A 140203-nucleotide genomic window follows, 5' to 3' on the forward strand; every position below is an offset into this window, starting at 1 on the left:
GGGAAGCATAATGGGCCTCCCATGCTGAAATGTGGACTTGTAATGTGGCTGGAAGCAGAGGGAGGCACTCCTCCACTGAGAGAGGGAGCAGGGTCAATATATCCCAGTTTAAAGCACACTCCTCCAGCCAACATCATGCCGTGCTACTCACACTTTCATAAGGAGCCAGAGCCAGAGGTGGACATGACAGACAATATCATATGTTAAAAAGAAGAAGAGGAAGAAGAAGAAGAAGAAGAAGAAGAAGAAGAAAACAAATACAGAAGCGCCTTAAATATGTGCTCCTCTCTAGCTCAGCCTTCCTAAAGATCTACTCACCAGCAGTTTATCTCTGCTCTGGCTCCAGCTTTCTGCAAACTTTTTCTCTAATGTCTACACCACTTTGGACTGTTTTAAGTCTGCTCTACCCCTACTAGGGTTAGAGTGGTACAGTCCAATTGCAACTTCAGACAGTTTCTGGACATGTGGGTTATTAGGGCGAGATATTTAACGTTTGATTGGCTCTGGACAAGCCAGAGGTTGTGTGGTCACTAAAGTATTACCAGGAGACTCAGTGGGCTTAGGACCTCAGTGTTTCATCTGGTCTTCCTGTGTCTTTTTTCTTCCTGAAGGGCGCGTTATTCTGGGTCATTCCATCACCCCACTCAGGTCATGATTTGCATGACTTGTGTCAGCTCTATAACATACCCAACTACAAACAAGTGCTCTCCTTCAGCATCTGGTTCTCATGAAAAACAGAAAACCAGGGGATATGAAGTGAGGAGTATGTAAAGACACCAACCACAGGAATTGTTGTTAATGTTGTTATTTTTATTTTGTATGTTTTTTGGTTTGGTTTTTCGTAAAAATTTGTAACTTACTGTACTAGACATTTTTGCTATTTAACGTGCATGTGCTGTAGAAGTCTTCCAGTCCTAACGTGATACGGGGAATTATTGTATCGTTTAAATAGAATTAGTCAGTATGACGACTGTCAAGTCTAGCGTTCATTCAAGTTTAATGGATATGAAGTCGTACCTTACCAATGGGCAAAACAAAAGATGTGAGAAATTATTCCTCCAGTTTCAATTAGGAGTTAATCTTGAGTTGCCGCCCAGTAGAGGCCTCATGGTCCTCTTGTCCTGAAGCGTTTTCTTGAAGAAACTGTGTAGTTTTGGTAGAACTTGTATTACCTCTGTAGAGCTTAGTATAACCTTATAGAAACAAATATGTCTCTATATGAATGATCTATGAAGGAATGTACGTTTAGGAGGGGTTTTTTTTATTTCTTCCAAGTGACGTTAAACTGCAGATTTCAGGGATTTCTTTGAGTGTTGACTAGGCAGTGGTAGTTCTCTTGGTGATGGAAACGCTGTGTTTTTTTGGCCATAAGGAGATGTCCGGTCTTAATCCAGGTCACGGTGCATTTGTTATTTGCATTTATGCACATTTATCTGGAAACATTTACCTTTCATAAATTCTGTGAGTTTCGTAATACTAAAGAATGAGTTTTGGTTTTTGCAAAGCAAACAAACTTATTAAAATTAGATTTTTATTTTTCAGGTGACAGTGTTCCTTTTTGGAGTAATAGAGTTTCGGAAACTTTCCACGACAAAAGGAATGAGATTCAGTGGCAAATTTTGATGCTTTTTCTGTCTTTTTGGACAATTGTTGTCAAATGTTTACTTTTACTAATGAAGAGACACAGTTTTATTGTTACACATGTATACCGTAGTATTTGATATTTTCCAATGGTGCTTGAGCAAGGTATCATAACATAATTAAACATTAAACACACCAGTCTCATTAGAGGACAAGTTAACATAAAGTGCTGTCTCTATCAGTAGCAATGAATTCAGACACAATAGGGGTTTTTGTTTGTTTGTTTGTTTGTTTTGATCAAATTATTGTCTTGATGTATTGTGGGAGTGCTTTTAATTTTTTTTTTTTTTATAAATCTGTGTTAATCGCTGTGTAATTTATTAATTTAATGTTATTTTTTCTTTCTTGTTAAATTGTCTTTATCACTCGTTTGGCTTTTAAAGTAGCTTGATGTCAAGGGTCCATTTGTACTGATTGGTCACTGTGATCAAGGGAGTTTATTTGTTGCTCACAGTCCTCCTGTGATATCAGATTGGGTGTGGCATCTTCTCCTGTTACCTGTTCTCTCTCCTGCTACCCAGTGTTAACCACAGAGTTCACACCTTTGTTACCAGAGTCATTACAGTGAATATCAATTACCTGAAGTCTCTTTGAACAGCAACAACTTTGGGTTTTTTTTTTAAAGAAATAATTTACTTAAACAAGCAAAACTGTGTACTCAGATATATCCATTCCCAGAGTATCAGAATGTAAATAGAAATGCACCATGTTAATCAGTAAGCATTTTGCTTTGGTGACCTAAATGACCTTAAACATAAAACAATGTAATTTAACACAAAATAGCCAATTTTAATATAAAAATGTGCCTTTATCTCATTGCAGGAGTCAAAAATGGAGGAGGTAGCAATAAAGATCCCACACCAAAACTGGTTCCACGTATGACACTAAGCAGCGAATACAGCTCCACTGTGCTCAGAACAAGAATGGCCATACACTCTGCTATGAACTTATAAAGTCTGAGTGTTCTAGCTTAGTCTTTCTGTTAAGGTCATTAATTCTGTTATTTATTTATTTATTATTCATGTTAATTAAATGTGGGTTGCAGCAATCTTACCGTTTCCTTTAATAACAAATAGTATAATGGTTTTACTTCCTCTGAACCAAAATAACCTCAAATTTTAGAGTTCTCAGAAGAAAAAAAAAAACACAGCACACTAGTAGCTTCATAAAGCATACTGACTTTTTAAAAGAGGAGATTATTTAATAAAAACAGATCAACATAACAGTAATAAAATGTACTTTGTCTTGTTCAGCACTCCATTATCGTTAATAAATATCGATTCTGAGTTGCCATGGCAACAGCCTGGAGAAATATAGTTAGGGGTAATAATTTGAAATTTTTGATAAATAACAGAACCAGGTACTGGTACTGCACTGACTCTTCTTTGTCCTTTGGACGTCTCTACAAACTACTGAATGTCAGCTTTTCTTGTAGAACAGGCTACGTCAATGTTGAGACACTTAATGACATAACGTTTTAACATGGACTTGTATGTCTTTACCTTTTTTTGCTTTTTAAAAAAAGTTTGTGACTGAATGTTCAGTCAAGCTTGTAAATAGTATTTATTACAAATTGTGTTGTAGCACACATGAATCAGCAAGTGCATGTTTTTTTTTGTTTGTTTTTTTTTAACTCTGCTCTGTGTATTTTTTCATCTCTGCTTTGTGACACAGTTCATTGTAGCATAGAGAGTAAAAACAATGCTGAGGTATGGAAACTATTTATATCATAACACGTTTGTATGCACTTTTTTTGGGGGGAGGGTGCGAGTGAATATTAAAACTTTTAAAGAGAAACCAGTTCTGTCTCTGGGCGTCTCATTTCTTCTTCATTTACCATTCACGCTCATGTCATAAAGCATGTGTGAGTGGTTGTGTGTGTGAGTGCTTGTGTGTGTGTTGGGGTGGGGGGGGGGGGGGGGATTGTGTTCCTCTCTTCCTCACTGTCCCTCCCCTGTGGGCGGGGGGGGGGGGATCACATGTTGTCCTCTTTAGAGTATATACTCTGGAGATTAAAAGTCTTCACAAACAAAGCGTCACCGAAAGGAGGAGGCTGTTGTGGATGATCACAATGTTTCAGGTGTTTTCTTTCAGAGCCTCCTCTGTGCAACTGGGGAACAGACCCATGTATTCCCACATCCTGGGATATGGTCTGAATTGCCTTTAAATGTACGTGTATTTTGCTATATAAATGCACACGGCGAGGTAGAGATATAATGAAGACATTTGGGAGGTAACCTATGACACAACCTCAAGGTGAGCATAGCATCTGTTTGAACCAGGTAAGACACATTTGAATTGTGTCGTTTTATGAATATGACTTTCTCATTACTCTTATTAAATCATAATTGCCATTCACATGGTAAACACTACAACAAAAAGAGGTCCTAGGATATATGATGGTCAAATATTTGGGGTCTGCGTACAGTAGCCCAATGAATGTGCAATGTATTTCCATAGGGAAACGTTCATTTAACATGAGGAATGAAGTAGACACAGCTATTTGCAGAGACATCTGAATAATCTTCTCTTAATCTTTCATATCCCATATTTCTGTTTGGTTGATGCTCCACTGTACTGCTGTAGGGTTGAAATGTTCCTTGTCCTTTTCCAATGTTTGAGCAGTATCTGTGTACAAGGAAACTGCTCCATTGACACTAAGCAAATAGTTTGCAGACCCCTCCTGATAAAAAACAGTTAACCTGATCCATCAACCTGACCAATTTCAACGATTCAACGCTCAAAACAACTGTAATCTGTATTTCTCTTTCTAATCTAAAGTAAGGAAATGTGTTTGCTCATTCTGAGAAAAGCAGATGTGTCTTAAACTCAAAAATGATATCAGAATGAACCTTCTTGATAAAGGAAGGAGGATTATAAATGAATTGTGGAAAAAAATTGGTGTTCTTTTCTTTTTGCCTCATTGCAAACACACCTGACTGTCTCACACACATTCTCACAGACTCCGTCCTCAAACTTTCTCTCTCCTCAGATAAACAAGAGATATGAAGCGGGTGTACCTGATCGAACCCGTGGTCGCCCTCTATGCCTTCGCCATGTTTATGACTTATCCGCTGCTGCAGCAGTTTGTCTACAGGCGTCTCTGGCAAGACCTGACTGGTTCACCTTTCCCCAGCAGCCCCAATGTCTCACACTGCTCAAACAACTACAGTAACCAAAGCATTCACAAGGTGAGACGAGACAAACCAGCACAACCGACTGAGAGTCGTTTCAACCTGCAAATTTACATGCCCGCCATACGCCACACATAGTTTATCAGGAAAAAAATATTCCTTATTTGCCTAGTTCTTCATTTTGCAATTTGGATTTGTTTATCAAGAGATGTATATCAAAGAAAAGAGAATTCTCCTCCTCCACGGTCCAATACAATGATATTTGTTTTAATGTGGAATGATCATTTGTGAAACAGTTACCCTTAATTTCAATTAAACATTTCCACATGAAGGACATACTATACAGTTGTTGTGGAAGACTTAAATTTGGTCTGTGGACAGTGAACACTGTGGGCACTGTGAACTTTATCCTCGCTTATTCTATTTGTTCGGAATGAATGAATCAATGAATTTTTTTGGGGGGGGGGGGTTGTACATACCGCTACTAACACTACAACTGGTTCTCCAAGTGCTTTTGCCTACAATTAAGTACTTACATGGCTCCTATTTCACAGCTTACAAAGCTGCGTTGGCTGTTGGCTCATGTGATCTTTGCATGTGATCTTTGAGCTAATTGTCAGTATCCTCACACTATTACCACCTGTTGAATGACCATTTCTCTCTCTTTCTTTTTTCCCTGTGTCCATTTCTCAGAGGGTACAGATGGAGGCATCTCTTTTCTTTCTGCAGAGTGAACTCTGCTTCCTTTTCCCCAGCCTGATCATATCTCTGCTCCTGGTGTCCTACAGCGACCACAGCGGCCGAAAGGCAGCCATCGTACCCCCGCTGGTGGGCGACTTGCTCTTCGGACTCAGTTATTTCATCGTCAGTTATCTCTCCCTCAACCTCAGATACCTCCTGCTGGCAGCTTTCCTCACAGGTTTCCTGGGAGGTCCAGCCTCTTTGCTGGGGGGCTGTTTTGCCTACGTGGCTGACTGCTGTTCTGGGAAGGAGAAAGCTGGAGAGAAGATGGTGCGTATGGCGGGGTTGGACATGCTGTTGGGCGTTCTGTCTGGACTAGCCTCTCTCTGCACGGGGTTCTTCATCAGCGCCACCGGCTTCAGCTGGCCCTTCCTCACCGCCGCCCTGCTGCACCTGCTGAATCTGTTCTATGTGTTCGGGGCTCTACAGGAATCCATGGTGCTTCCAGACCCCCAACCCGTTTTGTCACCTCCCTCTCCTTCCTCCTCCTCTTCCCTAAGCACTGACACTGAACCTCCTCGCCTGAGTCAGAAACAAGCTGTAATGAGTCAGCTCCAGGGCGTGTATCTGCTTTTTGCCACCTCCACAAGGAGGCGCAAATTAGCTCTGGGCCTAAATCTCGCAGCGTTCACTTTTTACAAGGTGGCAAACGTTGGAGGCTTCTCCATCTTCATCCTGTATGAGCTGAACACGCCGCTGTGTTGGGACGAGGTGTTTGTAGGTTACGGCTCAGCCTTCTCCACCGCTATCTTCCTCGGGAGCTTTGCCGGGGTGTGGCTGCTGTCCCGTTGTCTGCGTGACCCACACATTGTTCTGATAGGCCTGATTTCTGTTGCTGCCGGATTCATCATGACAGCCTTTGCCAAGACGACGCTGCTCATGTTTCTCGGTAAGACCAGTGTGGACGGAGGTGTCAGAGAATGAAACAGAGCTGTGCATCCAGACTGTGTTCACACATAATCGGTAATGTGTTCTGTGTGGCTTTGTATTTGACAGTGAGGCTACCTCTGCTCCTCTCAATCATGCCCACCCCTGTGTTTCGTTCCATGATGTCCAAACTGGTTACGAGCTCCGAACAGGGTGAGGGAAATCACAAACAGTTTTATGAGATCAGTCTTATAAAGCTGAACATACAGCCATACATCTCAGTTTGATTCAATGCAGTTCAGTTCAGTGCAGTTCAGTCAAGTTCAGTGCTGTTTTGCCCAATTTAGCTCAGTTTATCTTCAATTCATTTTATGTTCAGTTCAGTTCGTCTTCTGTTCTGTACTGTTCAGTTTGTCTTCAGTTCATTCAGTTCATCTTCTGTTCAGTTTGTCTTCAGTTCAATTCAGTTCGTCTTCAGTTTGTCTCCTGTTCTGTTCTCTTTTCTCTTCCCTTCTCTTCTCTTCTCTTTTGCATAGAGGCTCATTGGTCTAGGGGTATGAGTCTCGCTTAGGGTGCGAGAGGTCCCGGGTTCAAATCCCGGACGAGCCTATTTAATCACCATTGAGATTATTTTGGATAGTAGAGTGGTGCAGCAGAAGCTTGATGGGCCCATAATCCATAGGTAGATGAAGCAGAACCATCTTCTGCCAACCCAGGTGAAGGGGACTTCAATCAATTCTGCCTGACTTCATCTTCAAGGACTTCATGGTGGCTCAGTGGTTAGCACTGCTGCCTCCCAACAAGCAGGTCCTGGGTTCAAGTCCCATTTCACTGCTCAATGTGTGTGTGACAAATAAAGTTCATCTTCAAATTTACTGTGTTCTGTCAAGTTTAGGTTGGCTCTGTTCAGTTCATTTCAATTCAGCTCAGCTCTTTTCAGAGCGGTTCTGTTCTGTTCTCTTCTCCTTCTCCTGGCGGTTCGTTGGTCCAGGGGTATGATTCTCGCTTTGGGTGGGAGAAATCCTGGGTTCAAATCCCGGACAAGCCCATTTAGTCACCACTGAGGTTATTTTGGATAGTAGAGTGGTGCAACAGAACCTTGATGGGCCCATAATCCATAGGTAGATGAAGCAAAACCATCTTCTGCCAACCCAGGTGAAGGGGACTTCAATCAATTCTGCCTGACTTCACCTTCAAGGACTTCATGGTGGCTCAGTGGTTAGCAGCGCTGCCTTCCAATAAGCTGGTCCTGGGTTCAAGACCCATCTCACTGCTCTGTGTGTGTACAAAAAAATAAAGTTCATCCTCAATTTTACTGTGTTCTGTCAAGTTTAGGTCAGTTCAGTTCGGCTCTGTTCTGTTTTGTTCGTCTTCAGTTCAGTTCATCTTCAGTTCAGTTCTGTTCTGTTCAGTTCAGTTCATCTTCAGTTCAGTTCATTTTCTCTTCTGTTCAGTTCAGTCCAGTTCTGATCAATTCAGCTCCTCGTTCAAACTCATAATACGTGTTTCTGTTCAGCTCTTTCCACTTTAGTTCAGTTCAGTTCATCCTCAGTTCTGTTCTGTTCAGTTCGTCCTCAGTTCACTTCAGTTCAGTTCAGTTTGTCTTCTGTTCAGTTTGTCCTCAGTTCAGTTCAGTTCATCTTCAGTTCAGTTCAGTTCAGTTCGTCTTCAGTTCAGTTCTGTTCTGTTCAGTTCGTCTTCAGTTCAGTTCGTCCTCTGCTCAGTTCGTCCTCAGTTCAGTTCAGTTCATCTTCAGTTCAGTTCTGTTCAGTTCATCTTCTGATCAGTTCAGTTCAGTTCTGTTCAGTTCATCTTCAGTTCAGTTCATTTTCTCTTCTGTTCAGTTCAGTTCAGTTCGTCTTCTGTTCAGTTCGTCTTCAGTTCAGTTCGTCTTCTGTTCAGTTCATCTTCAGTTCAGTTCAGTTCGTCTTCTGCTCAGTTCGTCCTCAGTTCAGTTCAGTTCATCTTCAGTTCAGTTCTGTTCTGTTCTGTTCAGTTCGTCCTCAGTTCAGTTCAGTTCATCTTCAGTTCTGTTCTGTTCTGTTTTGTTCGTCTTCAGTTCAGTTCAGTTCGTCTTCTGCTCAGTTCGTCCTCAGTTCAGTTCAGTTCATCTTCAGTTCTGTTCTGTTCTGTTCTGTTCTGTTCAGTTCGTCCTCAGTTCAGTTCAGTTCGTCTTCTGCTCAGTTCGTCCTCAGTTCAGTTCAGTTCATCTTCAGTTCAGTTCTGTTCTGTTCTGTTCTGTTCAGTTCATCCTCAGTTCAGTTCAGTTCATCTTCAGTTCTGTTCTGTTCTGTTTTGTTCGTCTTCAGTTCAGTTCGTCTTCTGCTCAGTTCGTCCTCAGTTCAGTTCAGTTCAGTTCATCTTCAGTTCTGTTCTGTTCTGTTCTGTTCAGTTCGTCTTCAGTTCAGATCAGTTCGTCTTCTGTTCAGTTTGTCCTCAGTTCATGTCAGCCCAGTTCAGTTCGTCCTCAGTTCACTTCAGTTCATCTTCAGTTCTGTTCCGTTCTGTTCTGTTCAGTTCACTTCAGTTCAGTTCAGTTCATCTTCAGTTCAGTTCGGTTCGTCTTCTGTTCAGTTTAGTTCAGTTCAGTCAGTTCAATTCTCCTTCTCTTTTGTTCTGCTCCGTTCATTTTCTGTTCTGTTCTGTTCAATTCCTCTTCGGTTCGGTTTAGTTCATTTTATGTTCTGTTCAATTCCTCTTCAGTTCAGTTCAGTTCTGACCAGCTCCTCATTCAAACTAATAGTAGTGCTTCTGTTCAGATTTTTCCACTTCAGTTCAGATCAGCTTTGTTCTGTTCTGCTCTGTTTAGTTAATCTTCAGTTTACTTTAGTTCAGTTCAGTTCATCTACAGTTCAGTTCAGTTCCCCTTCTGATCTGTTCTATGCATCTTCAGTTCAGTTCAGTTCTGTCCTGTTCAGTTCATCTCCAGCTCTGTGTCCAGTTTAGTTCAGTTAAGTCCAGCTCAGTTCACTTGTGTTCTATTCCGTTCTGTTCTGTTGCTCTTTAGTGTTGTGTTGTGTTGTGTTGTGTTGTGTTGTGTTGTGTTGTGTTGTGTTGTGCTGTGTTTGGTTCGGCTCAGTTCTGTTCTGTTCTGATCGTTTCAGCTCCTCAACAAAACTTATAAAAGTCCCTCTCTTCTGTTCTGTCCAACTTAGTTCACTGAAGTTCAGCTCTGTTCTGTCCAATTTAGTTCAGTTCAGTTCATTTCAGTTTAGTTCACCTCAGCTCAAATCGATTCAGCTTCTCATTAAAACTCGTAAAAGTACTTCAGGTGTTAGCTTATCAATCGCCACACCATGTGAGAATAGCTATATCTTTTTTGCTGCTTTCTTCCCTCTGGCTTGTTTGCAGGTGCCATGTTTGCATGTGTGTCTTTTGTGGAGATGCTGAGTATGGGTTTAGCTTACACCATCTTCAGCAGTATTTACGCGGCTACAGTCTACTGGTTCTCAGGTTTCAGCTTTCTCTTAGCGGCTGGGCTGTCCCTCGTTCCTGCGGCTCTCATTGGGTGAGGACAAGACAATCATGTCATCTCAGAGAAACAAACAAAACAAAAAAAAACCCCAATCAAACAAAAAAAAACTAGTTTGACCCAATTGTTGACGTCAAGAGATGTGAGTGAATTAGAGTTACACTGGTCACTCACTACTTTTATTAGCAGTATATAGGAAAGATATGGGTGGTATAACCTAATTTAAAATATCCTCAGCAATATGATCTTGTCTTGCAACAAAAGTGTTAGCCCTTCTCACTGAGGATGGTGTGCATCTTTGCAAGTGAACTATTATGAAGCTAATTTCGACCAAGTTGAGAAGAGACTAGGCAAAATTGTGAAATATGATCAATTTATTGCAGTTCCATCCCACCTCTCTTTTTCATTTTTTTTTTCTTTTTGGATTTGCTTTAGACATTATAGTTGCTGTGAAATCACATCACATTGTTAGTAAAAGTAGTCCTAAGAGTGATGAGAAACGATAAGCTAAACAACACTGGTATCATCCATAATAATGTTGCTGAGTATTACATTACCGGCGACTTATCAGATAACAGAGCTTTATACTGTGTCTGAGTTATCAGACAAATGCCCTCAGTAACATGAGGTGCACACAGACAGAGCTAAACATTCAAATATTTACATTAGAGCTAGTGGTGAGTATCTTGTCAATTTTACCACTTTTTAATGTAGTTTATGTCTCTGCAAAAATATATATATATTTACACGCTGATCTTGTATTTCACAAATTCTGAATTGACTTGATGTTCCAATTTTTCTTTCTTTTCTTTTCCTAGTTGGTCCTAGTTCTCTTACTTTTTAGTTAAAACATGAGCACTGGAACAGGAAAATATTCAGCAAAATTCTGTGTCGTTTTGGTTTAAGGCTTGTTAAGGGTTCATCTTACTTTCAGATAAAAAAGTGTCTCTTCCATATCTGAATCCTAATGCGAACTCTGACTTTTTGGTGTCTAGAGCGCTCCTGTTCTTCCATCTGGATGTGGACGACGAGACCAGTTACCTGACCAGTAATGAAGAGACTGAGAGTCAGCCAGAGTCCTTCCAGCTTCCACCATGGGACCCAAGCTGAGTGCCCTCCTGCTCCCGACCAGTCTCCCCCACACCTCAGCAGACACCGTTCCCCGTTTCCCGTTCCACTGACTGACCAGTCTCCCCCACACCTCAGCACACGCCGTTCCCTCTTTCCCATTCCACTGACTGACCAGTCTCCCCCACACCTCAGCACACGCCGTTCCCTTTTTCCCATTCCACTGACTGACCAGTCTCCCCCACACCTCAGCACACGCTGTTCCCTCTCTCCCGTTCCACTGACTACATGGATGGCTGCAGCTGGTGCGTCTCTGACGTCACTACCTCAGTTAATGTAATGTTCCCGTTATATTTATATGGCAGTGGATATTCTGTCGAGATCCAGACGACACCCATGTCCAGACACTATCACAAACAATGTCACAAGCAGAGCTCAAGTGGAAAAGGACTCAAGTCTCCATGTGCATCTGTGATGGTCGCACATATAGGTCATTACACTAGTCTAGTCTTCACCCCGTTCACATTACATATCAACATGCAGTATATAATAACACAAACCACCATTTGTCTTCCACAACCTTTTATTTACTTTCAGTTGCTAAGTTAAGTGCACAAACTTAGTTAATGATAGCTCCTGTAATTTACTTCTTCCATTGTTACCTGCCTGAGTCATCTTTCCAGATTGGTCCGCCAAGAAAAGATGTACGTGTGGAAACACAGCCTATTAATCAAGTTCCTCGGGGGAAGGCGGAGGAAACTACCATTCTTAATTGCCTGAGGGGACCAAACATCACCCTGTGTTTGCTGATTGTTCTTTAAATGTGTTTTGGTTTGTTTTGTTAGATAAAATTAATTGTTAAATGATTCTGAATAATTCTATGAAAATCTCAGTTGTTGTCTTTATTTGACTGTAGCCTTATATTTATCTATTAGTTCTATTGTTTGCCACCCTCTCTGTCTGTTGTTTGGTGCTGGCCACCAAACTACATGTACGTACATGTATGAGAGCTCTCTATTTTTTTTCCATGTTTTGGCGTGGGGTCTGTGTCCTTGTCTGATTGTGTCCCTGTGTATCAGAGCATTGGTACGTGTATTTAGCCAAGAGGGCTGAAGTTGATTCTGCTGGGTTTAGAGCTCTGTACAGACAGAGGCCAGAACAGCATTTTTTTCATAGAATTATTGTGTTTTGTTTCTTTTGTTTCACTTTTGGTTTCCCATGGTTTATTGAGTTCCCCACAGTTTATTGGAATTCTTTCTTCAATTAAGTGATACTTTCTTTAATAAACACTAAAATTCTGCACTTCTATTCCCGTCTCTGTGCCCTTCTCTTGACCTTTGCTTTAAAATATAAAACATCCCAGAGTAGGAGAGCTGATCTAGGACCAGCTCTACTTCATCAGTATTACTAAATGTATCCGGATGGCGAAAGGCATAAACCGATCCCGGGTCAGTGCTTTTCTGAGAATTTTGATAGACAAGACCTTTTAAATCTAGTTTCAGAAGTTAAATCCTCAGCATTTGGTTGGTTTGATTGAACAGAACCAGTAGACCGTGGGTGTTTTTTTTTCCCTCTGATTATAAAGAGACATTTTAGAAGAAAGTGCATAAGGTTAAAACAGTCTCCTTTATGTAATGTACATTTATATTTCAAGCTTTGAACTTTACAAGTTCATACACTTAATCTCTTTAAAATAACATTTATTTCAAAAACATTCAATACGAGTTAAACATTCAAAATTATTTCACATTTCTTCACTAATATCATAGTTCATAATGATTGTATGCATTGTTGTGCATTGTTTAGAAATCTTATCCAAATATACCATATAAAAATAAAGGAAACCAATCTTAGCAGGAAATCTGCAGCGAAACCTAAATTACTATTTAAGGTCTGTAATATTTCCTTTGTTTTCTTTTTTTTTCATTCTCACTGAATTTTTCAAGTCATGTCCATATATATTCATTTTCATTTTCTAACATTTCTATACAAAAAGTTTGTGAAGAGCTCCTATATAGACAATGCTAAGCTTTGACTGTAAACTTTAGGAGCTGGATTTCACTTTTTGTTCATGAAGTGACTCATAACGTCCATGGGCAGTGGGAAGATGATGGTGGAGTTTTTCTCTGCAGCGATGGTGTTGAGTGTCTGCAGGTATCGCAGCTGTAGGGCGGATGGAGACTCAGCAATCACAAGAGAGGCCTCCTTCAGTGCACGCGATGCATTCATTTCTCCCTCTGCAGCAATCACCTACACAACAGAGAACAGACAGAGAAAGAGGGGGAAAAAGACAAGGTTTCAAACCCTGTAAAGCAATACAACTCTTATCACTTGTAACTCTTACTTCAAAGTCCAATTTGTCTAGTGTTTTCAAACTACACCAGAAAGAGAGAGAGAGAGAGAGAGAGAGAGAGAGAGAGAGAGAGAGAGAGAGAGAGAGAGAGAGAAACACATGACACAGTAACAGTATGTGGAAAGTCTGCGACCGATAACAGTAAGATATTCTGCGATAAAAAGAGGAGATTATGTAAGCTGAATGGTTGTCTATGGTTTTAATGTTCTCTGATCCACACTCACTTTTGCCCTGGCTTCACGGGCAGCCTCTGCCTCCGCGGCCATGGCTCTCTGTAACTGCATGGGCAACTTCACATCCTTAATCTCTACACGCTCCACCTTAATGCCCCATGAATCTGTGGCCTCATCCAGAGACATCTGCAAGACAGAAAAGAGACATTACATTAAAAAAAAAAGGGTTTGGTTCTTTGACGGCTTTTATTAGCAATGTTCCATGGAAGACTCACACACTTGAGAGAGTTATTTTACATAAAGGTGTGCATACAAATTCAACTGATAATCTTTGAGCTGTTAAAACCTTTCATATGAATAACTACTTTGCTAGCAGACAAATATAAAAAGACTGAAATTGTACATGCAAATGTATTTACTAAAAAAATGTATATATATTTCCAGTTTTTCCTACGACAGCCCAACAAAACAGCAATGTATGGCAACACAGACTGCATTGCTATGCTCTAATCTAGTGCTGTCACCTTTCATAATTTAACTAAGATAACATTAAATTGAAAAGAACAAATTAAAAAATAATAATAGTTTAAATAGTCTGATCAGTTGAGCCGGCTCCTTACCTGCATGCCATGTGAGATTCCCTCACGATCAGACAGAACTTCAGACAGGTTCTTGGTTCCCAGCATGTTCCTCAAGGTTGTCTGAGCCAACAGACGAGTGGAGTAGTCTGCATTGGTCACATTAGCCACAGACAAAATGGGATCACTGACACGGAAGTACACGACACCATCCACACAGACAGTCACAGAGTCTTTGGTCAGGATCTAAAAGAAAGTCCAAAAGATTCGAGATAAGTAGATGCAAATGTCTTCATTCTTAAAGTAACATGTCTTTTTGGGAACACCTCGAGGTTAGGAAAAAAATCTGTTGTCAAAATTTGGGCAAAAAAAAAAATACTGGAACAACATGATTGCTTTTCTACCGAAGTCACTAAAATTCTCATGAAACCGAGTGTGTTGAAGCAAAGTCAAACAAAGTCTTTATCAGAACTGATGTTGATAACATTGATGTTCAAATGTGAAATATGAAATATGTAAGGGGAGTCCTACCTCCTGAGGAGGGATGTCAAAAGATACCGTCCTCAGGTCCACCTTGATGAATGTGTCGGTGCAGGGAAGAACCAGGAAAATGCCTGAAAGAGAAAGATGACATTTAGATTCCAATCGCCAATGTGTTCACACAAGGTAAAGAACCAGATTTAACGTGCTACTATCGAAAAACAATAGGATTTAGTAAGCTGAATTTGTTATAAAATGGTTAAGGATTAAGACATGTAAAACTGATCAAGAATTCATATGTATTTAACTGTTTAGCAATGCAAAACCTCAGATATACCATCCTGAAATACTGTACACTGTTTAATAGAAGTCTGTGCTTTCACCCTGACACAAATTCCTACATGAATTCAATTTGGATCGCTCATGTGTTTTTTCTGTTAAAATACAGCGCAATCCTGAACACATTTTTAGATGTACTATTTCAAACTTTGTTCTAAGGGCACATTTGTTTTGAAATGAGGAAAGGGTGCAGGAAAGAGGTAAGTGATGCTTGGGGTTATATGAATTTGGGATTAGTTTTTAGACCAGATTGAATCGATTCAGATCAGTTTTCCGGTCTAAATATGTGAATGTGAGGTCTACAGCCAAAAATGAAGACATTGGAGGAATACCAGGAAATAAAGTTTTCATCCTGAGAACAGCAGGGATCTACTCTTGGGTAATGAATGTTTGTATTTACCCGGGCCCTTGGCCTTCCTGCTTGTGATACGTCCCAGTCTGAATATAACAGCACGTTCATACTCCTTAACAATCTGAAACACAAAATTCAACAGTTAAACAAAACTCTGGGATTTTTTTATTCTTCCCACATAGATTTCAACACAAGAAATATGAGTGTAAGAAACATCTACACTAGATACCAACCTGTGAATACCAAGCTTTTATTTAACTGAGATTTCTCAGTCCCATCGTAATCTGAATTACTAGATTTAGTCCATATTTAGTCACTTAGTGACATCTCACCCATCTTGATCAATCTAAAACACTTAAATATTCCATATGGTTTTACAGAAAGTGGAATGCACTCTAGTGTTTCTCTCATACCTTCACACTGAGGAAAATGCTGATGAAAAAGGTGAGGAATGCAAACACAGCAGACAGGATGAAGATAACCCAACCACAGAAACCTAAGCCTTGGTTCCTCTCCCCTGAAATGTAAGAGCAACACACCTATTTGTGACTTGCCATTTAAAATGAGAAGAGATCTCGAACAGTGCCCCGACTCTGTAAGATTGTACTTCCCAGGAATTTCTGTCTAATGTACATAAACCCTTCAGGCTTTTTTGATACCAGGCTTACCCACACATTCTTAGGCCTCATAAATTGTCTGCGCAGTTCAGACTTCATAATAGCCTGCAGTCGGTTATTTGCAACTGCTTGAAACTACTGTAGGTTTAACCAGGAAGTGCTTACTTATATACCAATACATGCAAAATGTACCTTATGCTTTTTCAGTCTATATTAAGCAATAAATGTTAACAGTTTTGTACATAGAATAAAAATTAATTTTGCAACAGCTACTGCACTGGTCCTTGGTAATAATAATAATAATAATAATAATAATAATAATAATAATAACAATAATAACAATAACAATAACTCCCACAAAATAGCGAGTAAACGCATTTTAAGAAAGATTTTCGGAGTTCACTTGATTCCAACCATAAATCATAGTTCTAGAGTCAAAATTATTCACCAACCAAAACAGGCTACTTCACAAACCACTATGTAACAATTACACATTCTTGTCAGTTCACAGAGTTGTATGCAGTCACCCTTGCAACATAAACCTATTCTTCGCAACAACTGCACTGCTCATGAACACGACACCACGGACGCGGGAAGTGGGGGTGCTGTGGGCAGCGTTGCCAGGTGGGAAATGTTAAGTATCGAACCAGAGGCTTATAATTATCGTATTTTGCGGGAAATTATCGTATGCGAGTCATGACCGAGAGAACAAATAAGGGCAATGTGTAATTTCAGAAAACATGTAGCCTGTTTATTGAAACGAAGGACTTTTTGACACCGCCTGCAAATCTAGCCACATTGTTTAAAAACAAACCTCGTCTCTCCGCTGTTCTCACCTTCTTGCTCAGCACTCATTTTGTTTACTTTTTCTCCACATGGAAGCAGCAGTAAGCCATCTCTCGTGTAAACTCTCTTCAGGGCGACGAGCTGGGGCTGAACGCCGCACGTCGCTCATTTGACGAGCTCATTTAACTTGTAATATCATAACGACAACTGCATTGCACTGGATAAATATAGTACCGACACAAGTTACTGCATTCAATATAAAATACTTAAAATGTCTGATTTGTAAATTTGATTAATGGGTCAGTTATCGACAGCCGTGCCCCTGAGTCCCGTTCATCATCACAACAAACATGATTGGCTGGAAAGACGTCACGCGATCGTGTCGGAAAATGAATTAAAATGACTTCGCCTAGACTGATTACAACTACAAATACTAAGTGTCACAAATTGATAAAGTTATCGTAGGCTTCCTGGGACTTTTGCTATTATCGATCATACACAGGGGGGTAAAATTATTGTACGAATACGATAATTATCGTACGTTTGTGAACGCCGTATGGAAGCCCGTTTCTGCCTAATTGCAACTTTTTTTCTACGAGTTCTTTTCTAACAACAAACAAGTAGCTTGAGCCATCACTTCTGCTCCCACTTTAATGGTTCAACGCAAGGCGCGAACAGTAGCAGACAGGAGAGAAGGCTACATTGGCTGCGTCTATTCTGTCCAGGTATTTTTATATTTATCCAGATGTACAAAAGTAAAACTGACTGATTCTTTCACATCTGCTTTACAACCTGTCTGGTTTCAGATGGGATAACCCAGAAGTAGTGTATGTAAAACTACTGCTCACTTACCGCAGTCTCCATCAACAATATGCACTACATTCTAGAGTGTAACATGGAGTGTTAGTGTAGTGTTCATTTATTTTAAAAGACCATAGCACTTTGTAAAATAATGAAAAGAATTATTAAAAAATATTGTAAATGATAAAAATATAATTGGAATTTAAATCCTATACATTTATATAACTTTAGAATTGAAGAAAACACAATAACAATTATGTCAGCACTCAAATGTGCATAAGTGTGCTCTTGAGTTTGCATAGATTCTGTTCTTACCTAAGAACAAATCCCAAATCAGAAAACACTAGTGAATGTCAGAATCTTCATGAAAACTGCGTAATTGGGTTTTAAGAAGACATTTCCTCTTAAGAACCCTTGATGAATGGGGCCCAATGATTGTACAACATGGTCAACAACCAAATCACCACATAAGTCACCGGCTTACAGCACAAACACACAATTCCTGCCTTTAGATGGATTCTGAGACACCTGCGGTCTAAAATGGACTGGTAAACTTGGAAGCAAAGAGCAGGTAGTGGTATTAAAGACTCTTACACTACAGAGGTTTTCAAATTACTTACACAGTTCTGTTAGAATAGGAAAACTGTCTTGCTGCTATAGAAATATAGTAAACTGAGAGTCCAACCAAGTGTATGTTCCTTTAACAGCAAAGCACAAGTCCTCAGAGAAATAGAGAGAGAGAGAGGGAGAGAGAGCCTTCTCAACTCACCGATTAAGTCTTCTTTGCTCAGTTCCGTTCTTCTCTGGCTTTCCATTTCCATTGAGTCGTGTCTGGCCATCAAGTTGAAGCTTAGCTGTGTTTCCCTTCTTTTAAAGGCCAGGCTTTCCAGCAAAGGTGTGGCTCTAATGAATAAACTCAAAGGCCTAAGTGAATTATTGACAGAGTTGACCGTCACCCCCTTCTCTAACCTCGTGACAACTATAATCACGGAAAAAGTAACTGTGATAGAAATCGCTCCTTCAGAAATATATTGCTGTTTATTTATACATTTTATATATAACTTTGATAAGTTTAAGACAATTAATTACTATTGACATATTACTCTGTATTTCTCCTTCTTTTTATAGAATGTGTATATATAAAACGGTATTTCTTGTGTACATTATAAGTAGAAATATAATCAATTCATATATTACCCATTTCCATTATTCACACACATCGAAAAAAAATGTTTAATGAACTATGAGTTTTAAAGTAAATTGATGTCAATGTGATGGCATTCACAGAACCAGTCTCAGCTGTGGGGCCTAGCTTCTCTGTGGTATTAAGATCAGAAGAGACACACACGTAACTCACACAAATTTGCAAAACATGCCTTTTTCCTTACAAATTCTTTACTTTCACACATAGCAGAAAAAAACAGAGAAAGTACTCTTTTTCTCTCAGATATAGGTAAAAGGTATTTGTTATCTAAGACATGCCAGGCCAAAGGCCCTGTTTGGCACGGGTATGTCTTTGCCCAAGAAATTCTTTTCTGTAGTCAGTAACATCAAGACTCAGTCACAGTAACATCTTGTGCAAGGAGCAGCTCTTCTTCTCTGCTCTTCCTCTTTGTTTGTACCATCACTGAGCCTCAATAAAGAAGCCTACTTCCATAAATCCATCTCTGCACCTTTTGATCATTTTAACTGACAAATGCGAATGCCCAACCAGGCTTTTCTTTTATTCTTGACAGATATTGCCACTTTACAGATGGTCCATCTTTCTGTCGGCGTGAGATTAACAAACTACATAATTCACCATCTAAATTTATTATCAGAAATATCTGAAGTGTGATCAATAACCAAGTTTCACTTCAGATATCTTGTGATAAACCAATTGTTGAGAGACTGTTCAAGATGGTGTCTGGGGCTGAAGGAGATTCTGGATGCATGTGCACGTTCCTTAGTTAAACATACTTAACAAAAAGGACTTTTTGTAACTTACGGGTTCAAGATTTGGACGGCATGTTGACAATCCAATTGCACATCCCACAAAAGGGAAAACTGGCAGAGGTTGCAAAAGTACACACATTCTTTACTCAAGCAGAAGTTCAGATACTTGTGTAACAAGACTCTTGTGTAGAAGCACTGATTCAATTTCTTTACTCAAGTAAAAGGGAAAACGTACAGGCTCAGAAATTTATAACAATAAAAGTAGAAGTATAAAAATAAAAAGTGGCCCTTTGAGGGACATTTCTACCGGCTGTTTCTGTGCAAAGCTAACTGAACCTCTTGTCATATTAATATAATTCGAGGACTATTAAACCAATCTGTTCCATCGGCAATGTTGTCTGGTTCTCTTTCATCCATGTCGTCGCTAGTCCTCCCTGTCATGGACATCACATTTAATAGACGGCTTTTCTCCGTGGTCGAGTCTCCCTTTCTTGTCTGTTTCGTCCCGTTACGTCCTTGACGTCGTTTTCGTCCTCTTGTATCTGTTGGGCGTGATATCCACCGATGGATACATTGAGGGATCGTCTTTTCTGAGCGTTATTGTCCCGTCCATTTAGGTTGAAATTGGTCTTGATGCTGGGAAGATGCTCAGTGATGCAAAATAAAAATAATCAATAGATTCTCCTCAAATGCATTAACACTGAAGTAACGAGTAATGAGCAGAAAGTACAGATATTTGTCTTAAAATATAGGGGGTTAAAGGAAAAGGTTGTCAGAAAAATAAATAGTCAGTTAAAGTACAGATATCTGAAAACTCTACTTAAATACAGTAACGAAGAATTTGAACCCTCAGGAGGGCAGGAACAGGAGCTAAACTCCCTGAGATGGTTGGAACAGTGACCCGGAGCATTGAGGTGGCAAGCAGAAGTAGCAAGTGGCTGGATGTTGGGTGGGTAGAGGGTGCCGCCATGACTGGAATCAAACACCTCTTATCCAGATCCCATGTAACGACACCTCTGCCATGCCCTTCTGGAGTTCTCCCAGCCCACCTTGACTTCCCTACTATTGCCTCTAGCAGGCGTTAAAAGTTGGTATGGAACCTGGAGATGTTTGTTATGAGAGACCTTAGGGAGGATAAATGCTGAAGAACCAGTAGTGCCTCCCTCTCTCCCTCTGGTCAGCTGCCCATATCAGTGCTTGTCCCTCTAGACGATTAATAAACACTGCCATCTGGGCATTATTACTGTGGATCCCCTCTTATGCAAAGTACCAAGAGCACTGAGATAGAAATTCCCAGCACTTCCAAGGGGGATTCATCATACCTCTGAGGCCAACTTGCTGCATTAATGGTGCGGTGTGAAATTCTGAAGGAGATTCTGGCTGCATGTGCAGGTTCCTCAGTTTTATTAGGACACTATAGGCTTGACAAAGAACTTCTTGGAATTTCAGGTTCAAGACTCAGACTTTGAGTAAACACCTCAATTCAATTGCACACCCCAAACAACGGAAAACTAGGTGTGTTTAAACACAACAGGCCAGGACTAGATGAACCAAATACAGGTGCAAGTAATGATTCAATTACCAAGGTTAACTAAGGGATCAGGAAGTGTATTTGCAAAACAAAAATTGGTAGCAGACGGGGAAGGAGAGAACCAGGGCTCGGCAGACGGGTCGAGCCTCCTAATGGGATTTCTAAGTGGATATATCTCATTTCTAAAAAGAAAAAATATATGTATATTCAAAATATGAGGGAGTAGCAGGAAAACTCCTATTATCCCCTTCATATCTATTCCATTTCATGACACAATATCATCATGGAAAATTCCGAATCACGTGTAGAGAGTAAAAACTGAAGTGTTACACACACACACACACACAAAGTGAAGTATACCATAAAATATCATCATTAGTATGTTAGAGCAGTCTTTACTTTTATAAAGCTTCCTCTCGTTGTTCTCTATCACATGTCGAGTTGCTCCGCTATAATATTGCGTAACAGTCCACGTTGCGTCAACTTTGATGGTGGAAATACACCTCATGACTGTGGGATCAGTTACATACCTCCTCGAGTTTGCTTCTGTGTCATCAACAGTATGAAGTCCACAGATTTGGGTTTTGATAATTCTATCATATATGGAAAGAAATAATTGGAGTGCCTCCTGGAAAAAGAATTTTAAAAAATGAATACATGAGTTAGAAATTCTATGAAAAGAGTTTATTATGATATAGTCATATCACACCATAATGGATAGTCATATTTTGTCTAAAAAACAAAATTTTGGTAGTCCTATATTGTGTAAAAAACAAAAATACACACACAAACACACATACACATAAACAATAACCCCAGACTCCCTTCAATCCTACTCAGCCTAAACACACCTGTCCCATTCACTGTCCTCATTCCCAACTCCCAGCGTATGGACACTGTCTTATACAGATCAGTTCTGGAGAAAGATTCAAACAGTATAAAGAGCACACTGCATTTGATCAAAGTGTGACCAAATAATAATAAACAAAAATCAGAAACCATAATTACAATGGTCTAAAAAAATGACAAAACAAAGTATTATTTAAGAAATATAAAATCAGACAATCCTTTAAAATACTAGCATGATCTATTTCTTTAAAAATAATACTACTACTACAACAGAGTCATCCATTCAAGTAGGTCACTCTAACCACGCAATGAATGCTGGTTAATTTTTCTCAGGAAGGCAGACATGTATACAGACACGAACAGAACCACAGAGGGTTTTTTTGTTTGTTTTTTAGATTCACTTTCTCAGACCTAAAAAAAAAGAAAAAGAAAAAACAACCTCTTGTAAAAGCTGCTATGAGAAAGAGCGTTCCACCGCTCAGCACAATGCAACAGTCCTTTCCTGACTCTTTCTCTTTTCTCTTCCCGGAATATCCTGCGCATGCACACTCTTAAAGATATTTGTTAACTGCATCTGCACTGAATGAGGTACTGTGCTCTAGGTGTGTTCTAGGGGAGTGCAAAATATTGTTTTTTGGGTTTTTTTTTTCAATTAATCGTTTTTTAAAATTCGTCTGATTCGATATCGATCTTTAAAATTCATTCTTTAAGGCTAATATGCGTTCTTCCCCTGGTTTTCTAGGTTCATTTCCACAATGGTTAAATGTAGCCAGAGAATTAAATAGACAGGCTTTGACATAGACTAGCTATCGTATTAAACGCAATTACTATAAAGTAACAGGCTGGTTGGTCTGAATTCCCGAGACTGCGTTTGTCAAATTCCCGCTTAGTTGTGGCGCGACTGCATTGCACCATCAATTGGTTTCTTAAAAAAGAACTGGCCAACGGATGTCTGCTTTGACATTTCAGAGTTGAGCCAAAGCACAGGGTTGTTGCTATGGAGTGCGCGCAGCTAGCTATAGGCTTTTGAACTCACACAATGCTTAGTCACATGACCAAACACTCAGTGAATCTCTCATTGTCGCAACAGCGGAAGCAAAACCAAACTTTTGCATAGTATAAGTTTATATTTAAGTTGTTGTTTATATTTATGCTTAATTACAAACTACAATTTATGCTTGTGTTCACAGCATGATGTGACTTTTAGACTTGCCCATTTTTATTTTCAGCTAGTCTTTTCAGTTAGAAGTCTTTTTTTTCTTTTTTTGCTTTGAAAGAGACAGGTTGGTTTTGTTTTTAAGGAACAACACCCATGTGTTCCTCAAATAAAAAGATCTTGGTATACAAGCCTTTGGCCTTTTCTTTAGTGGTTTTCACAATTTGTTTCCAGTGATTCTGCATTTGTAAATTTGTGTTCCCTTCTTAAACATCTCTCCAAATATGGAACGCTGCTATATAGTATTTCATATCTCAGTCTTATTGAATCCATATCGAATCTGAATTGAGTCACATCGGATTGAACTGAATCGTTAGTTTGTGAATCAGAATTGAATTGAGTCAGGGCATCTGTGCCAATACCCAGCCTTAGTGTATTCTCCTCTGGGCTACATGCCATGGGATCCAGGTCAAGGGGTTTTGGGTCATCACTGCCAGCCCAGCTGAGGGTACAGGCTGGGCTGTAGGGGGAACAGGGGCGGTTTTAGTGATTTGGAGGTCCCAGGCAATGACCAATGTGAGGCCCTTCTCCATTTTGCTTAACGCAGTCATAACTAGTGAACATAAACTATTTAGAAGCAGCTCTTTTCAGTTAACAAAGCCACAGAACTAAAGGACAGGTCCAAATGAGAATTCTAACTGTTCTATCTGAAGAACTTCAAATGACCTTCAGTTAGAGGAAGACAATATGGCAAGAAAAAGATTCTAAGTATATAATCTTTAATTCTTTCAAGACAAGTTATAGTGCATGCTTTTTGATAAAGCATTTGAACATCCACTATTCTCTAGGGGTCAAAGGAGTGTGTGTGTGTGTGTGTGTGTGTGTGTAAAACTTCCACCCGTTGTAATGTCAGCTACTTCTTGCTCCTTCATCGTGGAGTCTCTTGCTGTTTTATTTAAGAATTTCATCAGCTTAGGTCATGTCAACTTGATTCATGCGGCCTCCATATTGGACTTTATTGAAATGTTTAAACATTTTTCACAGGCCACAAAATTTGTCCAATCTTCATCAAACTTGGCACAGGTGATGTTCAGACCAAACTGCACAAAAGTTATCCAATGAATTTTTGATTTTCAGAAGCATTTGTCCACCACTACCAGCTGAAGTCATCAGCAAAATGACCAAACAGGAAGTGAGCAGTGCACCTTTGATATATCAAAGGTGCACTGACTCAAGACTCGGCCCAAGGGAGTCCAGAAAAAATTGCCCCTTTTACCACTCGGGGGCACTATGATAGGAAAAAAACATGTTTTTGCTCATTACTCTTCACGTTTGGTCTAAAGTGATGATTGACATTTGAAGTCATGCCTTTGTGGATCCTTAGGTCCACACATGTTGCCATTTCCTGTTGTGCAATCATATTCACCAAACAGGAAATAAGGTGATTTCCTAGAACTGTATGGTAAAAAGTTATGAAATTTGACACATTGATTAGGGCTCCTACCTCGATTCTATCCAGGAAGTTTCATATCTGCCCATCAAGCACTCTAGCGCCACCAGCAGGTCAAAGTTGGAGGCACGTTCTTTTGAAGGATATGAGGAAAATTTAAAAATGAGGTGATGTTGGATTCTTTGCGTCAATACAAGGTCATCACAATCAATGACATCAATCTCTGTCACATTGGATTTTCTGCCATTTTGGATTTCATTAAAAAGTGGGTGTTTTTTTGCTACTCCTCAGACAAACTTTGTCCAGTCTTCACCAAATTTTAAAAGATGATCTTCAGACTAAGTCTCACAAAAGTCATCAGATGGATTTTTGATTTTCCAAAACAGTCAACCATAACAGCCAATCAAAATTGGCAGTGAAGCTGCCAAACAGGAAGTGAGCCCGTATCTCAGCAATGCTTTGATGTATCTACACTAAACTTTGTGGCCTGACCCAAGACCCCACCTAAAGGAAGTCCATGAAGAAACTGCCCAATTTTACCACTTGGGGGCGCTTCAATGGTTTTTCAAAACATGATTTTGCCCATTACTCTTCACATCTTTGGTCTAAAATCATGATCGTTATTTCAATTCATGCCTTTTTTGATCCTGAGGTCTGCACAACAATTCAACAATTACTTCAGCATGCTTGGCCCCCTCATTGCTGCTTGCAGCTATATTTGTATATAGTTTTATATTTATATAGTTTTAAATGTTATGATATTTATTTGTGTTGTTCCAAATGTCTGGGAAAAAGTTAGCTAGTGCAGAATGGTGCTTTCTTTGCATAGGAGGGGTGGATGGACACACAATTTTTGTTAGGGGGGTGGTGCCTGCCTAGTACAATAACACAGGTACTCTTACTGTGCGTTCACATGGGAAGCGGCGAGAGCATCAAAGCGGCCGAAAGTCATTAATTTTCTATGTGAACCAACATCTCTCAGTGGCGAGGTGCGGCGCATTTTCAAACCTGTCCCCCTAACAGTAACAGATGCACTTAAATGCTGGACAACAACTTCAGGGACTTACAAAATCAACTCATAAAGTCAAAAGAAAGGGATGTCATTCTGATGAATAATAATATACACTACAGCACCATATTTGGTGAGGCTAGTGTGTGTGAAAGGTGCGTTTCCAAGGTGGAGCAGGATAAGAGAAAGATAATAATACCTGAAGCAGAACAGATTGCACAGCTGGATTGTGGAGACCAGACAGAGCTGCAGGAGAGGGGCTTGGAGAGAAGCCAGGCATGACTGGAAATGACAGCAGCCCGGGAAACATAGCCCCGCTCGGGGCCTGAAGACCACTACTCAGCCTGCTCAAAAAACATAAGCGCTCAGTACATAAACTACAAATGATATTTTCATAAAATCATGCAGATAATTTAACAGATTTTTTTTAAAAAATCACACTAATAACAGAAAAAGGTAAATATCAGGTTGAAGCATCAATGGGCGAGAAAAATGGACTTTGTTCATGTTTAAACAACTGTAGTTATGGCTGTAGCACATGACTGCCATAAATGAAAACAGTCATGAGTTAGCTGATGACCTTGTGCGAACACTCACTTTCCATATTCTTTTTACGTGTAGTGTTGAACGACTTCAACTTTCACCCACTATGGTTTTAAAGCCCTGTGTTTATCTCTCAATGGAGTTGGCTAGTATATAGTATCATAATATCCTTTGATCTGCAGGGAGCTTCTCTATGGAAAATTAGATGGGATAAATCCAGAGGGGAGTACTCCCACTCACTGTTACTCACCCAAGCCATGCACCTACCGTGTCAGCAAGTTGAGTGTGTTATTTCCTGGTTTGTGCTGTCGCAAAATAAAAGGTGTGTTGCTGAAAGAGCAAAGGCAGTGTCATCACCCTAGAGGAACCCCAGCAACCTATTAATAAATGGTGATGTGTTTTACACTTCACAGTGAGGCCCCCTTTTTCCAATTATAAATGTTCGTAATTCATCAATACATGGTGATGTGTTTTACACTTTACAATAAGGCTCCTTTTTGGCAGTTATAAATGTTAGTAACTCACTAGTAAATGGTGATGTGTTTTTCACTTTACAAGACTCCCTTCCGGCACTTATAAATGTTTGTCTCATAAATAAATGGTCATAAGAATGAGATGAAGCTGACAGTTTAACGTACTGACTGATAAAGGGACAAGATGAAGTAAGCTAAACAACTAGCAATATCTGAGATTTAAAAGAATAGATAGACAAAATAAAGTGCAGCAGTAACTCGTTCTTGCCAAATAGTGAGTCCACATCAATGTATGAAAACTGTGTTATAGCTTATTTATAATGGTTTATTAAGGATTTATAAAGTATTTACAACCTATTTAATAACTGAATTGTAAACAACTTATAAATCCTTTATAAGGGTAGTCTTACTGAAAAGTGGTACTGCAGGGTCAGTATATTCCAGTTAAAAGCACACTCCTCCAGCCAACATCAGTGTCCCTGTAGTGCTATTCACAATTTCATAAGGAGCCAGAGCCAGAAGTGGAGATGACGGACAATATTATTCATTTAAAGAAAGAAGAAGAAAAAAAACAAATACAGAAGCGCCTTAAATATGTGCTCCTCTCTAGCTCAGCCTTCCTAAAGATCTACTCACCAGCAGTTTATCTCTGCTCTGGCTCCAGTTTTCTGTGAACTTTCTCTCCAGTGCACCACTCTGGACCGTTTTAAGTCTGCGCTTCCCCTATTAGGGTTAGAGTGGTACAGTCCAATTGCAACTTCAGACAGTTTCTGGACATGTGGTTTTTTAGGGTGAGATATTCAACGTTTGATTGGCTCTGAACAAGCCAGAGGTTGTGTGGTCACTAAAGTATTACCAGGAGACTCAGCAGGCTTAGGACCTCAGTATTGCACCTGGTCTTCCTATGTCTTTTTTCTTTCTGAAGGAGACACTATTCTGGGTCATCCCATCACCCCACTCAGGTCATGATTTGCATGACTTGTGTCAGCTCTATAACATACCCAACTACAAATAAGTGCACTCCTCCAGCATCTGGTTCTCATGGAAAACAGAAAACCAGAGGATATGAAGTGAGGAGTATGTAAAGACATCAACCACAGGAATTGTTGTTAATGTTTTTATTTTGTATGTTTTTTTGGTTTGGTTTTTCGTAAAAATTTTTAACTTACTGTACTTTTTGCTATATAATTTGCATGTGATGTCGAAGTCTTCCAGTCCTAACATGATATAGGGAATTACGCTATATTTATTTAGCTGACGCTTTTATCCAAAGCAACTTACAACTGGGGAAACAATTCAAGCTCCAGTATAGCGAGAGACCGATGAATAGGTGCTAGTATTACATTTGTTTAAAGTGCAAGTAATGAGTGCGAGATTCTTTCAAGACAGAGGCAGGAGAGTAGGTGGAGACAGTAGGTGTGGGTAAGGCGTGTTAGGGTGTTAGAGGTGTTAGTTGTTAGGAGAGGAGGTGCTCTTGGAAAAGGTGAGTCTTCAAGAGGTTATTGAAGATAGAGAGGGACGCCCCTGCTCTGACGGCATTTGGTAGCTTGTTCCACCATCAGGGAACTGTAAACAAGATCAGTCTGGACTTTGATTGCCTTGTGTGTAGGGATGGCAATGCCAGACAATGTTCCTTGGAGGGACACAGTGGGGAGGGAGGGGGGATAAGCCTGTATTAGTGAGTTCAGGTAGATGGATGTGGACCCAGAAGTCACTCTGTAAGCAGGCATTAGTCACTTGAATTTGATTTGGGTGACCATGGGTAGCCAGTGGAGGTCGATGAGTAGCGGTGTGACACATGCCCTCTTAGGTTGACTGAAAACCAGACGCGCCACCCTGTTCTGGACCATCTGTAGGCGTTGCACTGTGCATTCTGGAAGACCCTCTAAAAGGGCATTGCAATAGTCGAGCCGAGAGATAACCATGGCCTGTACCAAGAGTTGCGTGGCATACTGAGTCAGGCAACACCTAATTTTCCTTATGTTGTAAAGAACAAAGCGGCACGACTGGGAGACCGATGCAACCTGGTTGGAGAAGGATAGCTGGTCATCAATCATGACACCCAGGTTTCTCGCTACTTTGGTTGGGGTTAGGCATGAAGAGGCCATTTTTGTACTGATATTGTGGTGGACAGATTGATTGGCTGGGTTGACTGAGAGGTCGGTCTTGGAGAGGTTTAGTTGAAGGTGACGTTGTTTCTGAGAGACAAGCCGAGACCTTGGAGTCATCTGGAGGAAATGACAGGTAAAGTTGGGTATCATCTGCATAACAGTGATATGAAAAGCCATGTGAGTGGATGACCAGACTCAGGGAGGTAGTGTCTATTGCAAAGAGAAGGGGTCCCAGCACCGAGCCTTGGGGCACCCCTGTGGAGAGGCGATGGGATATGGATGTTTGTCCTTGCCATGATACATTGAAGGCACACCCAGTGAGGCAGGATACAAACCAAGAATGCGCTTTGCCCGAGATGCCCGTGTCGGAGAGAACGGATAGCAGGATTCGGTGGTTGACTATGTCAAAGGCTGCTGATAGGTCCAGCAGAATAAGCACTGACATGCAGCTCTGGCTGCCTCTAGGGCTCCTGTCACAGACAACATAGCTGTTTCAGTGGAGTGGCCACTCTTAAAGCCTGACTGGTTTGTATCAAGGAGGTCATTCTGAGTGAGGAATTCTGAGACCTGTTTGAAAGCCTCCCTTTTGATGACCTTGGATAGGAATAGAAGTAAAGAGACTGGTCAGTACTTCTCAATTATTTATCCAATCTTAATCCAGGTCACAGTGCATTTGTTATTTGGATTTATGCACATTTATCTGGAAACATTACCTTTCATAAATTCTGTGAGTTTCATAATACTAAAGAATGAGTTTTGGTTTTTGCAAAGCAAACAAACCTATTAAAATTAGATTTTTACTTTTCAGGTGACAATGTTCCTTTTTGGACTAATAGAGTATCGGAAACTTTCCACTACAAAAGGAATGTGTTTCAGTGGCAAATTTGTGATGCTTTTTCTGTCTTTTTGGACAATTGTTGTCGAATGTTTACTTTTACTAATGAAGAGACACAGTTTTATTGTTACACATGTATACCGTAGTATTTGATATTTTCCAATGGTGATTGAGCAAGGTATCATAACATAATTAAACATTAAACACACAAGTCTCATTAGAGGACAAGTTAACGTAAAGTGCTGTCTCTATCACTGACAATGAATTCAGACACAATAGGGGTTTTTGTTTGTTTGTTCTGATAAAATTATTGTCTCAATGAGTGCTTTTAAGTTTTTTTAATAAATCTGTGTTAATTGTTGTGTAATTTATTAACTTAATGTTATTTTTTCTTTCTTGTTTAATTGTCTTTATCACTCGTTTGGCTTTTAAAGTAGTTTGATGTCAAGGGTCCATTTGTACTGATTGGTCACTTCTCCTGTTACCTGTTCTCTCTCCTGCTACCCAGTGTTAACCACAGAGTTCACACCTTTGTTACCAGAGTCATCACAGTGAACATCAGTTACCTGAAGTCTCTTTGAACAGCAACAACTTTGGGTTTTTTTAAAGAAATAATTTGCTTACACAAGCAAAACTGTGTACTCAGATATATCCATTCAGAGTGTAAATAGAAATGCACCATGTTAATCAGTAAGCATTTCGCTTTGGTGACCTTAATGACCTTAAATGTAAAACAATGTAATTTAACACAAAAACAGGCAATTTTAATATAAAAATGTGCCTTTATCCCATTGCAGGAGTCAAAAATGGAGGAGGTAGCAATGAAGATATGATGTATGACACTAAACAGCGAATACAGCTTCACTGTGCTCAGAAAAAGAGTGGCCCTACACTCTGTTATGAACTTATAAAGTTGAGTGTTCTGGTTTAGTCTTTCTGTTAAGGTCATTAATTCTTTTATTTATTTATTTATTTATTTATTTATTATTCATGTTGATTAAATGTGGGTTGCAGCAATCTTGCCATTTCCTTTAATAACAAATAGTATAATGGTGTTACTTCCTCTGAACCAAAATAACCTCAAATATTAGAGTTCTCACAGCACACTAGTAGCTTCATAAAGCATACTGACTATTTAGAGGAGGAGATTAGTTAATAAAAACAGATCAACATTCCACTAATAAAGTTTACTTTGTCTTGTTCAGCACTCCGTTAACATTAATAAATATTGATTCTGATTTGCCATGGCAAAAGTCTGGAGTAATATAGCTAGGGGCAATAATTCAATACATAATTTTTGATAAATAACAGAACCAGGTACTGGTACTGCACTGAGTCTACAAACAACTGAATGTCAGCTTTTCTTGTAGAACAGGTTACGTCAATGTTGAGACACTTAATGACATAATGTTTTAATATGGACGTGTATTTCTTCACTTTGTTTTCCCTTTTTTAAAAAAAATTGTGACTGAATGTTGAATATAGTTTTTATTACAAATTGTGTTGCAGCACACATGAATCAGCAAGTGCAAGTTTTTTTTTTTTTTTAAACTCTGCTCTGTGAATTTTTTTTTCTCATCTCTGCTTCGTGACACAGTTCATTGTAGCATAGAGAGTAAAAACAATTCTGAGGAATGGAAAGTATTTATATCATACCACATTTCTACACGCTTTTTTAATTAATTAATTTTAATCACCACTGAGATTATTTTGGAGAGCAGAGTGGTGCAGCAGAAGCTTGCTGGGCCCATAATCCATAGGCAGGTGAAGCAAAACCATCTTCTGCCAACCCAGGTGAAAGGGACTTCAATGAATTCTGCCTGAGTTTAACTTCAGGGTTTCATGATGACTCTGTGGTTAGCACTGCTGCCTCCCAACAAGCTGGTCCTGGGTTCAAGTCCCATTTCACTGCTCAATGTGTGTGTGACAAATAAAATTCACCTTCAGTTTTACTGTGTTCTGTCAAGCTTAGGTCAGTTCAGTTCATCTTCTGTACTGTTCATTTCAAATCAGCTTAGCTCTTGTTGGTGCAGTTCAGTTCTCTTCTCTTCTCTCCTCCTTTATAGAGGCTCGTTGGTCTAGGGGTATGATTCTCGCTTTGGGTGCGAGAGGTCCCGGGTTCAAATCCCGGACAAGCCCATTTAATCACCACTGAGATTATTTTGGAGAGCAGAGTGGTGCAGCGGAACCTTGATGGGCCCATAATCCATAGGCAGGTGAAGCAAAACCATCTTCTGCCAACCCAGGTGAAGGGGACTTCAATGAATTCTGCCTGACTTCACCTTCAAGGGCTTCATGGTGGCTCAGTGGTTAGCAGCGCTGCCTCCCAAAAAGCAGGTCCTGGGTTCAAGACCCATCTCACCGCTCTGTGTGTGTGACAAAAAGTGAAGTTCATCCTCAATTTTACTGTGCTCTGTCAAGTTTAGGTCAGTTCAGTTCGGCTCTGTTTTGTTTTGTTCAATTCCTGTTCAGTTCAGTTCAGCTCTGTTCAATTCCTGTTCAGTTCATCTTCTGTTCTGTTCAGTTCAGTTCAGTTCATCTTCAGTTCAGTTCGTCTTCAGTTCAGTTCTGTTCAGTTCAGTTCAGTTCAGTTCGATTCTGTTCAGTTCGATTCTGTTCAATTCCTGTTCAGTTTAGTTCAGCTCAGTTCGATTCTGTTTAATTCCTGTTCAGTTCTGTTCTGTTCAGTTCATCTTCTCTTCTGTTCAGTTCGTCTTCAGTTCAGTTCAGTTCGTCTTCTGTTCAGTTCATCTTCTCTTCTGTTCAGTTCGTCTTCAGTTCAGTTCAGTTCAGTTCGTCTTCTGTTCAGTTCATCTTCTGTTCTGTTCAGTTCAGTTCGTCTTCAGTTCAGTTCATCTTCTGTTCAGTTCGTCTTCAGTTCAGTTCGTCTTCAGTTCAGTTCGTCTTCTGTTCAGTTCGTCTTCTGTTCAGTTCAGTTCGTCTTCTGTTCAGTTCATCTTCTGTTCTGTTCAGTTCAGTTCAGTTCGTCTTCAGTTCAGTTCGTCTTCTGTTCAGTTCGTCTTCAGTTCAGTTCAGTTCATCTTCTGTTCAGTTCGTGTTCTGTTCAGTCAGTTCAATTCTCCTTCTCTTTTGTTCTGTTCAGTTCATCTTCTGTTCTGTTCTGTTCAGTTCCTCTTCAGTTCAGTTCAGTTCATTTTATGTTCTGTTTGATTCCTCTTCAGTTCAGTTCAGTTCTGACCAATTCAGCTCCTCATTCAAACTAATAGTAGTGCTTCTGTTCAGCTTTTTCCACTTTAGTTCAGTTCAGTTCAGCTTTGTTCTGTTCTGCTCTGTTTAGTTAATCTTCGGTTTACTTCAGTTCAGTTCATGTACAGTTCAGTTCAGTTCAGTTCCCCTTCTGATCTGTTCTGTGCATCTTCAGTTCAGCTCAGTTCTGTTCAGTTCAGTTCAGTTCAGTTCAGTTCGTCTTCAGTTTTGTTCTGTTCAGTTCATCTCCTGTTCTGTTCTGATCTGTACTGTTCAGTTTAGTTCAGTTATGGCCGTTCAGTTCACTTGTGTTCTGTTCCGTTCTGTTCCGTTGGTCTTCAGTTGTGTTGTGTTGTGTTGTGCTTGGTTCAGTTCATTTCTGTTCTGCTCTGTTCTGATCGATTCAGCTCCTTAACAAAACTTATAAAAGTCCCTCTCTTCTGCTCTGTCCAACTTAGTTCACTGAAGTTCAGCTCTGTTCTGTCCAATTTAGTTCAGTTCAGTTCAGCTCAGGTCAGTTCAGTTCATTTCAGTTTAGTTCACCTCAGCTCAAATCGATTCAGCTTCTCATTAAAACTCATAAAAGTACTTCAGGTGTTAGCTTATCAATCACCACACCATGTGAGAATAGCTATATCTTTGTTGCTGCTTTCTTCCCTCTGGCTTGTTTGCAGGTGCCATGTTTGCATGTGTGTCTTTTGTGGAGATGCTGAGTATGGGTTTAGCTTACACCATCTTCAACAGTATTTACGCGGCTACAGTCTACTGGTTCTCAGGTTTCAACTTTCTCTTAGCGGCTGGGCTCTCCCTCGTTCCTGCGGTTCTCATTGGGTGAGGACAAGACAATCATGTCATCTCAGAGGAACAAACAAAACAAAAAAACCCTCAAACAAACAAAAAAAAATAGTTTGACCCGATGGATGACGTCAAGAGATGTGAGTGAATTAGAGTTACACTGGTCACTCACTGTTTTACTTTTATTAGCAGTATATAGGAAAGATATGGGTGGTATAACCTAATTTAAAATATCCTCAGCAATATGATCTTGTCTTGCAACAAAAGTGTTAGTCTTTCTCACTGAGGATGGTGTGCATCTTTGCAAGTGAACTATTATCAAGCTAATTTTGACCAAGTTGAGAAGAGATTAGGCAAAATTGTGAAATATGATCAATTTATTGCAGTTCCATCCCACCTCTCTTTTTCATTTTTTTTTCTTTTTGGATTTGCTTTAGACATTATAGTTGCTGTGAAATCACATCACATTGTTAGTAAAAGTAGTCATAAGAGTGGTGAGAAACGATAAGCTAAACAACACTGGTATCATCCATAATAATGTTCCTGAGTATTACATTACCGGCAACTTATCAGATAACAGAGCTTTATACTGGGTCTGAGTTATCAGACAAATGCCCTCAGTAAAATAAGGAGTGCACTTCATGTTACTGCTGCCAGCAAAGACACACCAAAACATTCAAATATTTAAAGTAGAGCTAGTGGTGAGTATCTTGTCAATTTTACCACTTTTTAATGTAGTTTATGTCTCTGCAAAAATATATATATACCTACATGCTGATCTTGTATTTCACAAATTCTGAATTGACTTGGTGTTCCAATTTTTCTTTTCTTTTCCTAGTTGGTCCTAGTTCTCTTACTTTTTAGTTAAAACATGAGCACTGGAACAGGAAAATATTCAGCAAAATTCTGTGTCGTTTTGGTTTAAGGCTTGTTAAGGGTTCATCTTTCTTTCAGATAAAAAAGTGTCTCTTCCATATCTGAATCCTAATGCGAACTCTGACTTTTCGGTGTCTAGAGCGCTCCTGTTCTTCCATCTGGATGTGGATGACGAGACCAGTTACCTGACCAGTAATGAAGAGACTGAGAGTCAGCCAGAGTCCTTCCAGCTTCCACCATGGGACCCAAGCTGAGTGCCCTCCTGCTCCCGACCAGTCTCCCCCACACCTCAGCACACGCTGTTCCCTCTTTCCCGTTCCACTGACTGACCAGTCTCCCCCACACCTCAGCACACGCTGTTCCCTCTCTCCCATTCCACTGACTACATGGATGGCTGGAGCTGGTGCGTCTCTGACGTCACTACCTCAGTTAATGTAATGTTCCCGTTATATTTATATGGCAGTGGATATTCTATCGAGATCCAGACGACACCCATGTCAAGACACTATCACAAACAGTGTCACAAGCAGAGCTCAAGTGGAAAAGGACTCAAGTCTCCATGTGCATCTGTGATGGTCACACATATAGGTCATTACACTAGTCTAGTCTTCACCCCGTTCACATTACATATCAACATGCAGTATATAATAACACAAACCACCATTTGTCTTCCACAACCTTTTATTTACTTTCAGTTGCTAAGTTAAGTGCACAAACTTAGTTAATGATAGCTCCTGTAATTTACTTCTTCCATTGTTACCTGCCTGAGTCATCTTTCCAGATTGGTCCGCCAAGAAAAGATGTACGTGTGGAAACACAGCCTATTAATCAAGTTCCTCGGGGGAAGGCGGAGGAAACTACCATTCTTAATTGCCTGAGGGGACCAAACATCACCCTGTGTTTGCTGATTGTTCTTTAAATGTGTTTTGGTTTGTTTTGTTAGATAAAATTAATTGTTAAATGATTCTGAATAATTCTATGAAAATCTCAGTTGTTGTCTTTATTTGACTGTAGCCTTATATTTATCTATTAGTTCTATTGTTTGCCACCCTCTCTGTCTGTTGTTTGGTGCTGGCCACCAAACCACATGTACATGTATGAGAGCTCCCTGTTTTTGTCCAGGTTTTGTCCCCGGGTCTATGTCCCTGTCTTATTGCGTCCCTATCTGATTGTGTCCCCATGTATCAGGGCACTGGTACGTATATTTAGCCAAGAGGGCTGAAGTTGATTCTGCTGGTTTTGGAGTTCTCTACAGACAGAGGCCAGAACAGCATTTTTTTCACAGAATTATTGTGTTTTGTTTCTTTTGTTTCACTTTTGGTTTCCCATGGTTTACTGGATTCCCTACAGTTTATTGGAATAATTTTTTCAATGAAGTGATACTTTCCTAATAAACACCAAAATTCTACACTGCCACTCCTGTCTCTGTGCCCTTCTCTTGACCTTTCTTTTTAAATATAAAACATCCCAGAGTAGGAGAGCTGATCTAGGGCCAGCTCTACTTCATCAGTATTACTAAATGTATCTGGATGGCGAAAGGCATAAACCGATCCCGGGTCAGTGCTTTTCTGAGAATTTTGATAGACAAGACCTTTTAAATCTAGTTTCAGAAGTTAAATCCTAAGCACTTGGTTGGTTTGATTGAATAGAACCAGTAGACTGTGGGTGTTTATAATGAGAAAAAAACAAACAAAGAGACATTTTAGAAGAAAGTGCAAAAGGTCAAAACAGTCAGTCTCCTTTATGTAATGTACATTTATATTTCAAGCTTTGAACTTTACAAGTTCATACACGTAATCTCTTTAAAATAACATTTATTTAAAAAATATTTAATACAAGCTTAATGAACATTCAAGATTATTTCACATTTCTTCACTAATATATAATAGTTCATAATGATTATGTGGGATATTATGTGCATCACTGTGCATTGTTTTGGAATGTTATCAAATATGCCATACAAAAATAAAGGAAACCAATCTTAGCAGAAAATCTTCAGCAAAACCTAAGTTACTATTTAAGGTCTGTAATATTTCCTTTGTTTTCTTTTTTTTCATTCTCACTGAATTTTTCAAGTCATGTCTATATATATTCATTTTAATTTTCTAACATTTCTATACAAAAAGTTTGTGAAGAGCTTCTATACAGACAATGCTAAGCTTTGACTGTAAACTTTAGGAGCTGGATTTCACTTTTTGTTCATGAAGTGACTCATAACGTCCATGGGCAGTGGGAAGATGATGGTGGAGTTTTTCTCTGCAGCGATGGTGTTGAGCGTCTGCAGGTATCGCAGCTGTAGGGCGGATGGAGACTCAGCAATCACAAGAGAGGCCTCCTTCAGTGCACGCGATGCATTCATTTCTCCCTCTGCAGCAATCACCTACACAATAGAGAACAGACAGAGAAAGAGGGGGAAAAAAGACAAGGTGTCAAACCCTGTAAAGCAATACAACTCTTATCACTTGTAAGTCTTACTTCAAAGTCCAATTTGTCTAGTGTTTTCAAACTACACCAGAAAGAGAGAGAGAGAGAGAGAGAGAGAGAGAGAGAGAGAGAAACACATGACACAGTAACAGTATGTGGAAAATCTGCGACTGATAACAGTAAGATATTCTGAGATAAAAAGAGGACATTATGTAAGCTGAATGGTTGTCTATGGTTTTAATGTTCTCTGATCCACACTCACTTTTGCCCTGGCTTCACGGGCAGCCTCTGCCTCCGCGGCCATGGCTCTCTGTAACTGCACGGGCAACTTCACATCCTTAATCTCTACACGCTCCACCTTAATGCCCCACTCATCTGTGGCCTCATCCAGAGACATCTGCAAGACAGAAAAGAGACATTACATTAAAAAAAAAACAGTTTGGTTCTTTGATGGTTTTTATTAGCCACGTTCCATGGAAGACTCACACACCTGAGAGAGCTATTTAAGGTGTGCATACAAATTGAATTGATAACAATCTTTGTGCTGTTAAAACTTCAATACCCAAGCCAATACTTTTATATTAATATTTAATTTATTAGTAAATGAATGAAAAAAGACTGAAATTGTACATCTAAATATATTTACCAAAAAATATATATATTCTCAGTTTTTTTCTATTATGACCCAACAAAACAGCCATGTATGGCAAAACAGAGTGCACTGCTATGCAATATAGGGTAATCTAGTGTTGTCACCTTTCATAATTTAACTAAGATAAAATTAAATTAAAGAGAACAAATTAAATAAAAATCTTTTAAATTGTCTGATCTAGTCTGAACTGGTTCCTCACCTGCATGCCATGTGAGATTCCCTCACGATCAGACAGAACTTCAGACAGGTTCTTGGTTCCCAGCATGTTCCTCAAGGTTGTCTGAGCCAATAGACGAGTGGAGTAGTCTGCATTGGTCACATTAGCCACAGACAAAATGGGATCACTGACACGGAAGTACACGACACCATCCACAGAGATAGTCACAGAGTCTTTGGTCAGGATCTAAAAGAAAGTCCAAAAGATTCGAGATAAGGAGATGCAAATGTCTTCATACTTAGTTAAAGTTCTTTTATGTTACTCCTTCACCTTGCGTCCTTTTCTACTGAGGTCACTAAAATTCTCATGAAACTGAACATGCTGAGGCAAAGCCACACAAACACCTCATATATGCCATACAAAGCGTTCATCAAAACTGACATTTACTGCTATACATAAGAGAGCAAAGAAAAGAGGACAGGGAGCACTGAGAATTTTGGGACAGGCCTGGATGTTCAAATGTGAAATGTAAGGGGAGTCCTACCTCCTGAGGAGGGATGTCAAAAGATACCGTCCTCAGGTCCACCTTGATGAATGTGTCGGTGCAGGGAAGAACCAGGAAAATGCCTAAAAGAGAAAGATGACATTTAGATTCCAATCGCCAATGTGTTCACACAAGGTAAAGAACCAGATTTAATGTGCTACTATCGAAAAACAATAGGATTTAGTAAACTGAATTTATCATAAAATGGTTAAGGATTAAGACATGTAAAACTGATCATGGATTCATATATATTTAACTGTTCATAGCACAACCTCAAATGTACCATCCTGAAATATTGTACAGTGTTTAATAGAAGCCTGTGCTTTCACCCTGACACAAATTCCTACATGAATTCAATTTGGATCTCTCATGGGTTTTTTCTGTTAAAATACAGCACAATCCTGAACACATTTTTAGATGTACTATTTCAAACTTTGTTCTAAGGGCACATTTGTTTTGAAATGAGGAAAGGGTGCAGGAAAGAGGTAAGTGATGCTTGGGATTATGATTTTACATTAGACAGAGTTTTCAGATCAGTTTGAATCGATTCAGATCAGTTATGCAGTCTAAATGTGTGAATGTGTGATCTATAGCTAAAAATGAAGACATTGGAGGAATACCAGGAAATAAAGTTTTCATCCTGAGAACAGCAGGGATCTACTCTTGGGTAATGAATGTTTGTATTTACCTGGGCCCTTGGCCTTCCTGCTTGTGATACGTCCCAGTCTGAATATAACAGCACGTTCATACTCCTTAACAATCTGAAACACAAAATTCAACTGTTAAACAAAATTTTGGGATTTTTTTATTCTTCCCACATAGATTTCAACATGAGAAATATGAGTGTAAGAAACATCCACACTAGATACGAACCTGTGAATACCAAGCTTTTATTTAACTGAGATTTCTCAATCCCATCGTAATCTGAATTATTACATTTAGTCCATATTTAGTCACTTAGTGACATCTCACCCATCTTGATCAATCTAAAACACTTAAATATTCCATATGGTTTTAGAGAAAGTGGAATGCACTCTAGTGTTTCTCTCATACCTTCACACTGAGGAAAATGCTGATGAAAAAGGTGAGGAATGCAAACACAGCAGACAGGATGAAGATAACCCAACCACAGAAACCTAAGCCTTGGTTCTTCTCCCCTGAAATGTGAGAGAAGTCATCAGGACGGAATACCACACCAACTCTTATTAAGGGAAGAACTTTTAATGACATGGCCAAATATAGATCGGGATAAAGTATACCCAGCAGCGTGAATCTTAAGGATTTTCTTGGCACAAATAGCTTTATGTCTGTGTTCAGATCAGAGCAGTTCAGTCAGCACAAACATTCATTCAACTTAACTGAGGAGACTTTTAATCAGATAGTGCCTTAATGAATGTGTATTGACAGTAATAGTGAAAGAGGAAACTGGATCTCATGTTTGAGGAAATCTGCATAGAAGAAGAATAAGAAGAAGATGAAGAACTAAAGTTCATATTCATTGCTTTTTTTCCTGCTCCTTAAATATCAGTTTAATTACAGTATATGATGGAAGTATGGGCAATTACCACCTGCAGAGCGCTACTTGTGCCTTTGGTCAGCGTGTTCTTTCGTGTTCCAATTACTCCTCTCATCATTCACAATTTATTTGCTCTTTTGTTCCGCGTAATGGACCAATGAATCTTGATTTGTTTGTTCTACTGTACACAAAGCGGTACACATTCGAAAACGCCAAAATGGAAAGTCAATTCTTGTCATTACCGCTTCGGTTTCTGCTTTATGCTTGTGAACCTTAGCTCAATGGACTCAAAGCGCAGTGTTTGCGCAAGGAGTGTATTATTACAGCGTTGTAAAAGTACACGGCCCAGCTGAAAGTTTTCTGTTGATCACAATTTCCATCTAAATTTCATCTTTACACGCCTCAACAAAGTGCGTCATAAAATATATTTTCCAAACAGATAGTGACAATATAGTCACCCCGGACATCTGCTTTGTTTAGAGGCAGTCACGTGGCTTACATTTTCGGTTCTCAATCTCCCCTTTGGCACGGTAAACAAAAAGGCCGTGCGATATACAGCATAGTGGAAAATTGACAAATGTAAGCGATGCACCTGTTTGTGATTTGCCGTTTAAAATGAGAAGAGATCTACACAGTGCCTGATTCTGTAAGACTGTACTTCCCAGGAATTTCTATCTGACGTACCTAAACCCTTCAGGATTTTCTGATACCGGGCTTGCTCACCCATTCTTTAGACCTCCTAAATTACTTGTCTGCGCAGTTCGGACTTCGTAATGGCCTACAATATTTGCACCTGTTTGAAACTACTGTATGGTTAACCAGGAAGTGCTTATTTACAAACCAATACAAGCAAAATGTAACACATGTTTTTTAAATCTATATTAAGTAATAAGACGTCAATAATTTTGTACATAGAATGAAAATTAATTTTGCAATAGGTACTGCACTGGTCGTTGTTAATACTACTACTACTACTACTACTAATAATAATTTCCACAAAAGATTTTCGGAATTCATTTGATTCCCACCATAAATCATAGATCTACTTACAATTTACCAACCAAAACAGACTACCTCACTAACCAGTTAAACATCTTGTCAGCCCACGAAGTTTCAAAACGCTGTGTGCAGTCGCCCTATCATTTGCTATAACTGCACTGCACATGGACAAAACACTAGATAAAGCAGCATAGTAACTAGCAACGCATGTTTCGCTCAAACTATTGCTAGGTTACCATCTTGTTGTCGGATTATTTGACATTATCCGTTTAAATTTGAAATTCGCAAACATTTCTCAGTGCGTAATGTGTACAAATGTAATAAGCGCTTTCTGACTAATCAAAGTCGATCAAACGAAGTCGTCAAGAACTGATTTTAAGAAATCGCAACATAAAAGTGCAATATTCTACTTGTCTTTTGTAAATGATATATCAATACACAGAAACTGAGGAAAATGTGTTCCAGACGGTATTAATGTTGCGGCACTAAAAAACAATGATTGTACAACATGGGCAACAACCAAATCACCTGACAAGTCACCGGTTTACAGCACAAACACGCAATTCCTGCCTTTAGATGGATTCTGAGACACCTGCGGTCTAAAATGGACTGGTAAACTTGGAGGCAAAGATCAGGTAGTGGTATTAAAGACTCTTACACTACAGACGTTTTCAAATTACTTACAAAGTTCTGACAGAATAGGAAAACCGTTTTGGTGCTATAGAGAAGGAATAAGCTGAGATGTTCAGAGTCCAACCCAATGTACGTTCCGTTAAAAGCAAAGCAGGACTCCTCAGAGAGAGCGAGCTTTCTTAACTCACCGATTAAGTCTTCTTTGCTCAGGTCTGTTCTTCTCCGACTTTCCATTTCCATAGAGTTGTGACTCGGCGTCAAGTTGAACCTTGGTTGTATTTCCCTTTTAGTCAATGTGTGTAGAGGAAGTGATGCATCTGGGATTTTAAAGCCCAGGCTTTCCAACAAGGGGTGTGGTTCTAATGAGTAAACTCAGTGAATTATTGACAGAGTCAACCCACACCCCCTTCACTAACCTCGTGACAACCATAATTACAACATAATTAATTGTGATAGAAATTGCTCCTTCAGAAATATTGCTGCTTATCAGTACATTTTATATATAACTTTCATAGGTTTAAGGAATAAAGACATATTACTATGTACCACTCCTACACTAGTATTTCTAGTGTACATTATAAGTAGAAATATAATCAGTTCATATATTGCCCATTTCCATTGTTCACATACAGTACTTACCAAAAATGTTTGGTGGACTATGAGTTTTAAAGTAATTCATAGAACCATTCTTGGCTTTTCTTTTATTCTTGACAAATAATGTCACTTAATAAATGGTCCATCTTCCTGTCAGTATGAGATTGACAAACTACCTAATTCACCATATAAATTTATTATCATAAATATGTGAAGTGTGATCAACAACCAAGTTTCACTTCAGATATCTTGTGGTAAACCAAGCGTGGAGAGACTGTGTAGGATGGTGCCACGGACTGAGGGAGATTCTGGATGCATGTGCAGGTTCCTCAGTTTAACAAGCTTAACAATAAGGACATTTTGGAACTTACAGGTTCTACATTCAGATGAGTATACACAACATGCTGACAACTCAATTGCACATCACAAACAAGGGAAAACTAGGAACATTCATATACAACAGAACTGGACTAACCAAAAACAGGTGCAATTAATGATTCAATTACCAAGGTTAACTATGGGACCTGGAAGTGCATTTGCAAACCCAACAAATTACCAGAGGGGGAAAGGGAGCCACAGCGTGACAGGACTAGAGTTCCTACTGGAGCTGGCCCGGGTGACGGGACTGGGAGGTTTGGTGGCTCCGGAGGCGAACCAGGTGACAGCGAGTCCAGCAGTCCTGGAGGCTCTGGAGAGTCAGATCCTGCTGCAGGCCTAGGAACTGGAGCCATGGCAATGACAGTGATTAGAGCTAGAGGAGGAGCCTCCACAGCAACAGGAACAGGAACTTGAACAGAACCTGGAACAGAGGAGACAGGGACAGGACCAGGAGCCTCTGAGGTGATTGGGTAAGTACCAGGAGCTGGAGGTGGGGCCTCTGAGGCAACAGTGACAAGACCAGGAATCCCAAAGGGGGCTCAGCATTTGCAGCGACAGGAGCAGGAGCAGGACCAGGACCAGGACCAGGACCAGGACCAGGAAGCCTAAAGGGGAGCACGGCCTCTGCAGCAATAGGATCAGGGACTGGAGACCAAGAGACAAGAAAATTCCCCACCAAATCTAGATCTGGAGTCCCTGCTGTAACAGAGGCCCCCACCGCAACTGGATCCAGAGCTGGAGTCCCTGCTGCAACTGGAACCAGCAGGAGGGCAGGAGCAGGAGTTAGAGCCCCTGGGATGGTGGAAACAGTGACCTGGAGAACTGAGGTGGCACGTAGCAGCAAGAAGTGGTTGGATGTCGAGTGGGCAGATGGTGCCACCACGACTGGAATGAAACCCCTCTTGTCCAAATCCCAAGTAACGACACCTCTGCCATGCCCCTCTGGTGGCAGAGTTCTCCCAGGCCACCTCGACTTCCCCACTATTGCCTCAAGCAGGAGTTCAAAGGTGGTATGGAACCTGGAGATGAGTTTGTTATGAGAGACCTTAGGGAGGATAAATGGTGAAGAACCAGTAGTGCCTCTCTCCCTCCCTCCCTCTGGTCAGCTGCCCACATCAGTGCTTGTCCCTCTAAAAGATTAATAAACACTGCCATCTGAGTATAACAGACACAGACAGAGGACAAGGGAACTACGTGAGACTGCTGTTTATTGATTATCGTTCAGCTTTCAATACCATAGTCCCACACACACTGGTCTCCTACCTCAAGGACCTTGGACTGAATGCCCCCCTCTGTGACTGGGTTCTGAACTTTCTTACAGGCAGACCTGAGGTAGTGAGAATGGGCCAGTTCACCTCTAACACCATCACCCTGAGCACAGGAGCCCCACAGGGTTGTGTCCTAAGCCCCCTACTCTACTCTCTCTACACACACGGCTGTGCGTCCTCTCACAGTGCCACTTCAGTCATCAAGTTTGCTGACAATACGGTGGTTCTGGACCTAATCTCCAACAATGATGAGACCGCCTACCTGAACGTGGTGGAGAAGCTGGTAACCTGGTGCCAGGTGAACTGTCTATCTGAACGTCAGCAAAACCAAGGAGCTGGTTGTGGACTTCAGAAGGAAGCAGCAGCAGACCTACACCTCACTCATGATAGGCGGGACCCCAGTAGAGAGAGTGAGTACCTTCAGGTATCTTGGAGTACATATCTCTGAGAACCCGACCTGGACTAATCACATTCAGGCTCAGGTATAAAAGGCCAGACAATGGTTGTACCACCTAAGACTGCTGAGGAAATTCAGGGTCCCCCCAGTGATTCTGAACACTTCCTATTACCTGGGCCATAGAAAGTATACTGACTCAGTGCATCTCAGTGTGGTATGCAAAGTGTTCAGTGCATCTCAGTATGGTATGCAAAGTGTTCTGTCCGGGACTGCAAAGCCCTGCAGAGAGTAGTGCACTTAGCTGAGCGCATTTCCAGGACAAGTCTTTCCCTCTCTGCATGACATGTACACCAGGTGATGCAGTACCATACCACTGCCTGTTCAGCTTGCTGAAATCTGGCGATTGCTCCTGCAGTCTGATGGCCAAAACTGAGAGGCTCAGGAGGAGCTTCTTCCCCTAGGCCATCAGATTCCTTAATATGGACATGCCCGCCACTCTAGCCTTAAACACTAACTCAGGACTTGAGTGATGTGGTTGTTACTGTCTTGCACATGGTACTACCTGCACATGGTGCCCTCTAGTTTTATTCTTATTGTACGTAGTTTTTTTTTTTTTCTTTCGTTATCTATTTTATTCATTTTTAGCTAATTTCACCACAAGTTGTATACTGTATATAACTGTGTATGTGACAAATAAAGTTCTTGAATCTTGAATCTAATCAATGTGGATCTCCTCTCATGCAAAGAACCAAGAGAACCGAGACAGAAAAAGAAAAAAAAAAAAGCTTAACAAAAAAATTCTTGGAACTTCAGGTTCAAGATTCAGACTTTGAGTAAACATGACAATTCAATTGCACACCCCAAACAAGGGAAAACTAGGAGTATTTATACACAACAGAACTAAGGCAAACTAGGACTATTTATACATAACAGAACAGGACTAGATGAACAGATGAAAACAGGTGAACTAATGACTCAATTACCAAGGTTAACTAAGGGATCAGGAAGTATATTTGCAAAACAAAAATTGGTAGCAGAGGTAGCAAATGAATATATCTCATTTCTAAAAAGAAAAAAAAATATGAGGGAGCAGCAAGAAGACTCGTATTATTCCCTTCATATCTATTCGATTTCATCCCACAAAATCATCATGGAAAATTCTTAATCACGTGTAGAGAGAAAAAACTGAAGTGTTAAAAAAAAAAACACAAACACACACAAAAAGGGAAGTATACCCTAAAACTTGATCACGAGCATGTTACCACAGCCTTTACTTTTAAAATACTTGCTCTAGTTGTATTTCTGTCACATGTCATATTGCTCTGTTATAATATTGTGTAACAGTCCACATTGCGTCAACTTTGACAGTGGAAATACACCTCGTGATCGTGGGATCAGTTGCATACCTACTCAAGTTCACTTCTGTGTCACCTACAGTATGAAGTCCACAGATTTGGGTTTTGATAATTCTATCATATATGGAAAGAAATCATTTGAGTGCCTCCTGGAAAAGAAATTAATTAAAAATCTAATACACGAGTTAGATATTTTATGAAAATTTTATTATATACTGTTAGGTTGTACTAACCAATACCAGCTATGTTTTCCATTATGGTGTGACAGTCTCACATTTTGTCTAAAAAACAAAAACATCAGTTCACATACAACAGAAAAATATTGGTTTAAAGGTCAATATAAGTAGATGCCCAACATACAAAAATGACAACTTTTTTTTCCAAAGACAAATTTCATTTCACAGTCTAGAGCGTGCACGCGCGCACACACACACACACACACACACACACACACACACACACACACACGCAGAGAAACAATAACCCCAGACTCCTTTCAATCCTACTCAACCCAAACACACCTGTCCCATTCGTGTTCTTATTCCCAATTCCCAGCCTATGCACACTGTCTTATAAAGATCAGTTCTGGAGAAAGATTCAAACAGCATAAAGAGCACACTGCATTTGATCAAAGTTTGACCAAATAATAATAAAAAAGACCATAAACCATAGTTAAAATGATCTAAAAAAATGAAATAAAAATTATTATTTAAGAAATGTAAATTCATCAACCTTTTAAAATACTAGCATGATCTATTTCTTTAAAAATACTACCACTACTACTACAGCAGAGTCTGTTGATCATCCATTCAAGAGTAAGGGACTCTAACCATGCAATGAATGCTGGTTAAGTTTCCTCAGGAAACCAGACAGATGTACACAGACACAAACAGAAGGGTTTTTTTTTGTTTGTTTCTTTTTTAGATTCTCTTTCTCAGATCCAAAAAAAAAAAAAAAAAAGAAAACCCCTCTTTAAAAAGCTGCTATGAGCGAGAGCGCTCTGCCACTCAGCACAACGCAACAATCCTTCTCCCTCTCCCTCTCTCTTTTCTCTTCCTGGAATACGCATGCACACTCTCAATGATAACTGTTAACTACGTCCGCACTGAATGAGGTCCTGTGTTCTGGGTGCACTCCCATCTGGGCTCCATGACGTGGGATCCAGGTCAAGGGGTTTTGGGTCATCACTGCCAGCCCAGCTGAGGGTGCAGGCCGGGCTGTAGGGGGAACGTGGATCCTGGGGCAGGTGGGTAGTTGGTGAATCCGTTAGGTTGAGGAGGGTAACTCTCCAAAGCTGAGGCTGTGTGAGCCTGCAGAATGAGAACACTGATGTCAGAGAATTGGAGACTTAAAGCCATGAAGGCTGCAGGTGGGCTGACGACATGTTGCTCTTAAACTCACGGCTTGAGGGATATGTGCAGTCTCATAACAGGATATCTCAATCAATATATTTTATTTCCAAAAAAAATGTTCTACAACAGGGAATAGCAAAAAAGACACATATTATTCTTTTCACATCTGTTTGATTTCGTTGCACAATTTCATCATGGGAAATTCTCAATCACGAGTAGAGAGGAGCTAAGAGTGTGAGTTTATTCACCCTCATGTTTTTTTTCCCAAAGATAAATTTCATTTCATAGTCTAGAGTGTGCGCATGCACACGTACGCATATGCGCACGCGCACACACACACACACACACACAGAGAAAAACAACAACCCCAGACTCACTTCAATACTACTCAGCCCAAAAACACCTGTACCATTGTTCAGAAAAACTATCATATTATTTTACTTATGAGGAAATATTCTATACAATCAAGTCTGCAAAGTTAGTGCTGTACAGACATGACAGAAGTCTGTGTTTGGGCTTCTATATGGCCACGCTGAAGATGGAAACTCCATGTTTGTGTCACGATGACTGTTAGACACCCGTCTACAAATGGCAAAACCCTCTTCCTTTGGACAATATGTACGTACATCATGACTTTCCGATAACAAGTACTCACCATCCGACCGGTCCTACCACCAGCCCAAACACTTACAGCCCAACCAACTTTATGCCCTTCATAAACCACCTATATCTTGCGCTGCCTAGCTACAGCTTGGATTTTTATCAAAAATCTTTCCTTCGATGCCTGCCTGCACAACAGCATGGGCACTCTTACGAGTCACGCGGTGTTATCGCATAAAATGCCTTGAACCCATCCCCCTAACAGTAACGGATGCACTAAAATGCTGGAAAACAACTTCAGGGACTAACAAGAGCAACTCACAAAGTCGAAAGAAGCAGGTGTCATTCTAATGAGTAATAATATTAGCGCTGTCAAAATTAACACGTTCATTTTTGCAATCAATTTGAAATATTTAACGCATTAAAAAAATATTCAGGCTATTAACGCAGCTGCGCTTTGTTTACTTCCTGCGGCGGCTGACCTACGACCTGTGAGGACGTGTGCCGCCAAATGAACAATCCCGGTTACAGATGGATAAGGACAAGGATGGAGTTTTAGGCGAAAAGTTTCACTTTAAAAAGTCGCCCGACAGATCTTTGAAGAAAACAAAAGTAATCTGCACAGTTTGCAAAGCCTAATTTAATTACCACAGAAGTCATCCGTCTTTGACACATCACCTCGAAGCAAAGCACCTTTGTACTTGCGGGCGAAAAACAAAATGAAAGTTAGAGGGTAACTAATGTTTTGGTTAATCGGATAACTAAAGACTGCCACCCATTTAACATGGTAGAAGATGATGGACTGAGAGAAATCACTTGAACTGCATCGTGAAACACCTCTAAAGCCATGTTTTAACTGAACATGACGTGAAATTTACGTGCGACGCGAATGGATGAAAAGTCAATGGCAGGAGGCGAATGGGCGGAGTTAATCGCGGAGAAACTGCGCATGACGCAAAATGGGCGAAATGAGCACTCGCTCGAGTTAAAAAATGTTCAACTCGAGCGAAAATTTTGCTTGATGAAAACCAATCACCTTCAAGTAAGGCTAGAGGCCACACCCCCTTCTCAGAAACCTCTTTGGTCGTGCGTGATCTGATTGGTGTAATCAAAAACACTTGCTGTGACGTAGCGCGAAATTCGTTTGTTCCTTTTTTCAGGTAAGTGATCAAACCCACACGGGGAAAGCTAAGCGAAATCTCACTTCGCATTCGGTTAAAACGCAATGTTATAATCTACCCTCGAGAGGAACCAGTCAACTGGCACTTGAACATGGAAAGCATTTTTTGTTGTTCAGATCATTTGTATTAGTGAATATAAGAAATTATTTCCTTCTAAGCTGATATCTAATTTTAATGGCCTTAGTGGTTTTGAAATTCAACTGCCACTTTAAAATATAAGCCTGGGTTTTGTTATTATTTCTGTTAGTTCGCATGTGAAATATGTCTTTCAAGCTGACAGTCAATTTTGATGGCCTTGATAGTTTTATTCGAAGTCTGTAGTTCACAGGAGAGAATCTATGTTCAAAGTTAAAAAGATGCTATTAAACAATATATTTGAATTTACATATATTTCCTTTGTCTACATTAATTCTGTGATTTCACATTTAAATATTCATTTTTACAAGCTTCAGTCTTAAGAAGAAAAAAAGTGATTAACGGCGATTAATCACAACAAACTGTGCGATCGATTAGTCAATTTTTTCTAATCGATCGACAGCCATAAATAATATACACTACAGCACCATATTTGGTGAGGCTAGTGTTTGTGAAAGGTGCGTTTCCAAGGTGGAGCAGGATAAGAGAAAGATAATAATACCTGAAGCAGAGCAGATTGCACAGCTGGATTGTGGAGACCAGACAGAGCTGCAGGAGAGGGGCTTGGAGAGAAGCCAGGCATGCCTGGAAATGACAGCAGCCCGGGAAACGTAGCCCCGCTCGGGGCCTGAAGACCACTACTCAGCCTGCTCAAAAAACATAAGCGCTCAGTACATAAACTACAAATGATATTTTCATAAAATCTTGCAGATAATTTAACAGATTTTTTTTTAAAAATCACACTAATAACAGAAAAAGGTAAATATCAGGTCGAAGCATCAATGGGCGAGAAAAATGGACTTTGTTCATGTTTAAACAACTGTAGTTATGGCTGTAGCACATGACAGCCATAAATGAAAACAGTCATGAGTTAGCAGACGACCTAGTGCCAACACTCACTTTCCATATTCTTTTTACGTGTAGTGTTGAATGACCTCAACTTTCACCCACTATGGTTTTAAAGCCCTGTGTTTATCTCTCAATGGAATTGGCTGATAAATAACTTGAATTTATGATACCCTTAGATCTGCAGGGAACTTCTCTATGGAAAATCCATTTCATCACCCCCCTGCGCCCCCCCCCCCCCTCCCCCCAGCAGCGCGATAGCAGTCTGGAAAAAATGAATACGCTGTCACAGATAAACACACACACAATCATTTTATGATTTTTTCCCCTCTACTGAAACAAAGATAAAGCATTAGGGAGTGGCTAAGAACATTTGAAAACATGTCCTTTCCTCTCTTATCAGAAATATTTCAGTGTATTTACCATGTCTGGTTAAAAGACATGGCTTTAAACAAAGAAAAGGATCTTTTTTTTTTTTTAAATATGTTGTGAAATATTCTGACATACAGGATCATTATAACCTTGGTGTATGTCCATACAATTAAATTGAGTTTTTTTTTTTATCAAACATTTAGTTTTGTAGTTGTATGTTTTTCACCCAAAAGTCTATTCCCAATACGACAACCTAAACCTACATCAAAATTGAGCTGATTTGCTTAATTAAATAATAGTAGTCTTGTTGGCCGTACTTTATCAGCTAAATATTTTTTTTCAAAACGTCAAATGAGTTTACCAAAACGAAATACTGTTCTTATAGGAGGCAGGACAAGTCACCTTCTTTAACAACCGATTAGCAGAATAAGTGTACAGGTGTTTTAACTCATTCAGCCCATGATCACTGCACACTGATATACCTACTTTGTTTCATATTTAAAAAAAACAACAACAATAAACATTCGTAAATACTGGACTCCTGGAATAACACATCAAAAAAATTACACAGCAATAACACAATAACAAGGAATCAACTGGCAAACCAGATATGCCAACAAGGTTGAACTTCCTCTTTAGTAATAACAATAATAATAACAATAAAAAAAAAGAGTAACTCCCAGATCCCAGAGACTTACCCTGCTTGTCCCACAAGAGTAGGGTTGAAGTTGGAGCTAAAAGCTGAGGCAAAGCCAGGCAACACCGGAGAGGAGGAAGGTACTCCTGCTGCTGCAGCCGCTGCCACTGCTGCCGCCGGGAGAGTGGCCACTGTGGCCACGGACGAGGAGGTGCCGGGGAGTCCCATAAAGGAGGAGAGAACTGGGCTGCCTGCCGCAGGAGGGCCAGAGCTTCCGAAACTTGGGAAGGCAGGGCTAGGCCCTGGGGGCAAGCCAGGGAATATGGAGGGGGCAGTGGTCAGTCCAAGGCTGAAGGGGGATGGGGAAGAGGCACCTGTGTTGACAAGGCCTGAGAAGACAGAGGAAGACGGGGGCAGCGGCCCAGCAGCAGGGGCCATGGAAGGGACAGAGGAAGCTGCCTGACCACTGGGGAAAGCAGAGGAAGAAGAGAGGGACGGGAACGGGGAAATTCCTGGAAACGGTGGGACAGGGCTGCCTCCGGGCTGGGTGGCCAGGTTAGGGGGAAGACCTTGGAGCCCACCAATGGATGCCTGACTTGGCAGGGAAGTCTGAGGGGAGCCCGAGGTGTGGCTCAAGCCCAGAGAGCGGGCGAGAGGAGCAGAGTTCGGCATCACCAGAGAGCTGAGAGAGGGAGTGCCAGAGCGGGAAGGGCCTTTGAATGCAGAGGGGACTGGGCTGTTGGTGCCGCTGTTTCCCCCGGGACGTGAAACAGAGCTCAGGGCCTGTTCGTTGTGAAAGGTCCCTGTGGAACTACCCATACTTTGCTGCGCAGGAGGCTTGGGGCTGGGGATCACTCTGGTCGGAAGGCCACCGTGGCCTTGCATGCCGGGAGTGGAGTTTCCGGGCGGCAGGCCAGAGGAACCTGAGGGGGTGTAGCTACGGATCACGGACGTAGACTGATTGAGGGATTGCGAAGGTCCTCCAGGGTAAGGGGGAGCCAGCTGAGATTCGGAGGAAGGGGGGAGACCCTTATACGGAGGAGCGCCAACAGACATTGCCTGAGAGGGCAAAGGGTCCGTCACTCCTCTCGGGGTGGGAGTGGGAGCTCCCGACGAGGTACCTGAGCGGGACGCTCCGGGAAAAGGGGAAGGGGAGAAGCGGGTGCAAGGAACAGGAGTCCCGCAGGGAGTGCTGGAAGGAGTCTGAGCCTTAATGACTGTAGGGGTGGGTGTGCCGGATGGAGGCATCCCTGGAAATGGTGGGGGAACAGGCGTGGTTTGGCCGCTAGGGTTAGGAGCTACATGTGGAGAACCAGCAGGCATTGGGGGGCCCTTAATCACAGAGGGAGATTGGGCAGGAGCTGGGGAAGGGGTAGGAGAGGGTGCTACTGGATTTTGGGAGGGAACCAGACCAGGGAAAACAGGGGTGATGGGAGTGGTGGGTTGCGGCTGAGCGGAAGGTTGAGAGGTTACTGGTGTCGAAGGGTTGGAACCGTGCGGTGACAATGTGGGTGTGGTAGAGGCATTGGAGGAGGGGTTTTGTTGACTGGCAGGTCGAGCGTAAGCTGGAGAGAGACACATACACAGTCATTACAAACCACAAACTAGCATGGTAATACATAATCAAACTTAAAATGACAGTTTTGATGTACTCAAGCTCTGTGGATTATATGCAAATATAGCTCTATGTAAATAAAAAAGAAAAAAAAAATACACATACAAAGCAAACAGGTGCAGAATTTTTAAATGTTAGTTGGTACACAAACTGCCTTTTGTAGCTGCATGTAAATGCCATAAGAGGTGACAAAGCAGGATACCATCATAGCAGATACCACATGCAATGTAACATCCGATCAGCTGCAATCGGGTCGAAACTAGTTCCAGAGGCTTCCCACCTTACACAAATGTTTAACTACAGATCCAACCTACAACCTCAAATGGGTTTACACAAGGATCACGGATGAGGGCAATAGTTATATTCGAGACATGGCTGTGACAATTTACCGGTGAATGCCTAGATCACTTGTGATATATTAAAAATTCATTATATGACAAAGAAATTGGATGAAAATGCCATGGTTACCCTTGAGGCCAACGTATGAACATAAATGCTTATAACATTAATTAGATTTCTTTGACTATTTCCAGTCATTAGCTGTAAGACGAAAACATTCCTCCGACAATAAGAATTTGACAGGCCGACAAAACGTCACCCTATTTTAACTGACGTGATGATAGGACCTCTCAGTCCAGTAAGAGAAAAAGTAGAGCCCACAGACAAACATCATTTAGCATCCAGAAGAATCTCTGGCTGACTTTTTGAGAAGTTCATGCATGTGATAATTAGTCCAACATTTTTCACAGTCAGGTGAACAGAGAGAGTGCAGTCAGGGGAAGCAGTCATGCAGGACAAAATACTGATTCGTTACGGATTCCACCAGCAATTCATTTTTACAGTACTGGTCACCAGTTACAAAAAAAAAAAACAGGAGCAAAAAGACCTATTGAAAACATATCCTCTAAAGATTCACACAAGACATGCAGATTTCCATAAGCACAGACCTCAGTTTTTGAGAGAGCAATGTTAAAGTAGAGCTCTCAGTGTTTGCATTTTTTTTTTTCATTATAACTTTTTGAATTGTCATCTTCCAAATCAAACTTCTAAAAAGGAAAAAAAGGAAAAATCACTTCACTTCAAAGGAAAAAAAATGTCGATCTTTCAACTTATAGATTAACAGAGAAAAGAAAAAAAAGCCATGAAGAATAAAGAAATGAAGGGCAGCAATAGGGAGGTCAGCAAATGAAAGCATTTGTTATATTTCACAAAAACAAACAAACAAAAAAAAAAAACCACCACCATTCAATGATATGTACTGCTGCCATTCAAACTGAAATGAAATTCAAATGAAACCTATCGGTTTTTGAGTATAATTCTCAAATGCTCAGCGCTGGCGTGATGGAACTATAGAAAAATTAGGGCGAGGACGAGTCTCATTTTCCCAGTCAAGTTACACGTGTCGTTATTCAGCTAAAGCAAGTAGATGCCTGTGAGATGAGCTAAACCCAACACTGCCAGAAGCAGACTTTCACAGAGATTAAGATGCATGCTCTGAAGCAAAGGAGGTGGGTTTTAGTATGCGCAGTGAAAAAGCAGCCTCGGTAACAAGCACGGGGAATTGAAAAAGCCCAGGCGGCAGTGGTGGCGTAGTCGGCGGTGGCAGTAGCAGCAGAGGTATTTCATACCTGCTGACTTTGGAGTGGCAGTGTATGGTGGAGGGGGTATGCTGGCAGTAATGACCCCTCCTAAAGACACCAATCCTGCATTGTTGTACGCACCTGAGCAGGGAGGGGAGGGGAGGCTGAGAATTAACAGTGCCAGCCATACACCTCTGCCACGTGAAAACCCCTCTTTGATAACCAATTTACTCAGTGCGCACGCGCACGTACATACACCCACGCAAAGAAACGCGCAAAAACACATGCATGCACACTCTACACCAGTGATATTACACCGGGCGGGCCCAGCCCATCCAACTTTCTCCAAGTGGGGTAAAAGATCACTGGCTCCCCTAACCATCTCTCTGTCTCTCTCACTACCAAAAAATATACAGTATGTAGAAAGGCAGTCTTACTCGGAGCAATGGTAGGATGTGGTCGGCATGGCGGAATAGGGTAAGGCACTGGCCTGTGAGGATTGTAAGTGGATGGAGCCTATGAAAAAAAAAAAAAAAAAGGATAAGAACATGTGACAGTTGACAACATGTTTAGGTCACTGAGATCAATTTATTGCCAATTCATTCAGCAATAAAAGATAAACAAAGGGACAAAGGTGCAGAATAGACCACTACATCAACGGCATATGGGCAATACACGGGCGATAAGTTGTGTGCAAACTTAAAAAAAAATGTACCGGCTTGCTTGGTCCAATGATTCGAGAAGCAATTCCTTTGCCTTCCGCGTTCATCTCTTCGCCGTCTTTTTTTGCAGAGATTCCCTTGAAAAATTGATTTTGAAATATTCATGGCATTTCAGGAAAACAAACTGTGTTTAAAATGACAACCAAACCATCGTTTCATACACGACTCTGTTTCTGTAAGATGCTACTCACAGGGAAGGAGCCAGTCACTTGGCTTGGTTTTCCTTTCGGGTAAGGATTTCCGGGAATCATTCCGCATGAGGAGATCATCGCCACGGGGGCTTTACATCCAACCTTACAAACCTACAGAAATTTCACAACCAAACTTCTATTCATCCAGAGTTAACAGACCAGCAAACAAGGATTGCTTCAGAGGAACAATCATGAATGGATTTTCCATGATCATATATCAGATGTAATTATAAAAAAAAAAAAAATGGATCGACACTGACTAAAATCCCTCACTGTGATTAGACTGAGAGATTACACTGGGGATGGAGATTTTGTGCTGATTAAATGAAAATTTAACCAGTGTAGCAGGTGAAGATATGAATTTTTTTACAAGCACTCTTTCACGTTCAATTTACTAGTCAGGCTGTTACAACTTCAGACTGCACTGAAAATCAAGAGTCTTAAACCTGTTCCAGAATTCTTCTGGCCCGTTTCTTCTCAGACAGATGAACGCGGAACAAATCCTCAACAGGGCGGTAGTTCTGTGCATCAGATATATTTCTGCCATAAAATGAACAGTGATTTATTAATAACCCCACTAGGCAGCTTTTTTCCCCCCTCTTATATCAAGTATACATACGTCTGTTCAAGAATATAACTTACAGTGCAATTAGTTCCAAAACAATCAGTTTGTCCTTTGAAAATGTGAAGGTGTTGAGGATGTTGGCTACTTTGGTTGTGGGGATAGCAACCATTTTCTGCCCAAAAAAAAAAAAAAAAGACAGAGAGAGACTTAGTGACACTTCTGTTAGACCTCAAAAACAAAGGGGCATGTGTAAAATTATGCAGAAGAGAGACTCTGCAAACTGAAAAAACAAAAGTTTGAAAAACACATGAAACAGCTGAGACAAATATACATCTACACTTCTGTATACGTGCCATCAGACTGATGATTATGCAAGCCGGTTTTATATCAGCAAAGTGATTCAATGTTAGAGTGTAAAAAGCACAGTCCTCACATGTTGCAGTGCCTTTACTGCCTTTATCTGCGGCTCCGCCCAGGAGAAGTACTTGAGTATGTCAATCACCTATGAGTGAGAATGATAACAGATAAGTCACTCTTTTCACATGTAAACAAACAGCAATTGAAATGTCAACAGGTTACAATTAAGCCATTGAATGAGGCATGAAACACTCCTCTTAATTTACCTGTTCACTAGTGAAGTACCCATGCACCTGTTCAATAGCTTTGATCCGCTGATCTGTCAAAACACACTGGATGGAAAGCAAGGGGAAAAAGACATAAGAACTATTTCCATCTTAACAGTTCTCCGCTTAGTTCACGATTATGAAAACACTGTCACGTGACTCTGCGGTCACCTTACCTTTCTGATTTCGTCCAAGACGATGTCAAATGATTTTTTGTCCATCTTGAACCCTCTGGTGACACCTGATTTCAGTCAGTAGATCGAGTCTAAAATATAACAAACTTCTACTGTTTTTGCTGCTTCTAGGGTATGGGAGGGATCTTCAGAAAATGAATTAGTTGTTTTAATCAGTTTAATTTTCCAATGTAACCCTAATAAGCGAACTGATCAACAATTAACAAACTGTCTGAAAGGATCGGTCAGAAATCTATATTGCAAATACGCCTCCTATTGCATTAGATCAAAATTTGTACTTTTGAAAATTAATAATTTATAAGTACTACATCGGCAGAAAAAAATCATTACATTGCATCTGCTCACTTGAGGGGCAAGTGTCTATTTTTATTAACCTCTGCTATGTGGCTAACTACATTCTTCTAGCCAGACTCCATTGAATGCTACTATTCGCCACTATTTGGGCAGCTAGCGTTAGCTTCTTTGACATGCTTGCTAGATAATAACAGAAATAATTCTGCAAAGATATCGCAATATTCTCATAGACGACACAATTCAACCACGTCCGATCCTCTTATTAAGTAATCCCTGAATGAGAACAATACAGTATCGCATCACCATAATTTGTGCATTAGTTTATTGTCCTCTTGTTTTGCTTGTTAGCTAATTCTCGAGGATATCCTACGTGCTCGTCTCCCTTTGTTAGGACCCCTCACAAAATGCGATGGGTTTTTTTTCTCTCCGGACGGAAAAGGATACGTTCAGCTCAATTCAATAATGGAGAAGTTACACTGCAAATTAAACTGTGTGTTGTAAAATATAACTGCATTGTATATAAAGCCACTCGAACTTTTCCTTCTCCGAACTCCTTTTTTTTTTTCAATTTTAGCATTAAAAAGTACAACCTACAGAACTACCTACAATCGACGGAATAAGCTATAATTACTGAAAACATCTTAACATTTTAAAACATAGAGTTTTATTAAATGGTGAAATATGCAGGCGAAACTCTTGGAATGGCTTTTTAAATTAGATTTATTACGGGCCTCAATCACTTGAAATATGTCGCAGGTTTGTACTCAACATATTTAAAACATATTTAACATATTACGTATTTTGTACTCAAAGCATACTGCTGTATAGTTACAACTGTAAATAATTTTCACCATGTCCAAATTAATAAGCAAATGAAATTTGATATTTCATGGCATTATGTTTACACTCTAGACGCCAAGTACTCATTGTGAGGGGTTACCCATACATCTAGACAGGCATGTAGTAGAACACCTTATCCGGAAGTAAACATGGAACAAGATGCTTGAGTTGTTTCGGATTTATTAGACATTAGACATTTATTAGATTTGCGGAAGATAAGACAAAATGGATCGATTCGTGTGGTCAAACGGACTGCTTGAGATGAACGAAACTTTAGTAATTCAACAAAGAGGTGTGAGACTGTACGACGGAGACGAAAAGGTATTCTAATCTATTTGTAGCTAGCGAACTTTTTAACTCACCAGCTCAAAAGTCTTGCATCGATACTTTGTTTAGTCTCGCTACCATACGATACTAGTCAAATACCTGCGGACCTGAAGCTGACAGCATTAACGCTGTCTTAAGTCGAGTTTAACCCAAGTCGTGTATTGCGCTCACCCAGCTGCTCGTGGTCCTTAGCTAGCCATTATCAAATCTCATCCAAACTTGCAGGGACCGCCCGTAATATACATATATTAATTCGTTGTGTCCCCACAGGCTAAACTAGATGTTGGGGTAGTTCTCTTGAGCACCCATCGGTTAATTTGGAGAGATCAGAAGAATCATGTAAGTAATGGCCTTTGCAGCGCTGTTTGAAATTCTCTGGAGGAAAACTCAATAGTTGTCATTATAAAAAAAACACTCTCTATTCTCTGAAAACCAGTATGTGATTTTTCATACAGTTGTTAATGTATCTGACCGCCAAAAACATCTATCAGCAATTCAGTGGAACATACTGTACAATTTTGTTCTTGTATCATGTCATTTTGTGTTTCTCTGCAGGAGTGCTGTATAGCTATACCACTGTCACAAATCATATTTTTTGAGGAACAAGCTGCGGGTATTGGTAAAAGGTAAGTATGCTACAACAGCTGCACTGGCTCCTTAGTTTAATTACATTTTCAATACATAACCCCACCCACTTACTATCAATCCTCCTGTGGTTTATGCCTTCTCCCACCTCCCACTTGCTCCAGTTTCATTTATTCACTCCACCCATTCTCGCCACATTCCTCTTGAGACCCTCCTCCACACTGTCCCTTTCCTACAGCTTGAGTTCTGTCGGTGACTGCACCTTTTATGCAGTTTGTCTGAAACTCCCCCACAGTTTACATGCATGTTCCTCTGTAGCATCTTACAAGAACACATATTCAAGCTTCCGTCATCTCTATCCCACCCATTCCCTATCTCTCCTCTGCTCCTCAGGTTGTGGTTTGTGCCTTCTGTGCCTGACCTTTCCTACTGTGCCTGACCTTTCCTACTGTGTCTTTCATTCCGTCTTTTTTCCTTTCTTTTTAGTGTATTATTTGTTTATGATGTTGTACATTCCTACAACTACAGTTGTTATAAATATATTACAAGCTAATTCTGAATAATGATTGCACTAAAGAATTAGGCTGAGCAGTTAGGCATATAGGTTATGTGTTGTAACCTGTATCTCTCTCTCTGAATCCTAAAGTGCAAAGATTGTCATCCACTTGCATCCAGCCTCTGCCAATAAAGAACCAGGGCCGTACCAGCACAGCAAGTACTCCTACATCAAACTGTCCTTTAAGGAACATGGGCAGATTGAGGTAAATGCCTGTATCACATGATGATTGAGAGTTAATCTTTGTATCAGTTGCGATTCTTATTTTTCATATGATATTAACAAAAAATGTTAAATACCAGCTTGTGGTGGAAGTGAGGACATTTCAGTTGGTTTAATTTCTTTACCTGTATATTGATTTTTTTTTTTTTTTAACTCTAGTTTGGCATTTTTTCCCCCTCTTGAAACAATGGCTCTCTGCCTGTCACTCTCATGTTAGCAGTGTTTGTCTGGATGATTTTGACTGTTGTAAAATGACTGAGAGTCTGTGTTAAGTTCTACAGACGACTAACGGAGGAGATGACGCAGAAGAGGTGGGAGAATACTCCAGCATCTCAGCCTATTCCCACGGCAACAGGATCTCAGGTCAGAGAGAAGACAAAGGCAGGAATTCACTCAAAAATACCAAGTTCATAATGCAGTGAGGTTTTTGCCCTCATGGTGGTGCAGTTTTATCACATTTTAAAGGTTTTTATTGTGCAGCTGTTAGCTGATAACCTGACGCCACCTTATTTCATATGCTTTATGCTATTTTGTGTATTAAAGTGCAGTTTGCTTGTTTACTTTTTTATTTATTTGTTTGTTTATTTTTATTTGGTTAAGTCACTAAACCGGTTGAAAGAACACCTCTTGAATTGCACTGAGGGATTTTATAGCTTTGTGCCTAAACTTGGTGCATGGGCAAGCCCTTTTCCTTCCTCTCGCTGTGTTGTTGTGTTTGTGTACATGTTTGTGTATGTGTGTGTGTGTGTGTGTGTGTGTAAAATTGTCTGAGGGAGTGTGAGACAAAAGGGTTGATTTTTTTTTTTTTTGGGTCCCACAGGCAGGAAGGACACGCGCAGTCGGGATAGTGGGCATTGAGCGGAAGATAGAGGAGAAAAGGAAAGAAACGGACAAAAACATTTCAGAGGTGCAAGACTGTGATTGCAGGGGGGAATGAGAGAGAGAGAGAGAGAGAGAAAGGAAAAAAGAAAGAAAAAAAGAAAGAAATGGATGCTTGGCGTGCTAAAGAGATGACCAGAGCAGTAGCCGGCAGTATTGAATAACAGCGATCATTCACTCCTGCGGTCCAGAACATTCTCTGAGCTTTAGTTGAGGGTGCCTGTTTCTGGACCTCTCTGACATCTTGACATTCTTTGGGATTTCAAAGGTTTCCTCACAGGACTGAGGGCTGAGATAAGAGAGGCCAGCAGGGTGCTAGCATTGCAATAGAATGCCCTGTTAAATGTGTGTACCTGTGTATTCATCTGCCAGTCACAGCCTTTCTCTGTTGTTCTCTCCAGAACGGAACATTTTGTGAAGGTCAAATCCAGATCAGTCATGAGCCGATATCAAATGAATGGAAAAGAAAAAGTATATCACGGAAAATCATATCAACTCATGCATTGTTGATCTGGAGGCGTGCAGTGGTCACTAATGACAAAAACACTAATTCATATAAGCATATAGAAGGAAAATACCTGAACTGGGCACTGTTTTAGTCATCTATTGTCTCGTATTACTCAGGCCATTCAATTCAATTTGACATAATGGACATTGTCATAAAGCAGCTTTGTAGAATGCCAGGCCCAACATCCGCAGTGACCAAGTTCAAGGCAACAGTGTTCTACCACCAAGTATTAGGAGTAATAATCACTTCGTGACAGGAACCATGGTGAAGCTATGCGGCTGTTTAATGTAATTTGGACAATGCAGACTGAGTACATCATATTCCGTTGTGGTTTGTCACATCACTTGATTCTCCTTTTTTCCCCCTTTACTTCATCCAGGCGTTTGAGGATCTCAGTAAACTTATGATTAAGGTTTGTCCATCATTTCCCTCATTTCTCTTTGAACATTTCTTTTGAGCGTCACTGTGTTGCTCTTCTTCCAAAACCAAATTTTATCCTCTCCTCTCTCAGGCCAAAGAAATGGTGGAGCTGTCTCGTTCCATAGCCAGCAAAATCAAAGACAAGCAGGGAGACATCACAGAAGATGAGGTAAGGTTAAAATGGCGGACGTGACCTGACCGAAGGGATTCTACCGCTCACTGTTAGTCTTGGCTCTGTCTTTCAGGAAATCTCCAGAAAAGAGAGAAAAAGCTCTTTTTCTAGACTTGTTTTCTGGGGATGTCCTTTCTCTACTCCAAGTCTGTGTGTTCTCCAAAGCCACTATTTTTTAGTTCATAACACTCTCAGATTTAAATATCTTATCCATCTGCATGCTAAAAACGTTAAAGTACACCAACATTTTATTAAAAGATGACACGTTCCTCACAGAATTTTGTCTTCAAAAATTTAATGACACCGCATTCTTTTTTCTTTTTCTTTTTTTTAATTTAACTTATTAACTTACCGTGGTAACGTACAGACAGTATTTACTTTTTTTTCTCCTGCTCTGTGAATGACAGGTAAACACTGAAATGTTTTCCTTGTACTTATCTTGTCTTTAACAGACAATCCGCTTCAAGTCCTATTTACTGAGCATGGGTATTGCTAACCCTGTTACCAGGGAAACGCATGGCTCAGGCACTCACTACCACATGCAGCTGGCCAAACAGCTGGGGGACATGCTGCAGGCACCACTGGAGGTAAACACATGGTCATCTCTCTGGTGTGTGGGTGTGTATAATATGTGTAAACTGTGTAGATAGCCCTTCATTTATTACAGGTAACTAAGCTATGTTTTATGGTTAAGAAAAACATTGTGTAGCAAAGCTGGGTTTTTTTTTGTAAAGAACCTGTCATAAAATTATTGAAGACATGAATGCCGAGTTTTTCAAAGTAAAAACAAACTGTATGTTACATTTGAATTTGACTATCATTTCGAGGAGGTCTTAGGTTTGAAGGCGGGGTTAAAGGATTGTAACATCAGCAGTAGTCAAGTCTCTAGAGGCTGTCTAATGTGTCGGCTCTGTGTCAGGGAAATGTAACGTTCAGTTGGTGCTCTGTTGGAGGAGTATTTCACCAGCAGATCGAAAAAGTCTTTGAGAGGATTTACTGAGGTGCATGGCATGATAGTCCTGTCAGATTAGGAATTCTGATAGGGAAAGCTACTCATCTCATTGTCCTTAAAGGCCAGTTACTCCCTGAGTAATGGGAGTGTCTTTCACACCCCCCCCTTTTTACCTTGGAGTCAGGTATTATGACAGTAATTGTACAACTGACTAAAAGTCAGGGGGTAAAAATAGGACTGAGTTTGGATTGAAGAGGTGGAGTTGATTAACCCTGAGTCATGAGATCTCAGAGGAGTGTCTTGGATTTGTAACCCCCACAGTGGTCATTCCAGGCCAGACCTTTCATTCACTTGTACTAATGATCAGTATGTTGTCTACTGTGTTCCAGACCTTTCAGTTAATGTCAACTCTCTCTGTCTCTCTCTCTCTCGTTTCAGGAGCGTGGGGGTATGATGGCTCTCACTGAAGTTTACTGCCTGGTTAATCGGGCCAGAGGGATGGAGGTGAGTTGGATCCGTGTCCCATGTGGTTGTAATGTGAGAGGCCAGATAACCTCTGAGTAGTACTGTTCCTAAATCCATCACACTGACACATAACAGGTGTAAGTCACTAACCTTGTCATGCTGGAGAGAACAGCATAGGAAATCTGCCTGCACTCGTGCCTTGGGCAGGAAATGGCTTGGAGACCAGCCTGAGAGTGGTATCAGGGTTCTTCATTATAGATCTAATCAGAGTTGATCTTTGTCTCTCTGATTAGTGGGATTAAGAGCAGGGCTTCTGATAGAATGGCAGTCTGGACTGAAAAAGAACATGCTTACTGTTAGTTATATCAGTCATCTCTCTGCTTCTATCTATCTATCTGTCTGTCTGTTTAGCTATATTTTTTATTTATTTATCCATCTGTCTCTCTCCTTCAGCTTCTCTCTCCTGAGGACTTGGTGAACGCCTGTAAAATGTTTGAGACGCTGAAGCTTCCGTTAAGGTAAGAGTGCTGCAGCGTGACACAGCAGGCTGAAGGGGGCCAAGTTTGGCGAGAGAGAGAGAGGAATCCATCAGCTACTTCTTGTCCAGCTTCCTGTTTTCAAAGAGCATATCCGCCCCGTACCCCGTCTTCAGTTTCCACCTTTCATAAGAAAACAAAAGCACAGTACACCAATCTCAGTGTAGCATTCAGCTACAGGATAAAGAAAGGTCGCACACAGATAGCCTGGTTCTCTTTGTCTTAGCTACAGTGAGCTGAAATTTACAGGATGTTTGTTCAAGTGCTGTGAGATGAAATATGAGGATAATTGTTCTGGGGTTATTAGATTAAACCATGTTCTCTGTCCTGAATTATTCATCACAGACAAATGGTGATGGATAAAGAACAGAAGTGCTGTTCAGTCATTTTAATGTGGCCTTCAGTGGATGCTCTTCCCTCCAGTAGAAGTCTGTTTATCACTGGAGTTTATGCTTAAATAGATAATAGGCTTATAATCAAGACGGATAGATTCACTAAATCTGAACCCTCATGAGCTCTCTCTCTGTCTCTCTCTCTCTCTCTCTCTCTCTCTCTTTAGGTTACGGGTGTTCGATAGCGGAGTCATGGTTGTTCAGCTGCAGTCTCACAGCGAGGAGGAGATGATAGCCTCTGCGTTAGATAATGTGAGTGTGTGTTAAATGAACACTTTACCCTGGTTCGGCAGTCCACTAATATAATTCCATCTGTAATTTCACTCAGAGCAGCCTTGCACTGCGTTTCCCAGGCGCTCGGTTTTCACGTTTAATTACGGGTTTAGAAACTTAGATCGCGGAGTCTGTCTCCAACCACAGTTCCACAGGGTTTCCCCATTAAACCCTGTCTCCTCATGTCTTTCCTCTGGTAGTGGTCTTTTATATGGAACAGCCACCCTTGCTCGTGGGCTGTTATCTTCCCCAAAGAGATGTTAAGTGTGATGGATCAAAGTTTTTTGGACAAGACCTCATCAACAGATGTGTCCCGGGGAGAAAGGAAATTGTGTTTTGGGTTGAAACGCTGGAGTGTGCACGTAAGGCGTGTCCAATTAGAATTTTCCATCAACACCGAGTCCAAGGCACATGCGGTTCAAAAGGAATGTTTTTTACATAGCTGAAGATAACCAAACATCTCCAAGCAAGAAGGATTCTAACCTTTTAAACCCAGGCAGGACAATATAACGTCCGTCTGCCAATTACAGCAGAGCCAAAGAACGAGAGAGGTCCTGGCCAAAACTCTTCTTATTGCATTTGCATGGTTATTTGTCTTGTCGGATGGAGAGAAAACACAGGAGTTAAACTGAAAAACAAAAAACATGCATGAGTTATCTTTTTTGTTCCGTAATCTTGGTGTTTTCTCATTTTTCCAGGTGTCTGAGAAGGGATCACTCACTGCTGAAGAGTTTGCCAAGCTTCTAGGACTGTCTGTTCTTCTAGCCAAAGAGAGGTACTAAGCCCAGCGTCTCATGTTTAGTTCTACTACTACGTTGTTCTTTCGTCTGTTCCAAGGAGAATGTCATTTGTTTTTGTCTTTTTCTGTATTTGTCAGGTTGCTGCTGGCAGAAAAAATGGGACATCTATGCAGGGACGACTCGGTGGAAGGCCTTCGTTTTTATCCCAATTTGTTTTGACACGTTCGGCCAATGTTTTATCAATGTTCCTTTCCTGTAGGCCCCTCAGGCCCAGCCTAAGGGAGCTGATTGTCCTTTAAACTGGGAGTGGAGCTCTAAAACTCTTCCTCCCTGGACCCCCCATCACACTCTCTCTCTCTCTCTCTCTCTCTCTCTCTCTCTCCCTCTTTCTTTCTCTCTGGTGCTCTCTTTCTTTCTCCTCCTCACAGCTGTGCAGTTTCAACATGTGCAAAGATTCAGTAATGTTCACCAGGGTACTTTTTTCATTTTACATAATCTTCTAAGGCTGTGAAGAAATCAATGTTACCAGCTTTGTATGGTGGAACGGTCCTTTATGCAAATTCAGGAAGTTCACCCCCCCCATCCCCCCCCCCCCCCGCTTTCCACCCCCCTAAAACTAGACAAAGGGACCTGGTTAGCAAAATGAGAGGTCTGCAGTCCAAAACATGAGTAGTAAGGACATTTTTAGTTGTATAATAGAACACTTGAGTTCTCTTGATTCAGTGCTGTATATTTTCAAGTTGATATCAGTTTTATGGATGTCATTCATGCTGCACCTATTAACAGTGCTGATCCCAACAGAATAGCACCAAACATTATGGTCCCATAGGTTGTTTTCTGTCTGTTCTACAAGTGACATGCTTAATATAGTCAGATCAATTGTACTTACTGTTAATGGCCTTAAAACTTGACTATTAAATAAATTACTTTTTGACAACGTTGGTCTCCTCTTTGTCAGTATTTATTACTCTCAAAGTGTATGCAAAATGTTTTAATCAAGTGTACATACACACACATATACATATAAAATACAGATTATGTTCCTTTGATGCACAATTTTGGCCTATATTAAAGATGTGATCTCTCTGGATGCTGGAGTTGTATTTGGATATCAGTCATGCTTCGAAAAGTAGAGAAGGCATCACAGGTTGCTACATAAGTATGTGTCTGTCCTTGTCTTTGAGGGACATGGTAATGACAGCCATTCTGTGTGAATTATACAACGGGGGGAGGGGGTTCAACTTTTTCTCCAGGGCTATATAGCATAGGATATATAAATATTTTGTTTTTACCTGTTCTGGGAGGGTCCAAGTCTTAATTAGGAGTGTCAGCCCCCCAGCCCCCTGGTAATTTGAACCCTGATTCTGCTGATAGGTTATCATTTGTAATGGTAGACAATATTTCTATGTAGGTAATGCAAAGATCAATGTTTGTAGTTCCGACCGTTTTGCGGTGATGGACAGCTGTAAATTGCTGTGAAATGAAATGAACTAACTCACTCTGTTGCTCTGGTTTTACTTCTACAGTTGTTTAACAAAGACATTTCTGGAATTTTGAGCTTTTTTTTCTCTTTCTTTTGAAGATTGCTTAATATTTGTCTTGTGACAGTGGATATCTCTGTGGGAATATACTGTTACATTCATAGAGTATCGCAGCGTGCTCCCTAGAGAAACGGTAAGTGATAAATCGACATCATATGCAACTTACTGTACAAAATGAATGGTCAAACAAAATTGTTTTCCCTGAATCCAAAGCCGCACTTTAACTTAATTAGCTCCGTAATTGCCGATAGGGGGAGCACGGGAAAGCGCGGTCATGGTCGTTATGTTGGACAACGGTTGTCCGCAGATACGGGCTGGCTTTCATCAGCGTGCAGCGAGAGGTCCCGCTGATCGTCTCTAATCTCCAAGAGCAGAGATGACACTCCGTTGACTATTTGATACGTGAGAGTTTTGTGCACTCGCCAGGAATAGTAAGTTACTCAAAAAATTATATTTCATACTGTGCTGTTATTTATGCGTAATTTATCAGTGGCATTTTGACAGTCTCTGCTCGTAAAAAAACAAGTAATTGAAAATTGAGAGACTATAACAACAATATGTATTTTAAGTATGTTTTATTTAAATATACGTATACAGGCCTATATTTTTGATAGTTCTGAACAATGCAGTGAGTAGCACAGTTCGTAGCGACTACATTGCCTGAGCATATACCGCGACATATTGCGAGTGCTGAAAATGAAAATACAAAAAAAAGAAAGAAAGAAATGGAAAATGTGTCAGAGTTGGATATCGTTATATACCGTCAGTGATCTTTGTCCAATAACACATTATCTGTCTCTTTTAATGATGTAGGCATGAATGTTTTGTTAGTGGTTTAATGTCTAATCTCGAAGGTGGAATAAAGGGAGTGTGATTCCAATATTACAGAGGAGGAGAGGAAGGAAGAAAGAAAACAAATTTTAATCTCACTTCCACCTTAAGTACTCAGTCGTATAAATGTGGAAAAAAGAATAGCGTTGGCATGAAAAGCTTTTCTGCTTAACCGCTCAGTTTTATCAATCTGTCATTATCAAGTCTTATGTAAATCAATTATATTACATATCATTTCAGTATAATAACATTGTTATTTTTGATGGCACGGGCAAGAATTGTGATTTGAATGATGGGATTGGCACCGAAGTTTCAATCTTATGGGGAGATTAATGGTTTCCGAGGGGAAAAGCGTTATATTTTCCGGACAAAAAAAAAGAAAGAAAACAGTATACATGGGTAAAATGAATCTCCAGGGAATGCCTGTTTGGTCTATTGAAGAGAGAAACGAGATTCAAACTTTGTTTTCATGTGCACCATAAAACTCTATTCCATTTTTATTCTTTTGGATAAACTATATGGAACAAAAATAGAACTAATTACACCGTTCTTTTGATGCTTCCATGTCTAGCCCAGGTCTCTGGGATGCAACCAGCACAGATGCACATGTATTCCACTCAAGCCGGGTTTAAAAGGTTTACGCTGATTTGTTCTGTAACTAACTGGGCGTGAATGGCAGAGGAGGAGGGTGAAGAGGAGTGAGAGAAAACGGGGTGCTCATTTATCGGAATGACACAGGAGTGCGCCTCAGTGCTCCCTTTTCTGCTAGCGCTCATGGGGTTCGGTGAGTGATCTCTTTGGTTGCAAACTTATCACGTAATGTGTTCACACGCAGACACGTCCACATAAACGCACACTCGTGCTGCATATACATCAAAACAAAGATCCTCTGTGAAAAATCACAGTTTCTCTGTTCTTATGCTCCACCTAGTAATGAGCTAATGTGGAGGTTGATGATGACTAATGAAAGAAGAAGGTTCTTATCCACTGTTTTCTTCTTTAGTTTAACACTGATTCATAATTTCAGCTGGGAAGCAACTCGCACCGCTTTGGCCTCATGTCAGTAACCTCCTGGGAAGGGTTATTCTGCTGCAGATATTATAAATAAATGATAAAGAAGGAAAAAAAGGTGGATGTGAACCCTTATCTTTCATCACTTGTGTGTATTTCGCTTCACGCACCCATTAGTCCTGAGCTCCTCGAGCCAGAAAAGTTTGAAGGTCAGTGCTGACCAGCTCTTACTCCTCTCTGAGGGAGACTCAGTTGAAGAAGGAAGAGCAGGGAGGGTCAGTTAGTTTTCCTGCCCACTTTTTTTTTTCCCTCGGATAGATTTCTTTTTTCAGGAAGTGACCTATACACAGCGGCATTTCTAAATCACAATGGCTCTTCAAGTGATTGTGAGGGATGAAGAGACTCTTTTAAAAGGAACCGTTTGTACTTTAAAGTTTATTGTTGTGTCAAAGGATTTTAACTGTGTTCCTTTGCACACATGGACAAAATACTGAATGGATGTATTTCCTCTAAGTGTTTTGCACCACTGACTTGAACTATCCTTGTGCTTCAGATCAGAGCTTAACAGGGTACAACATGCTTGTGTTATAATAGTAGAAAATATAAAAATAGTAAATCATTGAAACAAGAGGTTTAATAAACTTCACATGTTAAAAATTGCATTCAAATGCTTCCATAAGAAATTATGCCCATATCCTTACTGAGATTTTTGAGAGACCTTATTCCTTTTACCACATAAATTACATTACATTTAAAAAAAGCAAAATATTGCAGTAATATACACTGAAAGGCCTGAGACTGTATTGGTTAAAGCTGATTCTGTACCTTCTGATTCTTATTTTTAATCTAAGGCAGTTATGACAAGCTACAGTTTTCTTAATGTAGAGCAAAAGTAGTACAATTAAGAAATGCACAATGTACAGTTCTATTAGGCTCTCAATATGATAAACAGTATGAATTGCAAAACAGTGAGCATAGCACAACATAACATTGAAAACTGAAAGTTACTATAGTCCAAAGGAGTCATGACCTAAAACAGGGTTCCCAAAGCTTTCTGTGGTGTTTTGATGTCGTATTGATTTTTGCTGCTCATGATTAGTGGCTCATTTTTACCTGGGAGATCAGTGTATCCTCATCCACTTAGAGACCACAGTTGTAGGATAAAACTGACAACCAGCAGGACTTTGCTTCTCTAGGAATGGGTTAACCAAGCCTTGGTCCGGAGCAAATATACGAATACAGTTCTGTATTTTGAGGTGAAAATACATTAAGTTGATGCAGATCATCTTTAGGTTTGTAAGTGCTCCTGAATTAATGTTTTGTATCGTGTCTCTGCTTTAGTTACAGCTGGCATTAACCTCTGGCCCTCTGTCCACACTGCTCTGAGCAATGCCAGTGTCTTTGTGGAGTACCACACTGACAGCAATACCACTGGCCGAGAGATGACCGTTCATTTAGTCGACATGAATAAAAATGTCACCGTGCTTACCAGACATATCTCTTCAAACCAGTCAGAGGGCTCACTGGAGTTCAACTGTTCCTGTTTCCTTTATGCTGGTCATTTCAGATTTAGACTTATGCAAACAATGGACTCAGGTGACACCACAAATAGAAGCACCATCTGGTGGTGGAGCCCAGAACTGTATGTCCAGTGGCCAACATTTCATATCTCAGTGGACCGTACTAGTAACCACAGTTCCAGTGCCTTCCAGATTGGTGTGTTCACCAATAATGACTTCCATGCTTGCTCAGACAGCAGGGCAACATCCCTCTACCTGGAGGTTAGCTACTTGGAGCACAACCAAATTGGGACTCAGACCATTGACAAAGTGCGGGACCGTAGACGTCATGACATCAAACTAGTGAAGTCCCAGCATGTGGAGATTGACTGTGCCCTCCATCTTACGGAGCAGGACTTCATTCAAGTGTCCCTCAAATCTCCACACACCGAACAGGACATTAAAAGCCCAGGACCTGTCTATCTGTCTCGCATCTTCTCCTATAAACTGCTGGTGGACAATATTTACAAGAGTGGTTGTGACAGCACCGTTGTGGTGCGTCTTGTAAGCCCACCCTGTGCGGTCACTAGCGGGAAGGTGGTGCTGTACCGGGAGGAGACCAGGACAGCTACTGCTACCGCTGTGGGCACGGAGGTGGGTAAACAGTCTCATTTGGCCTACAACTGGTTCACGCACGGACAGAATGAAACGGAATTTAACTGCTCTGTGTTCGACCTTGGCAAGAATAAGTACTGTTTTCACTTTGTGTTAATCTACAGTCAGGCTCACAGCAGAGCTCAGACGTGCGTCATTGTGCAGAGGAATTCTGGTGAGCATTGCTGTTAAGCATTTTTTTTTTTTTTTTTGCAAAGTTATGGAAATTAATGTTTAAAGTAATGACTTAAGTAGGCATTTAATCATAAATTAGTATATCGGCTTTACAGTGGTTGTGTTGTTTCCTGTAAAAGTTGTAACCAAGTGAGTGGGCTTTTAAGATAATACTGTATGTATCTGTCATCACATCCAATTATTTGATCAGTGAAGTTTAAAAAAGGTTCCCCCATCCTGTCTGTGTTACTTGTGGACAGAGACCTGGGGCCCTTGGCAGTCATGGAGCGGCTGCAGCGTGACCTGTGGAGAGGGTGTGAGGGAACGTGTCCGTGAGTGTCTGGTGCCCTCTGGTGGTGGCATGCGCTGCACTGGTATGGTGAGGGAGCAATCTCACTGCTCACTGGAGGACTGCACTGGTAGGAATACTATTAAAAAATAATTAATAACAAATACAGAAATAGCAGATACAAATCTGTGAGTTTTCAGTATCAGCAAAAAATAGAATAAATTTTAGCATCTGAAAATCTTATTTCTGTCCTTTTCAGATGTACCCCAACTCTCTCCTTCTGTGACACCTCCACCAGCTGTGGTCTCTCCCCTTGGAGGGAATCTTATGGCTGTAGCTGGGATTTCTCTGTGTCTGGCTGTGATCCTTGCCACTGTTCTTATCACAGTATGGAGGAAGCTGTGCCACACTCCCAAGTGCAGTTCAGTGCGACGTAGTTCCATGCATTCTCCCAGTGGCAGGAAGAACTCTGATGAGGCATCCATATGTGGACATAGCCTGCAGAGACCTAGCTTCTCCGAGAGCCTACAGGCTGCCCCTCCTCAAAAGGGGTTTAGCCTTTCCCCTACCACAGGATCATCTGAAAGACCCCTACTCACCCATCAGCAGAGTCTGTCCCTTCCCCTGCCTCTTCCTCAAGATCCAGAGAGGATGTCTCCTTCTGGCCAGAAGATTGTGCCACCAATTTTTGGCTACCGTTTAGCACAGCAACAGTTGAAAGAGATGAAGAAGAAGGGCTTAAAGGAGGCCACTCAAGTTTATCATGTCTCACAAAGTCCAGTGGATGATACCATGTTGGAAGCCACAGCTTCCACCCCTGTGGAGGTAACACCAGTACCACAAGACACCGACAGCCAGGAAGATGCTAACGTCAACCGTTTCCGTATCAAATCCCCATTTGTAGAGACCACTTGGACACAAAAAACATCTGCCACCTTACCTGACAGACTTAGCTCCAGAAGGGATCCAATCCTGGGTAATAGTGGAAGCTCTCAACGTTATGACCGCACAGCAGACTGGGTGGAAATGGTAGAACTGAGCACACTAGGCTATTCCAAGAACCCAAACTTCAGGAGGACGTCTAGCTTCCACGAGAGCAAGCAGCAACAGCAACTCCCACCACGGCCTTTCAGGGAGAGGAGCATGACTCAGGTAGCACCAAGACAGCTTCCTGAGGGTAGCTGCAGAACCAAGGCATGGGAGCACCCAATCCCAGAGTTGGAATACTGGTCCCAGTCCAAACCTAGAATGCCCGATAACTCGGTTGACCATAGGCGCCGACCCTGGATAGAACCTATGATATCCCAGTCTGAAAGCAAATCCAGTGTTACGGCACCGATTAAGCCTGGAATAGGGTCAACCAGTACATCAGAACCCAGTAGCAATCGTCATGTTGGAGGGCAGGGTCTGTCTCTTGCCCTGGACAGAGCTGAGAGGGCTGAACAGAACTGGAGTAGAAGGGGGCCCTCACCCATCCAGAGGAACATCTTGGCCAGAAAGCTTCGAGAGGCCAACTCGTCAGCCTCTGGCCACCGGCAACGCAGCTCCACGTTCTCAAGCTCAGAGCAGCGCAGGGGCCGGTGTCGTAGTCTACCCCTTTCCGCTGACTACAGCAACTCTACTTATGGCCTCAGTGAGTCTGAACAGCGCATGATGGACATCTCTGGTTATTTGGGCGAGGAGGACTGAATAAGGATGGTTAAATGTTCAGAAACTCACCTGCTCAGAGAGTGGGTGCACTTAGGTTAAACCGACGACAGATCCATCTCACAAAGAAACTCTAAGGGGAAGTGTCAGGTATTCCACGATGCAGGATTTCTCACCAAGCCAAATAATTTGAGGTAAAAATTAAAGCTGTCCAGTAGCAAAACAGCCAAAAAAACAACAGCCTTGATTTGTGAATTAAGCTAACAGAAAAATCCTGCCTCTGCAAACTCCCCTGCTGTAATTTAGCATCTGAATTCAATCATAGCTCAGAACCATTACTTGCTGGCACAACACTCATCTTCCAATGAATCTAAACTGGACTGAAACTGAGGCTACCTGTAGGGCCACTTTGACCCATCTCAGGGACAGTGTACGATAATCCTAACAAATATGACCAAAACAAAATCGTTTTACCTCAGTGCCCAGAGACAAAAGTCACTGTTTGAGACATTTCACACTGGAAAATGGCATACCACAATTCTTTACGGCATTGACTGAAGTTTCTCATCATTAATATTATGTTTGTATAATTGTATGTGCTTTATTATAACAGTTTGACATCATTTCTTTTTGTGTTTTATTATTTCTGCATATAGCCCCTTATGTCTGAGTGTATTGTGTATAGCATTTCCTCTTATCAGTGCCACTGGAATAATATATAGTTTATTTGGGGGAAAATGAAACCCTGACAGTACCTCATTGTATTTAGAAAGGACTAGGACAGTATGTTTTTACAATGCCCATTTATTGAACTATACTTATTGACGATTAATGACAGGTTCACACTGTTGTATGCAGATACAATCAGATAAGAGTTCCATCTGTTAAAAACTTCTAAGTCTTGAGGAGTAGAAGGTTTATGACATGCAGACTTGTCCCAATTATCTCACATTTGGAGTGAGCTACATTATAAATGGCGCTCACTCTTTTGACCTGGCTGATCACGATGCTAAATGAAAGCAATAAGCTTAAAAAGATTTTATTGATACACTTGGGAGACTCATAGAGAGGTTGTGTGTTCAGCAGAGGTCACCCTTGAAAATGAAGTTCTTTCTCAGTGTTAAATTTGTAAAGTTAGCTGGTTTCCTGACTGATTATATGCCAGATGCAGGCTATGAGAAGCCAATAAACTTATTTCTTTTGGGGAAAGGCAAGTTAGACCTACCAAATGGAATAATTTCAATGGCCTTTTAAGGTCTGATGGAATAAATCTAATAGAGAATCTCCTCAATAAAGAGACAAAAAGGAATAAAATCAATACTGACTTGGTGCATTAACAAAGCAATTACATGTTACACTACCGGTTTAACATGAGCTGTTACTGCTGCAGCTATCAAATTCATTAATAATTGGGCTTATTACTGAAAGCCGCATGGTGTACATCTACTCTTCGGGTCCAGCTCCGCTCCCCAGGCTGTCCAAGAAGAGCCTGGGTCTGACCTTCATGGTAGTGTGTCGCAAAGAGTACCAAAAACCCTTCCAGGTTGCCCACACCACACCGTTGTCAGACTTGGCTTTGTACTCTCCTTTTCTGTAAAACTTCCCATTCAGGTTGGCAGCATGACACCTGTAGACAAATGTCAAATAGGTACTTAGTATAATAATAATAACAATAATAAAAGTTTATTTAGAGCCCAATAGCACTATTTATAGTCTCAATGGGCTTTACATATAACAAAATCAAATCAAAATGATATTATCCATAAGTTTGAGAAAATAGATAAGTCTTTAGTTTGGTTTTAAAGGTATGGAGAGAGTTTGCCTCCCTGACTTCTGTAGGTAAACCATTCCCAAGGAAGGGAGAGTGGTAGGAAAAGGCTCGGTTGCCAGAGGACTTCCTCTTAACTCTTGGAAGGACTAATAGTCCAGAATCTTGAGAGCGCAGGGTGCGAGGGGGGTTACAGGGTGTAATTAAGTCAGACAGGTAGGAAGGCACAAGCCCATATAAAATTTTATTTGTTAATGAGAGGACCGTAAAATCCGCCCTTGCATGAATTGGGAGCCAATGACGGGAGGCCAGGACAGGTGTAACGCAATCAATGTGTAATGTGTAATGTGATTGTGTTTTTGATATGAGTGACCAGTGAGAGACTGGAGTCACAAATCACACCAAGGTTTTTTAGCTGAAGAGTTTTGAGAGATGCCCTGCTCCAAATACTCCCCAGTGCTTGTTTTCAAGGTAAAGGAGTCCTGCCATAAAACTTGGCCCAGTCATTCAAATGCCTATTTGAGCCAGGTCTATCTGAGACACACGTCACAGCCTATTTTGATTCCCATTTGAGTTCACATTGAATCACTGAGTCAATCATTGAATCACATTGAATTAAAAACAAATGTGGATGAGGTCAAAATAACTGATGTGTGCATGTGTGGCCATTTAATCAAATGAAACAATTTGATTTTCATTTGATTTTAATCAAATGAAAGGCCAAAAACAGAGATGAAGCCAATGATGTCATGGCATGAACCACATATCTGAGACTTTGTGTCTACATTCCTCACCTGTTAAACCACCAGCCTCCATTGTTCTCTGAAGCACAGCTACCCTGGAGATAACGGTCATTGTCTTGGTCTTTAGTACTGAACTGCATGCCGCTGTGGGAAGCTGACCACTGCTGCACCATCCCAGCACCTCCAGAAAGGGCGTCTCCTGCCTTACCACTGTACAGGCCAAAGTGCAGCCTGTATTTATCCTGGTCGAACGAGATGCAGACGAGGACAGCAAATGCAAAGGACGCAAAAACCAGAGATAGAACATTTAGATGACAATCTTGGTTACAGCTGCAGGAGAAACTGTATTTGTGACTGAACTGGAGAGAGATGATTATTTCATTGTTGGGAATCCTCCAACAGAAGTTGTAATTGTCAATTATTTGGCCTTTTAACTGGTCTTAAAAACTTACCTTCTCATCTGATATTCTAAAATTCTCATACAGAGCAAATGTGTTGTCTCCATTCCAATCCATCAGATCGATCTTCATCAGGTTCTCATCTCAGGGGTTAAAGTTAAAATGAATTCAGTGCTGCTCAAATGTCAAATTATCATTAAATGAGTATAAGTTTAATAAGCTGTTACTTACCTCCAAGTAGCGAGTGGATGTGGTCATTTCCCAGCCAGAATTCATCATTTCTTAGTTTGAAATTGCCAAATCCATCCTTATAATCTGCCCACTCTCTTTAAAAACATAAATTCAAATGCATGTGAAACAGCTTTCAAAATGGGATAGGTCCACAGTTAAAAACAGCGGAGTTATGACAGCTCTAATATGCCTGTTTGGGTGAAACTACATGTCTGTTCAGGCGCACGCTGCACCTGTTGAAATCTACTCTCCCATTGCGCCTCTTCTGGATGACTGTCCAGCCACCTCCGTCCTCCATGTCGCAGTACACAAGAAACGGTTCGACCGATGGTTTCGGTTTAATTCGGTAAAATCCACTCACAGGCCTTAGTCTGTCGAACAGCTGTGAACAATCTGAAGACGAGATTTATGAAGATGTAAACAATTATTACCATGGCTCTCACGGGATGTATGACATTTACGGCAAGGAGAAGCGACAGAACACAGTGCATCACCTCTGTCATAGACGATAATGCTCCCAGCGGTGGTTGGTAACTTCGGTAAGTTTTCAGTCTCGTGTTCATTGTCCGTCACGTTTGGTTTCGTGATCGGCTGTGTTCCAGAAGGTGTCTTGAAGTGTCTATGTGCGCGCAGATGCGTCAGTCTCCACGCACCGATCAAGAGCTTGTTTTCAAGTTCGCGAATGTTTTTCTTGAGCGCAGTGTACTCCAGATCACAATGTACGTCATCCTGGTTGGTAAAGAAAATACATATTTTGTTTCATATGTAGTATATATTTTGATAGAAAATATATTACCATGGAAAGAACAAACCATAAAATACGCACTGAGAGTCGTGGTGACGCAGCAGCAAAGAACGCGATGAACGTAAATAGCATCAGTAACATGGTCATCAGTGAACGGTCTTGACAGAGAAAAGAAGATCAACAGCACTGCGCAAATTATCACCATATATTACCACATAATGTACTCATAATCCAGTTCTATTTTCTCATAATTTTAACGAATATAAACATCTTCCATTGCAAATATTTGCTTAGATTCAACGAGGGAGAACAAATCTATCACTGTAAGCCTACTTACCATTATTTCATGAGAAGTTGCTCTTTACCCTCCACCAGTTCAGGTGCAAATGAAATACCTTCCACGACTTTTACTTGCATTATTTATAGGGGCAGTTAGTTCCACCTGGTCCGCATTAGATCTACTGAGGGAGCAATGTCTCACCTCTTCCCATTCCTAGCATTCCATGTGCCTCTGAAATTTTATTTTTTTGCTCCTTTTCACAAATATTGGCAAAAAAATAGAATTATATATATATATATATATACACACACATCCAAACTATAGTTATGATGGGAAAGAATGGTTGGTCCAGATATGCATGAAGATTCTAACAGTTAAGCTCTTTTGTGGATTCTGGAACTGGTCTTACATTCTAATCCTTCAATTTGGATTACTGCATGTTTGACTCTTATGAAGAAGCTGTGATACATGAAGCAAGGTAAAAGTCCAAGTTAGACCCATGAATCGTTAGGTTTAGCTCAGGAGGGGGGAAACATGGCAGTGGAGGATATTAAGCAAGGAAGGGGGCTGGACAAATTACACCGGCTTGCGAAACACTTCATTTTTCTTTCTTTGCTCAGCCATTCTTTGAGAACCTGCTGTTTTTTGTTTACGGCCAGTCTACCATGCCTGCTACTGAATTTCTCCCCCTTTTTAAAAAATTTTTTTTTACTAGTTAAGCATGATTTAAGGAAACACACACTTACACACACACACACACACACACACACACACACACACACACACACACACAGAGCTTAGAATCAAATCATGTGGAAATACCTCATGTATAAAAAGTCATCATTATTACAATTTCAGAAAAGTGATACAGGAAGTACACAGTCAAGTGTGAGCAAAATATTTTATTGGCTGACAAATTCATGTCACAAATCCTTTTCTTATCATTTTGTAAACTGATTTAAGAGTAACTGGAAAGTAACTGTACAGCTCCTTGGTAGTTATAAAAATATTTATATCAAAAACCATCAAAACTCTGTTGGGGTTAGGGTTAGGGTAAAATAGGCATTTAACTTAAAAGACAACAAAATACATTTCATGAAAACTGGAGCCAGAACACAGGTAGTTATCACATGAAAGACAATACAATTGTCCCTATATCTAACTTTGTTGAAGTTCTGAATGATATTAAGATAACTGACAGATAAAATTTACTTAAAAACACGTTCAACTCTGAGACAATGCTGAGGGCCAGACTTTACCTGCCCCGGCCACAACGCCCCTTGGAACAACATTTTCTTTGGGGCGTTTTCTGAGACGACCAAGTTAAAACACTCGACTTAAAAATCTCTCAGTACACTTTCCGTATTTAAACAAACGATTGCGAAATTGTGATGAATTTCTCAGCTGAAGACTTTCTATGTGATAGGTCGCTCAAAAGACTTCTCAAGCTATGGGGCTATGCAGGCAACAGCGTCAGGCGCATCAGGAAGTTCAAAACCGCTACGTTTGCAGAGACGGGGCGGAATAACTGTGGATAGAAGGAACGAAAATACCAAGACCAACAACCTTTGATCGTTTTTCGTAGTATCCTCCCAAAAGTCACAAGACAGCGAGGAGGCTGCTCGTAAAGAAAACAATGGATAGGTAGAAAGTAGGGAAATCATTTATAAACGTGTGGCGAGCATGAGTTTAGGCTGCCAGATACTGCGGCTGGGGAAAAGAAGAAAACAAGAGCTGTGAAAGGAAAGACAAAAAAAAATTCACCCCTCCTCGAGTGCTGTTCATATGGTTTACGCTGCCGTGTCTGGTTTGTATTATCACATTTTCTTGCATTTCTTTACGTCACAAACAACCAAACGCGTTAAGACTACTCATAAAATATAGATTATTGAGCATAGCTTTCAAAGTTCAGTAATTCCTCTGAATCTCTCCATTAAGGTCAGGTTACCCCAAACTTTCAAGATCCGCGCAGTTTCCCATCTTTTAAAGACCTAGTTATACAGCAAGTTACCCAACGCAAGATCTGCGACTTAATTCAATATAAGTTGAACATCACCACATTATAGAGGTAAGTATCTCGTTATTAGAAGTATTTTTGTGTGTGCGTTTGATCATATGGGTATTTGTTTTCTGAATATGAGATTATAACGACAACAGTTTTGCAGGACTGCTGACAGGGGTAGACGATTACTTACAACGATGAGAACTAGAATGCATTCTTTCACAAGACAGTTCGTGAAGTAATTCCATTGAAAAAAAAACCTTAATTGCTAAATACACCCAGACTGTGCAAAAGATGTGTCTCCCTTTTCCCAGAGAAATTACAAAGAAAGGCTTGAAGAATGACATCGGTTCATTTTAACCCTGGATCAGATTCCAAAGGAGTTAATGGGTGAGTTAACAACGTTGTATGAAAGTTTGGAAACTGCTGAGCATAGATCATTCACGACATATATTCACGACCTTCACCCTCACTTTATTGGACTACTCCAGCACTACCTTCGGTTTTATTTTACTGCTCGGGTTTTCAATCAAAAGAGAATTGTTTTGGGTTATCCAAGAGGCTTTTTGTGCAACAAAGAGATTTTTTTTAACGTCAAATTAAAACCTTGGCTCTCCAGATTTTTAGGAGATTGTTCATACAGTAAGTCTTGTGTCATGTTCTTTTGTTCTCCCATGTTGTATTGGGGCCAGTTCTACTGGAAAGGAGGATGCTCAAGTCACAATTGATGATGGCAAGGAGGAGAGTGACGTGCCAGACACCATGTATTAGTAAGAGATTTTGCAAAACCCATCATATATGTTTGAAGTGAAATATACATAGGCCTATTACACACAATGCACAAATGAAAATATACAACGGTTGTAAATAGATCAACATTGTTCCCCACAGAAACATCTTTGGCAAGTATTTATAGTACCTAGATGTTTTGCCTCTTACTGACAATGAAATAATTCCTCTAGTTTTCGCAAAATCCCTTCACAATTTCTTTTCCTCCCTGTAGCCAAATCCGAAAGAGGATAGCTCCATTTGTGATGTCATTTGGGTTTCGGTAAGTATCTTGAAATTTGGATCTCATCAGTGTTATTCAAACATGCCCTATGAATGGAGTTTTGATTCTTTGATATCCAACTATTTGTCTGCACCAAATGCTGTCAGATTGACGAGAGCAGATTCAAATGTTAGTAAGCCACACTCTACTGTATGGCATGCTCTCTCAGTTGTAGCAGCTAAGTGGTCCTAGAAATCATGGCTTGATCTCGCACCCAGAATAAAAGACCACAGCTTTAGGAATTTAGTTAAAATGTTAGGTATGTTTGTTTAGTTTACAGGTTCTGTCTGTTATATCTCAACAAGCTCAGAGACTGTTAATGTGTTAGATTGTTGAAATTTCCGACTGGCAGACTGAAGCTGTTGAAACTCTAGTGCTGTTTGTGTGCTTGTGTGTGTGCATGTGTATTTGTGAGATAACTGTAAATTAAATATATATATATGAGATGACTATATATATGTATATGAGATGACTAACTATAAGATGTTTTGCTCTCTGCCTCCAGTGTCTTTGGCCTGGTACTCATTATAGTGGATATCATTTTGGTCATCGCTGACTTGGCCCTCCTCCACCGGAGCCGTGAGGTGGGCAATGCGTTAGAGGCTGTTTCTCTGGTCATCTCCCTCTTCTTCCTGGTGGATGTGCTGCTGAGAGTCTACGTGGAAGGGTGAGTGGAGAGCTGAGGACAGTGTGTGGAAAATGACCGCTAGCCACTCCGCATTTCTGATGAGTCTGCATTTTTTTAATCACAGGAAGTGCTACACAGGAAGCTGTGTTTCCTTGCCCTGTCTTGTCTCCTCAGGGATTCTGTGCTGACTCGAATAAAAAGCTTTGCAGTTTTCAGTTCTATAGAAGAACATGCATTGCAGCTTTATAGAGTCAGTTTAGTTGGGAAGCTGTGACTAAAATAAGAGCAGAAAAAGTGTCAAATCTGGGCAAAGTTATGGTAGAGTAATGAGTCTGTCTCACTCTGTGATAGAAAATCACGGCTGCACAGAGGAGACAAAAGTTCCCCACAGACTTGGGTCCAATAAGTTTTTGGATGACTCGATTCTGTCCCAAAATTCTGACATGGTTCTTTTACCCTTTTTTTTTTTAACTAAAGCTACCAGGCTTTCAACGAGTTTGAGTATCTTGAACCAACACCAAACAAAATGTCACATAAATGGCTAACAAGCTCTCAATTGAAACTGTCATTTATCCTCTTAATTAAGATAGTGAGTTGAAAAGCAAAGGGAATGCAATAGTGAATCAATTCAATGCCCAGTCATTCAAATACTTCAAATACTTACGTGACCCAGATCTGCTGTCCACACTTGCAGTACAACTTGTGATAATTAGGAGTCACACTGTCTCTACACTGTCAAAGATTGAATGGGAAATTCTACTGTGTTTCAGATTCAAAGTTTACTTCAGCTCCAAGCTAAACATTGTTGACGCCTGCATTGTGGTTGTTACCTTGGTGATTACGATGATCTACACATTCTCTGACCTCTCAGGGACCAGCCTTATTCCGAGGTACAGTTACGCAGATTTCAAGTTTGTTTTTCAGTCTGGTTACATACACTTTCTCTCCCTCTGTATGTCTTGGCTCTTTGGCCTCTCTGTCCAGTGCAGCACAAGTTTGGCTGATTGTATAGTCTCAGATTCATTGTGGGCCAGGTTGATGAGACCCTGTCACAGTACTCTCAAATGGCCTCTTCATCTTGTGCCCTTTGGCTCTAAAGTCGCTAGGATTCTAACAGGACTTACTGAGCTGAGGTTTCACCAAACAGACATCACATGAATGCGGTAAAGAGAGAAACATGATGTTCATTAAGATGGATGGCTGAGAGGGTAGGGCAGAACTAAAGAGTGGACCAGTCATTAAAATAAAGAAAATGCATATTTGTTGCAGGTCTGTTGCAATGTCAAATTAAAGTATTGAGACTTTCTATCGTAGATTATCTAAAACAACAATGTTGGTCTGTTGTCTAATGGAGTTTGTTACCAAATAGATACTTATTAGGCCATGTCCTGCTGATTCAGCCAACCGTGCTTTCATTGCTCTCAAGTTCGTACTCAGAAGCGTGCTGTGTTGTGGTGGAAATGTGTTTCTTTGGTTTCTCTCCACAGGGTGTTCACCTTCCTAAGAGCTTTGAGAATCATCATTCTAGTGCGAATCTTCAGGCTGGCCTCTCAGAAGAAGGAGCTCGAGAAGGTTACCAGGAGAATGGTGAGGTTCTACTGAGGAGACACCGAGAAGAGCAAATACTGTTTGAGGAGAACTGAGGAGTCTAAAGCTTACCAAATACTTTTCTATGTTTGATATATCATCAGTATACAACCTCTCCCTGCTTTGTCACTTTTTATGGATTATTTCTGACCTTGTTTTTCAATGTTCCTCACTTTTTACTCTTTCTCTGATTCTCATAGGTGTCGGAGAACAAACGGCGGTACCAAAAGGACGGCTTTGATCTGGACCTCACGTACGTCACAGGTTAGTGCACAACATTTGGTATGCTGTATACAACGACTGCAAATGCTGCCGATGTATTTCATTGGTGTCGTTGTTATCCGTTTTTGTTTCGTTTCGTTTTGAATGTATCGGTTCTCATGTCGTTTTGAACGTAATGAATGGATGAATGTTTTTTCTGTGCTCTTTTAGACAGGGTGATTGCTATGTCCTTCCCGTCCTCAGGGAAGCAGGCTCTCTACAGGAATCCAATCAGAGTAAGATCTAGGCACAAAATGTTTTCAAAACTAATTAAGAGTGAGGGGTGTGGTAAAACATTTTTGTACAGGGAAATAGTTGAGAAGTACAGAAAAGTGCTCGATTAAAGACCTGTTAAATGGATTACAATGCATTTGTCTTTTTTTTTTTTTTTCTCGTTGCAGGAGGTAGTCAGGTTCTTGGATACGAAACACCTAGATCACTATAAAGTGTACAATCTCTGCAGTACGTGTGTTTTTCCCCTCTGCTTTTTAAATTTAATTTTAAAAAAAAATGGACAAAAATGCAATTATCAAGGAAATGTCAACCAAGAAATCTGAATGATGCAAGATGGTTTTTGTTTTAGGTGAAAAGGGCTATGATCCAAAATTCTTCCACTACAGGGTGGAGCGCATTTTCATTGATGATCACAATGTTCCGTCACTGGAGTGAGTCACCACTCTCTCCCATCATGATCGTGAATAATATCTCTGACAGGAAACATGCTACATGTTTCAGATGTTATGTGTGCATGTATTTTTGTATGACGGTATACTTTAAGCACTGGTGGTATATGTTGAATGTCTTTTAGTGACATGCTGAGGTACACAGCCAATGTGAGAGAGTGGATGTCTGCAGACTCTAGGAATGTCATTGCCATCCACTGTAAAGGAGGAAAAGGCAAGTTACCTTTGCTCTGGTCATGTTTATGATCAGAACAGATAAAGACTTTCCCATATCCGGTCTTTGTAGGCCATAATTCCAGTACTTTATATCTCCACTTTATTAATTAGAGGCTGATTTTTACCTGTGAAACAGAAGTATGCAGGCAACCTCACAGTCGTCAGTAGAAATGTAAACCAGCAGATCCTTAGCCCTTCAGAACCAGATTTATAACCTGATCAGAACCCAACAGAGTAGGTGATGTGTTTCATAACCAAATAAACCACGTGGTTAGTGGAAAATGACAATGCCCACTGTATAGCTAACCCTTAAACGTGCAGATGACCAAATAAGAAAAGAACCAAATCCCTGTCTGAGTTTGAAACGTTTGTTTTCATCAGGGCGCACAGGCACTATGGTATGCACGTGGCTCATCGACAGTGACCAGTTTGAGAGTGCTAAGGTATCGTAAGTAAGGAGTCGTCGCTGAGGGTTTTTTTCTCTCCGTTTTAAATCAGTCTACGTGTGATTCTTAACCTGTTAAACACTGACCCACAGGACAGCCTTGATTACTTCGGGGAGAGACGGACAGACAAAAGCATGAGCTCCAAGTTCCAAGGGGTGGAAACTCCCTCCCAGGTTGGATTCCTTCTACTCAGTAGTAATACTGATATTTCAGTGGCAAAAACAAAAACAGAGGATATGACAGGGAAAGATTTTACAGTGTAAATAGAATACTTATGAGTGTATGAACATTGGACAGTTCTGATATTTTCAAGAAAATTCTCGTTTCATCGTTTATATATTTCAATGTTTCAGCTTTGGTAGAGTGTTTGTGAGCTTGCAGAACAGTCGTACTTACGTGTTTGTGAAATGTACGAAAACTATTATGCGTTTTGCTCTTTTTCAATCCAGAGCAGGTATGTTGGTTACTATGAGATCATGAAGAATAAATATAACCGCCAGCTGCCTCCACCAAAGACCCTAAAAATAAAGAGCATTCGCATCCACTCCATCTCCGGTGAGTTGTTCCAGGTTGTCTCTGTGTTAAATCAAAGTGGAAGTTTTGTTTTCTGTGTGTGATGGAGATTCTGTATCCCAGGGAACACACACTTTGTTGGTATTTAGCATCCCAGTTTGGACTGTTTGTGCTCAAGTGCAGACCTGGATCAAATAAGTATTTTAAGTATTTGAATGACTGGGACGCATCCCAATTTTTTTCAGGGTTCCCTTTCTTTGTCTCTTCTCAGTGCTCTCTCAATTAACAGAATAAATGGCAGTTTTAGTTAAAATTTTACAAGGCTTTCATATGAGGTTAGTTTTAGTATTGCTCTAACACACTCAGTTCTTTTGGAGTTTTAGTCCTTATGGAATTATAGTCAGTCCTTTTAATAATTATAGTAACTGTAGTAGAAAAGAACACAATGTAAAGGAGTCATGTTAGAGAACTGGGACAGGCCCAGTCATTCAAAAAACAAAAAAACTTATTTAAACCAGGTCTGTGAGGATGCAGTGCGTTATTTATGTTGACTGGTTATACTCAGATGAAGAGCTAAGTGTCCCTTACCCTGCGTGCCCTGTGCTTTTTGTATTGTAGGTGTGGGGAAAGGCGATGGCAGTGACCTTAGAGTTAAAATCTTTGTGAGGAGGGAACTGGTGTTCCAGTGTGTCTGTGCCAAGCAGGAGAAATGTGCTGTGAGCAAACCCGCCCCTTATGCACTTGTATTTCCAAGATATTAACAGCCTCTGTTGTGGATTTAATTCTGATCCAATTGGTCATGTCAGGTGTTTCCAGATGCTGGCAACAATGCTGTAGTCATCAGTTTACAGGAGGGGCCGGTCGTTTGCGGGGACGTGAAAGTCATGTTTGAGTCCAGCGCTGTAAGTCATCTTTTGTTTCATCTCTTACGATGAAGAGAGGGTTTTTACAGGTCTCCTCTGATATCTAGAGACTTGGAATACAGAATCCAAACAGAGTTAAGTAATCGGCTCTCTGCTTCCCTCCCAGGGTCTTCCAAAGGGGTATGAGAACTGCGCATTCTATCTCTGGTTTAACACCTCATTTGTAGAGAATAACAGGTAGGTTTAGCAATCGTCGACTAACCGTCGGTTGCATTTTCGTGTCTAAAATGGACATATTCCTTAATTTTTGCCATCTCTAACAGTAATCATCCAACTTATTTGTGATTTTAATTCAGGGATGACAGATTAATGCAAACCACACCACACCTTTAAAATGAATGAACAATTACACATTGCAAATGATAGGAAAACATTCAAATTTGTGTGCATTTACATGGGATATGCTAAGGAAGTGTCTTTCTATCAATTTTGGTATATGAAAACTAGGGATTAATGATGTTTAAATGACATGTAAAGAGAATCATTCGAATAGTCAGTGCGACTGCACAGACCTTAAAAGTCTGAGTTTGAAAATGACCAGTTCATCTCCACTGAGTTGTACTCCAGAATGATGTCGAGGGAAATTAAGATGAATATGAATAATCATCCAACATTCATACTGTGTATTTCAGGCTTTGTCTACCAAGAGATGAATTAGACAATCCACACAAACCCAAGACCTGGGACATCTATAAGGAGGATTTTGGCATCACCTTTTCGTTCAGTGAACCGTGACTCCTGCAGTGCCGAGATGTGGAGAGAGGACTCTTTCATGCCCATCTGTCCAGATGTTTTACTTGACGCATTCTTGCACTGAGTCAAATTTCGCTCCACAATAATATGTTTACTTTGTGTAGACGTAGATTTAGGTTTAAAAAAAAAAAAAAAGAAAAGAAAAAAAGGGATGTTCTGTCATAGGATGGTCAGTATCAGTGACTTTCACGTTGTATTGACCTCAGTGCTGTTGCAGGTTCAGCGATTTCAAATAACAACACTCCAGATGCGGTTGTTTCGTTCAACAGATTTAAGTGATTATGTGCACAAGTGAAAACAGTTGATTTTTTCCTTCTTAATAAATCATATTTACATCCAAACAAATAAAGTTCTTCACTCATCTCAGTTCACGCACAGATTCCAAAATGAACATGTGAAATCGCAATTCTTCTGAGAAACATTCCCCATGACCTCTGATTAATCTGACTAGACATTATGTGGAAATGGTGGTAGAGTGACAGGATCAGTGACTGGTCTTATTAGGCCTGTAGTCAGCAGAAATATTGCATTTTTTTAGAAACAGCCTTTTCCAATGGTTCCTCTGAAGGCCTCAGTCCTCTGCACTGCTTAGATCTCTGTCTCTCTCTGCTCCAACACTCCTGCTTTCTTTCATCAGGAACCTGATAACTAGCAGATGAATCAGGTATGTCAGAGCAGGGACAGATTTAAAATGTGCTCTGGACATCTAAGAGTAATACCGGGATAAGGTCTTTTTTTTTTTTGATGGATGGAAAGACTTCAGTCAGAGCAAAAGAAACAAAAAGGGGGAAAAAAGGTTATTTAAGGCTTCTGAGTCTCGTGTAGCTGTGTAACTATGATGGAATTTCTCTTCTGTTCACACAAATCACTCTGGACAGCATTGCACTTATGAAATTGTAATTGTGCATAAACCACAATTAAGTTTTAGGATTTGGCTCACAAGAAAAAAAAAAACCCAAAACAAACAAACATACTAGCAAAAGGCAAAGCGCAAACCGTTATGGTTTAGAGCAGTGACCCTCAACTCCAGTCCTACATGTCTTTGTTTTAACTCCTCATTATGACAGTTAACTGAGCTAATAAAGGGCTTGATGATTAACTGATCAGTGGAATCAGGTGTGTCAGTCCTGAGTTAAAACAAAGACATGCAGGACAGTGGGCCCCCAGGACTGGAGTTGTGAATCACTGGTTTTGAACTACAGAGACCAAGAACTTGTTGAATCTGATCACACACTTTACAAATTCTCTCATTTAAAATCAGAATGTCTTTAAGAAGTGGAACTACGACGGTCTTTAAAACATGCATGTTTAAGATTACAGGAATTCAGCTCAGAAACGTTCAGGAAAAAATAAAACCTAAACACACACACAAACAATTAATTTTGACACGTTTCCTGAATGTTACCACTAATAGATAACAAACCTAATACCAAAATGCTAACAGACTCAGCAGTGAAATGCACTTTCAAAACAGACGTATTGCAGTCAAACCCATAAGACAAATATGATGAATGTGGAGACAATGAATTAATGCAGTAATTTATATTCCCCAAACCCGCTCCTGCCGGTCCACATCAATGCACGTTTTACATCTTTCCCTGCTCCAGGACACCTGACTCAACTCATCAGCAGATTAAATTCATCAGCTGACACTTGTCTGTTAGAACACTAAGAGGCCTTAATAGTCCTAAGCTGTGGGTACCAGGGACCTAAAACATGCACAGCTGCGGAGCATTATAAGGAAGACTGGGAGAACATTGGGCAAAGACTGCCCTCTTGTGGTTTGTTTTCATACGACAGCCAAAACCAGCCTCTTTTTATGGAAAGGTCTTGTGACCGAGTACAATTCGAGTACATACATTCACCGCCTGTAGTTTCACAGTCACTGTACGCCCAGAGAAATGATTTGGTGCTCACTTTACTGCACGGAATTACGCCCCGATATTTCATGAATTTCAAATGGAACACAAGAGCCCTCAGTCAGCATGAAAACAATGGTGCTATTACTAAAGACTAAAGACTGCGTTAAAAACACAAGCCATCTGAAATTTCAATCTGTAACTATTTCAGGATCAAGAGAACTTGGCATTAATGCAACACGATCCAAAACATATTGTCCAGCAAAGAAAACCCAAACCAAAAAAAAAAAAAAAACTAGAACAATTCAGTTAATGAGAGGCTGTGGGAAGGGGAAATGAAAATGAGCCTTTTCCTTTGGCCATAAAAAAAAAGGTAATATTTCACATTAATAGATCCGCAGCAGACTCGGGTGATCAATGGAAGAACAGGATTTGAAAAACTGGGCTACGTCCCAATACTCTCACACGCAGCTCCTTAAACTTGTTTCCTTTTCTGACAAAAGGACTGAGGTGTGTTAAAGTGTGCATATTAAAAGGCTTTCTTCATCCCGTTTCATAAAGAAAACAAGGTCACAAAACGGTGAGCACTGTAGAGAACTGGAAAAGCAGCCAGTCAATTCAAATACTTATTTAACCCACATCTGAGAAAACAGATCCCATTTCAAAAGTGAGCGTGTGCAAGTTCCTAGAACATAATGGCAAGATATAAAATATTTTTGCGCTTGGTTGATCATGTTCATTATAACAACCATATGTTAAAATATTATGAATTATCTTATTAGGAAATGTTCATATAGTGTATGGTGGGGCATTGCATGGAACACCATCACGCATGTCCATGTCTGAAAGACATGTTGGCAATAATGAAGGCCTCTGAGTAAAAAAAAAAACATACTGGTATATGACATAAAGCAGGCATCATTAGGATTAACCTTCTGAACAGGTGGATGTGCCCATTTAAAATCTGATGTATAAACTGCAGCAGATAACTCCATATGCAGCATGTTTCAGAAATGTGCATACGAGTATTTTCAGGTGAAAGTGCTTAGTTTTTTGTTTTTTGGGTTTTTTTCCCCATTTATACCGACAGACAAAAAGGGATAAAGATTTCAGCAATCTGGCCATTTGATTAAATAAAAAAAAAAAAAAAAAAGAAGAAAAGTCACTCGAGGTAAACAGGCTTATTTTTCTACCTGGTTTGGATTCAGCCGGGTTCAGTTCCAGTTCCAGTTCCAGTCCATGGGGTGGCTAACACATGCTCTTTGTGATTGACGGAATATCGTCCTCCGAGAACTCGTCGAGCTGCCCGCAGTGCCGCAGCTCCTCATAACGGCCACTGCGCAGGTAACAGATCACGGTTTTTTTACACACGTCTTCACAGATCTCAGAGACGTGACCTTTGTGCCTGAGGTACCAGAACTTCTGGAAGGCCCCGTCGTCTATGACGAAAGAGGAGATGAGCTTGTTCCAGTCGGAGGGGAACAGGGTGGGCACGCCGTAGGCCTCGGTGGCTCGGTACAGAAGAGTCCATTTCGGGCTCGGGTCGGGTTTGGATAAGCCTGAACCGCCCTCAAGACTGTTGGCTTCAGTCAGGTTGAGGATGAAGGTTTCGTGATCCAGGACCAGACGACTGCTGCCTGGATAGTTCCCATCTACATAGTACACACGGTAACCTGGGATAGAGGCGTGAGGCGGATGAGTTATGTCAATGTCAATACAAGGTGAAAATACATGACTTTTCATTTTCATGGCTGCCCCTTGTTTCTGAGCGTTACTTTGATGCATTTTCCTGATTTGCTGTATGAAGACTGTTTTTTGTTAATATGACCTATGTACAATTTACTTGTTAGTGTATGTTTATTTGCACTTTACTAAGAGGGGTGATTTTACGAAGGTCAGACATGAAGTTCAGAGTTTTGAAATCTCCTTAAAGACTTGTTTTTCTCTTTTCATTGATAAAACGACAGATTAAATCAACATGACCTCATGACCTTTGCATAAACTCACCCTCAAACCAGTGCTTCAAAACCTCCCAACATTAACACAGTTGGCCACGACACTTTCATTTCTCATTGTGTTTGCACAAATGCAAACTCTAAAGTACCTGTTGTAAAACACTGAACCCAACCGTCATTGCGTAGATGCAGTTTTCAGTTAATTAAGACATGTTGGCCAAAACAAACCGCTGCCTTCATCAATTGGCGTTATACGTTTCTCTCATTTTTGACATCAACAAGATCAACACAGCTGTTCATTGCATAAATAACTGCACATAAAATACTAGGTACCATAAGCACTGCACTTTTACAGAGGACGAAGGCCAGTGTAGCATGTGATTCCAGTTGGTCAATTCCCCAGTAAGTTTCCACAATGTGAAGCTTTTTTTGTGTAAGTGTTCATGCAATGAGCAGAGGATGCTATGTATTTCATGAGAATGTTGTATTGATTGACCTACTTTGTGTTTTTAACACTTGGATTTAACGTTTTGAGAAGTTAAGGTTCTTCTGCACACGTGATATAGTAATGTAAGATATGCTTTTCTGTCTTTTTACATTTTAGGATTTGCACTGAAGAGTTTTGAAAATGAAGTTAGTGTTTCTGGAAATGTATCTACCCAACTGAGGAAAAACAGTGAAACAGCAGATTACATAACCCACGCTAACTTCCCCTTTTTGTATTCAAACACCATAAACATGTGCATCAGCACATCCCATGTATTACACTTAATATCAGAACAGACCGTATAAAACATGTGGAAAACTAATTTAAAATGGAGTGTTTTGTAATCCTGTTCTGACTTTTTGAAGTCACAGAATTCCATAAGCATTTTTGCAATTTACTTCATGATAATATTAACAGACATTAACGAATACAAGTATATATTACGTACCTGGGTTCAGGCTGATGTACGTAGTGACACTAGGGGCAATGTAGGCCACACCCAGTGGGCGGGACATAGTCTCTTCATCATAGAACATCTGGAACTCATCAACGTGGGTGTGTCCAAAAAACTGACCTGTAATTGTGCCTTCATATCTAGAAATTTGTTGGGGGGGGGGGGGGGGGGTAAAAATAATGATTTTCAGAAGTAAATTCAACAAGCAAACAAATGTCATAATACCACAGGTACTGATAAGCAACAGAGGGCTCAAGTCATCAGTTAGTGTCAAAACTCACTTCCCTCACCGCATAAGCACATGACTGACATGTAGTCAAACTGAAAAATATCACGAGGAAGGTACTTCCGAAAAAAAAAAAGGTTTCAGTGACATTCAGGTAGAACTGGGAGTAATGCACTGATACCTGAGATCAAAGCCCAAAGGCAGAAGTTGATCTTTTTTTTGCTGACAAAGGAGCAGGCCCCCCTGCCCAAAAGTTTTAACCGCAACCATCATTTAGGAAATGGAAAAACTAACATGACATGAGTAGGAAAGGAAAACCTCAGTGTTTGAGACAAGATCGCGTGACCGGGCAGGGTTATAGCAGGTTGGTATTGACAGACTATCCAGCCACAAAAAGCCAAAGCGGGTCACTAGAGGACAAGTGTGTCAGCAGATTTTGTGAGGTGCAGACCTATTGACAATGTGGTAATAGTTCCAGCTCCAGCTGCTCAGGCAAAGCGACGGAGGAATGTGTCCGATGATGTGAACCTGACAGAAGAGAAGGGAAAAGAACTTAACTTAAAGGCGACCATTCTCCAAGTACAGCCTAATCTCCCCATGCACCTCAGCTCACACAACTTGACTAATGCACAAGCCTTGAATATCTTCACACCCAGATTACTTCGGTAGAACGCGCTTGACAACAGATGCAGACCGCAGAAAAAATAAACTGAAAATCTCCAAAAAAAAAAACTGTAGAGCAGAAATGAGCACTGTTCTCACCTTCTCGCCCTTGTTCTCAGACTCCTGGAGAATGCGGACGAGCCACTGCAGTTGGTCCGCTGGGTCAGTGGAGTTCACCATTAGCCAGAAGTTCTCTCTCGCACAGAAGTTCATATTTAAAGAGACCAACCTCAACCCAGGCTGGATTTGGACTGTGTAGAACCCCCCATGTCTGGCCACACAGATGGAGAGGGGAAAAAAAAAACAACAACAAAGGAGGAAAACAAACAAACTCATGAACACGTTGTGTATACCAACACCAATAATAATAATAATAATAATGATAATAATAATAATAATAATAAAAATAATAATAAAACATCAATAACAACAATTCAGTGCTTGTCTTCGCAACTCTATGTAGAAATGGTTTCATTTTTAAATTTTAACTACCAGCTTAAAAAAAGAAAAAAAACAAACGATGCATTTGACCTGGAAGGGTCACTGATTTACCATGAGGGATCATAAACTTTATGTTTACCAGTACATTACTGCTGTCTCTTACCGCAGAGTTACCAGGGCTTGAGCTGGCAGCCAAGGGGCCCATTCCTTAGCCATGGTGTCATACAGCCAGTGAGAGGAATAGTTGCCATGGACGAAGGGCGGGGGGAAGCTGTTGACCGGAGTACTTTCGTGGTTCCCCACGGCTGGGTACACAGTAACATTGGGGCCCAGATACTTGTGGATGAGCCGAGAGATGGTGGTGAGCTCTCTCAGCTGCTGGGATCTGGTCTGGGCCCACACGTTGTGTGCTGGGATATCTCCGGTCCAGTAGACCCAGTCCCAGGGCCCGGCCTTGACCACGTTCTGCAGCATGTTCTCCACTGTCCGCAAAGGCAGGTCACACTTACTGTACGTGCCCCAGTAACCTGCCTCACGGTGGCGCCATCTGGGCGGCTCTGACCCGTTTCTACAGCACAGAGGATCCTTGCAGTCAGCGCTGCTGCCCTCGATGTATTCCGCATCCCAGTGGATGTCTGTGAGGAAGAGGATCCTGCTCTGAGGAGATCCGGGTTTGGGCGGTGTTGGCGGAACCACCGGGGGCTTTGGGACATGGGGCAGAGAAATGTTCCAAGGCGCGTAGATGTCAAAGTGACCGCAGGACGGACCGACAATCACGGCACAGGCCTCTGTGGGCCACAGGACTGACTCCTGCAACGCACGGATCACGTCGTCGCGGAAGAGTTCGGTGATTTCTCTGCAGACACGTTTGTCAGCCAAGTGCAGCTTGGTGCAGGCTTCCCCGATAGCATGTGCCACACGTTCTGTGTTTGTCTGACTCTGTGGAAAGAGTTTGAGAAGGTGAGAGAGAGAGAGAGAGAGAGAGAGAGAGAGAGAGAGAGAGAGAGAGAGAGAGAGAGAGAGAGCCCACATAAACAACACAGACAGATTTTTCTTCATCCCTGATAAAGACAAATTGAAGAGGTCTGAATCAACTATAATCATGGCAGAAACAAGTACTTTATAGGCACTAATTAAGAGTCATTTCTCTACTTAATTGTCTACTGCGTCATTTAAACAACTGAGGGTCCATGTTCCAACCACAACCCTTCACAGAGGTTTCGTTTTGACAAACTGTTAAGTCTAAGAGGATGTAGCGGCTTGCTGCAAGCTACTCATGGCACTGAAATTAAACGGTAACTAAAGACGCTTGTTACTGGCAAGTCTGAATATGAATATCACCACGTGAGCACTTTTCATCTGGAACAATTTAGAACAGTAACTCTCAACTCCAGTCCTGGAAGGCCACTGTCCTGCACGTCATTGTTTTAACTCTCCTGAGCTGAGGACACACCATTTTCCACTGATCAATCAATAATCAAGCCCTTGATTAGCTCAATTAACTGTAATAATGAAGACTTAAAACAAAGACGTGCAGGACAGAAGCCGTCAGGACTGGAGCTGAGAGCCACTGATATAAAAGGTAATAGTACTCCGTTGTAAGAGAGACCAGGTTGAAACGGACTCTATGACAACTGTACAGAGAACGCAAATCAGCGAGGTTATATTATAAAAAGTGATTAGATTATAATTAAATGTCTTTTCATTCTTGATTATACCCTGACAACAATCTGTACAACCAAACTGGAACATAGGTGGTGGTGCAAAGGTTCTTACCAAGAGAGCAAGGTCGACGACGGTGAAGATAGCTTTACACACCGGGCAGCTAATGTTTCGCCAGCTGAACTCGACCCGAAACCTGCTGACGGCATCCACAAAATTGTATTTGGCAATGTTTGTCCCATCTTCAAGAGGAAACGACGAGCTAAGTGGCGCCGTAAACAAGACAAAACAGAAAAAGAACGCTCCACTAGTTGAAGTCTTCATGACAACACTATAGCCGACAACCGAGGCTGAAAGCTTCTTGGTCTCTTCAGAATCCCAGTCTTCATTCACCTGAGAGAAAACAGTGTTCTTTTAGATTTTGTGTTTCTCTGAATAAACAAGAAACCAGAGTTGTGAAAAGAAAGGCGTTTAGTCCCTACGGTGACTACAGAAGTAAACCCGGGGACGTATGAGTTGGGTTCATGCAACTCTGTCCATATAAAGGAAGTTCTGTAAATTACAGAAGTAACCACCACTTCTCACCCCTCGTCTCGCCGAAACGTAGCACTTTCCTTAACCCTAAATGCTCGGAGCTAGAGAAACGATATTTTGAACATTGTGGGTGGTCTTCAGCTTATGTACTGACGAGTTCACATAAGACAGTAACCTGTAACAGCCTGGTCTTATGAGTTGTTGAATCAGCTGACTTATCACGTGACCACTTCTGGGGTATTGGGTTTGTGGACATGACCCAGTTTGCTGTTCGCTTACTCCTAAATTAAAGCCCTGTAACGGCACTTTGACAAACAACAATTTTTTTTTCCTCCAAAAGACGGTAAATCAACATAGTTATAGTTTGACAGCAACTTCTCTTCTGAGCGTCACGTGCGATCATTTCTCCATTACTGGGGATGAAACTGCCGGATGAAAAATATGCTCAATCGATCGTAGCCATGTGTCACAGATGCCCTGCGGTCTTACCAAAATTATTACTTTTTCTATCCTGAAAAATAACTAAAAGTGATATCATGCAGTGTTCGGAAAAAAAGAATTGACACAAGTAGCCACAGCCAGCCAAAAACATTTTTATTTGTTTGTATTCCTCGAGTACACATAATATAATTTGAATAAACATTCAAAATTTCTGGCAGATAAACACAAATGCCACACGCGAGTCAGTTTTGAGGAATAAAATACAAATGTGCATGGTTTTTCGCCGATAACATAATTTTCAAGGTCAAGGCTGTATGCTTTTGTGGGACATGTCTACAGCAAAGTAAAAATTGTACTGTGCCCAGGGCAAATATAAAACAATATATGTCTATTTAAATAACCAACATTTGTGTAAAGCATGTATTTTTTTATTATTAATATTAGTATTTCATCATATACCAGCGAGAAATAAAGAAACAGAGGAAATACGCCGAGCAAGAGAAGTGATGCTACTGGTTGTAGTGTTTGCAGAGAATGATGGAGCGCGCGATGAGTTCTCTGTTGTATCCTCCCGTGTTTAAACCTGTATATACAGAATCAAAACATCTTTAAGACATCGTAAAATTTACAATACAGAATAGATGGCAATCGATGCACAGGAGCTGACGCAGTAGGTCATTGCAGAGAATAACATTAGTCATCATGCAAGTCTGGTTTCCAGCTAGAGCATACACTTTATTTGCGGACCACACTGGGTGCATGACCACGTCTCTTTGCCCTGAGGTTAGGCACTTCCATATAACAGACCACCGTCAATTCCAACATAAACGACATTTACTCTGAAACCAATTATACTAACATAATGTTGATGAAAATTTGACCGTCTGTTTATTGGTCGCATGCCATGAGCCACGAATAAGATTAATACAAGTAACAGAATCTGCTAAAGAAAAAACCTCAGCCAATAGTTTGACCAATCTGTACTTATCAAAACCGCAGTTCAAAAACTCTGAAATGGTGTTGCACGAGCCAGGGGAGGAAAAGGAGGGAAACAAACTTATACTGCATTAAAACAATATCTGTTAATGTTAATAAAACACTTTCTTTTTCCTGCGTGCTTAAAACACGGTGAATGGCTAGAACTTTTCTTTCTCCTTCAGTAAAAAAAAGTCCCTTTGCAGCTTTTGATTAGAACAAGTAAACAAGGCCTTAAAATTTATTTCATAGCACAAAATTGGAGCTAAATACTACAAAAGCACAAAGCAATCCAAGTCATGTATGGCCCCTTGAATGGAGGGTGAGGATGACAGTCCATTGTAATGAAACAGAGGACTAGTGGTTGGCTGAAAATGATGGATGCTACAGTACATTCACTGTCACATTGTCGTGATCACTGACATTTTCTGTTTAATAGCTGTATAGAGATATCTTGAAATCAGAACACCATGCTCCAAAGATGTGGACTATGCACTCACACACACACACACACACACACTCATGCAAGTACATACGAATACACACACACATATACACACACCGGATCCTCTGCTTGCATATCATTGCACACAGGAGAGATGGAGAACACGGCATTAAAAAGGTTCATATATCATGAAAAGTAGATGTCTGTTCGCTTCTTTTTTTGTTTTTCCTTTCTTTTTTTTTTTTTGCAGCCAAGGAATAATACAGTGACACAGAGCACTTTGGTGAGAGTGGGGTGTTTTTTTTTAAGGCAATACTGGTGAGCTCAGTGTTTGGGCGTGACGCGTTTAAAAAAAGGGGGAGGGGGGGTCGAGAGAGAGAGAGCTCGGGCGCCGTCGTTTATTTGTCTTGCATCTTCTCCAGAATAGGCACGATCATGTCGAATTTGGGCCTCTTGGCCGGATCCTCGTTCATGCAGATCTTCATCAGTTTGCAGATGTGTGGGGAGATTCCGGGGGGGATGGTGGGCCGCAGACCCTCCAGAGCCACCTGAGAAACGGAGCAGAGGAGGAGGAAGAGTAAAGAAAGCCCTCAACAAGAGATGGGATACAGCAACGAATGGACCAACTGCAAAACTCTTCTGTTTGCATCAAATGGAAAAAAACCCCAAAAAAACCCACAAGTCGTATTTTACATTATAATTCACTGATATTGTTCCTCTTTCTAGAGATGAAAGTAAGGGAAAAGAGGAGACTACTGAATTTAATATTGTGTAATACTGTTAATAATTTAAACGAGATTGTTTAAGAGTCCTGGGTAAGCTGTAAAACACAGACACACACACACAGCATTTCACACACATCCATCCTCTCACCTTCATGCCTATCTCCATGTTGGAGAGGTCAGCAAATGGTACCTCCCTGGTAACCAGCTCCCAAAGTAACACGGCGAAGCTCCACATGTCTGCTGAACGCCGGTTTATCTCCTCTGGCTTCTTCTGCAGGGCTGCATGAAAACAAGATATTGGCAAAACAATAGCAGCTTTAAGAGTGAGGATTAGGAAACAGCAAAAAGAAAATAGAGAAGACAAAAAAAAACAAAAAAAAAAAACAAGCGAACTATACTGTATTCTTTGGGTAAAGAAAAATACTGAAGGTGCTCTCTGGAAATGATGGATGGAAACGGGTAGTGAAACCACAGAAAATCCAAGTGACTCTTACAAAAAAACTATTCTGCAATTTAAAAAGTTGCTGTTTCTGCAGAATGGCCCACAAAGAGGTTAAAAAAAAACAACCACTGAAAACAGATTAAGACTAAAAGGCGTGACTGATACATTAGGGATAATATCGATCATTAAGAGTTTACCTTCAGGAGCCACCCATGCGGGGGAGTACATTCTGCCAGGGCACTGGAAGGAGAACTTGACATCTGCCATACTTATCCTGGCTGTCATATCCTCATCAATCTGTCAATCAAACCAGTCCGAACCGTCAGAGAGTGAGGCAAGGCAGGTGGCTTTACATTCATATGTAATCATTTAGTCAACACTCTTACCCACAGGGACTTTAAATGACTACTATCTATATGACACAACTTTGAGGTAAACCTTTGAGGCTAAATACCTTGCTCAGGGTTATATCCGTGATGATTGTCCATGGCCTGGGGTTAAAACCTCACAAACCTTGAACTATGTTAAGGCTACAAAGCGATATAAAGCACCGACAATTCGTCAGGAGAGGTTCTGGAGCCATCTCGCTCTCTCGCTCTCTCTTTCTCACACAGTCAGATATCACTGAAGATGATGTCTGTGTCTAAGACTGCCATGATATTTAAATTGAGTACGCAGTGCGAAAATTAGACTGAGTCACACCAGGCATGGTTCAGCAGCTTCTTTAAGCCATTGTTAACATTCTTAATACACACAGAGGAACAAAATACACATGTAAAGAGGAGAGGTTGAGTCAGAAGAAGCTGCATTTGCCTAGACATTGGATTATAATCCTATAAGAGAGGTTCAGAGAAGTATATGTTTAAAGTTTAAGTAGAGTTGTCTGCTTGAGAATACTGAGACACATGGGCCCGGGGGCGGTACTGTGAGAAGTTAGAGTCAGTGAGAGCCGAGATGTTGAGGTTGTTGGGTGTGTTTCTCACCATGACACTCTTGCTGTTGAGATAGTGGCGCGGGATCATGGGTTCCAGTGTGTGCAAGAAGGCCATGCCACAAGCAATGTCCAGAGCAAACTTCACAGCCTGCGTCTGGTCAACCACAAAGTCTATATATACACAGAGAGATAGACAGAGACAGAGACAGAGAGAGAGAGAGAGAGAGAGAGAGAGAGAGAGAGAGAGAGAGAGAGAATGTGAAAGAGAGCACAAGAGCATGAAAAAAAGTGAGAATGAGAGAGAATATTAGAGGGGGAGAGAGAGAGAGGGAGAGAGAGAGAGAAAGAGAGAGAGAGGGAGGGAGAAAGAGAGAGAGAGAACATGAAAAGACACGGAGCAAGAATGTGAGTGTAAGGGTGAGAACATGAGAGGGAGAGAATATGTGAAAGAGAGAACAAGAGAACATGAGTGAGCGAGAAGTGAAGAGAGGGAGAGGAGATGGGGGGAGGGAGCGAGAGAGAGAGAGAGATCACTGTCAGCACATTCAGATAGAGCTGATGAGACATGCTGATCTTCCTCTATCTAATCAGTCACATGACTGATGCTGCTGCTGCTGCTGCTGCTGCTGCCACAGGAGGAAGAGACAAAATTCAAAACATCAGCATTTACACAACTCTAATCTGCAAGTAAAGTAAATGTTTAAACCTCAGACTTAAACACATAAAACACACACACACACACACACACAGAGGCCAAACAGACACTTTCTTTGTGCCAACAGACTGACTAAGTACATGATGTTGACTGAGTTGCCTGCGTGCCCAGAGGTGATGTTGGGGCAGGCGTATTACTCACTGGTGCCCTCATGAAGGACGTTGTAGAGCGAGCCATAGGGCATCCAGTGCGTGATGATGACTGGGTGAGGGGCAGGGGGTGACTGACATGCCCCCAGCATGGGCAACACATTGGGATGGGAGAAGATCCTACAGTGAGGGAAGATGGAGACAATGAAGGATGTGGGACACGAACACACACACGTATATAAAAACATGGCATGTACGACAGGCTGTAGACAGACACCCGTGGTGAAAAGGTGAGAGGATATGAAACTGGTAAGTAGGTGTGACGGTACCTTAGTTTAGGGTACTCCTCATTAAAGTCACGGCTCTTTCGGGTCGTCCAGTCCCGAATGTGAAGCATCTTGATTACGACCTCAGTGCCCTGCCAACGACCTTGCCACAACTGAAAAGGTAAAGAGACAGAGAGACAGAGAGAGAGAGAGAGAGAGAGAGAGACAGAGAGAGAGAGCGAGAGAGGTTTATTTATATTAACGCATTTAGAGAAAGCTCAAGATGAACTGACTCAGATCAGCTAGCATTACTGTACATATATATGCATTACTGTATATGGATATGAATTATTGTATATGGATATGCATAACTGTATGTGTTGTATATATGGGGTAATGAGAAAGATGAACTTGCCTCTCCAGAGTGATTTTCGTTGATCTTGGCCACAAATGAGAGCTGTTTGTAGTCTATACCAGCGTGTTTGTTTAGCGTTCCATTACCTACAGGCACAAAGGGGAAGAGAGACATACACGTGAGTGTAAACACACACATGAACACACACACACACATGAACACACACACACACGTATACACACGCACACGCATACACACGCACATGTATGTGCACCCGCGCACGCACACACACACAAGGAGGAGACACATTCCATTTTCTGTTAACCTTCGGTCAATCGTACTATTTTGCAATGTGAAAGAAACAGAGAAATGTGGTCTCAATATGAATTTTGCACAGTGACAAAATGGTAAGGTGTTTTCACTTAATTAATTAAATAATAATACATTTATTCAGTAGTTTAACTTTGCTCTTTATTTCAGCACCTATTTCAGAATGGATAGTGTGAGTTTTTATGTAAAGGATCACACGGTCACATGGTTTTCTCCTGCCTATCTACATGCTAACCTCCTGGTCATTCACCAAAACTCAACATCTTTTTTTGATCTTTTCTTTTTCTTTTTTTTATATTAATGGCAATAGTCCTTTGCCCACTGTTGTGGCAGCCTACAACTGTAGACGATACATTTTCTTTTGCAAACCTACGTGTTACTGATAGAAACAGTGCAGAATAATCTCTACTGGTGCGACAGGTGACCTGTGCCCAGTGCGAGTGTGAGGGAACGCGGGGCTTACGTGGTCGTGTTCGGGTGGTCCCTTTCCAAAAGGTGTCTTTGAAGGGGACTTTGGTCAAGCTCTGTCCTTGCTTCTCGGCCATCTCTGGAAAACAAATACGGTGTTCACAGGAGAAAGAAAACACAGAAAGAGCATGTGTCCAGAGTTGTCTGTGAGACAAACTCAATCAGTCTGTGATAAATGTGAGACAAACACACGGACGTGTAGTTGAGATAGGAGTCCATACCTTTGAGAATGTCACGCAAGTGTGGTTTAGCCTTGTCCAGGGGAGTCTCACCATATTTGTTACAGATGCTAACCTGGGCTCCGTTAGTAACCAAGTCCTGAGAGACAGAGCCAGAAAAATCTCAGAAAAATTCAGGTTCCAGAAAAATCGGTCTTACAGTCAACTGAAAACAATCCTACAGCGACTGAAAAAGCATGCTTAAAAAAATACACAAAACAAAAAATACACAAAACAAAACAAAAAACACAAAATAAACAAGCACCTCCACAGTCTTCCAGAGACGATTTAGATTCTCAGATCCTCATATTTTAAAGATTGATAAAGATGGTCACTAAGAGTCAAACAACTCTGGTAATTACACAGGTTCTCCAGCAGGGGGCATACTAACCTCTGCAACCAGGTCGTGGCCCCAGAAGCAGGCGTAGTGAAGAGGGGTGTTACCGTGTTCATTAGCAGCGTTGGTGTCTGCTTTGCACTGGATCAGCTGAACGACAGATCAAGACAAGCTTCAGCATGTTCACAGGTCTGATACAGGATTTCATCACAAACCAGCACTTACAACAACATAGCACCTAACATACAGCACGAAGTTCACAGGTCTGATACAGGATTTCATCACAAACCAGCACTTACAACACAGCACCTAAAATACAGCACGAAGTTCACAGGTCTGATACAGGATTTCATCACAAACCAGCACTTACAACAACATATCACCTATCATACGGGTCTAGCTTACGGTCAATCATGCCCTGATCTGACGTTTACACACACACACACACACACACACACAGGCACGCACACACACACACACACACGTGTGTGGGTCTTTATATTTTAACATAATGGGTACTGAATTAATGAATTGTGCATCTGATCATTGTATTGTTGACTGTGTACGTGTTTCTGTATCCGTGGGGACGCATGTGTGTGTGTTTGTATGCCTGTATGCGTTTGTGCATCTGTGTGCGTGTGTGTGTGTGTGTGTGTGAGGTGATCAAACACCAGGGAGTTCACACCTTGCCCAGGATATCCCGGTGGCCGTGGCTGGCGGCAAGATGCAGGGGTGTGTCATCTCCGCGGTTCATGACATTGATCCGCGCCCCCCTCATGATGAGCATGTCCACCACGCCGGACCGCCCTTCACGACACGCCCAGTGGAGCGGGCTGAAACCGTGGTCATCTCTGAGTCACAAACACACACAGACAGAAGGAAAAAAAAAAAGAGAAAAGGGGGAATTGAGCAATGAACACCCACAACGCTGACTTAAAAGTTGGTTTCAAAAACACTCCCTGTCTCTCCCCCTTCCTAATTACTTTTAATTATTTTCTAATTACTTTTCTTCCTTCATACCGCATTATACAAATGTTCAAATTTGAGGGCAGACTATACAGAGAGACAGACTTTTCACTGGCATATTTGGAAGGCCTTTGCTTGTCACTTCCCTTCACTGCGGGGATCCACCTCGCAGCTGTCTGTCTCCCAGTCTCTCCCCAGTGGGTTAAATATAAACAACAGTTAACTAGCCCCTTCCTCATGTGGACAGTGCAACCCCCCCCCACCACCACCAAACCTCCTGTCCCCACCCTGAGCTCTGCTGTCCAATTGGTCCTGCACTCAGATGCACTCTGTCACTCAGCGGCCAGGCTTTATTTATATTTAAGCCTGGAATTCTTTCTCAGGCCTTCCATTTCCTTTCTACAGCCCCCGTCAGAAACCAAGCCAAAGACACACAGTCACGTCTCCAATGGCTGGGACGACTGAAACTACCAACACCGAAACTGAAACTATTACAACTGTAACTGAGACCTCCACCGAACCCTCAACTCCAGTTACTCCCAACTGCTACTGTACTGCGTCCACTTAGGACTGAGACAACATACAACCAATACAAGCCAGTTACAGCAGCTAAGACTACCTCCACAACAGCGGCTTGTTCGTTAAGCTGTACTGTCCTGACGAACTGACTGGTGTAGCCGGCAGAGGTAGTTTTAAAAACTTGATTTTAGACTGTCACTTAGCTGCTACTCACACCTCTGACCTCAGCATTGTAGTGACTTCCTCAGTAAACAGTGGAGGAAGTGGCTAGAACCTTAAAAAACGTCTGCCGGGGCTTTTCACATACCTCCAGCTCACGGAACTGGCCGGAGCGGACGAGACCGCACGCAGGGGAAACAAAAAAGAAAAAGAAAAAAGAAAAAAAAAAAATTGGTGGTTTGGCTCAAGTTGTCAACATTCCCTTCATTCAGTTTTGAAAAAGTATGCGCTCGCGGTAACAGATAATGAGAGAGGACAATAACAACAGAGGGTTGATTCCCTCCCACTAAAATGAACGGAAATAAACAAGATAGACTTTGATTAATAGATGTGAAAAACAACAGGGGGGAATATTCGCTGGCCCACTGGGAGAGACAGAATGTCATGTTTTGGGTTTCCTCCACAGGGCAGCGTAACTCCCTCAAATACTTCACACAGATGTTTTTTTTTTTTCTTTATTTCCTCTCTTTTTTTGTTCAAAAGACACGAGAGATAAAGGGAGAGGAAAAGCTAAACAGGCATTTGGCTTTTTATGATAGTAAAATGTGGTTCAGGACATTAAAGAGGAAGCATGTGGTTATCGATTCTCTGGGGGGGGGGGGGGGGGGGGGTCAGAAAGGGCCCACTACCAAAGACCGCACTGACTGGATAAAGAAACGAGAGAACGGACATAAAACACTCTTTCTCTTTCTCTCTCCCCCTCCCACAAAAAACACCCCTTGCCCCTCTCTCTCTCTCTCCCTCTCTTTCTCTCTCTCTCTCTCTCTCTCTCTCTCTCTCCCTCTCTCCCCCCCCCCTCTCTCTCCCTCTCTCTCTCCCTCTCTGTGTCCCTCCTTCCCCTGGCTGAAGAAAACACCCCTTGCCTTTTTTGTGCGTGGGCAGCCTGTGTCTGAGCACAGAAAGAGAGACTGTCTTGTCCATGTATGGCTCTGGAACTTCACGCAAATGCAATTCATACAAACAGATGTAAAGATAAAAGTCCTCCAGCGAAAAGAAGGCACAGATATTAGTTTGACGGCCAAGCGCGCGCTGTTAGAACGACAGAGGCCAGAATGATCAGGAGTCCTTGCACGCCGTTTCCTAATGACTACGATCCTTCAGGCCTTATAGGGCAGGAATGAAAGCCTGCCGTATTCACACTCCTTAAAAAACACAAGTGTAATCCACTAACGCTCGACCACGCAATAAAACACACTGAGTCACAGCATAGTCACTGACTGCAAACACACCCAGTGTTCTTCATTAGCAATGCACAACAATGCCTGGTCTTAGAGGTGTGGACTGACACACACACAGGGGTAGAAGAGCAGTTTATACTATTCAGATCGGTTTATACAAGCCTTCCTGCCCACTCTGCCACACACATCCACATATCCTACCCAAATATTAAACAGGAAGGGGGGGAAACTGGAAACGACCACTTACGAATGCAATCACACCCAACGGTCAGAGTTCCGCCAGGTCGCGCAGTTTTTTAAGGCTATATTAAATTCGCTTGAGAGGGTAAGAAATTATTTTACTCCTAGATGAGAATTATCGAGCAGTTCCACTGTTGGGAGAGATCTCTAACAATGTAGGGTTTTCATTTTACCATTTCATATCAGTGTGGCCTTCATTTGCATAAAAGAAAATGTATTGTAATGTTTTCAGTCTAAACTAAAACCAAAACCAAAACCAAAACCAAAACTAAAACAACTAACTAACAACTAAGACAATGTAAACCAATCTACAAACAAATCTGCATAAAAAGAAAGGAGAAATGGAGGGAAGCTAAGGTAAGATGAGTAAATGAAAGTATTTGTAATTTAAATAAATAAAAAACAAACAAACAAACAAACAAACAAAAAACACCATACCATATAACATACTATAACCGTTCAAAATGTCTGGTTGTACCACCTAATCATACTGAGTTTCGTAATCCATCCACCGACATGTTCCTGTTCCAGACCAACAATGACACAACTCACTGAGCTTACTCCCTGATCACAGTGTCTCTGACTAACTCCTAACTACTGTGGGGTTCTCCCCGATATGTGAGGTCCCCTCTATAGGGCAGAGCAGCAGACTGAACATTTACCCATACTGACCCATTATGGATCTCTCCCCAACTGAATATTTCCTATGTTTCATATGTACTTTCACTAACACGCAGCACTTGTAAAGAGTGCACCTTAAAGCTATGCAGATTCAAGGCCATGCTAAGCAAAACAGAGCCACAAGCCCACGCTCTGAGGAAGAATTTAGTATTTGAAGATCTGGTATCCTAATGTAATGAAGATCTGTATGAAATACATATACACCACTCAAACACACTTTCATTTGTTTTTAAACTGAACAAAAATATATAACAGTCAATCGTGTACAGGCAATTCTCTCTCTCTCTCTCTCACACACACACACGTATTGTTACTGAGGAACAAATGAAAAACAGTTTATATTTTAGACATGTTGCCCAACTCTTCCTCTGGACTATGACACAGACTGATGGTGGGATTACAGGGCCCCAGTGTTAAACACTGCCACAGTTCTGACGTTTCACCTCAAACCACTCTATAACCAGAGCCTCGCATACAAAAGAAAACCTAACCAAAATGACAGCTGGCCGAGAGCTGACACTAGCACTACAAAAGCCCACAGGCTGATCTAAGCTGCAGATACCAATAATATTACAGTCTGTCGTCTGATAAAAAGTTACATTCTGTCGGCTGGCATTGTTTGTTTTTTGTTCTTTTTAGGCGAGAGAATATGAAGAATGCCCAGTTGCGACACCCAAGGCAGTGGCTTTCTCGTCCCCCATTACATTTTCCTCCGTGGTTCCCAGTGCGCAGCCCTTGAGGGATTCTTCTGTCATGACATCACGGCACTATGACTCTGACTGTTTCTCTGTGGTATTTCTGGTCTGTAACTCAGAGCGTTCCCCCCAGAGCCTGTCTACTGCAGGACTGGCCTTTACGGACACTACATTTAGCCGTTTTGGAGTAATGACTGCTCTGTTCATTCATCTCTGGATCCATTTAAAACGTAAGGAGCGCAGTTAGTGAGGAAAAACTAAGCGGACTAATTACGGCAAAACTGCTTGTAAATTTTCCCTTTTAAAGCAGAACACCACAAAAAGTTATTAGAGACTTGACTGCCGTACTAAACGAGGGCTTATATGATCCAAAAACTGGGCTGACTACGGAAGCTCAATTATTTTACTGTCAAGCACCGCGGTGAGTAAAGGACAGATTAAATGACGTTATGTCCCTAACTGAAATAGAATTCTTCAACCCTGACCACAATTTCCCTATTCTAATTCCTGCCACCCCCCTGCAGACATGCGAATCATCTGTACACAGTGAGCTCTTAAAGCACTGAAACTTAATCTGTTTTTAACATGTTCCTCTACCGGGACGGCAGCATCTCACACTGTATATTTATCACAATGCTCACATTAACACTGTGTGTTTACAATTTACAATTTAGCATTTAGCGGATGCTTTGAGCCAAAGCGACTTACAATCAGTGCATCAGTCGGATTGTTTAATAAAGTGTAACAACCAAGCGTCCCAAAAGAGAAAGACAAAACAGACATAAAATAGATATAAATATGATTTTTGGGAGGTAGGAGGGATTTTGAAAAAACCTTCCTATTTCTGGTAAAAAAGAAACACTGCAGACAGAGAGAAAGAGGGTGTGTGAAAGAGAGAGTGAGTGAGAGAGAGAGAGAGAGAGAGAGAGAGAGATGACTAAGAGGGGACTGGTATGGCTCAAATCAGCATGCTTTGGTTAGTAAGCTCAGAGTATGGAAACTATTTGTCCTGTGCTCTCCCACTTGGTCCAAATTCTCCAAGTCCCTTCATTGTAGTGGTAAATAAACCAAGAGACTGTAAGAAGCCAGGAGACAGAGCGCCTCATTTCATCATATTTTATTACATAAACACATCAGCACACAACAGTTAGACACATTTAGAAACACAGTAAGCGCCGTAGGAATCTTACTCTGACAGACTCTCTGGGAAAGAAAACGCTTGCTAAGAGCTAGGCTCTTTGAATTCACGGTCAATCCCCGATTTCAAGCATTTTTGAAAACGAACAGGAAATGCCGAGATTGAAATCGGCAGTGGGAAATGATGGGGTTTTTTTTGGGGGGGGGGGCTGTCATGGTCACGTGGGCGTTCTGAGGAGGGATTCCAGAACCATCTACGGACATGCCTCTGCCTGTGATACGCCGATTCTGTCATTAATAAGCCGGGGCATGTCAGCCGAGCCCACAGAGAGTGTAAACCACATGAGACACATCCTACTGCACGTAATAAAGTGGCTGTTAACGGGGGAGGGGGCAATGAGGTGGGGGGTGGGGGGGTGGGGGTAAAATAACTCTTTCCCGAGAGTGAGCTTTTTCTCTGCACCAGCTGTCTGGAACAGATTATCCATATAGAACGTAAAGCCAAAGACCACTGCTGTGATGCTACTTGGCGCACAGAGAGGGGAAGAGAATAAGAGAGAGAGAGAGAGAATGGAATGGGAGTGAGTATCTCAACACATACACATTTCCAGCTCTGCCGTTTTCAAGGTCTGGACACCATATAGGGTTATAATTTCATATCTCCCCTCTTCTCCTCTCTTTTGTTTTTTTATACCGCGTCAGCTGCACGCGTGTATTGGCATTATTAGCATTATGTGTTTAAAAAAAAAAAAAAGGGTGGACTGTGTGCAAGGTAATGCACTGACAGGCAGGAATATCATTTTACTGAGTCAGGTCATCTAAAACTTTCACTTCCCAGAATCCAATGGACTAACATAGTATTCCAAAGGATACTCTAGAGCAGAGGTTCTCAACTCCAGTCCTGAAGGCCCCCTGTCCTGCAACTCTTCATTATCACGGTTGATTGAGCAAATCAAGGGTTTGATGATTAATTGATCAGTGGAAACAAGTGTGTCAGTCCTGACCTCAGGAGAGTTTAAACAAAGACATGCAGGACAGGGGGCCCTCAGGACTGGAGTTGAGAGCCTTTGCTCAAGAGTCTCTCAAATATTTGAATGCTCAAGCATAGATGAAGCACAGTTAAAAAAAAAACTGAGAAAAAAAAACCAAACAATGGAAATGAAAAGGTCTCTTTGTAGTAAAAGTCCTGCTAGATAACTAGTCATACGAGTTATACATAAAGATGAGGCTGACTGGTCAGCTAGAGCACACGAAAACAAGGAGAACATCCAAAAAACACATGGACCCATACACGCTTCATGACAACCAACAGACAGCTTCCTCTGTTACTGCGAGTAATTTTAGAGAAAAGATAAGTGTACCAAAGCAAAACTGGGAACATGATGTGACAGTAAGAAGGGGTGTGCAGGGTCTCTGTGTCGATTAACACACGTCATATCCGCACAAAGAAATACACAATCCACCCCATGCATCAGAAAGTGGGGTGTGCTGCTTATGCCCTTGTGAAATTCTGTGTGAATCCTTAGGGTTGGGGGTTTGAATTTTGAAAACTACCATTTGTTTTGTTTACGGAACTGACCCTGGTGAATGCTTCTTTGTAATTAAATTACAAATGATTTAATTTAAATGTACAATTTAAATGACAAATAATTTAATTCACTCACATTTACTCTCTCATTCTATCACGATCTGCAGTACAGAGAGCGCGTGGGATGGTTTACTCGAAGCTGTACAATGTTTTGCAGTTCTGCTTTTGTTTTTTTCCTTTCTTATGATTCACAGACTAGTGCACTGGACCTAAAGCTCAACATCTTTCTTGTTGTTTTGTGGCAGCATATGTTTAGTCAGTTGATGCGGTAGCCTCCATTTGACGAGATGCAAATACAAAAAACTATCAGTATAAACAGTGGACTAAAATTGGTACCAGTACACCAGTTCCCTCCCAGTATGACTGTGGAACCATTGAACGCCCATCCCTACTGTATGATTATGGTTCAGGTTACAGTTGTGGTTAGGTTACGGTTCCGTTCTGTTCGATGTTTGCAAAATCTGCTGGGGGAGGCAAAAAAGACAAAAAAAAAAAAAACCACACCCTAACAAAAACAAAACAAAAACAAAAACAGACCGACAGGGCCAGAATCATAACACAAAGTCGACAGACTCTCTCCCTTTACAGTAGACAACGGTTTGGAAACCACTCACCCCTGGTTGAGGTCATTTTCAGTGTTGTCCAACCACAAGCGGACGGCCACAGCGTTGCCCTCCCGGCACTGAGTAAAGATGTCGTCCATTCTGGCTCCTCCTTCCTCCTGTTAGCGGCGGAGTCCTCCTTCCCCTACCAGGCCTGCCCTGGGAGAGGAGTCTAAAACAGGAGTGCCTAAATGGATGCACAGGGAGGTTGAGGGAAAAAAAAAAAACATTGAGGCGAGGTGTAGCAGGAGTCGCAAAAGCTTCTTTGCAAGTATGCTTCAAGACAAACAGAGACAACTGTCTCTGACTTTAACCACCTCTCTGTCTCCTCTCGGACATTTCTGACAACAGAATCTTTTTGCTGTGGACAGATGCGTGTTGTGTGGGATCCACAACACATTTTCAGTTTTGGTCTTGAGGAATCTTACTGCTTTCAGCCGTAGCACAAACAATCTTAACATCTGGGCAAAATGTCTTGTCTTGCTATGCCAGACAGAACCAAATAAGTTAATGAGTCAGATGGTGAACAAACTTAGCAGGCTTTACAGAAAAGTTGAATGAGAGTAATAATGTCATACACTGGGTCTCAATGTTCGTCAACAAACTGTAACAGAGTGGAACATAAAAAAACCCCAAAAAATACTAAAACATCCTTACTCTTCATATGCAAGACAGAGCGAGATTAATGTGACAGGTCTTTGGATAATTGTGTCCTTTAGGTGCAAAAAGTAAAATGGTAAGAAACGCACCTTACACCTCTCTCTCTCCCTCCCTAATACACACACACACACACACACATCCACAAACACGTCTGGTAATTATCGCATTCACACTCCACTCTCTCAGTTGGTTTAAAGTTACACATACAAGACTTCTTAGATATAGGCTTTTTCCAGTGTGAACCGTTGGACACTCATGTTAAATGGTCAAACAGATGTGCTGTGTTTTCTGTAGGCACTCGGGATAGGATAGGATTACGAATTCTTAGGCGATTATAACGTATTCACAACAAACAGAACTAACCTGTTATCTTTATACCGTCGCACTGTACACATCTGACACCAACAAAGTCTATTATATTTTGAGCTTTCTAAGAGTTAAAACCACTCAAGTCACTGTAGAACTTTAATGAAATACAATAGTGAGGTTAGAGAGATGCTTGCAGACATCTCTTCTGCAACATAAATGGAGCCGACAGCGACATCACTGCTAGACAGTCAGGTATGCATTAAATCAAAGGAATGACTGGTGACGTTAGCTATGCAGCTAAGCGAAAGGTTGGCCTGAGAGAGAACCGAGACCTGTATAAGTTCCTCTAACTGAAACAAAGACACAGAAGTAGAAAGTGACAGAAGGTCAAACTGTCAGTATTTCACTCATTTATTTTCAACCGGCGCTGTTTTTTGCCGCTTAGAAAATGAGTAAACAGTACCGAGCTAACTTAGCTTTTTCTCTGCTAACGTTCGCTACACGTAACCAGCTCCCACAGACATTAAATCTGGCAAGAAGTACTAGATTTTACAGTTGAGAATTCATTCAAACAGATATGAAAATGAACGCGACGTTAATTACCTGTTGATGTGGCAAGTTAAAATGAAGCGGGTAAACTCTGACGATGGAAGCAAAGCGAACCGACACTTCCAATGTCCACACCCAATAGCCCGAGGTTCTACGTGAAATCGTAGCGACCACCTCCTAGTCATAAAGTCGTGGTTCTTCCTCTCCAGTTTTGGTCAAGACCGCCCCCTGTTGGGTAAAAAAAATCCTTGCCCTCGGGACACGTATTTTTGCACTTTTGCGTGACAAAAGTAAAACAGAAGCGCTATTTAAACTAACGGAAGGTAAACTTGACATATTTGAACTGACCACTACATAAGACGACATTTTGACATATATTATTCGTGAATTCAAAAATCATACTGCTACAACATATGAAATTTTACAGATGCTGCCCAACTAATTGAAAATGTAACCATGAAAGAGTTGAGAAATGCTGGCTGTTGATTTTCTTTTGCCTCAATAGTGTATATTTATATTAACATTACAAATATAGTGAGGATTAAAAAAAAAGTTTCACTCCGTTAACACTATAAAACTTATCAATATAGTAAATGACAGCATTATCCCACCAGTGTAACTGCAACAGTTAAGTTTGGTGATAAGTTACCCAAACATTTTAAATGATTATTCATTTGAGTATAGTAAGCAGTCTATATAAACATACTTATAAAAGCAAATAGATACAGGAAAATATCCTTTCTATTTTTAAAAATATGATTTCAGAGGAATACATGAATAATAATGTTATTACAATGGAAACCAATAATAGCAGCTCTAAAACACATGGAAATATTTTAAGAAGTCTGAAATTTCTCTGAAGGAAAACCATGCGAATAAGAGGCTTGGAAATCTGGTTCATCTCTATGCTTTCATGGATCATTTATCATGCATAAATACAAAAACACTGCATAAGTACGGACTTCAAAAAAAGGCAAAGAAATCGCTCTCCTCTGTAAATGATTTATTTTTTTAAAGAAGGTCATTTTAGTCAGCAATTCTGCATAATACACACAATGCTTTTTTAAAAGGCATAAACATCTTTCTTTTTCTTTCTCCATCATATTCGACCACAACTCTGCGAACGCCACACCAGTGAGAGGTCAACAGGGCTGAATGTGTCTCTTCAGTATGGATTCACCATCACTAACTCATTCTTCATTTTGCTGTCAGGATGGTGGCTGAGATTCTTGCCCTGTCCCAGCCGATGACCTTTGACCTGAAGAATTTGTTGTGACGCCGTTGGCCTGATCCAGCTGCTTTGATAGAGCCAGGTTTTCTATTGGGATAGCTGCTACAGCACTTGACAGAGAACCCCCAGGTGCACCGATGGAACTTGTTGGAGGGGCAGACACGGAGAGCACGGGTACTGTAGCATCTCCGGTGGGCGTAGTCCTGATTTCGTCCGATGGTGTTGCCAGGGTTACCTCTGCTGCCACCGGCGAAGTGCTCGCTGTTGTAGCACCGGCTCCTCCCATGGATGACTCTAAAGTCAGTTTAGATTCTGGTGCCTCTGCTATAAAGGTCTGGGAACTGTCTTTCAGAGGAGCTATTTGAGCTGACGGGACCATCAATGGTAAAGCCTTATTTGAAGACACGGGGGGCACGGGTGGGCCACCTCCCTCTGATGCCTGGGTCACTGATTCTACTATTGGAGGTGGAGCTGCTAATGACACGTCGTTATTAGCTGGCGCCAGAGTTGTTGGCATGTCGATCATTGGTGACGCCTCTTGTGGTGTTTTCACCAAAGCTGATGGAGAAACTACAGCTGATGCCTCTGGGATCTCTGTTGCAACAATACTTTCCCCTGGGGCTGAAGCCATGGGCATTCCTATGGGCGTGGCAGGGCTATCTGTAGCCAATGGGACAGCAGGGGGCATGTCAGTTGAAGTAGTGACTGGAGTTGAGGTTGGAGGCACTTCCACTAATGATGGTGGTTCTGAAGCTTCTGCTGCTTTTGCTGCCTCTGCAGCCTTACTCTCCAACTCGTCCATCCTCCGCTGCACTATACGTGGCATCAGCTGAACGTAGGTGCCCATCAAACGGTGGTTGGTGCGGATTAATTTACCAGCACAGTTGTCAACGCAGCGCTCCTAGAGATGTTAGGCAGGCAGTTTGTTTAATGGGAGGGAAACATCACATATATGTCACATGTCTACCAGCTGAAGCCTTGTCAGTTCATCTATGGGTAACAGCCTGTGCGTGACCCTACCTTAGCCATATCTCATTTAACAATGCTGCTACTACTACAATTTCCTCTACAACTACTACTAGCAATAGAAATGATAATAATATCAACTAAACACGTAATAGAGCAGGTGTCTAAGATTCGAAACGTCCGGAAAACTGCCAAATCTAAGGCATAACCTAAGGCCCATGGTTTACACTCAGGCAGAGTTAACCTTACCTCATCCATCGTAAGATTTCTGTAGTTGAAATTGCTTGTGCATCGCTGGAAGCAGATCTCCGTCATTCGGTTATACACTAGTAGAAAGTCCCGTAACTAAAAATAAAAATTAAAAGTTAAAAAGAAAAGCACAATAACCAATAATTTACATACTGTGACGGATTATTCGTCAATGAATTTAGTGTTGACTTACGTTCCGAAGTTGCTGGTCTTGTTCCATGACGGTTCCAGATACAAATGTTTGTACAGATTTCTCTTAGTTTGGTCCGGGATCCGCACGGGTTATGATTTATTTGATAATGTGATGGAATACAAAGAACGATTTTAATTTTCAGATCAGGCAAAAGCAGTAGCATGACATTCACTAGCAGGCAGCCATGTTTGACCCCATGTGACAATACATGTATGCAATGACGCAATGACGCATGACGCAGATGTGAAGGTATTTCCTATTTGGCGTTGAGTCGGACGTCATGCTGCTGTTCTGTTCCCTCTCCATCAAGCCTTGAAGTCAAGTTTAATTGAATTTACCAGCTACCAGCCTGAGATGTGTTTGCGCCATGTCTGGAGTGAGACGGTCAGACCGGCGCATGGGCAAATAAAAACACTGTATTTCAGGGTAGGCGGATCCCGACAGAGAAAAGCGAGTCACAGAAAAAGATAGAGTATGGCCAAGAGTACATGAAAAATTGAGACAAACTGGGAGTTTTAGTTTTGAGAAAGTCAGACTCACCTCAAGGCTTTAGTTTATGACCCGTTTCCCACCGTTAAAATGGAAAATAAATCACCACACCCAAATGAAAATTGATTGCTTTCTCTTGAAACGATTTTTTGATCGCGATAACCTTGCTAGAGCGAGATGACAGAGGTGATAGAGCCGAGATCATCATAATTCTGTTATAATTTTTTATGAAAAGTACAAGTAATTTTGAGTAACAGTCATTGGTTCTGAGAGTCTCTCAGATAAGTGGAAAAACGCACGCGTGGGTTGTGTTACTGAAAGGCACTGTCTGTGTAGGGAAATAAGTGAAACTACAGTCTGGACATGAACTGTACATACAGTTTATTACATTCTAAAATTAATAAAGGCTTATATAGTTATACAGTAAATTCAAAATAAGTAAACTCAAAATTATTTATATATATGGAGAGATAGAGAGACAGTTATATATATTTAATCAAAATGCCCATGGCCATATAAACAGTTTTGCCGTTTAGTTATAACTACTGGAATTGCACTTAATCTTTGGGACTTGTGAGTGTTCTCAAGTTCCTATAAGTAATTAGATGTTATTCAACCCTAATCAAAGACAAACATGAGTTCTCTGGAAAGTAAAGAGGAAGAGAGACATCAAAGTGACATGTTGTACACATTTTCTGGTGCTCATTTCATTTCTACACTGGAACACACCCATCTTGTCTTTACGCTTGATCTTCAACACCTCTCCCAGTTCAGCTGCCTGAGCTGTGAGGTTACTGAAATGCACTGTTAGTATTATTGTATATTGTGAAACATCTGTATACATTTGCACCTATTGCCACAGGCATAATGTGATGTATATTCCATATTCGATGTCTTAAAAGATTCATGCAGCAATAAGGAACATGTTCTTGGGCATTTAAGAAATAAATAGACAAACAGATTTGGAATGGACAGACTGAATGTAGTTCGTAGCATGGCTTTATCTTGCTTTCCATCCTGATTCTTGCTAGAATTTCTTTTTTTTTTTGATGCAGATTCGACAATTAGGGACATCATGCAAACGCATTTCCATCTCTCTCCATCTCAAGGTCAATATTTCTGTCATTCTCTCTTTCTCTCGCCATTTCCCTTTGTCTCAGTCTGTCCCGCTCTCGTTCGTACATCTCTGTCTCTTGTGCTACTTGATGGCTGTTGAGGTAGATGCTGTTGCGAGATATCATGAGGCTGCTGCTCCTGGAGGGTAAAGCTGGCTCTGAGTCCAGGTCCTCTTCTAAGCAGTCTTGCTGTGACTGGGCGTAAGACTGGGTCTGATGGGTTTGGTTCTGCATCTGGTTCTGCTGGTACTTGCGCTTCTTCTTTCGCACCTGACCGACTGACAGATCCAAAGAGGCATAAGACACGTCTTCCTGTAGGGGGGCAAAGAAAACTGATCAGACTAAAAAAAAAAAAAAAAAAACGATATGTCTGATATCACTGTGTTTACGCATCAGATGTGAGTGGTCTGCACCGTAGTACGTGACAAAGACGAGAAAATGAATGACAACAGCTATTGGTACGAGCAATTAGGGAGGGATATTTGATACTGCTGTGATACACTTCACACATTTGGAACTGTATTTTTTCACAAAGTCATATCAAAAGTTATCATTTGTAAATAGAGAGCGAGCGAGACTTCTGCAGGCTATTTTGCGTGTGTGTGTGTGTGTGTGTGTGTGTGTGTCTCTTTTTCCATTGTTCCACTGCACGCTTTGAAAACTATTCATGCCTGGGAAAAAGGTGATTAAAAAAAAGAAGAAGCACAAACTTAATAATAGATTCTTTGACCTATACTTTATGCTTGAAACAAATGACCTATTAACATTGATCTTCTGCACCTTTAAACTGTCAAGAGTAAAATGATATTGTTTCCCATTAAGATGTCACAGTTATTTAACCCTTCAGTAAAAACCAAAGATATAAATTTGCATTAATGTGCCACTTTTATTAAGTTTTCTCACCCTACTGTATTTATCACAGTCCAGATTCATACCAAGGTCATTGTTGACTACCATAGCTTCTCCTTTCAGTGAGTAGGAGAATGAAGTGCATGCGCGTACAAAATGTAATGGTCATGCATTTCTAATGGAAACAGTGAAATGAACCTCAGAGGTCAGAAAACAACCAGTTGTTGATGGAGACAAATCAGTAGATGGTTATAGAAAAAAAGTCATCTGCCTCTTATTGTCTTGTCAATAATGCAGCGATGCATTTATCTGAGAGACTGTAAAACAGATGCTTTCAGAGGCAAAGAATAATCCAATAACCCAAGTGTCCAAATTTGTTGTCATGTACTGTCTCCATGCCAACGAGCATTCTGGCACTGTTGCCAGAGGGGGAAAAAGTCTCTTTTTTAGGGTGATCAGTAAAGAGAAGGATGTGATTCTTCTTTAAATGCCAGGCACTGATTGTCACAGTCAGATAAGTTTATTGTGGACACATACATTGAAAACTATCTAACTAATATCAAATATTGTGGTGGATTTTGTGAGTTGAGTGAATTTTTTAGATGTGCAAGTCCTGATGCTCTAAAAGGCAAGGAACTCGAACTTGAGGCATTTTTACTATATGCCTGGTTCTCTTTGCTAAACTTACACTTTTGTCACAATTACAAGAATATTTCAGCAATACAATAATGCCAGGAGTACCTCACACTTAACCGCAAAATGATTAACTGATAGTACTGTTTGAAAATATTTAGACTGAGTTGAAATGGGCAGATGACTCAGTAGTTATACTTGAAAACAAGCCAGATGCCCTTGAAAAAACAAGAACTGTGAAAGAAGGTCTTGTTTAGCACGGACTTTTAAAATTTGTACATGTAAGTACAGATCTCAGTGAAGAGATAGAGACACTAAACAATTTCAGCCAAAATGTAAAAGAGTGTTTAATTTTTGTTCTATCTCTGTGATCAAACCTTAGTAAGGATACTGATTTCAGCGTATTCATTTCACTGCTGAGCACAGATTAAAAAGAATAAGCATGGATTCCCTAACAAAACATATAATTGTGTTTTTGTCTTGCAGCATATCTTTTCTGCACTACTGCACATGTTCATGACAAAACAATGCATCCAATCAGAACAAGCAGAAAGATTTGCTGACTCCTTTATCAGGTGACGTTTGACTTCTAGGAACGATCCGGAAAGATCAGTTGAACGGTCGCATCTATAACACTTTAATAATTCCTAAAAAAACACTTAAAGCATGTAAACCTCGACTCAGTATACATGACCGTTTTTGGAGTGGAATTCTGTGAGATTCTTGGCCATTGCTCAAGCGCTTTCTAGAGCATCCTGTCACTCAGATGAAAGAAACATGCATGTTATGCAGAAGAAAAAAAAAAACCCAAAACACATACGCACACAGTTGTGCTTCTCATACTTTCGGTGCATAGTGGTCTGAAAACTCTGACCACACGAGAAGTCTAAATTTGACTTTTACAAATGTCTATTTCTTCATGCGTGTGACTGCTCGGATGAAATGTGTGGGCTCGCTCTCATTAAATATTTTTGGATTACTTTGTAAAAGTCGATAAGCTGCCTTTACCGCAATCATAGATGATTTGTGTATCGATTTGCAGGGCACTGTTTCACAGTTTCAAATCAAAATAGCCTAACCCTAACCCTAACTGCTGACATTTTAAAAATGCAAAATTCAAAGTAAAGCCTGTTAACATAACTCTATTTTATCACCTTTTTGAAGTGGTAAACGTTACTTTTCATGATAAGTATATTTTGTCATTTTTGTCATTTAAGTAGTAAACATTACCTTTTCATTGTGCCTGGAAGATTGTTTCCCCATTGTTTCAGAGCATGTGTATTGAACCAATCCCATAGGTACTGCACAAACAGAAATACACAACCAAACTGTCACAGCCAGACCAATGCACCTTGCTCCAAAAAGATCTTGACAGCAAGTTTTTAATGAAAATGAACAGATATGCTACGTCTCTAATGAGCTATGCTTACCTCCGTCTGTGCTGATGTTTCCATATATCGCATTGTCCTGAGGCTCTCGTTCTTCGTCTTCAAATCTGTTAAATAGCAACATTTGTATTTGTATTTGTGGTTTTTTTTAGAAATGTCTTACATTTTGAAATAGATCAAAAGATATATTTTTTCTATGTCAAAAGAACCATCTGTGCACATATGGACACACATCTGGTGCTGACGCACAGACAGAGCAGGCAGCTGTTAAAGGCGACGCGTATTGCGGAATCTTGAAAACTGTAGATGCTTTAAATATCATATCGTCTCTTAAATTAATAAGACAGTGAAAATGGACTCGCACCTGTGTCTTTCATATGGTTCTGGATCAAACAGCTCCTCCTGTTGAGCTCGGTCTGTTAAAATGAAATATTGTTGAATTTAGCTGTACATCCTACATGATTTTACTATACTATATACAACATATTAACATGGAAGGCTGTGAAAAAAAAAGTGCGAATATAGTTAATCAATTTAAATGAACAAAAAATAAAGAAATAGCATTTAGAAGTGCTATTCCAACAAAATGATACTATACAAAGATACTATAAAATATAATTTATATAAAATATAAAATACAGGGGATGTATTGAATTTGATGTTGGGTAATATCCCTCACAGAACATGACATTTTGGTATTGATGCATTTATGGAATATGTAAGTTTTGGGCATGACATGCAACATACCTGCTTTCATTCTTTCTTTCCGTCTCAGCAAAAAGAGAAGTACATTTAAACACACAGATATCACCATCGCCAGCGAAGTTAAAGCTAGGCCCACATATGCAGCGTTGCATTTCTGTTCGCCTTGAACAATTTAAAAAAAAGAGAGAGAGAGAGAGACAGAGAGAGAGGATATGTAGTGCATGCATAAATGAATCAGAACAGCTAGTGCAAGTATTAGAGATGATGAAACCCTAGTAACATGGAGTTACAATTTATCCCAGAAATAGCAATCCATTTACATAATCATAGTTATCACAGCAAATTAATGAATCATTTTTCTCTCTCTCTCTCTCTTTAAAAGTTAACAGTCAATAATATATCCCCCTTTTGCAAACAAGAATTGACAAACAATAAGTGGTGACTGCCGGTTTTCTTTGCCTACTTGATCTTGCTTTGATTCCAAATGTTCTTAACTATGATAAACATTGTGCAATTCTCACATAAAACAAATAACAACAAAAAATTCTAATGTAATAGAAAAGGAGATAACAACAACAAAAATTTTCTTTGTTAAAATGAACGATATCACATCTAATCTCTTGTTCTGTTCCTTTCGGACAGATCGCATCACTACACCAGCAATAAAACATCCAAACTAACATGGATAGCAGTACTTATGGACAATTTAACCATAATTATCAAAGCTCACTCGTCATTGGTGCGTCCTCTGTGATTATCAGGGTCCGTTTCTCGAGTTCTTCAAGACAACATCTGTGTGTGCAAGTTCGCCATGAGGCGCACTAGCTCTGCTTCTATTTTTACCTTCTTATTGCTTTTTCGGTTACAAACAGGAAATGTGGTGGCTACCTTATTCGCTGCAACGTTTCACGTCAGCGAGAGACCTATTGAGGGTTTTTGTTAAGGCCCGGCATATTGTCACAAAAGAAGTGTTGTGTTTCCTCAAGCAGCAAATGCACAGAAAAATGGACCAAGCGAACAACTTTTTTTTGCTATTTATTTTACTGGCATCTTAAGGTTTGTAAAATGGGTTATAGAGATTTAATGATTTTATAATGTTTAAAAATGCCTCGGTTAGATTTCCAGGATTTAGGTCATTTAGCTGTGTGATTGTTATATCTGATTGTTATAATTCAAAAGGAATGTCTTCAAAATAAAATCTGCCAAAGGTTTGGATTTTGATATCTGAGTTCTCAACAGAAAAACTCCTCTGACACATTATAAGCAAAATTTCCAAATTGGATTCAGTCTGTAACAGCTTTATGGTTATCCAGGGATTCAACATTAAATGCAACCATGTAAACTGTTCACACTGTGGGCTAAATGTCACAGGCCAGACGTGGCAGGGTTAGAGTGACGACCACTGTCTTTTTTTCTTTTTCAACACATGGCCAAGCATACTTCATCGTTATATCACTGCTGAAACAAGAAAGTTACAACCATAAATCAAAATCATACCTGAGAACCACTCAGCCATGTCCAAAATTTCAGCCAAATTTCAGCTGAGGTCGTTCGGACCTGCAGCATTCTCACTCAGAGCTTTAACACATGTACCAGATGATAACACAAGAAAATTCCAGAACATGTTCTTGATCGTTGTTGTTTATGAATGTTATGTTTTTGTGTAATATTGTTAGAGTCTCAGAAGGGATATATTTGTGTTTGTCTTGGTACAACTGACGTTCTTTGTCACTGTGCCTAATGGAAGTGTTACAAGCTTTATATATATTATACAAGCTGTTTTATAATACAAATTATTTTTCAATGAAATAAAAACTAGGTAGATACCAAGAGGTTACTTGGTAATGAATTTTTGGAGATGAATGAATGAATGAGTTTTAAAATATGCATTTAACTGAATATGATATATGTATATGGACAAAGTTTTGCTGCCTTACCAGTGTGGTTTGATTTTTTAAAATAAGATTTACCATTGTGACATTACAAATATGTATTTGCAGAAGCAAAATATTATCTGCACGTACACACACATACACACACAGTGAGAGAGAGAGAGAGAGAGAGAGAGAGAGAAGGTTGGTGGCAGAGGAGGTGTAAGAGCAAGCTTCTGAGGCATATGAAGATTTTTTATTCAAACAATTTGAAATCTTTTAAAAAATGATGGATGCATGTCAGAGATCAGAGCAAATGTCACCTGTAAAGCTGTATGATCATAGTCTCATTATGCACAACACACACACACACACACACACACACACATGCATTCACACACATACACACAAAAACATCGCCTTTTGACGTGACTTCAGCAGTGTTGCACCAGAAAAGGTGTTTAAGTATAGAACAAGCATTGACAACAACACTGACAGGATTAGGTTTTTTTCTATTTTCCATTTCCGACCACCAGAGTGAGACCAGGAAGTGTCCCGTCATTAAATTGGTGCTTGTTCTTCTAATACTGAACCGCAGAATACAAAACACTCACACTCACACAACAGTGCATGTGTATATGTGTATGTGTGTGTGTGTGTGAGAGAGAGAGAGAGAGTGTGTGAGAAAGAGAGGTAGAGAGATAAAGTGAAAGAATATTTACACTTGATATGTCTTTTTCCACTGGTTCACACACCAAAGCAAATTTAGAAACAGTGATGTGTTAGACTAAGGGCAAGTGGCGCATGCCTCGTGCTTCTTCACTGTCTCCTCACGAAATTTTCACAGGTGCCGTAATATCTTTTACTGAGTTAGTTTTTTAGTCCTTGTTTTGAAACTGATCATTATTAAAAGTTATCACAATGTCACTGTTGGCATATGCATGTGCACAGTAAATTTGCCTGGGTAAAATTTACTCAAATCGAAGAAATTTTACTCTATACCAGATAACATTAAGTCCCTCTTTGAAACGTTTTCTTCAATTTGAGTAAATTTTACTCAGGCAAATTTGCTGTGTTTCGGTACATAAGAGTATGGATGGAGGGGAACCTTTTCTAAAGTGCCTAGAGACTGAGACTTTGTTAATGTGAATGGGAAAGGATGAAAGCTGTTTGGGTGTCCCACCTGTTGGTCAGTCAGTTTGATGTGGTCTGTGGCTTGATACTCATTGTATTTTTTCAATAGCCAGAGTATATCTGAAGTGTGAACTGAGGTTACGGGGCCAGACGGCCCAGATAGATACGGCCATGTGTGTTAGCTGTAAGTGCCCCAAAGACATGGCAACCGCAGAATAAGGAGACACGTGTGAAAAAGAAAAAAAAAGGCTTAAAAGCTCATATTGCATAGCTTCCTATGTGTTATCGGGCATGCAAGTGCAAAATTACACACAAACACACACACACACACACGCACACACACGTACACACACACTCACACACTGACACAAACACAGAAAGATTATCAAGTCTTTGACCAGAATACTTTTCCAAGTAATCAGTGCATAATCACAACATCTGTGTCTCATTCTATGTCTTGTTTCTGACCAGTTAGAGTAAATTAAATGGTGTGTTCTATTGTATAACGTGTCCACGACATGCTGCATAGTTTATTTATTTATTTCGTAATTTATTTCACATGCGTTAATGTTGCCTGTGTAACGTCTGCGTTAAAGTTTGCCATGTACCACTGGTCTGTACGTTGGGAGCTTATGAAAGAGCCATAGAGAGATTTTTATTTTGTCTTAATTTATGTGTAGGCTTGTGTTGAAGTATATTTGATAAAAAAAAACATCGATTTAAATTGGACTGAATTGAATTAAATTGAACTGAACAGAACTGAACTGAACTGAATCAAATTGAATCGAAGCGAATCAAATTGAATTGAATTGAGTTATGAGGTATTGTGGATCATCAAAGTTATACAGAACTCGGTTTCCTCTTGTGGGTTTTTGGAGTGTCTCAAAATCTGTCTGTTGTTAAGTGTTCTTTGCTTGTTTTCCAACTTTCGCTGACCTTCAGTTTGGTAAAGAGGAAAATGTTACAGAGACACAGTGTGGGAGTGATCAGTCTGTATAGTTGGAAAATCAGAGTATCAGAAACCTTTTACCTACTGAAACATTGCTGCAAAGCTGCTTCATAAAATTCACTAAAGACATCAACATGTCAAAAAATATCGAGGCACATTGTAATAACCACTCTCAAACAACTGAATGCAGAAATATTCTTTTATTCTTTTTTGTGAAGACAGTTACTTTAAAACAACTCAAAGACTATTCTGACAATAGACTGACTATGATGCCAACAATAATAAAAACAACAACATACATCAAACATAAAACATAATGTGAACATCATAATAGACCCAGAGATCTTGGAGATCAGAAAAGCTAAACTGAAGGTATAGGCAAAACCTAATGATATTGACAATATTTACATGTATGAAACACATATGTGTGTGTGTGTGTGTGTTTATTGGTGTATACTGGCTACATTTTTGAGGTAGTTATTTTAAGTTATATTATGTCAGTTACAGGGATCTCTTGGCTCCGCACTGATGTGTATTTCACTGGAGGAGGAGGAGGCTTGAATGGGGGCGGCATATCCATTCTAGACACACAGACAGAGAGAAACAGGCAGAGAGAGCGAGCGAGAGAGAGAGAGAGAGGAGGGGGAAACTGATGACTACACAGATAAAAGCACAGGAAATGATGTAAAGTCTACTGAGTGTGCCCCTTACCTTTTCTTTATAAGGTGCCTTCTGTAGAGCACAGCAAGCAACAGGAGGATTAAGATGGGTAGAATAATCAGTGCCACATAGCCCCCACTGCTGTCTGACCCTGAGTGAAAAAGGAGGAGATAGATTAAATTGTATGTACAAATAACAATACACATATTTACAATACACTCACTCACTCATTTTCAAAGCCGCTTATCCTAGTTATGGTTGCGGGGGGTGCTGGAGCCTATCCCAGCGTTCACTGAGTGAAAGGCTGAGTAACACCCTGGACAAGTCGCCGACCCATCGCAGTTTACAGGACACATATATACGTATTTATATTTCATGTTTCATAACCGTTTAAAACTGTTAGTTGCCATTTGCTCTTTTTTTTGCCCTCTGCTACTCAGTTCAACTTTAACCATAATGCAGATAGACTATATCTCAGCTCACTTGACTCTAAAATTCAACACTGTAATTTGACTGGAAATCTCAATAGAACATGGCACTGCACGCCTGTGACACATGAAACTACACACGGCAGACAATTCATCGTACCTAAAGACACAGCAGGAGCTGTGGTGAGTTGAATGTCAACAGCAGGGGATGAAGATTTGTTGAGTGATGTGGTTGTTTTAGGGATTTTGACAATGGTTGTGTTGCTCCTCTGCTGGTGTGAGGAGCTTGTTGTTGTACCAGTGAGGAAATCTCCATCTGATGTGCTAACTTTTGGTTGTGGAGAAGTCCTGTTTAAAAACATTACAGTAGCATTGCTGACAGGGGGCGACGTAGAGCTAACATTCCAGTCACCCACGGTGGAGCTGAAGTTATCATGTCTGACAAGTTCAGTTGTTGTCATGGTAATGGCAGTGGGCCAAACGGTGGTTTCAGAGGGACTGGTTTTCATCAGTTCCTGTCTGGTCTGAGAAACAGTTGCACGTGCTGTACTTGCATCCTTGACTGTGAGTGGAAGTGTTGTAGCCTGAGTTCCTAAATCAGGAGGAAAAAAACATGGTGTAAAAATACAATACAGTGAGAAAATACATCATGATAAGGTATGTTATACCAGGAGCATCAGTTTCTGTGGAAAAGTTGTCTGCCATCATTAGCTTGCTGTCATCAGGTAGCAAAAGCATTCTGCTTACCGTCTCTCCATATTAGCTTTCAGTGAACAACAAAAAAAACCTTTTATTTACAGTATAATTAGCCATTATACAGCAGTTTACTCACTAAACGTATAATGGAATAATGGACTGATAGAATCCAATAGTTCAATCAAGATCCCAGTGCAAAAACTATTTAGCTATGTGGCTCATTGTTTTCACCTCCCTAGCCTATAGGCTACAGTCTTTGTAAAGATCAGATCAAAGAAAGGAAAAGTGATGAGGACAATATGGTTCTTCTGAGAAGTAAAAGCAGGGCCAGGTGTTTTCCTCTCAGCACTATGACGACCACTGTGGTTCTGCACAGGAAACGTCTGTTACATGAAAACACTTGCTGCGCAGACAGGAATGTTTTGCTTTGAGTTGCAGAGCGAGCCAGACTGAGCGCGTTGTCACGGTAACACACATGAGAAGAGGCGCTGAGGGTACACAGAGTCAGACAGACAGAGAAAAGCCAAAAGGCCCTTTTCACGTAAAACACTGAGTGAGGGATACATGGAGAGCAGGAGATCCGTCAAAAATGCCCAAGATTTCGGACTGACGAGAGGGGAGAGGTGTGGTTGTAGGCTATGTGTAAAGCTCTGTGATGTCACATAGTGACTTAGACAAAGGAATTGTCTTCAACCTATGATTTGCTGAAATGTTCTTTAAACACAAGTGCTCTACGTCATTTCTGGCTATGAGTAATATTTGCATGTGAAGAATCTTCTGAAAATGTTTGAGGTCTAAGTATAAGAGTCACAGAGAAATTAATCAGCAAACTCAGCAGAGACACAGACAGGCATAGTCATAGATATGGTTGCTCTTTTCCACTTACTTGCATGTTTTAGAACGGAAATGGTGAACTCCACTTGCTGACGGCGATCTGTCTGATTGATGGAGCGAGCAGTCAGTGTGTAAACTCCTGTCTGCTCCTCACTGACTGATCTCAGAGACAGAGATGCACCCTGTGACACTGTCACATTATCCTGCAAAGAGACACAGGCCAGACACATGTTAGAAACAATAAGCGCTGCTAATCAATCAGTCAGTCAGTCAGTCAATCAATCAACCTATCTATCTATCTATCTATCTATCTGCCTCTCTCGCCCATTATGGTAACTCACAGTACACTCATTATAAAAATAAAAAGGAAGATGACTTATGGAAAGAACAGGTCAGTTAATACCTCTCTCTATCCCTCTCTCTCTCTTTCTCTCTCTCTCTGTTGGTCTTACCTTGATCCATGTGTACTCCAAGTACTGGGAGGAGATGGCTGAACACAATATTGTCAAATTCTGACCAGCACTGATCTCTATGGAGCTGTTAAAATTACACCGAATTTCATCAAGGTCTGTGAAGGAGGATCAAAATAAAAGGCCATGACTTTAGAACTGCTATAGCAGTTTAACTCTGTACAATCTGTTTATATATAACAACAGAAGTACAAAAATATCTGAATGATCTTTCAAAATAAAAAGTTTGTGCTTAATTTGATCTGCATTTTTATTGGGAATATCGCCTGATGTATGCAAGGTTTATGCTAAAAATTTTGAATTTGTTTATCAGGTTTTGGAACTTACAGTTGACAGTCAGTTGCACAGTTGCATTGTGGTCCTCTAAAAAGGGAGAGGAAGAGCTCCATTCTGGATGACAGATGTACTCATCACTGCTGTGTCGGTTTACCTTTGGTAATATGAACTTTCCAATTCTGTTCTTCAGAAAAAACGACCGATTCTAGATTGGATCAGATTCAACAAGGGAGCGTTATTAGATCTGTTCCTCTTTTCCACACTGAGAATACTGTTTAATACAAAACTCTCAACAGATTCCAAATGGTCTCCAACTGATTTTATTCCAGACCACAGATGCTGTTCTGTACTAGGCAGGGTAAACAGTTTTAGGCAGGGTAAACTGTCCTCAACCTGCGTTCTCTTCTCACAGACTCACCTGAGAGCCCCTCAGTGTGTAATTTTGGGCTGGAGGATCACTAACGCAGAAGATCTCCACCTCATCACCTTCCCACACAGTCCCAGGTGGAGAAGACACCTCCACAGTGACCTGGACAGCTGCACCAATAGAATATTATCATGTCCATTATTACACATGCTGGTCACATGTCCATTATTACACATTCACACACATACGAATGCAAAGACAGAGAGAGTGGCTATAGTAGTAGGACAGGTCAGTGTGTACCTTTCTGGGGACGTGTAACTTGCAGGTGTGTGAATCTTTCTGTGCTGCCATGTGGAAAGGTGGCGAGGTCACATGTGTAGACTCCACTGTTCTCTTCAGTAACATCAGTCAACAGCAGGATGGAACCTTGCAGCTCTTTATTTGTCTCTATGATGCTCAGCATGGCTTGACTTTTATTCTCAAATGGATACAGAGGGTTATACAACAAAATCTGCTCCTGTTTATCTCCTTTAGTCTTGGTCCACTCGATCTGGGCGACTTTCGTGTCTTTATCTAACACAATGCAAGGAAGACCGACGTCCTCTCCCACTGTTGCGTTTACCCGAGTCTCATACTTCACCAGTGGGCCGTGGCTCCCTGTTAATCAGTCCAAACAATTTAAAAAGGCATCAAAGAGAAGACAATGATATTTATTTGGTTTCATTTACAGTTGTTGACGTTTTGAGTGCCCATTGTACATAGTTGTGGAAAACACTTTCTTACAATACAGTAAATGCAGGTACATTATGACTGAAATGAATGAATAAGTGATGTTTTATCAGTTTCTCATGGTTGAGATGTTAAATGACACAAGCTGTAATGTGACCTTGCATGCATCAGGAGTTGCAATTAATTGATGGATTTGTGTTTGTTGGTAGATGTCCATCAGAGAGACTCATTAAGATTCATGACCTGCTTTCTCACTGCTCACCTATTTGTACAAACGGTCGATAGCATCTATAGCAATGTTACATATTTAACAAAAATATGAAAACAATGCTCTACTAGTTACACAGCTTCTTGAAAGCTCTTCAGTACTCTTACATGAAATTTATATGAATGATATTCTGAAAATGTCTACAAAATGCTCAACTTTAACAAACACGAAGTCTAACCCCAAATAACTATGAATCATATTTGGGTATGTAACATGTAAGTAAATAAACAATTAACCAGACAAAGTAAATACCACTTTAGCAATATGATTTTGTGACAGATTCATTAAAATCTGAGAAAACCCACCAAGACTCATAACTGACTATTGCACTGCACACCTTTTACAATTTAAAAATGTTAAAAAAATTTCAAAATTAAAGACTAAAAAAATGAATGATATTGAATAGCTTCACTATTAATGTTACTTCAGATCATAATTAGAGTCACTTCAACTAGATGTGCTAAGTTCTCGTATGATGGGGCAAACAGAACAGAGTAGTATGCTGAGCGATTTGAGATACACACATAGCGTTTAGAACATTATGTTTGTAGAGACTCTTCCTGTAAAGCGAGTGTGTCTGTCCTTACCGTTTTTTGAGGAACAAGCAGGGAATAGGAGAGTGATCGCTACCAAAGACACCAGATATCGCATGTTTGCTTGAACTGTCTCGCTCTATTGACAAAGTCTGAGGAATCAATGCACGTAAAAAAAAGACTGCAGCAAGACAGGAAGTCAGAGATACCACAAGAGAGACAGGAAAACCTATCCAACTGCAGAAAAAAAAACTAGCTGTGCTAAGAAACAATACAAAGCCGTTTGAAATGATCATAAAACTACTGTTGAATCACCCAAGGGCTCCAAACCTTGTTAATTTCCGTAAATCTTGTTAATCTTGAGGTGGTCAGACATTTGGACCACCTGTGATTGACATCTTTCTGTTTTTGTCTCTTGTCTGTGGGTGTACTTGGCCTCATTCGTACGGTAAGAGCATATGGGTTAGTGTGGGAGAGCTGCGTAGGCCAAAGCTGTGCTAACCTGCTCTCTGTTTACAGCTAAAGGTCTATTTTCTGAGTGACAAAGTACACCAATAAATAGAAAGCACAGACTCATATGCAGTGGTACAAACATTGAAGAACAGGGAAGAAACTGCTGCGTTATTCTTTTGCATTACTACAAGACTGTTCTCATAAAATTATTAAACATTTTTTAGCAAGCCCATAATCCCTTCTGAAACTACACGAAAATTTTAAGACAGCCACCAGTAAAAACATGGTATAACTGGAGGGGGGTTGGGGGGGGGGCTCTAGGGTGCCCCTTAATGCAATAAATTATGCTGATGTGCTTTCTAGAGCAACAAAATTTGATAACATGTCTTAATGAGTGCCCCTCTAGTGGAGAAAACCTAATGCAGTACCCTAAAGGGTGCCCTTACAATGGTCTAAACTTGACGTTCCCTATGGGTTCCCTTCCGATGGAAAAGGCTGCCATCATGGAGGATGAAGACTATTTCATCATACATGATGCATCATAGCCTGTGCTCAAAGCCTGTGCAGACCAGCTGGCTGACGTCCTAACGGACATCTTCAACGCCTCCCTGAACCAGGCTGTCGTCCCGCAGTGCTTCAAGAAGCCACCACCATCAGACCTTTGCCGAAGAAAGCTGTGGTGTCAGAGCTCAACGACTACCGCCCAATAGCACTTACTCCAGTCATCATGAAGTGCTTTGAGCAGTTAGTCCTGAACCACATCAAGACCTAACCCCCCCCCCCCCCCCCCCCCCCCCCAACAATGGACCCACTGCAGTTCGCATATCGACAAACAGATCTACAGACAACACGATCTCACACGCACTCTATCTGGCTCTGACCCACCTGTATCAACGAGGCACCCACGAGAGCATGCTGTTCACTGACTTCAGTTCAGCATTCAATACCATCATCCCTCAGCAACTGACTGCTAAGCTTGGCCTGCTGGGGCTCAACATCTCCATCTGCAACTGGATTCTGGACTTCCTCACTGGGAGGCCTCAGATAGTGCAGATCAGCAGCAGCAGCTCCGACGCCATCACACTAAGCACTGGCGTCCCTCAGGGGTGCGTGCTGAGCCCACTGCTATTCACGCTGCTTTCCCATGACTGCACCTCCAGCTCCAGCATGAACCGCCTCATCAAGTTCGCCCGACGACACCACTGTAGTGGGGCTCATCAGCAACAATGATGACAAGTCATACAGAGAGGAGGTGCAACGGTTGGTAGACTGGCGTAAGGTCATCTGTCTCTGAACGTTGACAAGACCAAAGAGATGATTGTCGACTGCAGAAGGTCCAACGCTGTCCACTGCACTCTCTGTAAATGTTTACATACTAGACACAGTTTCTGCAACGCGCACTTCTTTTGGACAGTACCTGTTTTGTCTACACACTGTCTACTGTTCATACACTGTTTTCTTTTTACTGTTTTTCAGTTCCCACTGTCCAACTTATATTGTATCACTGTCGTCTTATTTGTGTTTGATGCACTGTGTCTTCCCATTGTGCCCCCCCCACCACCAGTATTAGGCCCTTAATGTAATGCCTCTCCATATTTCTACGCACAGTATATTTTTTGTATTGTACTGTCTATAGTCTTGGTGTTTTTGGTATTTATTGTATTATTGTCTGTCTGACCGTATGTGTTGCTGTCTGTCTATGTTGCACCTTTGGTCCAAGGAGGACGACATTTCGTCTCTGCTGTATGCTGTACTGTATATGGCTGAGATGACAATAAAGCTCTACTTGACTTGACTTGATCATAGCATTTTGCGTGCTGGTGCGGCCCCATGTTGTGCAGTAATTTTTCGCCCCTGCCCTTCAAACAGCCTGAATCTGCCACTGGAGATTAATTTAGGCAATCACAGTCTTCTGTTTAATTCAGGGGTTTCCCCAGCAAGTTTATTTGATTACAGTTTTTTTCTGATTGCCCAGGCACTATCTTTGAAACTATAGGCTATTTTTGCAAAGCTCTTTGCATTAACCACAAAACCTTACACCAAACCAGCAAAACATCATACTTCTCTTGCAAAAGCAAAAATTCTTGCAAAGCTCTTCAAACTCTTCAAATTGTGGCTTTAAAAACACTTGTGGCTTTTGCTTTTTCTGTGTGCAGGGCATAGCAGTTTGCAATAAAGGTTTGTCATACATGTTGTAAACACACATACACACAGGTATCCAAATGTACAAAGTATGGATTTGTATTCTGAACATAACACACCATCAATAAAAAAACTTTTCCTCTCAGAAGGTTCTAATACTCCTCAAATAACAAAAGGACAGTAAAAGAAAACAAAAACATTTGTGCTAGAAAGAAAAGAACAGAAAGAAATTAGGGTAAATCTCACCTTCTTTGTGTGGCTGGCCATAAGACTTCATCCACATCACACTTCATGTTGTCTTGAGCTAGGAGTCGTCCTCCTCTAGTTCTCAACCCTCTTACTCTCTGTCCAACATTGGCCTCCATTGTTGTCCAAACAAATATTTACCACTTGCGACCTATTTATAGTTTTCAAGCTCTGATTTGTAAGTGAACTCATTATCTGAAAGTATTTTGCATGTGTCAGTGTGGAAAGCCAATCGGCATAATAGTTAGGGATGTCCCAATCTGATCTCAAAGATTGGTATCGGGGCCGATCAAGGCATTTTTTAACTGATCAGTATTCGGCTTTACTGAGCACAGCACTGGGCCCGATCCTTTGTTTTAGGTCAGCTGTCACACAGGTGTCGTTAACGGAGAGAATGATTTGTGGCAGGACACGGCTAAAATGTCTGCAGTGTGGATATGTTTTAAATTGGGAAACTAAGGCAGTCCAACAGCCACTAGTAATGTTTGCAATGCAAGCATTTCTCGAGGTGGTAGTAACACAGAGCTGTGTCCAATAGGCCACTACCACTTTGATACGGCACCTAAAAAATAAAGACCCAGCAGACTCAGTGAGTTCACTGAGGTAACACAGGCAAAGGCTGCTCCGAAGCAACACACATTGGAGGATATACTTTTAAAAGGAGAGAGAAATTTTCTCGAGACAGCGACAAGGCCAAAAGATTACTGAGAGGGTAACTGAAATAATTGCTGTGGATGACCACGCCATGTGGTAGCGAATACAGAGGTGCGTTCAAATTCAGCAAATGGAGGTGAACGTTCCAGGCGAACGGGTTTTCTTTTAACTTTTAAGTTTGAACGTTTTTTAGGTCGGCATACTCTGACAACATTAATCCTCAAGGCTACTAATAACAACCAAGGTATCATTTCAAAATTGAAACACCTAACACTTTAGCTGTACATGATGTAGCCTATGTGAGTTAGCCTAAACTAACGACCACGGAGAGCAATACAGTCACTTAACTGAAGCTAAGGATTGATAAGCATAGCATACAAAAAAGACACTTTCAGAAAAAGTATCAGCATAACTGACAGACAACTTAACCACTTGAATTATTGTGAGATTAAATAAAATCGAACACTTACGTATATTTTCTGGTATAACTCCCACAGTACGCCTTACCCTCTCGATACTACAGACACTGCTCTACTGGAGCTTTACAAGAAGGTTTACTTTGTTATTTTGTAAAATAAAAAACTTAATTAAAAAACAAAAGAACAGCTTGGCAGCAGGCATTTTTTTTCCGCAATGCATTTGCGATTCAGTTGTCAAGCATATACATTGATTTGGTTTTAATAACTTTAATGTACTTGAAATGTGCACTGTGCAACTGTATAGCCCAAGAAAATACAAGTACCGGATCAGGACTTGGTATTGGCAGATACTCAGTGTTAAATGGCTCGGATCGGGATTGGGGGCAAAAAAAAACTTGATGGGGAAATCCCTAATAATAGTGCAGCAATTTAAGATCTGTTTGGTGATCCTACACAAAACAATGAAAAGTAAACAAATATATATTTGAAGTAAATGCCACTTAAAAGCTTGCCCAAACAGATGCAAACAATATTATTTAGTCATGATAAGTGTAAATAAGATGTTACACGGTAGGAATATTCCAGTAATGTGGGAAAAACAATACATTAATACATCAATCAGCTAGAGAAATCTGTTTAAACAGTTAAGGTCTGTGAGCTTTAACTGAAAATGACAACAACAACAACAACAAAAAAAACAGGGAATCCCTCTTGAAGGCAAGCTGAGCCCTATTACATGGGTGAGTGCATCAAAAACATTTTCCAAGTTCTCAGTCAACACCTGGAACTTCAGGGACTTGTGAGTTCTTGAAAGTTAGCGTGATGCTGAGCAATTCCAAGGCCAAGAAGTACATAACAGTCATCTGAACACAGCTGTAAATTACTTAAAAGTACGAATAATAAGTATGTACGACTGGTCCTAAGATGGATCCCTGAGGAACCTCCTCATCAACACCAATGATGTTTACAATTTACCAGTCATTATCAGCAATGCAAATACAGCAATATTAGAAAAAAAATGTTACAGTGTTAATAATTCAAAAAAAGCCACTCGCTCCTTACAGGCCAAGTGAGCATGGGTAGAGGACCTTGCTTAGAACAGTTTTTCAGGCAGCAGCCTTTTACCACTGTCTGAGAGTGGTGCAACATAATTATAAGCCTTTTACAGCGCATGACTCATAAGAACATTTTTTAAAAAAATTTTTTAAATGAAAATGAGTAAACTGTCAGGCAACCCAGAAAGTCAGGATCTCTCAGACATTCTCTAGGAACTTCCAGGACATCCGTGTAGATTCCCAAAGATAGAGAATTGTCTTATTCCTTGATGAATTTGATTCCTTGATTCCTTCCATTGAATATGCCCTGTGGGGAGCAGAAAACAGTGTCAGTTGTTGCAGTGAGAATACAGTGCCAAATAAATGGTGGACTGCACAAGAAAAGAAACAAAGTTTGTAAACATATAATTATGTGACCTTGTACTCAAATTTAAAGGTAAGTAAACATATCATAAAGGGTCCATGTGCTTGTCAAGGCTGGCTGAGGCTATAATTAAAGTCACGGGCTGTGTTGAGTAGTCTTATGGCTGTTAGCACAGAGGAGTACAAAGAGACGCTGCTGGCCATTTGGCAACAAGAGTTAAAGCGTCCCTGCTTCCTTCTCTCTCTTTCTCTCTCTTTCTCTCTCTGTCTCTCTCTCTCTCTGTCTTACCTTGATCCATGTGTACTCCAAATACTGGGAGGAGATGGCTAAACACAATATTGTCAGATTCTGACCAGCACTGATCTCTATGGAGCTGTTAAAATTACACTGAATTTCATCAAAGTCTGTGAAGGAGGATCAAAATAAAAGGCATGACTTTAGAACTGCTATAACACATTTCTCTGTACATTTTTTGTCATGGTTTTTGTCTGCTCGTGACTCTTAGAGGCTATGAAGTGAAACTGCTAACATTGGATATTGGTTTTGTGGGAGAGACTCCCCGGTCAGGGCCAGATGTGACCGAGTCCCTTCTCCACACTCAGTGTTCTGCTTCTTCTTTTTTTAAAAATAAAGTCTAAGTTTCAAAAGCAGTCAAAGTCTTCAGGAGTCCGATGCAGTGTAAGTTTATTGCATTCAGCAGTGAACAAAATACAACAAACTGAGTCAGGTCCCGGGGAGTGACTGAATAAGATACAGAAAATCATGCACTTATATCTAAAATTTTACCCGCATGCTAAACCTATGTAACCAATAAACGCATAACACGGTTGTATGGTAACACCCCTTACATCATCAGCGTTTTGCATGGTCCAACCCATTCGCTTCCAGAAATTTTCCCAGATTTTCCCAGAATTCATTATTCCATACACCATTATTTCCGACTTGTCCATGTTTGGTTAAATAAAAAAAATATTCAACCGTGTCCTCATTTTACCTCGGATACCCAACCATGTCCCCAATTTCACCTCAGACACTTTACCCGTAATGCAGGTGTTAATTTATCAAATGTTGGGCTAGCTCATGCAAAAAGGATGCTGATGCAGCTGCATCCCAACCATTGCTTATACTTCCTTATCACCTATCCTAGATTTTACCCTTTTTATTTTGTCTTCATGTGTTGCTGTCCTTGCATTTTCCCTTTTTGGTATGCCGAGGCCTTCTTCCGTTGGTTTCAACTTACAGAGGCCTTCTCCCATTTTAGAGGCCTTCTTACTCTTCTCCAACAGTTTACGAGTCTGTCGGACCACATGTGAAAACAATTACTCCTCAAAATTATTACAGTATTGACATATGGGCCTGATTGGAAACAATAACCCATCAATGTGTATGCAATTAAATAGGTGGACATAAAAGTATGCACAAAAGTATGTAATCCATAGCCTAATAACAATGGCAGCTTTGGCCTTACTAGAGGACATCGCCAGTGGAAGAATCAGAAGGGAACGGGTATTTAGAGACCACGGCGATTTTTTGGCCCATGACGTTGACTGGCTCATCAGCCATTTCAGATTTTCGAGAGCTACCCTCTTGGAACTCTGTGCTGAGCTGGGTCCGGCTTTGGAGAGAGATATGGCGAGGAGTCACACATTGCCTGTTCCTTTACAAGTGCTTACCACACTGGGCTTCTTGGCCGCAGGGTCATTCCAAAGGCAACTGGCAGACCGGTCAGGACAGTTCCAGTCGTCGTTGAGCTGCGCCGTGCCATCTGTATGGGATGGGATCAGCTGTATGTCAGCCAGGTATATGAAGTTCCAATACGATGTGGTTGACCAGGGAAACATTAAAGTGCAATTTGCTACAAGAGCCGGTTTCCCTAATGTAATCGGAGCAATCAACTGCACACACATTGCTATAAAGGCACCATCAGGGGATGAATTTGCCAATGTTAATAGAAAGCATTTTCATTCCATCAACGTGCAAATAATATGTGACTGACAACTGACGAATATTGTGGCAAGGTGGCCTGGATCAACCCGTGATTCATTTATCCTATAACAAACAGCATGGCAGGGAAGAAGCTACAAACTGGCGGGGTGCGCGGTGAGTGGCTTCTTGATAAACAATTGATTCAAAAGTTAAATTAATATAAAATCAACTTAAAAGTTAATCATGCCTGCAGTTATTTTGTATAGTGTTCAACTGCCCGTCAGGAGACTGCGGTTACCCACTAAAAATGTGGCTGCTTAGCCCTCTCACCAATCCCCAGAGTGACCGAGAGCGGAGGTACAATGACTTCCATTACCGCACTTGGCCAGTTGTTGAGAGAGCGATAAGCCAGCTAAAGAGTCGGTGGTGCTGCCATGCCAGGACTGGTGGCATGCTTTTGTATCACCCTGACAAGGTTTGCCGCATTGTGCTGGCATGCGGTGTCCTGCTCAATGTGGCGCACAGGCATGGCATACCACTGCTAGAGGTGCCCGACTATCTGAGGACCCAGACCCTGGACCCATTAATGTTCCCCCAAATGCAGAGGCCTTTCAGGCCCGTCTACATGTAATTGCAATATAAATGATAAACGGAGACAAAAATTCATTTTTTCACCAATTCTTTTAATGACAGGCCTATGTCTGTGAGAACATCTGTTAATTTCCGCAGTTGGTTATTTATGTCCCCGACTGCTCTCACGATCTCTCTTTGGGATTCTAGTACGGCGTTCGTCAGGACGCAGCCAGTTGGGTGGGCCTCAGCACCCGAGGGATGAGGCACACTGGCAACGCTGGAGACGCCTGAGACGCTGGGTTGTTCAGGAGGGACAGACTCAGAGTGCATGCCGCTGGAGTCTCCTGCCGCCGCACCATCTGATTGAAAATAAAGAAATCACATTAAAGCCAAGGAACATATGCTACAGCCTATTCATTATAAATAGGGACACCTATTTGGCATTATTGCATCTTTACACTTAAACTTTTATCTGGTAGGCTCTGGGAAGGCTGTTGCACAAAAGTAAATCTAGTAGTCTGTAGGAAGGGTACCCAAATACATGGAATTTTTTAGGACTGCCCTCTGAGAGTCGACGAGTGGAATCGTCGGTCGGAGACCCATCAGTCGACTGAGATTCTTAAAGTCGAGCAGTCATTTCTTTATTTTTTGTCAGTCAATGTGCATTACAATAACAGGGTAAAACAGGTTGAAGCTTACAAAATTGCACTGGGGTAACATTTCAGTGAGGAATTATAAATAAGGGGAATCACAAATATATTTTTGTATGCTAGCAGGGCTAGCTGACGCGTTTGCTAAAAAAAAAATTTAAAAAATCACGTGACAACATGATGCACTGGTGGTGAACTGATGAGAGAAGCTGAAACCTGAGGTGGAGTGGTTGGTGAACTAGGCTGGCTATAACCGTGTCTCAGAAGAAGTCTAAAGTATGGTGGCATTTCGAACTTTTGAAGGACAGCCCTAACAAAGTTAAAATTCTGTATGTAAGAATTCGCTTATCATTCAACAACATCAACGGCTAAGTTGCGTAGCTAGGCGGCCATCAAAAAAGAGACTGAAGACAGATGTTTACTTTTTCCATCTTAAATATCTCAAATCTTAAATTGCAAGTGTTTAATTTGTTTATTTATTTGTTTACACTTAAGATGTACGCATTATGTTGAAAGAGAAATACAGTAGCCTAATAAGCCCATGCTGTTGAAGATGAGAAGTTATTACTTCATAGTGGGCAATGCTGTGAATTTATTTAAACTGTTTCATTTGTTTATTCATTTGGTTTACACGTTGTTTTTAATGTTTAAAGTGAAATAGAGTGAAAAAAATAGGCTATAAGAGCTTGATTTAAACAGAAATACATGTTTGCCGCCTGTCTCATTATTCTGACAAATCCATATGGTAGCCCAACATTATATGTCGGAAATTCGAATAGGCCGCAATTCAAATCTTGCATCATAAGAAGCTGTCATTTATTGATTTTTAAATGCTCAAGAAATATGTCCCCATGACTCTGTTGCATTTGACTATGTTAATGTGGTCGAAATCATCACTGAAACTCATGCCAATGGATTTTTTGATCGCCAGATAGTATATATGGAAAAAAAGGAACGAATAGTCAAATATTTGTATTGAACAGCCAAATCTGACTTGACTGCCAAAATTCAGGTACAGGCCTAATTCCTACCGAGCTTGCCTTCCTCTCCAAGTGAGAGTATGTTCTAGAGCAGGTAAATTAGGGTGTCATCCAGTCCTATGTGTGCCTGGGAGGTAAACTAGAGGGTGTCTATGGGATGTTTCACCAGGGGCCCAAAGCACTGTAGAATAAGTCTATCGGATATGAGATGTAAGCACCACTGGTCTGTCAATGTTAACAGCACTTGGGAAGCTCTTCTTGGGCACTGTGTCACGTACTCTGTTCCTGTTTGGGTATTCCTCTCTCTCTCTCTCGTTATCTCCCTCTCTCCTTCCCCACCTCACCCCACCCAGTTTGCGATTGGTTGGAAAATAGGCGAGGGAATTTTAAAAGATGACGGCTGCGCAGGGAACATCTGGACTGGTCCTCCTGCCAGACTCCTGCCGCCGTGATAACATAGTGAAATAAATCTCTGTAGAGACGATGTGGACTCGTGAGTGTGATTTGTGAATAGTTGTAAATAGGTGTGTTGTCGTGTTGGTTTCTTTTGTATCCCAGCCTGCAGAGGGATGACACTGCTGATCAGGACCTGGAAGGGAGTTTGCTAGGGAAGGAACATGGACAGCAAGAGATCTGTCGAAAATGCCCAAGATTTTGGACTGACGAGAGGGGAGAGGTGTGGTTGTAGGCTATGTGTAAAGCTCTGTGATGTCACATAGTGACTTAGACAAAGGAATTGTCTTCAACCTATGATTTGCTGTACTGTTCTTTAGACACAAGTGCTCTACGTCATTTCTCGCCATGAGTGATAATATTTGCGTGTGAAGAACATTCTGAAGTTGTTCGAGGTCTGACCATGAGAATCACAAAGAAAATAATCAGCAAACTCAGCAGAGACAGATATTGACATAATCATACATATAGTTGCTCTTTTCCACTTACTTGCATGTTTTAGAATGGAAATGGTGAACTCCACTTGCTGACGGCGATCTGTCTGATTGATGGAGCGAGCCGTCAGTGTGTAAACTCCTGTCTGCTCCTCACTGACTGATCTCAGAGACAGAGATGCACCCTGTGACACTGTCACATTATCCTGTAAAGAGACACAGGCCAGACACATGTTGGAAACAAGCACTGGAATTCAATCAATCAATCAATCAAACATATAGCATATCTATCTGTCTGTCTATCTAAAGAAATTAAAGTGTTGTCAAAAGTCATGTCTATACTTAGACTCTATCTATTTCAGCACTCCCTATGCCTCTCTCTCTCACTCTTCATCTCCCTCTCGCTTGTTCATTATAATAACTCACGGGGCACTCATTGCAAAAAATAAAGGAAGATGACTAATGGAAAGAAGAGATTGGTCAAAATGAACCTCAGCAAGACGTGAAGTGCCCCTGCTTCCTTCTCTCTCTCTCTCTCTCTCTCTCTCTCTCTTTCTCTTTCTCTCTCTCTCTGTCGGTCTTACCTTGATCCATGTGTACTCCAAATACTGGGAGGAGATGGCTGAACACAATATTGTCAAATTCTGACCAGCACTGATCTCTATGGAGCTGTTAAAATTACACTGAATTTCATCAAGGTCTGTGAAGAAGGATCAAAATAAAAGGCATGACTTTAGAACTGCTATAGCAGTTTAACTCTGTACAATCTGTTTATATATAACAACAGAAGTACAAAAATATCTGAATGATCTTTCAAAATAAAAAGTTTGTGCTTAATTTGATCTGCATTTTTGTTGGGAATATCGCCTGATATATAAAAGGTTTATGCTAAAAATTTTGAATTTGTTTATCAGGTTTTGGAACTTACAGTTGACAGTCAGTTGCACAGTTGCATTGTGGTCCTCTAAAAAGGGAGAGGAAGAGCTCCATTCTGGTTGACAGATGTACTCATCACTGCTGTGTCGGTCTACCTTTGGTAATATGAACTTTCCAATTCTGTTCTTCAGAAAAAACGACCGATTCTAGATTGGATCAGATTCAACAAGGGAGCGTTATTAGATCTGTTCCTCTTTTCCACACTGAGAATACTGTTTAATACGAAACTCTCAACAGATTCCAGTAAATGGTCTCCAACTGATATTATTTCAGACCACAGATGCTGTTCTGTACTAGGCAGGGTAAACAGTTTTAGGCAGGGTAAACTGTCCTCAACCTGCGTTCTCTTCTCACAGACTCACCTGAGAGCCCCTCAGTGTGTAATTTTGGGCTGGAGGATCACTAATGCAAGAGATCTTCACCTCATCACCCTCCCACACAGTCCCAGGTGGTGAAGACACCTCCACAGTGACCTGGACACCTGCGCCAATAGAATATTATCATGTCCATTATTACACATGCTGGTCACATGTCCATTATTACACATTCACACACATACGAATGCAAAGACAGAGAGAGTGGCTATAGTAGTAGGACAGGTCAGTGTGTACCTTTCTGGGGACGTGTAACTTGCAGGTGTGTGAATCTTTCTGTGCTGCCATGTGGAAAGGTGGCGAGGTCACATGTGTAGACTCCACTGTTCTCTTCAGTAACATCAGTCAACAGCAGGATGGAACCTCGCAGCTCTTCATTTCTCTCTATGATGCTCAGCATGGCTTGACTTTTATTCTCAAATGGATACAGAGGGTTATACAACAAAATCTGCTCCTGTTTATCTCCTTTAGTCTTGGTCCACTCGATCTGGGCGACTTTCGTGTCTTTATATAACACAAAGCAAGGAAGACTGACGTCCTCTCCCACTGTTGCCTTTACCCGAGTCTCATACTTCACCAGTGGGCCGTGGCTCCCTGTTAATCAGTCCAAACAATTTAAAAAGGCATCAAAGAGAAGACAATGATATTTATTTGGTTTCATTTTCAGTTGTTGACGTTTTGAGTGCCCATTGTACATAGTTGTGGAAAACACTTTCTTACAATACAGTAAATGCAGGCAGATTCTGACTGAAATGAATGAATAAGCGCTGTTTTATCAGTTTCTCATGGTTGAGATGTTAAATGACACAAGCTGTAATGTGACCTTGCATGCATCAGGAGTTGCAATTAATTGATGGATTTGTGTTTGTTGGTAGATGTCTATCAGAGAGACTCATTAAGATTCATGACCTGCTTTCTCACTGCTCACCTATTTGTACAAACAGTTGATGAATGATATTCTGAAAATGTCTACAAAATTCTCAACTTTAACAAACACGAAGCCTAACTCCAAATAACTATGAGTCATATTTGGGTATGTAACATGCAAGTAAATAAATAATTAACAAGACAAAGTAAATACCACTTTAGCAATATGACTCTGTAACAGATTAATTAAAATCTGAGAAAATCCACCAAGACTCATAACCCACTATTTCACTGCACACCTTTTACAATTTAAATTTTTTTTAAAAAAAATCTAAATTAAAAATTAAAAAAGCGAGTATATCTGTCCTTACCGTTTTTTGAGGAACAAGCAGGGAATAGGAGAGTGATCGCTACCAAAGACACCAGATATCGCATGTTTGCTTGAACTGTCTCGCTCTATTGACAAAGTCTGAGGAATCAATGCATATAAAAAAAGACTGCAGCAAGACAGGAAGTCAGAGATACCACAAGAGAGACAGGAAAACCTATCCAGCTCCAGAAAAAAAAAGGAAAAAAAAAAAACTTGCTGTGCTAAGAGACAACAAAAAACAGTTTTGTATGATCTTAAAACTACTGCTGAATCACCCAAGGGCTCCAAACCTTGTTAATTTCCATAAATCTTGTTAATCTTCAGGTGGTCAGGTATTTGGACTACCTGTGACTGACATTTTTGTGTTTCTGTCTGTTGTCTGTGGGTGTATGTCACGCCCTGTTCCCCTCGTGACCCTGTTCCTCTCATTTTCCTTCTCATTTGGGCCTTGTTTCAGACAGTGGGTTTAGTGAAAACTCAGAGTTAGTTAACTCAGAGTAAGTAGTAAACCTCCTAATAGAAGAGTCCTGTGGCTTTGATTTGCTAGGAAAAGTAAGTCATAGAGCTGTTCTGTTAGGAGGTTTACTACTTCCCCTGAGTTAACAAACTCTGAGTTTTCACTAAACCCGCTTTCTGAAACAGAGCCCCGGTCAGTTTTGGTCAAGTTCTCTGTTTACTTCATGGTTTTCTCACTCAGCCTTGTTTAATCTTTTTAGTTTAATAACTGACCCCACCTGGCTTTAGTTAGTTCAGCCTCATTCGGTTTTGTATAAATACTCCTTTGGTTCTTTGTCTGGTTCTGTTTGGTGTTTACCCTATGTCACACTGGTTTCCCTTCCTGCCTGCTAACCCTGAGTTCTGCAATTTGTAACTTCTTTTTGTATGTCTGTTGAAAATAAAAGAACAACTGACTTGCATATGTATCCAGCCTCTTTTTACAAACGTGACACTGTAGTTGGCCTCATTCGTACGGTAAGAGCATATGGGTTAGTGTGGGAGAGCTGCATAGGCCAAAGCTGTGCTAACCTGCTCTCTGTTTACAGCTAAAGGTCTATTTCCTGTCTAACACAGTACACTGATAAATAGAGATCACAGATTCATATGCAGGGGTACAAACACACACACACACACACACACACACCCCCCTATAAACAAATGCACACTCAAGAAATT

The 140203-nt window shown here is 40.8% G+C and overlaps 11 protein-coding genes and 2 non-coding genes across 16 annotated transcripts; 6 read left to right on the top strand and 7 right to left on the bottom strand.

Annotated features, from left to right (window-relative positions):
* Positions 1-4646: 4646 nt before the first annotated feature.
* On the top strand, positions 4647-10965 carry slc46a3 (solute carrier family 46 member 3). Its single transcript, XM_030792220.1, has 5 exons — positions 4647-4832; positions 5469-6405; positions 6513-6596; positions 9735-9891; positions 10851-10965. The coding sequence occupies exons 1-5, from the start codon at positions 4647-4649 to the stop codon at positions 10963-10965; spliced, it is 1479 nt and encodes a 492-aa protein (XP_030648080.1).
* On the top strand, positions 6921-6992 carry trnap-agg (transfer RNA proline (anticodon AGG)). Its single transcript has one exon. It is a non-coding gene; the product is annotated as a tRNA-Pro (tRNA).
* A 1868-nt stretch (positions 10966-12833) lies between the features above and the next one.
* stoml3b (stomatin (EPB72)-like 3b) lies at positions 12834-18223 on the bottom strand. Of its 2 annotated transcripts, none has more exons than XM_030792534.1 (7): positions 18172-18223; positions 15612-15715; positions 15247-15319; positions 14559-14641; positions 14070-14273; positions 13501-13635; positions 12834-13173 (listed from the first exon to the last, which is right to left on the bottom strand). In XM_030792534.1, exons 1-7 carry the CDS (start codon positions 18221-18223, stop codon positions 12982-12984), a joined length of 843 nt encoding a protein of 280 aa, XP_030648394.1. In that variant the 3' UTR covers positions 12834-12981. The 2 variants fall into 2 exon arrangements, with proteins under 2 accessions (XP_030648394.1, XP_030648396.1); XM_030792536.1 differs by having other exon boundaries at positions 15612-15708; positions 18168-18223.
* A 13138-nt stretch (positions 18224-31361) lies between these two features.
* Positions 31362-31433, top strand: trnap-ugg (transfer RNA proline (anticodon UGG)). The gene has a single exon. It is a non-coding gene; the product is annotated as a tRNA-Pro (tRNA).
* Positions 31434-35907: 4474 nt separating this feature from the next.
* Positions 35908-41388, bottom strand: LOC115828448 (erythrocyte band 7 integral membrane protein). The gene is made up of 7 exons (XM_030792430.1): positions 41286-41388; positions 39003-39106; positions 38638-38710; positions 37950-38032; positions 37448-37651; positions 36859-36993; positions 35908-36552 (listed from the first exon to the last, which is right to left on the bottom strand). Exons 1-7 carry the CDS (start codon positions 41335-41337, stop codon positions 36361-36363), a joined length of 843 nt encoding a protein of 280 aa, XP_030648290.1. The 5' UTR covers positions 41338-41388; the 3' UTR covers positions 35908-36360.
* A 4165-nt stretch (positions 41389-45553) lies between these two features.
* Positions 45554-55914, bottom strand: proser1 (proline and serine rich 1). Of its 2 annotated transcripts, XM_030792586.1 has the most exons (12): positions 55685-55914; positions 55509-55574; positions 55319-55387; positions 54963-55057; positions 54767-54860; positions 54321-54431; positions 54123-54206; positions 53845-53923; positions 53456-53548; positions 50274-51777; positions 48860-49004; positions 45554-46399 (listed from the first exon to the last, which is right to left on the bottom strand). In XM_030792586.1, exons 1-12 carry the CDS (start codon positions 55727-55729, stop codon positions 46274-46276), a joined length of 2511 nt encoding a protein of 836 aa, XP_030648446.1. In that variant the 5' UTR covers positions 55730-55914; the 3' UTR covers positions 45554-46273. The 2 variants fall into 2 exon arrangements, with proteins under 2 accessions (XP_030648446.1, XP_030648447.1); XM_030792587.1 differs by lacking the exon at positions 53456-53548.
* A 1102-nt stretch (positions 55915-57016) lies between these two features.
* vps36 (vacuolar protein sorting 36 homolog) lies at positions 57017-64433 on the top strand. Of its 2 annotated transcripts, none has more exons than XM_030792604.1 (14): positions 57017-57157; positions 57434-57502; positions 57719-57789; positions 58395-58509; positions 58800-58889; positions 59347-59433; positions 60293-60325; positions 60425-60502; positions 60958-61092; positions 61896-61961; positions 62376-62440; positions 63018-63102; positions 63822-63898; positions 64001-64433. In XM_030792604.1, exons 1-14 carry the CDS (start codon positions 57062-57064, stop codon positions 64080-64082), a joined length of 1149 nt encoding a protein of 382 aa, XP_030648464.1. In that variant the 5' UTR covers positions 57017-57061; the 3' UTR covers positions 64083-64433. The 2 variants fall into 2 exon arrangements, with proteins under 2 accessions (XP_030648464.1, XP_030648465.1); XM_030792605.1 differs by having other exon boundaries at positions 57017-57130.
* Positions 64434-65746: 1313 nt separating this feature from the next.
* Positions 65747-71978, top strand: thsd1 (thrombospondin, type I, domain containing 1). Its single transcript, XM_030792582.1, has 5 exons — positions 65747-65835; positions 66807-67019; positions 68588-69574; positions 69834-69992; positions 70122-71978. The coding sequence occupies exons 2-5, from the start codon at positions 66965-66967 to the stop codon at positions 71549-71551; spliced, it is 2631 nt and encodes an 876-aa protein (XP_030648442.1). The 5' UTR covers positions 65747-65835; positions 66807-66964; the 3' UTR covers positions 71552-71978.
* Positions 71979-72952: 974 nt separating this feature from the next.
* fgl1b (fibrinogen like 1B) lies at positions 72953-75535 on the bottom strand. Its single transcript, XM_030792222.1, has 7 exons — positions 75476-75535; positions 75144-75378; positions 74883-75042; positions 74650-74744; positions 74473-74561; positions 74072-74262; positions 72953-73136 (listed from the first exon to the last, which is right to left on the bottom strand). The coding sequence occupies exons 1-7, from the start codon at positions 75533-75535 to the stop codon at positions 72953-72955; spliced, it is 1014 nt and encodes a 337-aa protein (XP_030648082.1).
* A 2465-nt stretch (positions 75536-78000) lies between these two features.
* tpte (transmembrane phosphatase with tensin homology) lies at positions 78001-84813 on the top strand. Its single transcript, XM_030792596.1, has 18 exons — positions 78001-78066; positions 78369-78446; positions 78680-78727; positions 79233-79394; positions 80126-80245; positions 80843-80942; positions 81143-81206; positions 81375-81439; positions 81605-81665; positions 81787-81868; positions 82012-82100; positions 82484-82545; positions 82641-82721; positions 82998-83103; positions 83680-83777; positions 83868-83963; positions 84091-84161; positions 84617-84813. Exons 1-18 carry the CDS (start codon positions 78017-78019, stop codon positions 84717-84719), a joined length of 1536 nt encoding a protein of 511 aa, XP_030648456.1. The 5' UTR covers positions 78001-78016; the 3' UTR covers positions 84720-84813.
* Positions 84814-87749: 2936 nt separating this feature from the next.
* smpd1 (sphingomyelin phosphodiesterase 1) lies at positions 87750-93152 on the bottom strand. The gene is made up of 7 exons (XM_030792591.1): positions 93070-93152; positions 92599-92877; positions 90986-91761; positions 90481-90652; positions 90170-90246; positions 89487-89632; positions 87750-88269 (listed from the first exon to the last, which is right to left on the bottom strand). Exons 2-7 carry the CDS (start codon positions 92806-92808, stop codon positions 87845-87847), a joined length of 1806 nt encoding a protein of 601 aa, XP_030648451.1. The 5' UTR covers positions 92809-92877; positions 93070-93152; the 3' UTR covers positions 87750-87844.
* Positions 93153-93633: 481 nt separating this feature from the next.
* On the bottom strand, positions 93634-109235 carry ilk (integrin-linked kinase). The gene is made up of 13 exons (XM_030792599.1): positions 109156-109235; positions 107596-107770; positions 100444-100609; positions 99813-99908; positions 99425-99521; positions 99199-99282; positions 98466-98551; positions 98114-98223; positions 97837-97964; positions 97030-97151; positions 96244-96343; positions 95753-95883; positions 93634-95427 (listed from the first exon to the last, which is right to left on the bottom strand). The coding sequence occupies exons 2-13, from the start codon at positions 107682-107684 to the stop codon at positions 95278-95280; spliced, it is 1359 nt and encodes a 452-aa protein (XP_030648459.1). The 5' UTR covers positions 107685-107770; positions 109156-109235; the 3' UTR covers positions 93634-95277.
* Positions 109236-110124: 889 nt separating this feature from the next.
* timm10b (translocase of inner mitochondrial membrane 10 homolog B (yeast)) lies at positions 110125-111905 on the bottom strand. The gene is made up of 3 exons (XM_030792607.1): positions 111741-111905; positions 111548-111643; positions 110125-111233 (listed from the first exon to the last, which is right to left on the bottom strand). The coding sequence occupies exons 1-3, from the start codon at positions 111765-111767 to the stop codon at positions 110310-110312; spliced, it is 1047 nt and encodes a 348-aa protein (XP_030648467.1). The 5' UTR covers positions 111768-111905; the 3' UTR covers positions 110125-110309.
* Between the last annotated feature and the right edge of the window lie 28298 nt (positions 111906-140203).

The sequence above is a fragment of the Chanos chanos genome, chromosome 15 (assembly GCF_902362185.1).
Source record: "Chanos chanos chromosome 15, fChaCha1.1, whole genome shotgun sequence".
Classification (NCBI taxonomy): domain Eukaryota; kingdom Metazoa; phylum Chordata; class Actinopteri; order Gonorynchiformes; family Chanidae; genus Chanos; species Chanos chanos.

What these genes read in the sequence shown, in the direction of transcription:
- slc46a3 (XM_030792220.1), top strand. Translation starts at nt 4,647, where the DNA reads ATGAAGCGGGTGTACCTGATCGAACCCGTGGTCGCCCTCTATGCCTTC. An exon ending in GACGCTGCTCATGTTTCTCG is followed by an intron (nt 6,406 to 6,512) that starts GTAAGACCAGTG and finishes TGTATTTGACAG; the next exon opens with TGAGGCTACCTCTGCTCCTC. An exon ending in GTTCCTGCGGCTCTCATTGG is followed by an intron (nt 9,892 to 10,850) that starts GTGAGGACAAGA and finishes TTTGGTGTCTAG; the next exon opens with AGCGCTCCTGTTCTTCCATC.
- stoml3b (XM_030792534.1), bottom strand. Translation starts at nt 18,223, where the DNA reads ATGGAAATGGAAAGCCAGAGAAGAACGGAACTGAGCAAAGAAGACTTA. An exon ending in GAGCAAAGAAGACTTAATCG is followed by an intron (nt 15,716 to 18,171) that starts GTGAGTTGAGAA and finishes CTTACATTTCAG; the next exon opens with GGGAGAGGAACCAAGGCTTA. An exon ending in GCATTTTCCTCAGTGTGAAG is followed by an intron (nt 15,320 to 15,611) that starts GTATGAGAGAAA and finishes TTTGTGTTTCAG; the next exon opens with ATTGTTAAGGAGTATGAACG.
- LOC115828448 (XM_030792430.1), bottom strand. Translation starts at nt 41,337, where the DNA reads ATGGAAATGGAAAGTCGGAGAAGAACAGACCTGAGCAAAGAAGACTTA. An exon ending in TTGACATCCCTCCTCAGGAG is followed by an intron (nt 37,652 to 37,949) that starts GTAGGACTCCCC and finishes ACTTTCTTTTAG; the next exon opens with ATCCTGACCAAAGACTCTGT. An exon ending in GAATCTCACATGGCATGCAG is followed by an intron (nt 36,994 to 37,447) that starts GTGAGGAACCAG and finishes TCTGTCTTGCAG; the next exon opens with ATGTCTCTGGATGAGGCCAC.
- proser1 (XM_030792586.1), bottom strand. Translation starts at nt 55,729, where the DNA reads ATGGACAAAAAATCATTTGACATCGTCTTGGACGAAATCAGAAAG. An exon ending in GGTACTTCACTAGTGAACAG is followed by an intron (nt 55,388 to 55,508) that starts GTAAATTAAGAG and finishes TCTCACTCATAG; the next exon opens with GTGATTGACATACTCAAGTA. An exon ending in ACATCCTACCATTGCTCCGA is followed by an intron (nt 53,549 to 53,844) that starts GTAAGACTGCCT and finishes CTCCCTGCTCAG; the next exon opens with GTGCGTACAACAATGCAGGA.
- vps36 (XM_030792604.1), top strand. Translation starts at nt 57,062, where the DNA reads ATGGATCGATTCGTGTGGTCAAACGGACTGCTTGAGATGAACGAAACT. An exon ending in ATCGGGCCAGAGGGATGGAG is followed by an intron (nt 61,962 to 62,375) that starts GTGAGTTGGATC and finishes TCTCTCCTTCAG; the next exon opens with CTTCTCTCTCCTGAGGACTT. An exon ending in ACGCTGAAGCTTCCGTTAAG is followed by an intron (nt 62,441 to 63,017) that starts GTAAGAGTGCTG and finishes CTCTCTCTTTAG; the next exon opens with GTTACGGGTGTTCGATAGCG.
- thsd1 (XM_030792582.1), top strand. Translation starts at nt 66,965, where the DNA reads ATGACACAGGAGTGCGCCTCAGTGCTCCCTTTTCTGCTAGCGCTCATG. An exon ending in CATTGTGCAGAGGAATTCTG is followed by an intron (nt 69,575 to 69,833) that starts GTGAGCATTGCT and finishes ACTTGTGGACAG; the next exon opens with AGACCTGGGGCCCTTGGCAG. An exon ending in CTCACTGGAGGACTGCACTG is followed by an intron (nt 69,993 to 70,121) that starts GTAGGAATACTA and finishes TGTCCTTTTCAG; the next exon opens with ATGTACCCCAACTCTCTCCT.
- fgl1b (XM_030792222.1), bottom strand. Translation starts at nt 75,535, where the DNA reads ATGTTACTGATGCTATTTACGTTCATCGCGTTCTTTGCTGCTGCGTCA. An exon ending in GGGAGAGTAGATTTCAACAG is followed by an intron (nt 74,745 to 74,882) that starts GTGCAGCGTGCG and finishes ATGTTTTTAAAG; the next exon opens with AGAGTGGGCAGATTATAAGG. An exon ending in CATCCACTCGCTACTTGGAG is followed by an intron (nt 74,562 to 74,649) that starts GTAAGTAACAGC and finishes TTAACCCCTGAG; the next exon opens with ATGAGAACCTGATGAAGATC.
- tpte (XM_030792596.1), top strand. Translation starts at nt 78,017, where the DNA reads ATGACATCGGTTCATTTTAACCCTGGATCAGATTCCAAAGGAGTTAAT. An exon ending in GGACCTCACGTACGTCACAG is followed by an intron (nt 81,207 to 81,374) that starts GTTAGTGCACAA and finishes GTGCTCTTTTAG; the next exon opens with ACAGGGTGATTGCTATGTCC. An exon ending in TCGCATCCACTCCATCTCCG is followed by an intron (nt 83,104 to 83,679) that starts GTGAGTTGTTCC and finishes TTTGTATTGTAG; the next exon opens with GTGTGGGGAAAGGCGATGGC.
- smpd1 (XM_030792591.1), bottom strand. Translation starts at nt 92,808, where the DNA reads ATGAAGACTTCAACTAGTGGAGCGTTCTTTTTCTGTTTTGTCTTGTTT. An exon ending in CAAGCCCTGGTAACTCTGCG is followed by an intron (nt 90,653 to 90,985) that starts GTAAGAGACAGC and finishes CTGTGTGGCCAG; the next exon opens with ACATGGGGGGTTCTACACAG. An exon ending in CTGAGAACAAGGGCGAGAAG is followed by an intron (nt 90,247 to 90,480) that starts GTGAGAACAGTG and finishes CTCTTCTGTCAG; the next exon opens with GTTCACATCATCGGACACAT.
- ilk (XM_030792599.1), bottom strand. Translation starts at nt 107,684, where the DNA reads ATGGACGACATCTTTACTCAGTGCCGGGAGGGCAACGCTGTGGCCGTC. An exon ending in GACCACCCGAACACGACCAC is followed by an intron (nt 98,552 to 99,198) that starts GTAAGCCCCGCG and finishes TTGTGCCTGTAG; the next exon opens with GTAATGGAACGCTAAACAAA. An exon ending in GAGGAGTACCCTAAACTAAG is followed by an intron (nt 97,965 to 98,113) that starts GTACCGTCACAC and finishes CCCTCACTGTAG; the next exon opens with GATCTTCTCCCATCCCAATG.
- timm10b (XM_030792607.1), bottom strand. Translation starts at nt 111,767, where the DNA reads ATGGAACAAGACCAGCAACTTCGGAAC. An exon ending in AAGACCAGCAACTTCGGAAC is followed by an intron (nt 111,644 to 111,740) that starts GTAAGTCAACAC and finishes TTTTATTTTTAG; the next exon opens with TTACGGGACTTTCTACTAGT. An exon ending in GAAATCTTACGATGGATGAG is followed by an intron (nt 111,234 to 111,547) that starts GTAAGGTTAACT and finishes TAACATCTCTAG; the next exon opens with GAGCGCTGCGTTGACAACTG.